This window comes from Epinephelus fuscoguttatus, linkage group LG13 (assembly GCF_011397635.1).
Source record: "Epinephelus fuscoguttatus linkage group LG13, E.fuscoguttatus.final_Chr_v1".
NCBI classification, from domain to species: Eukaryota; Metazoa; Chordata; class Actinopteri; order Perciformes; family Serranidae; genus Epinephelus; species Epinephelus fuscoguttatus.
The window spans coordinates 12,992,181-13,114,076 of NC_064764.1; the positions used below are offsets into that span (position 1 = coordinate 12,992,181).

The window sequence follows — 121,896 nt, forward strand, 5'->3', positions numbered from 1 at the left end:
TGCCAGTGGGGTAAAGGACCATATCTGGACCTGTAACATCAATAAGTTGAAAACAGTTTAAAGAAAATGTAAATGAATTTGGTTGCTAATGTTGTTTTGATCAGATGCACAGTCTCTGCTTGCATAAATGTATGTATGATTCATTCAGTCTCTCACTGAGCTCTCATTGGGATGTAGTTCACCAGCATCTGGTTCAACAGAGATAAGCTCCCGGTCTGGCTCTGGAATGCTCCATTGGAATCTATCAAAAAAAGGACAATTACAGAAAGCCAGCTGTAGACAAGATTAATGATGATGGGATAACTCCTGACTATAAACAATACACTGAAAAATGTCACAACAACCATTATGCCAACCAACCGCAGAGGTAGACAGCTGAGGTTCCTGATGTGGTGAGAGCGCTGCGTAAGTGAACCCACCGCTGTTGGCTGGAAATATAAACTGCCGTCTCCTTCCAGAGACACACACAGCTTTTCCACCACACTGACAACTGTCAGTTCCTAAAGGACACAGAGACAGATGCACAGATAAAATAACCTGCAAGCAAAGTGTAGGGAGGGGGATCCCTGCTTTTGTCCTCTCTGTTCTGTGTAGTGTATATAGTACCTTTGTGTGTTTAGCTGCGTTGAGCTGAAGGTGTAAAGTGAACCCTTGTTTGGGACTGTCTTCTGTGGGAGTTGTTCTGAGGGTGAGGATTTGGTGATTCCCCGGCTGGATCAAACCGCAGCTTGGCACTACAGACAAGCATTCTGCCAAGGCAGGGTTTGAGCTGTGGTCCAGACAGAAAGTGAGAGGCAGGTCCCCGTGATTGTGGAGGAGAACTGTCCGACGAGAAAGCACACTAAGGGCTGGAAACACCTTAAAAGAAAAAAAAGATCAGTTACCATAGTATCATCTCTTTGTGTATAGCAGTGATACAACATCTTTTATAATTGTTTCAAATGATAGTTTTAGCTTGACAAAGCCTTCATCATTTCTCTAAGGGTAAATGATGATTCAACTTAAATGGCACCTTAATTTTTTGCTGTTTATTGAGAGAATGGAAGAACTATAAATACAGGAAAGACTAGAGGAGGAGGATGAATACAGACAGAGAGAAAACTCTCTCTCCTGCTTGTGTCTCACCACTCGAGGGGGCTTCAGGGAGCAGCATGGGATGAAATGCTCTTTGCCTGGCTGAAAGGAGTGGCCGATGACTCTGACAGTCACACACCAGGGTGGACACAGCAGTCGCTCCTCTCTGTGACAATTGTCCTGCAGCAGCCAAGGATGTAAGAGAAAAGAGTGGCAGCGGAATGAGAGACAGAGCCAGAAACATGAGAGTATGCTTCCACGGAAATTTGAGTGGGCACAATCACTTAGTGTGACAAAATTTTCCTGTAGATTACGAAACAATATTACCTTGTAGTATGCAAAGCACTCAAGTTGCGCTCCGTGCAGAGTATTGAGCTGCTTGGGGTCATAGGTCACTCTGAATGAGGTGGACTTCAGTGGAGCTAGGTCACATGATGAGGGAGAGACAGAGAATGGAGAGTCTTGGGCAGCAGTCCACACCAGGCTTGAGTGGAATCGCATGCAACGGAAACCAGATTGAGCATGAAAAACTAAAAACAAATATGCAATTCAAGTTTTGTTTCAAAAAATATATATGTGTGTGGATAGTGCCATGGTGAGAAGCCATAATCCAGGGCAAGCAGGAGTACCTGAGTTTTCCCCTGGTGTGGTTAGTGATGGAGACAGGTTGAGAGGAAACGGATGTGGTAGACAAATAGGAGGATGTTTTGTGATTGAACAGTAGCTCACTGGGCACCACAGATACATGTGGGGATGACAAAGAACTGGAAGAGAGCGGATCCATGACCCCCAAGCAGGATTGGTAATATTCCCCCAGGGGATCTCTGGATACAACACAAGCACTGTCTGGTCTCTGATGTGGCTGCTAAAAAATGACACAGAGAAAGAGTCAGAGGCAACACTAAATTGTGCTCTTTACTTGTGACACCTGGTGTTCATATGTTATTTAATGGTTTCTTTGAGGAGACAAATCTTTCATCCCCCTTTAGTACTTTACCTCCTCCAGGGGGCAGAGCACTCCCTGCTGGTCAAAGTGTATGTTATGATCTTCCTGCATGGTAATGCTAGTGTCTGGTGAGTCCTGACTGTGGTACCAGTAGAGCTTGTAAAGAACCAAGTGCTCAGGTTTCAGTATGGCTGGTTGCTGGATCTCCGAGTGACAGGTACCAATCAGGTCAAGGAACACGGGGTCCTGCAAGAGAGAGTAGGTGCGTTGATACATAAGCAGAATCAACAGTCTTGATGATGTTTGTGTGTGTGCTCGGAGTGTGTATCCATCTTGATACTGACTCGTACCTTGTGTAGTATGAAACATGCCACTCTTCTGTGATGCGCAATAGGTTGTGTGGGCCTAAAGACTGCCTTCAGTGTGGTATCACTATTTGGGCGTACAGTGCCACTTGCTGGCTGGATGGAGAACACACTGTGCCCACCACAGTCAAGATCCCATTGGTAGATAGCCTCAATAGGCGAGGAATTAACCAGTTTCACTGTCTGTACGACTGTTCCTCCCTCCTCTACACAGCCAAAGTAGATCACAGAAGAGGACAAGGAAACTTTGGGACCTAGTAACAAAAAGAAATACTTTAATTGCTTAAAAAAGTTAAGGAATATACTAGTGGGGTATGCACTTGTCTGTCTTTCTAAGATTGTAAAACAATGTTCTTTTTAGATGGTGTATGTGTATGCCTTTCTGTATGTTACCCACCTACACAGTTTCCACTGAGTTTGAGCAGAGTCTCATTGAGTGCCCCTCTACATTTTACAGATAAGTACTCAACAGAGACACTATCCACTACAGCAGGACTATAGGTGACTGTAGCCCGAAGGGAACCACCGGGCACCACTTCGCCCCTAGTCACATCACAGCTGAACTCTGACCCCAACAAAGGCACCACACTGGACAGTTGCGAAAGAGAGAAAGATGCAGTTACCTATAACAGAGGAGTATGAAGAGCGGTGAGAGAGAAAATCATTGAGAGTGCACATTTGCGTTTGTGTATCTTTGTGCACTGCTCACAGGGGAGGGGTTGAAGATGTCAAAGTGTTTCTGCAAACTTTGGCTGACAGCCACAGAGTCGAAGTGTAGTACTGGACAACGCTTTTCTCTTTCATCCATGGTATCTGGATTTCTCAGCTGAAGACAGGGGTACTTAGCTAAAAAGTAAAGCACAGGCAAGTTACGAGAAGAGAGTGTTGGTTCTTCTGAGAATAACTTAATAGCCAGTTGTCATATGGTTCAATCCATAATGACAGAGGCATATTATCAGCACATCAAGAATATAAATTGCAATTAAAATCAAAACAAATATGGACGCACATCTCTTACTCAAATTTGCATAGTTAACCAAAGAGTGGAGTTCTGCTGGGAAATGTGACCACAAAATATGCCCCAAATAATATTTGTTTAGGCGCTGATCATACAGTTCATAGCACTGATTTATGTGTCTGCCTATGTTTTCAAAGCTGATAAGTTTAATTGGTAACCTTAAATCCATCTGACATGTACTGGATCCAAAATCTCTAAAATAATTAAGCTCATCTTGTCCTGGCTTAGCTGCTAGTTACAATACCTAGTCCCTGCAGCAGCACACTGCAGCAGCAGCTCTGTGCCTCGTCCCCTTCTTCCCCGAACCTGCAGTTGACCTGTTGCTGGTACACCAGCGCCTTTTGTGGTCGGAAGACTACAGTTATGTGACACTCCTGGCCAGGCTTCAACAGGCCTTGCTCAGGGCTTAGCTGGAATGGTGCTGTGCACTTCCACTGGAAGCATGTCTGGAGTTTACTGTGGGAGGAAGCACAGGCAGAAAAATAGGGAAGACACACAAAAAGATAAGAGGGACTGATTAACAAGTGTGAAGTGGAGTGAAGGAGGAAAGAGTAAAGAGTCTGACATAATTTGTCCATTTCTTTGCTGCAAAGCACAAACACACAACTAAGAATGTAAACACACTAAAAATACATTCATACAAAGCATTCTGTTTCCTTTCGTCCCTGATTATTCATCCCTCCAACAATACTGCATTAGTCGAAAACACACTCATATGTACCTGACATTTTTGAGCAGAAAAGTAGTATGGGAGGAGTTCTCCACAGCACAGAGTGGCAGCAGCACAGAGTCAGGCACCTCCAGAGCATGGCAGGGAATGGTGGCACGGAGGTGAACCTGGAAGCTGCCATCTTTACCTTGAAACTCAATACTATCTTCATACTCACACTGATCCAAGTAGTCAGGCAGACACCCAGACACAGACAGAAATATATGAAACAGGAAATGTTGATCATGTTACATCTCTTTAACTGTTATCTGAATAACTGTTTTGCATCTTCTTAAAACCATATATGCTTCGTGTAGTGCCATAAGTAATTTTGTTCACACAACTTTTTTTCTGCTAAACAAAGACTAGCCTATTACTCATAAATGAATAATAATAGTCTCTAATTTTCTCAGTTACTTTTTATCTCTCACCACTCTAAAATTATTATTTAAACCTATCTGTCCATTTATAATGGTGAGATTGCACATTTATTTGTCTTAAATGTAAATAAGCCCATATTTGAAACCCCTAAAGCAAAAATTCTTTCAAAGTACTTATGAAATCTATTGATAGATGCAATTTTGTATAAGTTCTAATGTGTTACCCTCTGGAGTGGTCTAAAGCTGACTGGAATGGAGTAAGAAGTCCCAGGGCTGATGACAATCACCTGGGGAACCAAGGTGCTGAAAAACTTAGACACTGGAGGCCTGTTAAGGGATAAACAATAGGATGTGATTATCAATTTTATATTGCTTTGGTTGGAAGTAAACAATAAACACTAACTGGTAAAAATACTTGAGCTTCTAAGTGCGTTTATAAGACCTGACGTGTAGCTTTTGCAGCTTGTTGTGAATATTTTTTAACACTACTGTCTTAGTGAACTCTCGTTGCAGGTCCCAGTCCTCCCAGACCAGCTCTGGCTTCAATTCCAACCCTAAGAAGCAGCTTCTTTGGCTGGATGCTTGTCGCTGGTACTTTCCATCCTGCTGCCTCTGGTGAATCCCTGGGTCCTGCCAGTCGAGGCCAGGCGGAGGATGCAAGTTTTGGAAACAGACAAAGATAAATTACCTTTCAAGAAACTGAAGGAGGTCAGAAAACCAGAAAAGCCCACAATCTCTACAAGCACTGAGTATTGTAATTCAAATTTAGAAGTTTTGCGTTAACATTACATTAACTTAGCAGCTCACCTAGTTGTTTTTTTCCATAGGTAAATAGGCAAAGAAAATGGACAAGGACAGCTTTAAAATATAATACAGATTTAGGGATAGACTGCTGTTGCTCATGGACAATTCTGCCTATTTGGAGAGGGGTGTATACTGATCAGATTGGACACACAGGTTCAGTGAAACTCAGTGTCTGTTAAAAAGGGAAAGCGGTTTCAATTCAAACTTTAGTTACTTTTATATCCTTCCCAGTGGTGAGGGACTTCCATGATGCTCCTGAAGCCAAGGGATCAGGACCCCGAGCCTCAGCTAACATGGCTGGAAAAGGCAGACGTATTTTATATTAAAACAATAAAATAAAGAAAAGTGTCTCGTGGCTGCCTTATGTTTTCCCTGGTTTTCTCCTGGTTTGGAGATTTTGCAACTTAGCACAGGTGACACATTTATTACAGTCTCACTCTAAGACGTATCTGACCTAAACAAAGCTAACGTTGAGAGTGTTTTGGAGTTAACGTAAAATAAGACCATAGTTAGCTATTTGCTAACACAAGGAGTACAAAGCTAACAGCTAAATAGAATAAAATTCTTGCTCAATTAAACATGGCTGGCCCAAAAGACAAACCTTACCTTCATTCAAACGTGAAACAATAAATGCTGCAAACTGCTTCTATTCAGTCACTTTTAGTTGTGAAAACACCGCGAACATCAGTCACTACTACTAAGTTTACTAGCAACGGCGTTACCACGGCAACAAGCAAGTGTTTGTGTCACTATAGTAATTACGGCAGCCGAGGAGAGACCTTTGCAATTCGCGAAGTGGTAGTATTTATTAAACTGGAGAGTGTTTTATTCATGACAAATGGAGAGTGTTTTATTCATGACAAATGGAGAGTGTTTTATTCATGACAAACGATATTGTGACTCAGAGTTATTAAGAAGTGCCATATTTAATACAAATGTGACTATGAATTGATGACACGAGCAGAAAGTGACTCATGCCACCTCATGTTACAAAATAGCTGAACTATCCCTTTAAATGCAAATCGCATTCACTGTCATTCACTGTCAGTCTGAATTTATTGGACTCAACACACATGAATTCAGTTTTATTTTTCAAACTAATCCTCTCCAAAAACAACAACACTGCTTTAAAAGTAAAATATATTAAATTCTATGATATTAAATTATGCTGACAACATAACATGCTTATTATCAGAGCAGTTTACAAAATACAGGGAAAAATGCCATATTAACAGTACATTCAAATTACCTTACAGTGCATGCAGACACCTCTTTGCGCGTGTGGCTTTAATTAAATATAACATGCAGTTTCAAGAAGATAATACAAAACAAATAGCTGAATATTGTACAACAAAAATTCATAACCATATAGTCAAATAAGTATATTAATCATAATAGCATTTTCCTTGCCACACCTAATGCCCTTAAACCTCAGCCTGGTGACTATGAATCCATTTCAAATATTGGTGGAATATTTGTCAAGCATTTGTAACAGACTGTGATGCACTGATGACAATGTAACATTGATATTCTTGACAACATGACTCTCAGAGTTAATTATTCTGTCTCTTTGTCCTTCCCATGAAAGTGCTATAACTCCCCTTTCAGTTTATGTACATTCATAGATACACAGGTTCATTGCAGATAACATAGGCTCTCAGTGTGTTTGTACGGTTTAAATCACAAGTAAATCATGCACAAAAATGCCCATAATAAGTCAAAATTAATTGTTGATTCTGAAGTCATACTCAGATGGATTAATGACCATTAAACCATCAAATGTCCTGGTACATAAAGATGGCATTATTCTGGTGTGATGTGATTTCATATGCAGCCCAACATGCAGATGTCGACATACCCTTTTGTTAATTTACGAGCTCAAGGCACAGGTTGGGCTGTGAAAATGAATGATCCTCTTCATGCCACCGTGTTAGTGCACCTTATTGCACTGTGTAATGTCTTCTCAAGGGTAATAAACATAAAAAAGACGTACAATAAAAGCATGCTGAACTTTTTAACTATGGGAAAACCGCACTTCTTGTTCTCGGACCCCCCTCCTCCTCTGAGTAAGAGCTGTAGTTCCCTGTTCCTCCTCCAGCATGCCTCACGAAGCCTATAGAACCTACCCTCAGCATCTCTAGCTCCTCTTTATCGTCCTCATCATCCCCCTCTATCTCTTCTTCTTCATCCTCCAGGCTCGAGCTGTGTGAATCACTCTGAGGCTTGACACCGTTAATATCCATTCCTGCTCTTTCTGTGTTAGTCAGTGGTGTTGCTTGCTCCTTGGCTTTACGACTTCTCTTCCACTTCATACGTCTGTTCTGGAACCAGATTTTAACCTGGTGAAAAACAACAGTAATCAGTTTTCCTACTCTTAAGTGATTTGTAGCTGGGGGAAGCAATATTTAAAAAGCAGGGCAGCATTACCATGTCATAAATAAGGATGGTGGCAAGCTTGATAGCTTGAAAGAGAATGGGAAGGATGGGGATCATACACTGAAACACTATTCAATAATTCAGTCCAATACATTCTACAGGCTCTGATTCTCTCACCTGAGTCTCAGTCAGCATGAGTGAAGTGGCCACCTCAAAGCGTTTAGGCCTGGACAGGTACTTGTTGAGTTTGAACTGGTTTTCTAATTCCAGCAGCTGCTGGCTGGTGAAAGCTGTCCTGGGCCTCCGACACTTCCCCAACAAACTTGCTTGGGCCGGGACTGAGAGGGGAAAAGACAGAGAGGCAGCGAAACAATAGCAGAGAGGGGGGTTATTCTGTGTATTATTAACACTTTATCAATTTCATCTTTTCCTATAAGAGCTCACTTATTACAAACAGTGGGCCTATGATCAAAGGAGGCCTATAGACGCATTTAAGTGAAAGAAAAACAAAGAAAGAATCATTTGGTATACAGTATCTTCAAACAAATCTGCACAACACCTTTCAATTTTGTTTCCCTTACACTGTTTAGATCATAGGCCTACCTGCCTGTCTGTTTTATATCTTTTCTCTGTCCATTAACATTTATTGCCATGATGATGTGAGGTCGTGGTGAGAGGATATTGCTTTGGAGGGGTAATAAACCATCACAGGAGACCATTACCTTAATGAATACATCGTAAATGTTATCAATTGATTAAGTAGGCCTATTTCAGGTGTTACCTTTACCATAAATGGAGCACATGTTTTTATGAGATACATTGTTTTTAAGAGATAGCATCTCAGTGTCACAGTCCTTTCAAAACCAACACACAGGTGTAAAGAGGCTCTAAAAACATTAATAAATTGGCTGTTGACCTCCCCATTACAAAAACACACAACACTAGTGTATGTTTAATAATATTTAATTTTCAATGGGAGGCATATGAATGATCGATTTGAATTTAATTTTGTATAAGCTGGAGTATAGTTCCTATATCCTGCATTAAAAATTGTAAGTAAATTAGCCTATAAATATACTTTTTATACATTAGATGAAATAATGAATTATGATAACATGAAATATGCCATATAAAAGATGTTATTTACACTTAAATAGGGATAGTAATCTTTTATATATTATTACATGAGGTAATTCATTTACATGTGAAGTATAATAATGCTATTTTAAATTGTTTTGGTTCTCTCACCATCTAAAGTTATAGGAATGATGATAAAGTTTATAACTATAGGAGACAGGTACATCCGCTTACCTCCATATTCTCCTAATCTGGGTGTCATCATCCCGGCTCTGATCCAAGGCTCCAGCGGGAGCGTCGCGGCCCCCTTCAGCTGCTCCAGGTACGGATGGACCAGCTGCGTGAAACCGGGGTATATGAAGGCGGGATGCTGGCCTCCGAGGCCCGCCAGAGGGTACATGCAGCCCGGGTGCATTCCGAGGAGACCCCCTTGGTGGAGAGCAGTAAATCCTGACTGGGACAAGCTGAAGAGCTGGGATTTGGAGGCTAGGACTCTCGGCTGGGCTGGAGAGGAGTTTGTTGTGTTTGGATGAGGGGAATGCGTCTCTGATCCGCGGTTTGACACCGGACTGCCGCCGGGGCTTCTACTGTAATATAACCCCGGGGACGCACCGTCGCTGTCCGCTCTCTGCTCCGCGTCGAGCGCCAGTAGCGCATCAATACGAAAGTTTTTAGATTTCTCCAAAGTGGTGGTCATTCTGTCCAATGATGAACTTTGAAATGAAGTGTCTCTAAGTTCTGAGCACACTATGTGAAAGTTATCAGAAACTGCTATAGCCTAATCACTCCTCTTACCCGAAGAAATGTCCTCGTTCTGACCCACTCCACTTCAGCCCCGTGCGTAAAAGCCACTCCACTCACTCCAACAGTGAGCTGAAAAATTACTCGCACCAAATAGAGCTATAAAGTCTGCTCCATTGTGATTGGCCAGAGCCCTGCAGCTGCTGGTGGAAGGAAAACTCATTAGGAAAAGTAACAATACCACACTGTAGAAATAATCCGTTACAACTAAGACATGCATTAAAATTTTACTCATGTAAAATTACAAAAGCATCTAAATATACTTATGGTAATAAATAAATAAATAAATAAATAAATAAATAAATAAATAAATAAAAGTACTTTTTTTCAGAATGGCCCTATTCAGAATGATAAAGGCTGGTTATTGCATTATATTTTTTGAAACATGAATGTGTTCTTCACTTCATGTTGTGGCTGGTTAATGTAGGGTTTATTTTTATTATGTTAACTGCTGGGAAGCAGTCAAGTCTTATCTTTATCTATTGCAAAGTAAAAAATCATAATATATTTTTGTTAAATTTTGTATTATTAATCTGAATCTACAATGTAACTCGTGATTAAAGGTGTCACATAAGTAAAAAGTACAATATTTGCCTCTGAAATGTAGTGGAGTAAAGGTATAAAGTGGCAGACAATGGAAATACTCAAGTAAAGTACAAGGACCTCAAATCTGTACTTAAGTACTGTACCTGAGTAAATGTACTTAGTTGCTTTCCACCACTCACAGCAGCACAGGGGCTGGGTTAATCATATTGGTGCACTCCTGTACCAACTGCTTATGTTGGATTTTATATGTCCTTTCATGTCATTAGTCCTTAAGCATTCACAATGACATAAGAGTAACATGCAAGTGACTTATTTTCAGTTTGTCTGTTATCTGTCTGGCAGTTTGACCTCCAGTTCCATGGAGGTCAAACGGTCTGTCTCAGGTGTGACTGGGGTGTAACTTTCTCACACGCTGTCTTGCACACAGGCATTGTGTTGCACACGCACAAGCATATGAGACACACACACATACACAAGCAAACTTGAAAACTATATTGCGTTAATCGCTGTAATCTCACTTTAGAGAGATGACGAAATTCATTATTTTACAACTAAGTCTTCATTAGGTTTTATTGGCTGTTAAGGTTGACAGAAACCCAACAGCTGTTATCAGTGGTTGCTGCCATCATTATCGGTCATCACCACACCATGGAGTAGATAAAGGGGCAGTAAACTGACAGAGAGCAAACTCATTTTCTCCAGAGCCACACACAAAGTATGGACAGGTGACACAAAATCCTGTGGCAGTTGTCTGGCATTTATACAGTCACCTACACAGTATAATAAGCATAACAAAGGGGTGCATATAGTAGTCCACTTGATGAAACATTTCCTCATTTTGATTGCAACAGTACATTGCAGTTGATTCCTACATAACCTGGAAAGATAACTCAGTGTTAGGCTTCCGGTGGACCTGTTCAGTTTCACTTACAGTGTCCAAACTGCTTCTACCTGACACAGTTTAACCAGTGGTAATTTCCTGCTGGTTTACACAGAACTGATAAGAGGCCTGGGAAAACAAACTGCTCCTACTTCAAAGACAAACACATCAACACCTGCTGAGCTACCCATCATAATAAACTTCACAGCCAACGGATGCATGTGTGTATGTGCAGGCATGTGTGTATGTGCTTGTAACCATCAAAGTATCTGAGTATTATTATATGACAGACATCAAAATTCTTCAGAATTCAAAGCTCTCCAAATACAGTATAGATCGTTTTTCAGTTAGTTTATTACCATGAACAGCAGCAGACAATACTGGTGAGTCTCTTTGCTCATTTGACTCATACAGACAAGCTTACGCACAAAGAGGCTTTGATGTTCCATATCTGAAGTCATCTCAAATGAGACATAGGTTAATAATTTACAAGTTGTGTCATCACTCATTTCTAAGAATCACAAAGGCATATTCACACAGACCACAGGTGGACCACAGTAAGGTCAAATGCAAAGCTATGTAAAAGAGGTGGCTGTGGAAAGGGGTCAGACTGGACACTTTCAAATTAATAAAGTATATGGAATCAAGGCATTGCATCCAAAAGAAATACCAGCATGAAAATATGCTTTGTTCTCTCATTATGTGGTGAAAGTCATGTTTGAAAGCAACTTATACCCACATGAAGCATTACATTTAAATAAAAAACTATTTGCTTTTTGTTTTTTAGCAAGAGGAATTAATTACATGCAAATTAAGGGTTATTAAATTCTACAAGGCATTATTTATGAGAAAATAAATGCTCTATTTGTAAGCAATTAGCTCTCCTTTTTCCACTGCCCTTGATAGGCACAGGTCACAGTAATGTGTGAAGTACCAGGATAAGACTGCGGTTGTAAAAGTCAACTGTAAAACAATTAATACTCTGTGATCTGCTCTACTTTCGATAAGGGAGGATACATCTCAGCCTTTAATAAAGTCTATACAACACATCTTGATATCCTAGCACAGATATCACATCACCCCAGATAAGGTTCTGTAGATAAAAAAGACGCAACATTTGAAATTTCACACCACTGAGGGATATTATGTTTGGTAATATATTGGAAATGTGATTTATGGTCATTAGATTGCCGTGTTAATAACCTCTAACAAAAGAGCTGTTGTATTTGACCCATGCACGTAGCTTTTATCTCCAACAAATAGATAGCAGTCATAACTTGATACTTTGTACAGTAATATACTCCCGTCTGAGGATGGAAGGATCAGGTGAATGAGGTCAAACTATCTTTGTCTTGTCTAATAAAAATGGAAACACTGTTCATCAATAGCATTCCTTCATCTACAGCTACACATTTTAAACCAGAGCAGGCTAAATCAATTTTAAATTTTATTGTGGTTATGTGCAGTCCAAATGCTTGTAGGTGTCTGTCTGTCTATACTATTCATGTTCATATTGACATCAATATAATACATTGATTCAGTTTATCAAATTGATTAACAATTTAATAGATTTAAATATGTGATTCAAAGAGGAACTCCACCTGAATGGATGATGTTATTTCCATGGTCCAGGAAGGTTCAATTTATATTTGTGAACATGAGCTACTCTCGTTAAGCCAGAAGTAAGCCTCAGATGTGTGATGTCATAGGGTATAAAGTCAGGAGCTGCTCCATAGACAATGAATGGGAGCCTGATTTTGTGGACTATCAGAATGTTTGTTTTCTTTTTTATACCCAAATGAATTTTATTTCACTGTAGTGTTCTCAGGTCTGAAACGGCAAATGTAGTACATTCCTCTGGGTGCTGTCAGTGTCATTCATAACACCTTTCCCAATTCACTGTCTATGAAGCCGCTCCAGACAATATACTCTATGACCAGTGGTGGATCAAGTACCTGAAAGCCACACTTGAGTAAAAGTACAGATATCTTACCAGAGAATGACTTTAGTAGATGTTAAAGTCACCTAAATATTACTTGAGTAAAGGTCTTTAACTATCTGATATTTATTTAACTTAAGTATTAAAAGAAATATGATATTAATTGTACTTGAGTATTGGAAGTAAAAGTACAAGTAAATGCTGGTAATAAAAAAAACAAGCAGTCAGAATTTTGAGAATTATAAAGTTTATTGCTTCATAACATGAACACCACCTTAAAAATGGAGCCAACATGACACTTGAAGAAAAACAAGGTCTTTTTCACAATTTAAATGATTTTAAAGAACAATATCCAGTTTTTCCTTCCCTTTCATTCCTTCATCCATCTGTGTGTCCCTTCCCCCTTCCTTCCTTCCTTCCTTCATTATTTTGTAGTAGCTAAGATGAGTTTTAGCATCCTGTTTTTTGGATTTGGGAGAGAGTTGTACATGTTTAATAACATTTTTGGTTTGTCTAGACCAAAGGAATTACATGTAGGAATTTTGAAAATGGGTGTAGTTCCCCTTACAGTCAAATTCTGAGACAGCAGTTTCTGTTTCTCTGCTAAGCTACTTACATTAGCTTTAGCAGAAGTTAAGCTGTGTTTTGATTCTCCATTGTGACTGAATTTAGCTACTCACTTTGTGATTTGGAGTAATAAACTAAATCACTGTCGATATGTCGGTATGTTAAAATGGATATTTATAGATTTATTACTGACAACAGCTTGGGGAAAAAATATAAATTAGCTTAACTAAGGCTAGCTGGGGATCTCGTTAGGCCGTTAGACACGACAGAAGCTTGTAGATAAGGCCTACCAAACCAGATTGCAGTTACTGCAACCAATATACAAAAGTACAAGTCTTATTTAACAATTCAAATTTTTTTTTTAGTTGACTCTTTCAGTTTTGGTCGATCAGTCCTGTACTCAAAATTATCTAACATTTTGAGGTATTATTGAATGAAGTCATTTATAAGTAATGGCAAAGTGTTCTTGTCTACATTCAAATTAACATTGTTGGCCTTGCTGTGGTCAATCCAAAATTAAAATAATCTTAAAAGTCAGCAAAACTAGCATTTTACTTTTTGATCTCTGGCTACACCATAGCTCTTTGTCCAATATAATCTCTTGTTTTTTTGTAAAGATGCACTCAAAACACACCTCAACAGGCAGGAAAGAACACACACACGTATTTGCATGCACAGTGTGTGAGTGTGTGCATCTCTCTCGCACACAGACACACAGACAAAAACAATGCAGACCACAGAGTCAAAATAGACAAGAGCAAGTCTGGGAGACAGAGAAAACTCCTCAGGCCGTGGCTTCTCTCCACCCTTAGCTGTAAAAGAACCATTCATGTTGCGTCTATTCATACACAAATGTAAGAGAGGTTAACCCAGTGGGCGATTCTGTCAGGCCTCTATAGTTAAGAGGCAAAAAGGTTAGCCCTTTTTTGCATTGTGGAGCACAGGGATATGGAAGAGACAGAGGCTGATCTGATTTCACTGACTTGATCACAAGAGCTTGTTTTTGTAATGAATTTCAGTGGCAGAATGCCAAAACTCAAACTTGCCTTTCTAGTTTCAGAACCCTGGCTACATGCTCATACCAACTACTCAACTCATATAATGAATATTGCTGTGCTAATTTACATGAATGGAGTCAACATCTGTGTTTCAATGATGTTTCTCAAGGAAGACCTGAGTGTTTCTATCAAAATGTTGCACAGTAAGGGTTAAACTATGGTTGAGACTTTAGTGAGTGTCCTTGGCAGATGTAAGTGACACCGATTAATAGAGCCGTGTGTTAGTAAAGCAAAATATGACTATGTATCCCAGGAGACATTAATGCTTGAAGAAAATCCCCAACAGATAGAGTATAATAAAGCCTGTTGTTCCTCTGCTGTCTGTGTCCTATTGTGGTTTCTAGTCTAATATCTGCTTTTGGTTGCTATTGTTCTATCTATTGTCATGCCCAAGTTTTGCTCCGATTGGCCTAATGGACCGCAGGGGAATAGAACATTTCCTGGTTGAGCGGTGGTGGGTGTTCAGGGTTGCAAGGTTCAACGTCGTTCAAAATGAGTTGATTAATGACGGCCGTCACAGCTGAGACTGTGCCATAATGAGGAGGACAAGAGGGAGGAGTGGAGGAGGAGAAGAGGAGGGACAGGACTGGAGGCGGGAGGAGGAGAGCTGAGATTGGATGATTATTACTTAGCACAGTAAACAGTGAAATGACAGAACAATGAGATGAGGCTTCAGGGTAGAAGTGAAAAGGGGGAAAGGAGAGGAGGCACATAGCTAATTAGTACTAAACAGAGGTCTGTGAATGAGAGGAGGAGACAGACACACGTAGAGCTGGTTAACACACAAAGACAGGGGCAGTGACGGGGCGGCAGTGCGGTGGCTGCAGAGAGTAGTTAAACATCTGTTGCTCTGTGGGACACCCAAACTGCTCTGCAGGGTCAGGTTCCCAAAATACTCATCACCCAAATATGTTCTTCCTTTAACACAAATACATGATTGAAGACCAGTTTATAAACCATTCTACAAAATGGGCCTTCTCTGTAAGAAGATTTTAGTAGTGGGAACCATTTTCTTCTGAGAGTTGAGAAGATCACTTCTGTATGTAGTTTCTTAACCAGTGGATAATTGCACTAAACACTTCTTTGTGCTTAAGGTGGACAGAACTTTCTTCATCAAACTGCAGATAAAGTGCTCAGTCTTTGGAAATATAACTTTATTGAAGCTTAATATTAAGTACAAAGAGTTCAAAGGGCAACTTGTATCGTTTGATTTTTTTTGTGTGCCATCGTCTTTACAGGAGCATCTCCTTCTTCAGTCACATACAATAAGTATCAATATACCAAACTTACAACCTTGCGTGTGTATTTGTGTGTGTGTGTGTGTGTGCGTGCGCGCGCGTGCTTGCATGGGCACATGTGTGTAGAGAGAGAGAGAGAGAGAGAGAGAGGGAGGGAGAGAAAACAATTCCTCTTGCAGGAAATTATTAGAAATTGACATTTTATATATGTAAGCATCAGCATGTGCCAAATATAGTCAAGGAGAGAGTAGGCCTACTGTCAATTTCAAATTATCTCTAGAAAATTTAAAGGTTCTTGGTACAACATTCAGAACATTAATATGGCAGCAAACAACTTCCTATGTAAAGATATAGTGGAGTAATGGCTTCCTGGGCAGAGAATGAAGTCACGCTCTCCGTGTATGTGTTGTAATCCGAGCTGTTCTTTGTTGTGGGAGGAAGCTGGAGTACCCAGAGAAATCCCACGCTGACACCGGAAGAATAGACAAAATCCACACAGAAGGGCTCTTCTTCTTCTTCTGTCCATTAGTCCATTAAAGATGCAAAAATTTAAATTAAATTTGACCTGTTGGCATTAGAGGACAAGTCAGGAGGTCACCAACATTATTACGAACCATCCTGTGGGGAAAATAAATGTACAAATGCACCAAAGTTCATGGCAATCCACCCAACAGTTGTAAAGACATTTCACTCTTAAACTATGGGGCTAAAGGTCAGTGGGCCACATCTTCTGGGCCCTTGAAATCTTTAAGATCATCAGCAATTCATCAACTAGTTCTTGAAATATTTCAGTCTGAACCAAAGTGGTGGACCAACCAACATTACCATCCCTATTAACAAGAAAACAAAAGATCCAATGATGGGTAATCCTGCAGCAGAGATCCATACATACAGTACAGAATATATTTTTCTTATTTTACTTTCTTTCTTGAGTGTTCAGACATGACTGTAAACCTGTAAGTAAGGCTGACTGCATGCTATCAACTGCTATCCACATCAGCTGCTTCATTTCTATGCATCTTTGCTATGATTCTCTATTACTCCTGCTTGCTTGATCTAGTCCTCATCATTCTCTCCATAACTCCCATCCTGTCAGAATGGAGACACTTCAATTAGCCTTGTGGTGCATGGACACTCCCACGAATCCATGTTTGTGGGCTTTAATCAGATCCGTTTGTGTGCATGTGTTTGCATGTATGTGTGTGTAAGGGTTAGGGTTAGGTGATGAAGGTGAAACACATAATTCTTCATCACCACCTCACTTGACGCTGCAGCATCACCTCTTCTCTCCTGCTTTTTATTTATCCTCTACTCATCCCATTGCTCCAGCACATGAGGAATGTGGTCAAAAAATAACCTTTATTGTTGAAGTGTGGACAATTAGATAAAAAAAGTGTGGAGGGAGAAGGTTGTAACTCTGGGAATGAAAGTTACGGGTCTCCAGAAGTCACTGAATTGTAGTCTGTAGGGATGATGTTGCTACAGCCTGTAGCTATGAGAGAGAGTACTGAAATGACCTGCATATTGATTTATGGCTTTAAAGCAATTTGGATAAAAGAGGCAATAAGCAATGCTGCTGATGCGTGTCCTCTACAGTGACATCTATTTTCATGGATTGTATTTTTAAGATATTTGGTATACATAGTGTTTTTTTGTCGCTTAGCCATGGTGTCGGTAGCCCACCCTGAAATTTATCATAGTGGTGGCCAGATGGGGCCACTGAAAATCTTGGGGTGGCACACCAAAACCAAAAGCCATAACTGAATTTCAGGAATCTGAATATGCTGTTTAAGTATATAGGCTAGTTGAAATTTATATCATTATGGACAGTGTCACATACTGATATACCTAGGTTTCTTATATCATAGGTAACATTGCTAATTATCTGATTTGCATAGACTAATATGATAGGGTTAACAATTTCAGTTTTACGACAGTCCTGTTTTAATGTGTTGTGTATTTATACATGTTAAGCAGGACTTAAACTTGTGAACCAAATCAACGCGGTACCTGCGTTGTAGGCTCTGCATCAGGGTAGACCTCCTGTCTATTTTTGTAAGCTGAAAACTATTTCCCTCCTGAAATTAAGCTTTTATTTACTTTAATTTCAAGAAACAGTAAGTTGTGAAGACAATAAAGCCCCCACAGAATAGCATTCAAGTCTTGTGTGTGACTTATCCTGGCTTTATATGAGTTGAGGAAATCCCTGCTTCTCACTAGGCTATTTATACAATGTAACATGCAATAAGCTCATGCTAATAATGTCAGCATGTGGTATTTATATAGTATAGTTTGGAAAATATGTTTAGTATGAGACAGCTGTATGGTTGGCAAACCTTGTGAGCTGTAATGGAGCTGAATTTTGTAACATTACCTTTGTTAAATGTTGCTGTTGTCCCTGGCTTCATATGAGTGGAAGAAAAGTCCACTAGCCGCTAGGCTAATTTATACAATGTAAAATGTCATAGGCTTGTGTTAAAAACATTAGCATGTTGTATTTGTGGGGAAAATGTGTCCAGATAAAGACAAATGCTTTGTCTGTGAATGCTGTGAGTTATAGTGAATCCGATTTGTGTACTTGTGTTTGAAATTGTCTCTATTAAGTCATGTTTAAAGTGTGTTTTGGGTGTGTTTTCAATTAACTCAATTTTACAGCACTTCACAGAAACCCTGCCGATGACTAGTGTTTTGGAAGTGTAACTGCAAAGTGACACAGACACACCACCACACAAGTATAAATGCTCACAACAGTGTAGGCCATGGCATAGGCTCTGCATAGAGCTGACACACAAGTATAAATCCTGCTTTAGGAGATTCATTGTTTTTTAAATAGCCCTGTCTTTTTCCTTAAATCTACAAATATACTGCTTTAATTTAAAGGAGTATATTGATTTTATGGAACAAAACATTTACAGGGAACAAGCCTTCTTAAGTTTAGAGGGGACTCATGGGTAGGCATAGAGCCCACTCTAATTCAGATATCTTGAGGTAGAAGTTCAAGGGACCCCTCTGAAAATTGTCATGCCAGTAATTCCTTCGTCAAAATGTAATCTAACTCTGAAGCATTATTTAGTCCCCTTCCCAAAAAGCTAAGCTGACATGGTTGATACCAATGGATGCCTTCTCGTTTCCCAAGATATCACTACCTTAAAAAATAACCATGCTACAGCCTTTAAAGTCGGTAATGTTGGCCTCCAATTATTTGCGCCATTGCATGGTGTTAACTGACAAATTGTCCATGTGCTTCTGTTCACTGAAAAGGATAAGCAAAAATCCAAGAACCAAAGTCTGTGTGTTAGCTAACGAGATCAGTCAACAATAAGATTAATTCTGTCTCACAAAATGCTGACAAAAAGTTTGAACTGCTGGGAGAGAAATTATAAATTCACTGCCATTATTCTTAGAATGACTGTTTCAGAACAGCTTGTACCGGATTCAAAAGCATAATTTAAAAAAAGGGAAACACACTCAGAAATAGACTTTTGAAATCTACTGTGTGACAAATGTGTTCATGTGCTTGACTGCAGCATGTGTGAGTTCTTGAATACAGGAGGAGGTTGCTTGGGAGGCTATCCAGGGGTTAAGGGGGGGGATTAGCTTTGCTTTAATTGGTTGTTTTGACAGAGGCGGAACTGACAGGCTTAGAGGCGGGGCTGTCACTGCTTGATGTATGTTGTCTCACACTAAAGATTAGATTTCATTTTCCTAATTGATCCCCCCTCTCCCTGACTTTACACCTTCTCCGCTTCTTGTTGTAACCAATTCTCCAATCCTGCCAGTATCCCCCCACATTTCTACCCTGCCTATGCTACTTTTCTACGCCCCCACCCCAGATGTTGCTTGTCTAATGGCAGTCTGAACAATTTAATTAGTTACAGTAATACACAATGAAAAAACAGTTGCTGAACTGATTAGCATCATTACAGGCCATATGAACTGCTTGATGAAGAATCATTATTCTCACTGTTGCACTGTGAGCAGCCTCTGGACCAACTAAAAAGTCTGTTTCAAGCCTCACTCAGCCAAAACAACCAGCAATTCAGCCCCCAAGGTAAGAAGATAGGTAGCTTTTGGGCTATTGGAGAAAAGATAAAGCTGAGTGTTTAAACTGTGAGAAAAACATGAAAAATTCTGGCTTTTTTTTTAGGTTTGTTCCTGCCCAATTCTGGAATGATGACAAGGTAGAGGTAGAAAAAAAGAAGGTAAAGTAAAGAGGAAGTTGCTGAGAAGAAGCGCAATTGGCAACATTATGGCCCAATTGAGATAACTCTTTCCTGAATTCATGGGTCTGGGATTGTGAGAAAATCTGCACACTCACACACATGCTTGCTCAGATGCTTGTGCTCATGCCTAATGTCTGTAAATGAGCACCTAATGATGTGTGTGCAGCTATTTGCTTATCTGTATCAGTTCCACAGCTGCTTGTGTTCACACGTACATGCAGACATAAACACGGACTGACTCAAACACTCAAGACGCAATTACTTTGGTTGGTATATTACACTTTTTTAAACGTAGCACTGCAAGTTTCCCTTAAGCAGAAAAGGAGCTGTTTACTTCCCTGTAAACATGTAGTAAACACTATTCATAAAACAAAAGGATAGAGGATTTGTCTCTTCCTCACGAAAAGCCCAATCTGCTCTGATTGACCAGCATTTCCAGGTCCTACCTAGCTCAGCATTTCTGCTCCATCATTGCAATCAGGGTATGACTGTAAAAACCTTTAAACCAAAATCTTCACTCCAGGACATGTTCCAACAGGAATATCCAGAATCAGGAGGAAATTACTAACATCAGCAACCAAAGTGACACGTTTGTCTGACATTAGCATGTAGCTACATGTAGCAATGTAGGCTAAATAATGTAAACACTTACAGTAGTGTTCCTGGAACACATAAGCATGTAAAGCAATTTGTTATGAGCTAATGTCAGCTAGTCTTGAAAGTAGAAAAAAATGTAAGAAATGGGATTCAGAATGGCACCAGTCAAAATGACAAATATCTCTCTTTCATACTAAACAGTAACATTGGAAAAACTATTGATAATGTGCTCAGAAGTTCATAGTGCTTTGAGGATGGGATGAAGAGACCGGCATGGAGATCTGGCCTACACTTGTCTGTGATGAGTAAGGGAGAAGAGTGCATTTGCCACAGCAGAGAGTCAATGGACTGTCAGCACTGTTTCGACATTTAGGCAGCTAAGGGAGACATTAAAGCACTAACATGTAAAGAAAATGCAATAGCGTTTAGCACAAAGTACAGCTATGCTAAGTGAAGGCTCACAGAGCAACCTGCACACATGCTTACTTAGAGTCTTATTAGACTGTCGAAAGAGAGACTACTGAAAGACACAAATGGAAAGAACAATGATCATATATTTTGTTTTTTAGTCTGGGGCACAAAAACTCAACATGATTAAAACCGGTGGCCTATTCTTAAAACAGAAAAAAGTCCAGTTTCCATTCAACAATGATGTTGCATTTCTACTAACTGACTCCATTTTATTATTTTAGAATTGAACTGCTTTAAAGCTTGTAAGGGTTTAAAAGTTTTAATAGATGAAATATTTACCATTCTATACAGTGGCCCATCAGCTAAAATAAACCTTTTTTTGTAAAAAGTATGTTGGCTAACATAATCCGATTGACATATACATGTTAGAAATAAATAAAAATACTATTATATGTATATAGGAGATGAGTAAAGTGATCATTTCTTACTTCTCCTGTGTTCAAATATCCACAGATGGTGCAGCAGAAGTCCCTTTTTTCCCCTCAATCCTTATCTCCCCTCCTCCCTCCATTCTTGCCTATTGACGTGATAATGGCTACAAATTGATGAAGCCATTGAGTGTGCTGGTGACACAAGGGTGAGTGGGGACACAAACTCTCCACCACCCAGTAACACTCATTAATCAGACCTCTTCCAGCCCCTGTCCCTCCCTCCAGACTGCCTGACACACTGCCAGCAACACTCTGTGAGTCTGTCCCCATCTCTGCTTGTCCCTCCCTGTCTGCCTTTATTTCTACCTCATGTCTGTTTTCTTTTTCTGTGGGGCTGTGTCTATGTCTTTTTGTCAATAGCAGTCATCACAGTGCAGATTCATAACATGGAGTGTGCAATTGAAAAATGATGCTTCCAGAAAACTCTGATCGTTTGAAGTTTTACTGTACTTAGAAGCATAAGAGAAAAAGACAGAAACTATATGCTTATTAACCATTAAGAGACATGACCAGAGAGATGTTATCACTATGTTCCTCTGCCTCCTCACGGTGCTCCTAATGGCATTTGCAAGAAACACGAACAACAACCAATCAGAGCCAATGATTGTCTAACGCAACTGTCAATCACTGCTCATGAACTGCGGTCAAATTGTCAAACTAAGCAGCGCTGATCGAATATGAATTAAAATTCTGTCACTGCATTACCTACTTCTCACCTCCAATTCCACATACTGCATTTTAGTACTGTTTAGCCAACACATTCTCACTCTGACCTCGTCACATATCAACATTTGGTCATGGACTTTCCACATGAATATACGACGCGCAAGGTACCCTGGGTGTGTTGGCTGTTGACGTTATAGGACACCGTGTCAACTGCAGCCTGTTATATGCATTTTCTTTTTTCAAAGTACACTGATGTTTTGTTTTGTTTTTTTTTACCTTCAACAATAAATGCACATGGTTGCATTTTTCAAACACACACATGGTTGGTTTCAGGCAACAAAAGCATGTGGTTGGTATTAGGAATAAAGAGCAGGGTTTGGCCCAATCTGGAAATAAAAAAAAAATGTTTTTCTTCCTTTACCTCTGGAGGCACGGCCCGGAGTTTTTCGACTAACAGAAGTGCAGGGGCCACGCCCTTCACTTCTGGCGGTGCCCCCACGGAATCGCCATGTTGTTCGGGTAGAAAACCAGCAGAGTTTAGCTATATATCTCATTTTTCACTGTCACTATATCATTGTGTAGACTAATCTGATGTTTGTTAAGTCTATAAACACAATGATTGAACAAATGTTACTATTTCTGTGTATACGTTTTGTAATTAACATGGTTATCGTGGATTAGCTGGGCTAACCGTTATCATGTTGTAACTCAGACATCTGCTGGAAAAAATAATTTTTTTTCACGTTGATGAGACGGTGTTTTGGGTGGAGCAGTCGCCATGGACGCGGAGCTTGCTGTTTCTGTAGGTACACATTTCCTGGGGACACCTGCACGTCTCGGCCGTGCCCCCTCCATTGTGATTGGCTAAGGCGCAGCATTGTTCAGACTCAAAGCCCCCGCCCCCCAAGTTGTCTTTCACACAGGGCTGCCGATTCTACAATGTAAATTGCAGAAGCTGTCTTGAGAGATTAGGTTTGGCCTAACAATCTTTCAGAAAGCGAACACTGGCCTCCTAGGTGAAAGTCAGTGGTTCTTGGACCCATCCACCGCCTCTCTTGCCCACCCTACTTGGACTTCCACCACCTAAGCTTTTGTTGTTCCCCCTGATGCCGCGGGCACCATTAAACAAAACTGGCGACCAGCTGTGTATCACGCCGATGTGAAGGGACAGCTTTTTTTGTCGGTGTCGGACACTGGAAGTCGCTGACCAAATGCCGGATTTCGACGACTTTGGAGTGAGACCGGGTTGGTTTTACTGTAAAATTAGAAAGGTTGCTCCAGCTGATGGGCAGTGCCTCATTTCATATTCACTGCCATGAACATCACATACTTTATTTTACAGCTAAACAGCATACTAAAAATATTTTTCTGAAACTATCTGAGCCATGAAAAAGGTAATGCAGTAACAAGAGTTTTGATTGATATTTGATCAGCGCTGCCGAGTTAGACAGTTCAACCACAGTTCACAAGCTGTGATTGGCATGGCTGATAGCTGGTCTCTCTGAAATGGCCTGTGATTGGCCAAAATCTCCTGTCATGGGGTAGATTCTCTAAAGCCTAAAAAACAGTGCCAAGCAGAGACGCAGATGTCTGGTGTTCTCTCAGATCATTTGAACTACAGTACGCTCAATATGCTCAAAGTTTATTATGGGATTTTTGCTAAATGACGCCAAAATGAAACTGCCTACCCCAGCTTTAACTTGGTTTTAAAAAATACATGGTTAAGGGCAAAAAGAAGAAGGTTAGAAAAACCCTGAAATGACCTCCAAAACTGGACATTTACATTATTAATTCCACATGGAAGGTACCCTAACTGAATTTCTGCTAAATGACAGTCTGTTTCCGGTCTTGATGTGTGGTTTTGTTTAAATCACAGCATAGATTTATGTCAAAGTAAATCAGCAGCCTGGTTGCCAATGTGTTGACATCTACATCCTAAACTCCCTCACTCAATAATGAAATCAGCCTTGACTCTGTGACTGCTCAATACAGTCAATACAGTTAACTAACCTCTAGCACAAATGGGATGTGTTTGTAACTTATCTGCCTTGCAGAAATGCCCAATTTTCACAGTGTAAGCCGCTGAGAAAGTAATTGATCTTCTCTCAGTTTCTGAAAACGAATGACACTCTTGCTTTTGTGGAGGTGGTGTTTGCAGTCATTGACAGTGAAAGTGCAAAAAAAAACAAAAAACAAATGGAACACTGACTACAAACGGCATCAGACTGCATGGTTTGAGAGAACAGTCTGAGAAATGCTTCTGATATCCTTGGAGGAGTATTTCCAGAGGGCAGACAATATGCTTATTATATTACAACAGTAAAGTCACAATATGCACTCTCTCACGGTCCAATATTTTATGTAGAAAGGAATTTACTCATGAAGATTTCATCCCAAGTAATACGCAACATTAAATTAATGGCAGAAAGAAGAAAGGTTGGGAGAAGGAGAAAGGAGGGAGGGAGTGCTGGATGTTGAATTTAGAGATTCATTAGTTCACACTGAACTTTGATCGTATTGACTCTAGACGGCAGTAAATTCAGGACTTGGAAAAACCAATGGTAATCAGCCAGGGGCATAAAAAAGGCAGCTTCCTTGGCTTAATGTTATTTGGTTTATTTGGATCTCCTTGGTGACCCCGGTGGTCACAATTAACATAGCCTTGTTGTGCATTTACTCTGTTGCATTGTGGGGGAGGCAATAATGTCCAACCAGCAAGTGACCTCCTTTAAGCAGTGGTCCATTGCTTTTGGAAGGAAAAAAGCCCTCTCTGGTAGTATAAAATGTTAATACATTAAAGCCTGATGACAAACTTATTGATAAGTAATTTACATTATTATCCATTGGACTCTGATTGTTTCTCACATCAACCTCAAACACATCTAAATGAAACTGACAAAAGCAAGATCTTAACAGTTTTATTAGCTTATTTATCTACTGTCAGAGCACCTCAAGGCCTTAACTTTCCTCCCTTCAGACCAACCCTGTTTTTATTGGCTCCACAAGCTGAATTTGACTGGCCCCTAGTGTCTGTGCCACAGTATATAACTGCACCAACTACATTAAATTCCAGTGGCAGTGCCAGTCATGTCAGCCAAGTCTGAATTTTGTGCTAAAACTTCACAGTCACAAGACATGACTTTGAACATTTTACAAAGGAAACATCACCAGATGTAAGAGACTTTTTAAAATCACTTAACTATGACATTAAATATGGATTCTGACCATTTAAAAAACAGTACAGCTTTGTACTGACAGACTTTCAGTAAAAAGTATATTTTTTATAATCGTGCTATTAAGAGAACAGGCTGTGTGCAAAATCAAACAGATGAATTTTTCTTTCAGCAACCCGCATGACACTTAATCTTATGACCACTTACAGGTGCACTGTTTAAAGTGTTCCTGGTGGAGGTGCCACAACCTGTGTGTGCTTGGACCGAGGCAACTTTTCGAAACTATTCAACTGGCACCAGAAGTATCAGATAGGAAATAGCCCAATCAGCCACACCTGGAAGAGACTTATGCGACAAAGTTGCAGGAAAACAGCAGGTTATCAGAGACAGCACTCTTCCTGGCCACCGTTTATCTCGACTGCTGCCATCAGGACAGCATTATCACACCATCAAGGCACACACCACTTTCCAAAGACAGCTCTTAACCATTGGCAATTACTTTTTCGACAGTCAGGGACAAGTGGCCACGTCTTTTTTCCTCATTCTCATCATCATCATCATCATCATCATCATTGTCATTCATGACTGCTTTCATTTATTTGACTCATGCTTTGACACTGTTTGTTTGTTAGTTTGAGAGAGAGAGGCCACCATACTAGACAGCAATGATTTCACTAACAGTTATGCAGCTTACACTTACATGTTTTTGACTTTATTGCCAGCAGCACTATGGTCCACTGCAGCTGATAAGATTTTGGACAGGATGTGAAATCCCCTACGGAGAGTTCCCAAACTCATCCTGCTGTTTGCAGTTTCTTCATTTTCCTGATCACTATGAAACATAATGTATGAGGGGTTCTGCTTGACGCCTGAGGCATTTATTTTGAAATGAGTTAAAACCATGTTGCTCTATTTAGGAATGTATTTGAACAAAGTTTGGGCAAGCAATATAATAGCAAAATGGTAATATAAAATTCAAAATGATACTGAACCAACATAGTTTAGGATGCAACATGTATAGTCTTGAATTACTGTACACCAGCTTACTACATTTTATAGACAATTTGGTATAAACATGTAAAATGCTATTAGCTATGCTAAAGGAAAGTATATAAGTATTATATTTGCATTACAACACATTTATTTAAAGCATTTATTTAAAGTCTGCATTATTAGAGTGCATGTATTTGTTTATGTATCTGTGTCAATTTACATTTAAAGTAAATATAATTTCATTTCTCTAATGCAAGAAATTGCTCCTCAGTAAGCAAAAGAACCCCAGAATAAGCGTAGATAAAACATGTAATCTTCTAAATCATCATCACATAAGGAAAACTTATTGTAAGGGCAAAAGTTGTGAGTAATGTTTCTATGATACATTATATTTTATAATTTATTATCAAGGTTTTATTTATCAGTAAAAAGCCATCACTAAAGACAACTTAAATATGTTCCTCCAGCGCCCTCTGTCTTCTTGTTGTAATGCCATCTAACATCCATGAGATGTCACCAAAGACTACCCAATCTCAAAGCACAAGCAGCGTGCTCCCACCTCCCCTCTGCCCCCTCTCTGTTAGAGGGTACCCTATGTTCACCTTTTAGTAGAATGTTAATATCATTATGATCTTTAATAAATAAAACTCAACTGAATGTTCTAAGTGGCAGCTCCAGCATCCATCAAATCTAAAATAAATTAAGTAAACCTTTAAAATAAATGTTATATTATAAAAGTTATTGAATCACTCAACCCTTATTTTGCTGAGGATTATCTGGCACAACAAGGATCCATTCAGCCAGTTGTGCTGATTTGCTGCATCACAGTTTGAATATTACAGGTTTAGCAGGATATGGGATTGTGCATTGTACAGTTCCAACTCCCACTGAGGGCTGAATATCCACTGGGAGGCTGGGACTCCTCCTTCCTTTCCCAGCCTGCAGAATGGTGGGAACCGGGTACCGGGCAGCCCAAAATGGTATGCTATTTTTACCACTCTGTGCTCAATCTAAGGGCTGCTCCCTGGAGACCTGTTGCCGGCAGCTCTCCCCAAGCCGCGGAATTTAACCCTAGGACAGCTCTCCCCAGATGTGATGGAAAACATCTGGCCAGCTGCCTAACTACAAGGCCCGGCCGTCCAGCCTCAATGCTGGTAACCCCCAAAAGACTTTTAAGTCCCGGCTAACCCCCTGTTGATACCTCTGATAAACAGCAACCGAGGCCATCGCAGAAATGGAGGATTTAATAGTCTGATGGTTGATTCCAACTGCTGCCTGCACACTGAGGGTTACATGAAAACACTGTTCAAAAGGCTTTGCAAGCATTGCTTGAATAAATAAACTGACAATGACATGTCACAGAATCCCAGAATAACATTTATTACAGATTTTTATTTAATTTAAAAAAAAGATTACTTGTAAATGTTACACTGAGTTCTACTGAAACATTTCCATGTTGTATCTCTCAGCACAAGTTAACATTAGGCACACAAGAATGCAGACATCATTTTTGCAGCTCTAGCCATTGTTCAAATACAAAACAGAGAGGAGGGGGAGGAAGATGTCACCTTAGCAAAACTGCACTGAAACTCTGCAGCGCCAAGGAAGAGAATACATCAAAACTGGCATTCAGCTCGATCGTTCCCGTGCGAGGGACAGTGACAACTAATTTCTTAAAGTCCCTGTGTCATGTGTGACATTAAAAAAAACACAAAAACATACAAACCCAGGTGCCCTGGATTGCAGAACATGACTAGACCAAGTTTGGCTGTGTTATTCCCTCACGATCACCAGAGAAACATCTGGTTGGCTTAGAAATCAACAGTACAAAACCCACTACCAGTACATCTAAATAAAGATTATAGTCTACATACCTGAAAATATAGCACTCTTATCACTTCTTTGACGATCAAATTTGGCTTGCGTGTAAATATGTGTGTACCAAATTTGTACATTGGTGTACTAGAAGGTGTAACTGGTTGATTGCTTCAGATACATCAAGACTCTATGGTCACATGTGCTTAATATTTGGTTTTTCCCCTTGAAAAATACACATTAGGCAGAGTGGGACAAGCACTACGATAACTCAAGCTGCAGTGGCAAGAATGGCTATTTCACAAACACAGCAATAAAAAGTAGGATACTACAGAAACCCTTTGTCCATGCCAGGGCCACAGCCTATGTACAGCTTATAGTACAGTGAGCGCGACTGCCGCTGTAGGTTCAAACTACCGTTTTGTTGGAAAGTATTTTATTTATTGCACACAAAAAAAAGATCAAGGGTTTTGTTTTGCACCAGAGAACACTTTGAATCTGGTGAAGACATTATGGAAGGTGTGGGTGCCTTTACTTCGCGTGGTAGGGTACGTTTCCTGGGATCTCCGTTCTGCTTTTGTCACTATCTTTTATAGCGTCCCTCATAAAGCAAGAGGATCTTCTTTGATTCATACATGACATTCTATGAGTTAGGGATATGAATTTAATTCACAATGACTCTTTGTAGATGAAATAAAGCTCACAAATTATACTGTGCTTGTAGAAGAAATGGAGGTTGATCACATGTGCAGTGCTGTCAAAACTTACAAGAAATTCCCCTATGAAAGATCCCCTATTCAAACATTTTTTTGGCAAGGATGTTGTCAAGAACAGGGTCCATCACCTACATGGTTTCTCTATGTTTGTATTTTGCACACCGACACGTGACAAGTCATGGGACCTGTTCAATGGCACATACAGGAGGATACAAAAAAGTGGTTTTACAATTATCTAGCAAATTACATTTGACTTCTCAACAGCCCACTGTTTTTGTTTCAGAGAAAACAGATATATAGAAAATACAACAACATACAATCAAATTCAGCTCATCCTCTTTTGGTTACACCGAGGCGAAAACAAGTGCAGTATTTAAAGTTCTTCAGAGAAACTAAATCTGACAGGCCGAGCCCAAAAGTTCCTAGTTCATCTCAAATTCTAAGCCGTCTGCTTAAAGCAGGAGGTGTTTAAAAAATAGATGAGTCAAGGCCAGTTGAGGCTGAAGCTTGTCACTAAAGTTTTCATGACATTTTCTCTGAGGACTAATTCAACATACAGGCAGAACAATCATTATCACCACTGGTATACAGAAGTCTCTTGTGCCCCACCAAGACATTTTTTTTTTTTTTACATCTATCTCCAACTCTTTATCCCCAGTTTTACAAAACACCAGTGAAACATTTTACCAAACTCCTGTGGCATGTAACCCAGATAAGGGCTTTCTTTGCCAAAAAAAGGTGGCACATGGTTACAGCTAAAGTGGTGCCATAGTAAATCCGATAAGAAGGAAGGAGAAACAACAACACAACAAGCCAAATAACTGCACTGTCATTTTTGGGCTCAGGGTGGGCACTGGGGTGATGGTTCTTGAGACCAGCGGTTTTGGAGTGGATGGTGGTTTCGGTGTTTAATCGCGCCCCCCTTCAGTCTGGCGAGGGAGCTGCACTACGCTGTTGCGGGCACCGACACCTCCAGCAGGCGGTTGTTCTTGCGCTTGCAGGACACACTGTTGCCGTTCTTGGGGGCTCCCTGGACGAACTTCACGCATACTTTGTCGTGCTTGAACTGCACTAAAAACCTGCAACACAGAGACATTAGCCATGTCCTTAGACATCATCTAGGTAGTAGGAAAAGCAAACTGGATATAATTCTGCATGCTAACGTACTCGTCTGAGATGTCGATGTTGAGCTGCTCGCTGTCTGCAGATGTGGCCCCAGTACGATGGAGTTTAGTGATGATCTCGATCAGATGTTCACTGCTGAGTAAGAAATCTCCTTTGACAGCTGAGGCTGAGCCCTAAATCAAAATGACACATTGACATTTAACTCAAGAGTAAGCTGCACAAAACTAAGATATCTGACCAAATGTAACCTCTCCTGTTCCCAAGTTACGATGTTGAGAAATAGCCAGAGAAGTGTTTTTGCCGAACATTATGATGTCACAGCCAAATTCACTTTTGACCTTTTTGACTAAAATTGTCATCACTTCATCATTTTTTCCTTTTCGACATTTGTGTGAAATTTTGTCGTAACTGGTGTATGAATTCTTGAATTATGGCCAAAAACATGTTTTATGAGGTGACAGTGACCTTGATCTTTGACCAACAAAATCTAATCAGTTTATCTCTGGCTCAAAGGGGTGGTTTGTGCCAAAGTTGAAATTGAATTGCCTCAAGGCATTCTTGACATAGTTATGTTCACAAGAATGAGATCGACGAGGTCACAAAACCTTGACCTTTGTCCACCCGAATGTCACCAGTTCATCACCAAGTCCAAGTGGGTGTTTGTGCCAAATTTAAAGATATTCCTCTTAAGGAGTTCTAGAGATATGATGTCCACAAGCATGGGACGGACAGATGGACAACCCAAAAACATAATGCCACCGGCCATGGCTATTGCCGGCGCAGAGGCATATAAATAAGTGATGTCTGAATGTTTTCAATCAGAAATCACTCAATTTAACGTAACAGGAAGAAAAGTGACCAGGCATAAGAGTGATGTTTTTGAATCAGTACTTCCTGTAACAAGAGATCTCCCACCAGCGTCGCCAACACTGCAATTTCATATAGATTTTCTTCCATTGTGCACAGGACTGTTGTCTAATGCAACTTTTCAGTTTGGTTTCCATAGATATTTCAATAACCCTGACAGCACCAGTGCACAACAACAACTTTCATGTCTCTGCAGGCCTTAAAGGGATAGTTTGACTTTTTAGGAAATCCTCTTACTTGCTTTCTCGCTGAGAGTTAGATGAGAAGATCAATACTGAATCAAGCCTGCAATCAAAACACACAGCTCAACAGCTCTCTTCTCACAACAGGTTTCCCTCACCTCTTTGAGTTTGAGAGCAAAGAAGCCGTCGCTCTGTGTGCTGACTGACACACTGGTGAGGTCTGGCAGGGGAACAGTGGCCTTCACCTGGCCTGTCTTCTGGTCAGCAAGGAGGAAGTTCTTCTTAGTCAGCAGGAAGATTCGAGCTGTACCCTGCAAAGCCAGAGTAGAAACTATTCACCCTACTGTCTGTCATTCTAATGCTGTGCAACAGCAAACGCACAGACAAAAACTTCTTTTTGGTGTATTTTTTAAGCATCTATCAGATCTTGAAACTGGGACAGGTTTAAGAGTAAAACAAAACACACGCCTCCCGACATGTCTGCTATCTGCTGGAACAAAAATAATGCTGGTTGTTAAGATGTCAAAAACATCCGATTGCTGCACAGCTGGGTGAAATACCCATCAAAACAACCTAATAGTTTTGTGCTCCAACAGGCCTGTAGGGGAAAGTGGAGCTTAACTTTAAAACAGCAGGGTCACAATGTAATCACAGCTTGTATTTTGGACTATAGGGGCTGAAACTATTGATGTGTGAGTAATCTTTCCTACCTTGCCATTGGCCCTGTTAATCTTGTTGACCACGTCCGCCAGCAGAACCTTCTCATCCACAGCACTGCTGAGTTTCTGATATTTGGGGTTCTTGGTTATCTCCAGGTAGTCTCCTTTGAAGGGCTGGCTCACACTGAAACAATGACAGTCATATTACATGTCACATGAGATGTTTGTGTTTACCATGAAATTAAGGGTGCAATCACACTAGGATAGTCCGGGGGACTGGGTTCGATTAGGCAGGGAATACCCGAAAAATTTCAGACCTTCATTTGGTTCAGTTCACACTGCACTTTTTAAAGCAGACCAAACCGCCTGGACAACTTCATGCAGTTACAATAGCTGCTCGTTTGAAGGCGGTATTGCCCGAAACAACCACTGACCAGAAAGGAAAAAAAGCATGAGGAAGAAGAAAACTCGGCTCATCGATTGGCCAGGACTGAAAACAGAAATCCAATGTGGGTGGCCACAAGCAACTATGATATATAGTCCTCTGACCATATATCAATAAGCACCTGCACCTCCTCACTACTCCACGTCTGCCCATGAGACATTTTCCAACTTTCTTTTTTTACCTCTGCTTCTCCCACTTTGCGCTTTTGGCTTTGTTTTTTTCTACCCCAAAATGCACTGCACTCTACGTCACTTCCTCTCTTTGGTCCACTTCCTCTCTTTGGTTCGCTAGATAGTCCGTTTGCATTTCCCACTGTAAGTGAACCGAGACCCCCTATTTTCAAGCGGACCAGGGTTGGACCGTTTGGTCCACACCAGAGTTCGAATGAGTGTTCACACCGCTCCAAACCAACCAAACTTTCTGTGGAAGCAGACCAGGGTTTGTTTAAAGTTCCAAGACTTTTCCTTTTTTTGGATTTGGAAGCCAGCCTAGCTAGGGAGACCCAAGACTAGTCATTGTTGCTGAGGTCCAGCAAAATCTGGAGGAAAAGCAGCCAGGCCGTAGATACGTGACACACATTTTGGCTGACTAAATGTTAAAACATTTTTTTATTTGGTGCATAGGCCACACATTCTTTATAACCGGAGAATGTAAGAATCACTTTAGGCCTGAACAATAATCAGTGAAGATGAAAATGTTAAAAATCAAGCTTTATTTAGTTCAATATGTGTATATTTTTTGTCAAAGTCACAGGGAGCCACTGGGGAGGGATAAAGAGCCACATACAGCTCTGGAGCTGCAAGTTGCCGACCCAAAGAGAAAGACGAAACAAAAGAACTGAGTTTCAGGTACCTGCTTGGGTAAAGGGCCTTCTTATCCTTGAAGATCTCACTGGCCTCCAGCTTCTCCTCAAAAATGGCCTTCTTCTCCTCTGTGAATTGGCTCCTGTATTTCTTGCACTGAAAACACGAACACACACAAAACAACAGCAGTTCATACAAGGGTTGTTGTATTAAATATTAAATATTTCGTATTGCCTATCCAATGGTTTCTAGTTTTTAGATTCTAGTGTGTTCTGTGGATCTTGTGATGCATAGCTTATGGCATTTAACGTATACACAGTACAGGCCAAAAGTTTGGACACACCTTCTCATTCAATGCGTTTTCTTTATTTTCATGACTATTTACATTGTAGATTCTCACTGAAGGCATCAAAACTATGAATGAACACATGTGGAGTTATGTACTTAACAAAAAAAGGTGAAATAACTGAAAACATGTTTTATATTCTAGTTTCTTCAAAATAGCCACCCTTTGCTCTGATTACTGCTTTGCACACTCTTGGCATTCTCTCCATGAGCTTCAAGAGGTAGTCACCTGAAATGGTTTTCCAACAGTCTTGAAGGAGTTCCCAGAGGTGTTTAGCACTTGTTGGCCCCTTTGCCTTCACTCTGCGGTCCAGCTCACCCCAAACCATCTCGATTGGGTTCAGGTCCGGTGACTGTGGAGGCCAGGTCATCTGCCGCAGCACTCCATCACTCTCCTTCTTGGTCAAATAGCCCTTACACAGCCTGGAGGTGTGTTTGGGGTCATTGTCCTGTTGAAAAATAAATGATCGTCCAACTAAACGCAAACCGGATGGGATGGCATGTCGCTGCAGGATGCTGTGGTAGCCATGCTGGTTCAGTGTGCCTTCAATTTTGAATAAATCCCCAACAGTGTCACCAGCAAAACACCCCCACACCATCACACCTCCTCCTCCATGCTTCACAGTGGGAACCAGGCATGTGGAATCCATCCGTTCACCTTTTCTGCGTCTCACAAAGACACGGCGGTTGGAACCAAAGATCTCAAATTTGGACTCATCAGACCAAAGCACAGATTTCCACTGGTCTAATGTCCATTCCTTGTGTTTCTTGGCCCAAACAAATCTCTTCTGCTTGTTGCCTCTCCTTAGCAGTGGTTTCCTAGCAGCTATTTGACCATGAAGGCCTGATTCGCGCAGTCTCCTCTTAACAGTTGTTCTAGAGATGGGTCTGCTGCTAGAACTCTGTGTGGTATTCATCTGGTCTCTGATCTGAGCTGCTGTTAACTTGCCATTTCTGAGGCTGGTGACTCGGATGAACTTATCCTCAGAAGCAGAGGTGACTCTTGGTCTTCCTTTCCTGGGTCGGTCCTCATGTGTGCCAGTTTCGTTGTAGCGCTTGATGGTTTTGCGACTCCACTTGGGGACACATTTAAAGTTTTGCAATTTTCCGGACTGACTGACCTTCATTTCTTAAAGTAATGATGGCCACTCATTTACTTTAGTTAGCTGATTGGTTCTTGCCATAATATGAATTTTAACAGTTGTCCAATAGGGCTGTCAGCTGTGTATTAACCTGACTTCTGCACAACACAACTGATGGTCCCAACCCCATTGATAAAGCAAGAAATTCCACTAATTAACCCTGATAAGGCACACCTGTGAAGTGGAAACCATTTCAGGTGACTACCTCTTGAAGCTCATGGAGAGAATGCCAAGAGTGTGCAAAGCAGTAATCAGAGCAAAGGGTGGCTATTTTGAAGAAACTAGAATATAAAACATGTTTTCAGTTATTTCACCTTTTTTTGTTAAGTACATAACTCCACATGTGTTCATTCATAGTTTTGATGCCTTCAGTGAGAATCTACAATGTAAATAGTCATGAAAATAAAGAAAACGCATTGAATGAGAAGGTGTGTCCAAACTTTTGGCCTGTACTGTATGTCATCAATAATTGACAGTCATTGCCTCAAGTGTTAACAGCACGATAGGGTGGGACTTCTCAAGAAAGGCAGTGGAATCCATAGGAATGCCTGTCTACAAGGTGTGCATGACACAACATTCACTCTGACAGTGTAAGTCATGACGTGACAGAAGACTTCAGTGTGAGTGAAGAGGACAGGAAGAAGCGAGGGACTCTGGTTATTTGTGACTGACCCTCCAGAGATGGAAGATTCTCCTCAGTTCTGTGTGAACTCCATCCAGAAAGAGGTAAGGCCTGGTGGGCCAGCTCTTGTCTATGGGTGACATGGAGGGCATGGTGCTCTTCAGGCCCAGGAAGTATTTTTGCATCTGGACAAAGGGACATAAATGCAGGTTTATGACAAAGCTTTGATAAAAAAACAAACAAACACTCTATTATTTTGCTGATACAAAGGAGCAGAATTTTTAGTTTGTATGCATTTATTCTGGCAAGCAAATATTCAAGTCCTCCTTACAATTCTCTGGATGGTGAAGTCATAGATCTTCTTGCCTGCATTTGCCCTGAAGAATTTTCTGTACTCTCTGCGGACCTTTTAACAGGAATAAAGAAAAGAATGCAACTGTCAGTCACCTCTTGCCAACTAGTTTGATGTGAAGCAGGAAAGAAACAGAATATGCTGACAGGATGATGACAGTGAAACAAACAGCACACTAGAACGACAGACGTTTGGTTAGTCACAGACATTGAACACCTGGAACAGACAGAGTCAACTCCAAGCTGCTGGAATTAATTAGAATCACAACAATTACTGCCCTGAAGTCAATGATGGTTATGACAATTGACCTTCATGCTGACCTCAATTGCACAAATTGAGTCCTGAACAGGTGCCTTGTGCATTGTGGGGATCAATTAACACAATGAAAAGATTAACACTGCGACAAATGACCAGTGTGACGACAGTTATTCTAGTCAAACCAGACGCACACGCAACAGATAAGCACCACAAACTAGGACACACACACACACACACACACACACTTTATACACACACCTAAAGACAAAGAAATAACAAGTAAAACAAATAATGTTGGGAATACAAAGAGGTGCTGCTTTATAGGGGGTTAGTTGCACAGATGCAGAGGAAGCAGACAGAAGGAGACATTTAAATAAGAACAGATAAAAAAATGAGACAGAAAGCCATGTCAGTCAGGATCTGTTGGTTCAAATCTGAAGCATTAAAAACCGAAAGAGGAAAATCACAACAGCAGTCGCAACACTGCTAACTGTTTCCTACTAGAGAAAATGTTCTGATGAAAGTTGTGAGGGCTGTATATTATTTTGACAAAGCAGCAGGGCTTAGCTTTACTGTTTCAAATGCATTGTGTTCCTCAAATACTTTTGCATTCACCTACATTGCACTGGTGTTGTGGCAGAATCTCAAAACCTCTGGAAACAAAACAAAAACTATCTGCATGGCCAGACACCACTGGGGGAAATAATTTGTCTTTTGATTTATGCCTAGTTCACACGACATGACTTGAGCTCTGATTTTCCACTCGCTCTCCGACAAAAGCTCAAGACCAGAGACAAATCGGCGTTGGCTCTGCAATGGCAAATCGGCTGCTAATGAGATATCTAGCAAGCTACGTATCTGGACCTATTGGGGACTTAATTGGTGAGCTACAGAGAATGAATGCGCAAGACAAAAGTTGAGGACGAAATAGAAAGAGCTGTAAATTGTATTTTGCCTATTAATTGTGTTTGTGCTTTGGCAATATGTCAAATGTTGTGCTGATACAGCCTGTTTAATTGAAATACTGAATTGAGAGGAGGTGGAACGTGGACTATTGCATGCAGTGTCTCTGTATGCTATTAACCTAGTAATTTACTGGAACACTGCTTTAGCCCCTTTAGACTTTGATCATTTTTGGTAAGCACCTGCCTGACACCGGTTGTGGGTCAAACCGCACATTGTATGACATAATTATTAGTGATTCCTCCTGGCGAAAGATCTTAGAGGGCCTTTCCAAAACCAGACACTACCCACTTCCACGCCGTCACCTTCACAACTGAATGAAGCACCCTCCATCAAGGTGTAAGGCGTAAACACAGCGGCAAGCTTTGGGACAACCTTCCCTCTCTGTGGTGGAAGGTGAAACTATTGTAACTTTTCGTAACTATGTAGAAAAATAAAGCTTAATCCAATTTTATCTTCTTCATAATTGAGAAAAATAAAACAGTCTCCCATTTTGTGTTCTTCATATGTATTTGTAGCACATATACTGTATGTGCTGCTGTTTTTTAGGCCTACCTGAATTTTTGTATATTATGTTTTTTATCATTAAAAGTAATGAATAACTTGATTAAAATAAATAAATAAATAAATAAATAAATAGAAATAAAACTTTTGTAAACCTCTTTTGGCTTTTCATGTTGATGTTTATAAACTGGTTGGTTTTTGTGAACAGTTATTGTAAATATAAAGTACTACAATCAAATGAACATGACTATTTTCTACAGACTACAGGAGGATATATTTTATCCTAAATACAATGTAACCTTTAAGATATTAACATCTGTATGATAGTAGGACTATAAATGTGAGCAGGTATGTTTGTAGTAGTAATAGTCGCCGATCTTTATCTGTATGGAGTGTCTTCCATGATGAACATAATAGTTGCACATGGTCAGTAAGTCGGTATCAGTGCCGACTGTTTGAGGGTTTTATAACTCACTTCCAATCCTCACTTGTTGGTTTGGAATGGCACTCAATGTTGTGGACCACTGTGTGAATGCGGAAATGCAGTGAAAGTGGTTAGGGAGAGGGTGCAGGGAGTGGTTTGGGAAAGGCCCACATTGTGTGACCCTGTTGCCCTGTCAGTTGTGTCTAATAACGAGACAGCAAGTAGTGTAGTGTTAACAGTACAGTGATGTGATGTCTCTGCTGGTCATATGGTGTGAACTTGGCTTTAGGTGAACTACCCCTTTAAGATGACATCACAGCTATTGTGTTAAATACATTTCTCTGGGCTCACTGGCATGTCATGTAAGTCCCACAAGGACTGCACTGCAAAGGGAATTGGGATTTCCATACTGGAGGAAAATTAAAGGGAAAATGTATCAAGAAAAAAACTTCTATGATTTAATTCTTCCAAATAGAAAAAGTCAGTTTGTGCCCTTGTAATCTTTGTAGAACTTCTTAATGCTGTGGTGGTGCAGCATAACTCTGTTGATTATGCATAAAACCAATGTTTTACTCGTGTCGCAGTGTGCTTATCCTCTGGGAAATTTGTGTCTGCACACAGTCTAAAACAATGCCATTACAGACAGAGTGTGATCGCAGCACTAGGCAGAGAATGGCTTCCTGTACAAGTGTGCACATAGCAGATGGATGAGGAGGATGAAGAAGGTCAGAGGTGACGAGTAGGTGGCAGACTTGGTGATGGCTGCGCCGTGGGGCTGGTAGGTACCTTGAGTCCCTGCCAGTAGGCCCAAATCACAGCGACAGCATGCTTACGCCTGGCCTCTTCCTTCAGTCTCCTCAGCTCCCTGCGAGCCTGTTCGGGGGGGTGGGCGGGAAAGAGAAAGAGAGCGAGAACAAATGAAGCAAGAGAAGTTGAGAGGAAGAAAAGGGAGACACTATTTTGCTTGAGGTCAGCAGCAAACATTAAAATATACTCACACACACACATACACACTGCACACATACACACTGCACACCAGCCCTGTGTGACCAATGGAGAGACTGTAAAAGTACAGCTCTACTGCTCCAGACTCCACAAACTAATACAGCACACATTTATCAGGAGGACTTCTGTAACGGAAACAGACTTTTTAGTGGAACTTTGAGAGTAACTGGAGGAGAGCAAAAGTCACAACTCAGGCAGTGGAGGTCACCTCAAATGATCCAAACAGTTCTATCTAGAGAGGTACAAACAGTACTGTGATGCAAAGAGTAAACGTGCATTAACTACACAAGAGGGAAGAAGTCATGCAAAGTGCAGGCAGCATGCACTGGTGAGGCATGGACCTTGGAGGAAGAAGCTGAAAACACACCAAAACATGACATTTCTGTCCCTGGTGTGTGTGTGTGTGTGTGTGTGTGTGTGTGTGTGTGTGTGTGAGACTATTATCTTCCTGGGAGTGGGGCTGTCCATGTAACCTTGAGTCACTAACTAGTACTTACATCAGTAAAATAACAGCATCACCTGTTAGACTGAGCTGTCAAGACAGGATTCGGTGGATTTGTCCATTTTGGTTCCAGTAGTTTAACTCTTCTTTTCACTTCAGCATCCAGTGGACGAGTGTGTATGTGAGAGGCTGGTAAATGCCTTGCATCATATATGAAATGTTCAGAATGGGTTGAGCAGAATGATGGCTATGTATTTTGTTCAGGGGTGGATGGGAGGAGAGGAGGGGGAGGGGTCGATGGAGGCGGCAAGTCACGGCAAGTCAAGTCAACAGGCTTCCCAAATACCTTGGTGCCCTGCCAGCCGGCCCAAATGACCGATACGGCATGTTTATTCCTCGCCTCCTCCTTCAGCTGACGCAGCTCTCTCCGGGCCTGATGAAAAGCGGTGGCAGTTGCGGGGGAGGTTAATTTCAGTGACAATCAAAACTTAATTGTCCCAGAGTGAGGTACTGTGTAGGTGTGAGGAAAGCATTGTATGAGGAAACATTGACGGAGGACAACAAAGGATGTCAAGAGACAGGACAAATGGGGCGGTTAACACTGACATGTGAGCAACTTTCAGTGCCGCTCGTGTTCTCTGCAAATCTCTGCTGCTTTAGAGGAAAGAAATAAAATACGTCAACAATGGGAGAGTATGGATTATTATTACATTATCAAGCTGATAATGTAAGATGTCTTTATGTTTGCAAAGAACAAAGTCTGCATACAACAGAATAATCTTTAACAGCATCTATAATGAGTCAGGGTTGATAGTCATCAGCAGGCCGTGAGACCTTTAAATAAAATATTGATTAACAGCTAAGGATATGCCAAAAATGATAACTTTGTAAAGTAAATGCTGATAAGATGTTGCATATGCAGACTATAAAGTGTGCACAGTGGCTTTGATTACACACAGCCACAGAGGCTTTATAAAGCACCAACATATGTGCCATCATACTGACTCTATTCTACGCTTATTTTGCTGTCAGCATATCAGTATATTAAAAAGAGGCGTCTCAGCGTGAGTTGAGTAAATAACACAGTGAAAGTCATCTGTGTGGTGGGCACTGCATGGCTGAACTAATTCGATTACAGGAGAGGAGGGACACATTTTAAAACACCACGGTGGATAGAGATCAAATCAAAGACGTACAAATCCAAAACATGTGGGCCACGTTAAAGGATCTGAGATAAGCTGGGTTTCATACGTGTAAAAATACAGTTACACAACCACCCAAAACATATAAAGACAATCCTGCGTGTAATGTTTCTGACACACCAAACTGACACAGAGACGTCGCATGTGTCTCGGCCAAAATGTCGCACTTGAACACACCGCAAAGACGAAAGCCAATAGCCAAGTAGCACACACGTACTGTGCCTGCGTGAGAGGAAATGACTCATCATACCAGCAAGTGGTGGAGGTCTGTATTCATCATCAAAAAAGGGGAACAAATTTTTTTTGCTGTTGTTTGGTGTGTATGGACTTTGGGACATACAAAACAGAAAACAGGACAAACAACAATAAGGCACATTTAACGTTTCAGCAGTAACGGAAACACCAGGTTCATTCAAAGGGGCTGCTACTCTATTAGGCAGTTTGATAGTGGGAACAGGATGGTACGGGACATGGTGAACAGGGATGACAAGACAGCTGGGACAGAGACACACTACGGCTGGGTGGAAATACCTTGGTTCCCTGCCAGTATGCCCAAATTACTGTCACAGCGTGTTTATTCCGCGCTTCTTGTTTTAGACGTCTCAGCTCCATCCGAGCCTGGTGGGACGCGGTGGGCGTTAGGTAAGACAGGTTGTGAGCAGGAAAAGAATCAAGAAAGGGAAAGTGAAAGAGGAAGAGTGGTGGTGGGAGGGGAAGGAAAAGAGAAGTGGCAGTTGTGTGATCAGCATAGGAAGCAGGATCAAAAGAGAAATAGCAGCAATAACATCAAGGATAGCTTTGTTAAAGAACAGATTTTTGTAATACTGTCGGGCAATTAGGCAGGAACACTGTATAAGATGAAAAATCAAGTGTTTAAGGTGATACTGTTAAGACTTCAAGAGCAGCTTTACCCCCCAAGATGAATAAAAAGCATGTATCAAACCCAGGGTGATGCTGTGTCGAGGTAAAAACCTCACTCTCTGATATCCCCTTGCACTTTCATGCATCAGTACCTGGGTGCCGTGCCAGAAGGCCGCAATGGTGGTCACTGCCTCTTCACATCTCTTCTGATATTTCAGCTCTCTCAGGAGTTTCCGGGCCTGATTGAAAAATAACAAGCAATGTTTTAGTGTCTTTTTTTTCTGTCATGATTTCTGCACGCTACATTTTACTTTAAACAGAGAGCACACCTGCCATCCTCTGGTGTAGGACTGCACCACAGTGGTGGCGCTCTTGATCTGCTGGTATTTCTTTTGTTGCTGTGAGAAAGAAAAGGAGAAGATGGGGAATTAACTACACTTAATGCATCACTGCCATCTGTCCATTTGTTTATCTTTGTGTGTGATTTTAAGCAAATTTCCAAAAAAGCAGCCTCACCGCATATCGGCGGTACCACGCCGCCACCACTATCTGACTCTTTTTCAGCAGCAGGAAGTGGCTGCGACACTTCCAGCCACGGTAGATCTTCTGAATGAGAGTGGCCAGGTCTTGCAGGCATTGCCTCCTCCTCTCCTCCAAGAAGAAGAGCTGTGGGGAAGAGGAGGAAATTAACTGCATGAGGCAGCAGGAAACGGCCTTATATACAGTGAGATGTTGGGTTGTTAAAGCTGGCAGATTTCAACATCAATTTTCTTTTGGCAAGTACAGCGTCTTTCTGAGCTCTGCAATAAGATAATAAGGAAAACGAAGTCATAAAAGGAAAAGAAAGGTACAGCATAAATGAAACTTCTCCCACTATGGGATCAATAGAAGTGTTTTTATCTGAGCAAATACTGATTCAGCGATATCAAGTACAAAGTCCAATCCATCTGTAGCGGGAAAAAATAACCCCTTCCTGCCTGGGCTCAGCGCAAGACAGTAAAAAATTACCAATGTGAACTGACTCTTCTTCATCAGGGAAGTGATTACAACATTTTATTATCCCTCTGTAAGCCAATGTTCACCTGCAGGTACACAGTATCTTGGGTCTTTTGATGTCACAACTTTACATACACATAGAAAAGTGAATTTCTCAAGGCCTAACTTTATCTCACTGTTAATGTAATGCGAGGTTAGATATGTTAACTTATTAAAGGCTTATAACTTAAATATAGAATAAATGATGTACCCCAAGGGCTTGGGTATTATAGGGACAGTTCACCCTCAAAAATACATATTTTAACTCTTACCTGTAGTGTTGTTTATCAGTCTAGATTGTTTTGGTGTGTGTGGCCGAGTGCTGGAGATATCTGCCACAGAGATGTCTGCCTTCTCTCAAATATAATGGAACTAAATGGCACTCGGCTTGTGCTACTCAAAAAATACATTTGAAAAACTCAACAGCAATGTGTCGTTCCAGAAATCATGACCTGATAACTCAAAATAATCCACAGACCTTGAGCAGTTAAATGTAGAAACTATTTTCTGTTTACTACACTTGCTAACTGAAACACCGTAAAAAAGGAAGTGTGCATCTACTGCTAGCTCACCTAGCACCACTAGCTCCAACATAAGCATGTACGTCTCCACGGCAGATATCTCCAACACTTGCAACTCACACCAAAGCAATCGAGACTGATAAATACCACTCGAGGTCGGAGGAAAAATACGTTCTTTGAATTAGGGGTGAAGTGTCCCTTTAACTCCAAAATCAGCATTTTGTCTAGAAAAGCAAAAGGCGCCACATTTCGTTTCATGTTTTCGAACAAGAATTTCTCCAAATCTTGACGTCAGTTGAAATCAAAGGCGTGGCTGCACTGAATTAACGGCCAAAGGAAATATTGTCTGGAAAAGTGGATTACAATCCACTCATCTAGACTCTTATGTTTCACAGCTGCAGATACATAAGGCAGATATGTTGATCAGATATAAAAAGCAATTATAGAAGGAAAAAAAAATTCTCCCACTATGAGATCATGTTATTCCAAGCTTTGCTGCTGGGGAGAAAGTCCATTCAAACGCTGCAGGCTTGAGCAGTTAAAGAGCCTACAAGCGCTGAGTAAAGAAGCTCATTTCCCATGTTAGATGGGATGGCTAAGTGAAACCATGTGTTTTCAGAGTGGCGGTTGCATGCTAATTGCTGAAGTGGGGGCTCCAAGTGCAGCCCACCCCTGCTTTACAAACATCTTACTGTGAGAAAACAGGGCAGCTGAGCACATTGGATTCAACCGTTAGACATTCAAACACAGTTTGATCTACCAACATACACAGCAGATGTCAAAACTGGCTGCAAAACATATTTAAATGGTTTAAGCTATCTGTTTTCTACCGTTCTTGGGTTCCTGATGAAGATCTTTGAGCGGCCATAGGAAAACTCCTCAGCTGGGACCTGGAGGTCGGCCATCAGCACCTCCACTCCTTCCCTGTGGGAAGCCAGAAGGGTCAGATGGGTCATCCAAAGCATACTTGACACTTAAAGTGGTCATAAACAGCATGACAGCAACTGTATAGACATAGTGAGAAGATTTTGGAAGTGAATGAGAACAGCACTGAGGATGCAGAGTTTGAGACACAGAGAGAAAGAATGATTAAAAGAAGAAAGATACAAATCCAGAGAAACATATGGAGGGAGGAAATAAGGAAAACCACACAGAGCACTGAGGGATGGCTGAACAACAAGATACCAATGTGTGGTAGGACAGATAGGAATCAGTGCTTTTACCAGCACAGAGGATGAAACATGCAAGTCTGGCTGACATGGAACAGAGGAGACAGATAAGGCTGAAATGTCTCAACATGTTGAGGTTCAGAGAGGGAGCGGTTTGTTTCTGCTGAAGGGTGAACAGCTGGTATGTGACAAGACGGCTGTTAGTGTCTGCGAGGTAAACTGGATACTGTATGTAATAATTAAGTTGGATAACTGTCACGAGAAAACACTGTTTCATATAAAAGATAACAAGAGAGCCTTTTCCTAAAAGTCCCATGTAGACATCTACAACTACTACAATGTTTTTATCTTTAAATTCACTGTACAGCATTTCTGGATGCCTGAATTGATGCTGGACAATGATGGGGACTGGGTGAGGCAACGCATCAACGTTACTTGTCTCTGCCTTCAGGTATTCATTGTAATGCATGTTTGTAGTGTTGTGATGGCTGACTGAACAAGACAGCTGAGTTGCTTTGTGGCACAGACACAGTCTCATGCACTCTAAATCCAAAATACTTCCCAACAACAAATGGTGATCCATATAGAAGACTAGCTCTTTGCCTTCTGCTGCACACATTTGATCTTTGTTTTGCCTGACTGATCTCTGTTGTATATTACTCTTCTATCTGGACTGCAGCCGCAGCATTTAGGAACGTTTTTCACAGGCTGCCTCTGCACGCATGAAAGCTGCCATGGGTTTGTCTATCGTGTTCATTTTATTGTGGGGAAGCCAAAATTGTGATCAAGGTTAATATTTGATTAATTGTGCAGCTCTACTTTAAAAATTTCATGTCAGTATGTTTGGTAAGCTGTTACGAAGTTCAGCTGATTATTTCTCCCCTCTAAACGTTTTATTATCCAGGGGAAGCCACCCGAGCCCTTTTCCAGCATTAACCTGCTTCACATTCACACAGCTCCTCACAGTCACACCTGGGAGCCGACCACTGAACTACAGTCTATTAGTGCTGGTCACAGTCACTCCGCTGGGAGTAGTCTGAAGTTCAGTGCCTTAGTTAAAGCTACCTATGAGCGGTTCTCAGTTTTCACAGTGGCATTTTCTCACAATGGCCGAGGAGGAGATTTGTTTTGGCAACCTTCCAGTGACAAGACCTCCTTCTCTGCTCCCCCCCTCTACCCCACAATTAGTCACTGCTTCAGAATAAACAAGGATTACCTGGCAGGCCCTCTCCAATGGGGCCAGGTCCGTTTGCACAGCATTTTGTAGCGTTCCAGGCATGGCTCGTAGGCCTGGCGGAAGGCGTAGCCTGCTCTCCTCACGCGGACGTTCTCCATCAGGCCCAGGTAGCGCACCTGATGGCAGACTAGAGAGTCGGTGAAGATGTGGGAGGCCTTCTTGTCATTGGGCTTGATGCACCTGGGAAGCAAAGAGAGAGGTTTATCACATCAATGTTACATTGATAACTCAATGAACACTACATGGCTTGTCTATTGAGGACCATTTTCCTTAATGGATTCTAGAAACACATTGTTCATTTTATTGATTGGTATTCCTGAATGTATCATTATTATTAGCAGCAGCAGTTTCAAGACTTTTATTAGGTAAGTATTGTAATGGTATCATAACTGGCATTGATAGCAACAATAAGATGAAAAGGGGTTGGGTGGATATTCCATTTTAGTCACAGAAAATGTCAGAGACTTAAAATCTCGCGCACAAACTCACAATATCCTGGACTGACAGTGTGATAACTGATATACTCTCAGTATGAATGACAGGACTTTACCGGATGTAGTTTGGGTTCTTGGTCAGCAGGTTCTTCATCAGCGTCCCCACTGATGCTTTGAACTGGAATCCAGCGGTCGGTGGTCTCTTCAGGTTGACTTTGGCGGGGTTGCCCTCGGGGAACAGCTGTTTGATGAGGCTGTGGTTGGCCTTGTACATGGCCTGCGACAGGTCCCTGTATAACAAGTCGTTGTTCTTGTCTACAAAGCCCTCAACACGGTACAGCACCTTGATATGAAGAAGAAAAAATTAAATAACTAAAATGTAATTTATGCATTTATTTGGATTTGTTTCTGTACACAGACCGATGTCAATACCTTGCCGGCGTAGTGCTGGATTCGGAAGCAGTTGTGTGGCAGGCTGTGATCGGTGAGGAACTTTGAATTCTTGCTGAGGCGACTCTCAAAGTGCTGGTGTTCAGCGCAGATGGTGTTCAGTTTGTCCAGGAAGGTCTCATCGGTGACTGTCCCCGGCCTCAGGCACTCCTCGTCCAACATGGCCAAGATTCCATTTTGGTGCTGGAAAAAGCAAGGCCGACATAAAAAAGTTGGTGTAAATTAACAATCATAAAGTGTTCAACACTAAAAGTTATATTTTATGTTACTCTTCGTTACTGGCCTTGAATCTTTATTCATTTAATAGTTTATTGGTCTGCTCAAACACTTTCGGAAAGTGCTACAAAGGTAGTCAGACTTGAATGTGGTTTGGTGCTGAACTGGTTTGTATGGTCTGTGATAACTGGGACTTACATTCTCAATGAGGTCACAGATAATAGCGTTGTTGAAATACTCAATGTTGGTCCACTCGATGCCCTGCAACAAAAGAAATTAAGGTCAAAGAGACAATGGCTTTTCTATCTTGAGTTAACCAAGATGTCTTTTCCACATCAGCAAGACTCTCACAGATAAAATAAGACTCTTGAACCTGCCTGTACTCTTAACACAACACTGAGTGCCTGATCAAGCACCTGAAGGATAGTTGCCTAATCAATCCTGCTCTCACAACGGCCCTCACCAAGTACTGCAGTCCTCACAGTAGAGACCAAGAGAATGCAGCAACAACAAAGCACAGCCTGTCTGCATTCCAGTTTTATTAAACCTCACCCATTTGTGAAAGTGTGATGCAAAGTAGCCACAATTGATGGCAGCCACAACCAGAGTTCTTCAATAGCAGCTCATTCTAATGTGATGTGTATACTGTGTGGTTCCTCAAAGTTTAGGACATCTTTTGTTGTTTTACACTGACATGATCTCCTCCAGGCAATAGCATGTGTTCCTCAAGCTTTAAATATCCAAGCTTGATGAGTGATGAGAAACATTTCTTGTGCTTGTGTTCCTATTTCTGTTCATAATGTTCATTTGAACCCAATGATGCTCAACACAGGAAAAGAAAAAGTTCTTCACATAGAACTTACAAGCTGCTTTTTGACGTTTTTGACCACAGTCTGTAACTTCTGGCTAGATGATTGGAGAACGTGGCAACGTATGAATCTCGAATGTGTCTCCAACTCTCATCTAAAACCGCATGTTCTAAATAATTATAAACTAAGGTTATACTCAGTCTAGACACATTAATACCACTAGCACTTAACATTTACATGGGGAAGTTAGACTTAATGAGAACAAATGTCCTGGAAACACTAAATTGACTGGGCCCCTTTAAAGAGAGTTCCTTATTTAAGCACTCTGATCATAAACTTTAGTGCAGTTTTTACAGATTATTTAATCAGTCCAAATGTTTGTACATCCATCCTCATAGCCTTATTTGTCCGTGCTGGGATGATGTTATGTTCTCTAAGGTTTCTCTCCTGCTGTCTGTTCCCATCCTCTGAGTGAGGACAGAACACAAAGCCTTTTCTGCAGAGGAAAGGGAAAACATTCCCCATGCTACCCTCTAAAAAAGGCCACTGTCCCTTGAAAACCCACTTCGCCGACATCTCATTCACAGCTGCTAATGGGTTGGGAACGTTGTTTCGGTTGATGGAAGCAATGTGACAGATTTCTCCAGGGGGAGGGTGCAAAAAGGGTGTGGCTTAAACTGACGGGTGACTGGCCAAATTCCTGATTGGTGGTCCTCCCTCCTTTCTCCGGCGCTGTGGTATTTTCCCATGCAGTATACTGGATGGAGGCCAGGAGTGGAATATCATTGGTGCTGGTGTTAGTGGGGATGGGGTGTAGGGAGGGGGGTCACCACTGCACATACATAGAGCTCTGAAAACAAACAGAGCTTAAAGGCCCACAACGGGGAGTGTTTACTCTCGCTGGAGTGAGGGATCACTTCCGTCCCCGGGACTCGACAGAGGGGAGACGGGAGAGAATAAACTCAGAGTGTGATGGACGACAGCGACGGGACAGGGGACATAAATGAAGTAGAAATGCGTTTAGGTCATGGGCAAGCACGCAGATTCAGCCGAAGTAGCACAAGAGGTTGAACAGATGAGTGACGTGACCAGGTTGGGATCATGCTGCCGGGAGTTTGCCGTGATGAACTGTCAACACAACAAATTGAGTGCTGACATGTTGAATGATGTAGATGTACAGATGCAGGTGAGAGAGTGTTTCCAGGGCTACAGGCTGGGCTTGATGGGTCATTAATCCAAGTGTCCACTACCAGTCTTCTCGTGCATGGAATATATGTGTTGCATGTGTGAACACAAACCTACCTCTCTGACATATTCCTCCTGCTCCTCACGCAGCGTCAGCTCGATGAAGATCTGCTGCAGCTTCTCGTTGCAGTAGTTGATGATAAACTGCTCAAAGCTGTTGTCCTGTGGAAGCAGCAGCGGCAGAAAAAAACAATTAGCTACTGGCAACATGTGGAATCACAAAGGTGCCTGTTGTCTCACTATGCTGTGCCTTTTCTTTTGGACAGCAAAAGGGGAAAGTGGAACTTTTCCATATCTGTTAAATTTCAGAGCTTATTAAATCTCTGAGCCTGTTTCCTGTTTTTTCTACGGTTCATCACGAACCACTGCTCCTGCTACGTTTTCTTGTTTCTCAAAGCTCTGACTGCATTCCTTCCTGTCTGCAAACATTCATAAGCATGGTCACATCTTTGCCAACGTTTGCTATTTACATCAATTTCCTGCAGTGTTTTATTAAAGAAGATGGTCGTACCAATGTGCACCAACACAAAAAGCTCACAGCATGTTTAGATGAATTTTGCATGACCAAAGAAGGCTCAAGAAACTCGGATTTAGCATCAGATCTGGAGCAGGAATACAATTTGATCTGAGATCTACATCCAGGATGATGCAATCACATTTGCAAAACCTGCAAGCTCACTTCTAACCATTTAAACTAGCCATGTAAAGTGTCAAGTCAACCCTCCCCTGATGTCATCTGCCTGAAAAAAGGTTGTACATTTGATACTAAACTGGTAATAATCGGCTTGAGCAAACTACAACCTTCTACCTTCTTTCAAAACTTAACAATCATAATCAATGTGGTCAGTGAACAACTGATACCGGTAAATGTTACTGGTGCACCTTAGGTTTATAAACCCTTATCAGAACAAGTTTCTGTAAACTGGCACAGGCTTCATTAAACATTGACGGAGTGTTAACAGTTGAAAAGCCACTACCGATTTTACGCCCCGTATTTCTCAATTATTATTGTTGTCAATTATGACCATTGAGTGGTGAGTCATGCTTCTTGGCAGATGGCCCTATTGTGCGCTGGGTTAGGTTAACATTCATTTGCTAAGGACACAACAGAGGTTAGAGCAGCGTGTTTAGTCTTAGCGCTCAGAGTGAAGAACACAGCAAGGTTTCTCAGTGACCAGGAAACACAACATATCGCCTCAAGGAGAGCGACTTTATTTCCTTTTACTGTGAAACTAAAAGGTCGTCTTCTCCCCTGATAAACACACAATGCACACACTCAATAGCATGTCTACACCCAAGTGGCAGCAGACACCAGACTGAAATATGGATGAAATTGCACTGTAACTCTAAAATATTTCAGCTCCAACTGAGCTGCTTTATGACAAACCATTAACAGCAGTTTGAGGAGGCCACCGACTTATAATTATGTTTAAAGTTAATGTTCCCATTTCTCAAAGGTGTTGATTCACTTGCCCAAAGGTAGGGGGAAGTTCTTGCATGTAATATTTAAAAAGTTAAATGTTATGAGTTTAAATCAACATTTCCAGGGAGAAATAGTAGCCTGCCATACTCCCAGGGAGGGCTGGCTCTAAATGTGGCTCATTCTTTTCTAAGTCTTTCCTGTAGCTGAAATAAGTACAAGATCATGAAATTACCACATATTCCTCTTGTCAACATAAACTGGCACCTGCACTGTTCTTAGTATAATTAGACCAAATGACCACTACCAAAACATCCCAAAGCATCAACCTAATCTGTATCTATTAAAAGAATAGTTTAACACTTTGGGTAATACGCTTATTCTGTTTCTTTCAGAGAGCTGGGGGACAGCTATGCTTTGCTCACACTACGGGTGACACAGCAACAGTGTGACCAGCTACATTATAGCCAAGTTGCTGTAAAGTGTTGCTTAAACACTTGTCAACGTAGTTATGCTGTGACAGGCTTGTAAGTGTCTGCTACTTGCCACAAAGCAACTCTACTGAATGCCAACTAATGTTTGTAGTTGCACATGCAATGCTAATAAAGCTTAGCTTAGCTAACTATGCTAATAACATGGCACTACAGCTAGAGAGAAAAAACATATGACTGGTTGATGCTTCACTGCTTTGTTGAAGCACTAAAAAAGTTGAGGCCAGCTCAACTTTTATATGTAGCGTGTCACGCCCGTCCACAGTGACAAGTGTTGGAGGCAGTTTGAAGCTTCATGTCATCGACTTCAATTAAAAATGACTTGTAGCTTGTTGCGGTGTCGCTCATAGCTTGAACGCAGCATTAGCTTAGCCTAGCATAACAAGAAGAAGGAAGAAGAAGCAGCTAGCCTGGCTGTGTCCAATGAAAAATACCTGCATATTAGCATCTCTGAAGCTCACTTAACATGTTATATCTCATTTGTTTAATATGTACAAAAACAACAGGAGGGTTATGTGTAAGACTATAGCTTGGCTATGTGCGATAACTCCACTGGTTGCCTGGCAACCTCATGGTGACAGTTACTGCTCCCAGCCAAGAATAGTCCACATTCCCTCGGGACAGAGCCAGGCTAGCTGTTCCTCCCTTTTTCTAGCCTTTGCGTAATATTTCCATAGGCTACAAATAAGAGAGTGGTATCAAATTCTCATCCGACTCTTGGAAAGAGAGAGAATAACATATGTTCCAAAATAGTTAACTATTTCTTTAAACTAATATCCGTTTATAACCAGAGAGTTCAGACATTCAATACAGCAACAGCACACTTAGTAGCCAGTTTATTAGGTACATCTATTTAAAAGCAATGCAGTTAAATACAAGAGCTCTGCAAAATAAATGAATCATTCTAAAACAGTACTTAATCTACCCTTTAGTCATTCCAATATTTTGCCCACCCCATTCAGGCTGAATGAGGTGGGCAAAATATTAGAAACGCCTCTTGGTGTAATGCAACTGAATTCAACAGCACCACACACTACAGCCTCCACAATAACCATACACTCCAACACCTCTCTAAAAGCTGAGCCCTTGTTGCAGGGCTGTTGCATTACACTGCATCGGTTTTAGCTGGGTGTACCTAATAAACTGGCAACTCAGTGCCATGTCATGATTCAAATGATGCAAATGCTTCTTTTGCATCGTTTCAGCCGTGTGGCTGTGCTGCACACCCGTGGGCCCTGAATCGTCTTGAATGAGGAGCTGAATTAAGTGGTTTAGAGTTTAGATCACAGCATGCACACTGGCACAGCAAACAGGCCGGTGCAGGTGTTACTTACTCCATCCTGGTGACCCAGACACAACACGACAGTGAGAGGAGAGGAACTTGAGAGTGAGTGGGGTGAACAAGCAGGGATATGAAAAAGACATGAACATATGGGGGTGGAGGGGAGGGGGACTGAAGGCATCAAGCAACAGGGCATGGGCATTTATGACATCTCCATTCAGTCTTTACAGTACATTCAAACTCTCAAGTGTGTTGCATGCACAAACTTATTTACATGCAATGTGATGCCCAAATGGCTAATCTAATTATTAACATAAGGAAACCATAAAACCAATAGCTGTACTAGCTGATGTAACACAGACATACTGTATATGATGTGTATGATGTGTTGTGCGGTGCTCTTATTTTGAGCAATCCCTTAATGTCCCCAGTTTTGTACTGTGCTGGTTGTAGTGTTGAAATCAACTCGCCACAAAAAATAATTTCACCCGCGGGAGTAATAAAGCTGAACTAATCTGATCTGAATGTGGTTTTATCAGCGCTCAGTTTTTGTTGATAAGCTCCTCACAGGTACCAAAACATGCACGCACACAGCCCAGGGGCTAAATCCTTTAAAATGTAATAAAATGTTTGGCTGGTCAGATTCTGTCTTTGTGGTTTTAAAACAAGGAAAGCTGCGTTTCATCTGCCTTTTGTCTTACCTCAAAAATCTCAAAGCCATAGATGTCAAGCACACCCATGACCTTGTGGCGAGCTTTAGTTTGTGCCTGCAGGGAGACAGTATTGTCGATATTAAATACACAATGCAGGGGTGTACTGCCAGTTTAACTTAGCATGAAAAATGAAGAAAAAAAACAGAAAACAGAAAAAACAGAACATAAATTAAAGTAATGAAAGAAAATATATTCTGCACATTACTTACTTTAATGCTTTCGTTGATCCTGGTTACTAGCCAGCTAAACAGACGACTGTAGAGATTTTTGGCAAGGGCGTCTCGGGCATAGTAGGCCTGTAAATAGACACGCATTACTGGTGATGAAAATGCATGAGTTTATTTTTATTACATCTCTGCACACACAAAATATCAGACTCCTCTAAAAAATAATCCTAAAAACCAACCAGTTTCCAACAAGTCATAAATTCAGGAAAGAAAAAAACGTTCACAAACACTGAATCCTGAAAGCTAACCACGAGTGGTAACATTAGTCTGAGGTCAGGTTAATTCTCTCAACGTTTCCCTGCTTTTGGACACAGAGGGCCCTCGTTTGCAGCATCCACGTCATAAGAACAGTCTGAGTGAACTCACTAACCTCTAAAGTATGACCTACATTTGAATTTCCAGGAGGAATAAGGCTTATCTATAATGGAGAGGTTTTCATGTAGCATTGACATGGATGAGAGTCGGCAGCCGGAGGAGCAAGTCAGGGGGAAGGAATGGCCCTTTATCTTTTTATGCACTGTGAGAGTGTGTGTGTGTTAATGTCAATACAAGTAGGGCAGTTATGCATTGGCCTAACGGTTACACATTGGTACAACTGGTGCAAGACGGATTTGGAACTTTCTCTCTGACCTGAGCCACGTTCAGGGTTGTGGACACTTTTTCCAGCTTAGCCTCCACTGTGCGGTAGCTGAATGCTCTTTCCAGCACTGACTGTTCGATCCCCAGCAGCTCACACATCTCTTTCAGATCTGCAAATGCACACAGAAACACTGACAAATACCAAACAACTTCTGCAGAAATCAAGAAAAAAGGGCATAATTCTGATTGGGTCTGAAATGATTCCTCAAGAAACTTGTTTAACACTGATGATCATTACTGTGGCACAACACAGTAATGCATCACTTATGAACAGGTGATGTCGTAGATTGCAGAATGGAGGAAGAGAGAGAACATAGCTAGTGGTGAAGAGAAGAGACAGGACAGAGAAAATGACATAAAGTGTCCAAATGTTGGGACACTTCAAGCTGAGACCAAAAAAAACAACCCCTGTACTGTGCATCAATGATGCCAATTTTGAACCAGCTCTGTGTCATTGCAACATGGGCGATAACGTTGAATGCAAATGATCAACACTTAGCCTCCCTCTTGGCTAGCGCCTGGAGGTTTCCACTCATTCGCCGGCATAGTATGCCAGACGATGCAAAACCCAGGGACTTCTGCCAGTGAATGAGCGGGGAGCTCCGGGCAGCATGGAGAAAAGCCAAACACTGCTCATCTGCATAAACTGCCCACGCTGCAGTGACGCAAAGCTGGTTGAAAATTGGCAGTGTTTCCCTTTTAAAAACATAAATCAATATGATAGCTGGTTAGGCTTCTTACAAACTGACCACAGCATTTTATTTTCTGTATTTATTTTTGTGAGCAAAACTGAGTTAACTTTAGGACACACACAACAACCCACACTACTCCCCTTACAGTGATGCATAAAATACCCAAATAAAATATCAGTTGGTGTACTGTATGCAATTTCAGCAATAAAAATATTTATTTTACTAACAAGAAAACCAATCAGTTTGTCATTTAAGAGACTTGCCTCTTGTCTTTTGTATATTTGCTATTATGCTTTAATAAAGCAAACGTATTTCCTATTGGATAACTCCATTCACTGACAGATTCATCTGCAGAATACCTTGTGATCATTTTATTTGATCTTATTTTATAAGTAACCTTGAAAAAAGACTGCTGAAGACTAAGAGAGATGAGCATATCACGTTGCAAGATGTTTTAAGAAAAAACAAACAGTGATTTATATTTAAAAAATGGTGTATATTTTCTCAGTAAAAGATGAGTGATGTCCACTGTCATGGAAGGAAATATGTAAATGTAATATTTGCCTAAAGAGAACAGCTGTGGGAGTGATGACACATACAGCTCTTGTCACACAAATCATAAAATACAAATATCATGTGAGGACGAGAGCAGAGGAGATCATATCAGCCAACAGGGGGCAGTGGCTTAACATCGGGCCATATGGGCATGTGGGTCAAAAGATTTATATGTAAAAATATTCACAAGAAATTATCAGAATAAAGATAAAATTAAGTAATTGACACAATTATTCAGATTGTCTTATATATGTCTGATCATAACTAAACACCTAGAAACTCAGCTGTTTACGACTACGCCATGCTGCCAATTTCTTAAAAAAAAGTGTAAATAAGTTTGAAGATGTTGTCATGAAGGAGAGAATCTTCACTTCCTCTTTATCGTCCATCAAACCCACCATTTTTGTCTTTGATGCGGCTCTCATCAGTGCCGTTACAGCGCGACTCCGGCTTGAACTCAATGTTGCCGAGCTTCAGCACGGCTGCCACCAGCTCCAGCACCGACTGCACCTCGTCCTCCATGAAGCCCACGATCTGCATGGCATTCTGGGAGGGCAAAAAGGGATGAGTCACAGATCAGCTGATGTTGTTGAACCTTATTAAGAAACATCATCACTGGGCTGCAGAGGAGAACCAAGCTATAGATGCACTGTGATGTGGCAGTGTCTATGACTGTGCAAACACACCAGTTCTGTGAGGCTGACACATTATCACTGCAGCCTGGAACTGCTGTTTGCCATGATAATGAGTGAGAAGAGTCGAGAAAAAAAAAAAAAAAAAAGATTGGACAAGGCAGAGCTGCACCAGTCAGTAAGCCGTGCCAACCACATCACCACATCTTTTTAACCTCTAATTCAAGAGACGTCCCTTAAGACTGAGGTCTCAATTTTGAGGGACTCAAAGCTAAACTAAGTTATCCGATTTACATAATTCATGGGTGCCAAAGAAAAGAGGAGACCAACAGAAATCCATGAAACATATCAGCTTAATCTTCACATGAAAAACTGCAAGTTACCCAATTGAATATTTCAATGTCTTGAACTGACTCCCGGTCCACCATACAAGAGCCAAATATGAAACAACTTCCTTCACAACACAATTAAAGAAGTCAATTGCTTGAGATTATTGTCTTAGAAGAAGCCGCAGCTTTGTATGTCTTGTTCACAGTGGTGCTGAAGTGCTCCATATCTGTTAACATTAAAGTGAATACGAGAGTTAAGACAAAATTAAACTTTAAACTAAACATTTAACTCCATGTTTAAGAGAGTGCAGCCAGCTTTGGTTTTATTGCAGACAAGGCCATGTGGAGGGACTCATTGTTTAGTGGGAATGTCCTCTTGTGCTTCCGGTGGTGAAACGCAGCTGTATGGGGAATACTATGAAAACTCTATGTGAGAGGTGATGAGAAGCAGGATGTGAAATACAAAAAAAAACCAAAAGAAAAACAGTGACAGAACAGACTGCAAAGGCGTGTACAGTAGCTGAGTGGAGCGTGCTGGAGCGGGACTGATAACAATCGAGTGTAGTAGAAAGAGTACATATAGACACAACATCCTATGTGTCACCGTCGGTAAGGATAAGAAATAGTGGAATTGTACATATGGCCAAGATCTTGCATGTATGTGCACCAACCTTTTTAAATAGCAGGAAGCAGCTGCGTTGCTTCCTGTGGTTCTCCTCAAAAATTTTGCTGCCACTGTGCTGTTACAGGTTGATCCATTGTTGACAATTTGTTAAATGCTGCACATGGAATTTCCCATGTTTATATAGTGCAAAACTAGCAGTTCAGGTTGACTTTCAAGTTCAGGTTCAGTTCAAAGTTCACCTGGTTTTGCAACATGTGGGAGGCCGTGTAGTGTGGAGTGTTTTCACAGTCCAGAAGATGGACTTTAATAATCTACTCTGTGTTAGTTTGTTAAGTCCAGGAGATAAGGAGAAATCAGGCCGCCTCTACCCTCTGTACAGGATTTAGATTATCTCGGCATAATGTAAAGGAAAGTTGTTTTACCACTCCCCAGCAGTTATTCAGGGTTATTCTTAAAATATCAGCTGAAATTGCATCTAAATTGGGGTTAAGTGTAAAATCATTCAGACAAATTTGTGCGCGAACTACTTACCCTGACTGTCCTGAAGTTAGCCGCATCATCCAGCCCATTGACCGCAGCAGAATCCAGGCTCAGGTAGTTGTACTTGCTGAAGTCACGATCCAGCTTCAGCTTCTCTGTGGCACACAAAACACGCGGTTGCTTTTCAAATTACATTTGTTTACAGCCGGTTGGCTAAAGGCCATTTCAGCCTTATTTACATTGAATGTAAATTACACAACTACACACTCACAGTTGGTGGTGCCTGATTAAAAAAACACAGTCTCGTAATAATGGTTAGAAGCTGCATTCTATTCAAATGCGACACTCATGCCTTTATAGAAATTTGTCCAACCCTCAGGCCACTGTCACTCCAAACACAATTTCTACACAGAGCATGCTCTTAGAGTTACCGCTGTGAACACTATTCTGAAAGATCAAATAGCCCTCTTAAAAGCCCCCCCCCCCCCCCCCCCATCTAGTAGCAAAGAAATCTATTCCTCTGGTGCGTGCATGTGTCGGATTTCATTAGTGGCTGCATTAACTACAGCTGAATCAGGGCCCCTCTGATGTGTGTGTGCTCCAGAGTCAATGGCCATTATTTTGTTCTGCTGTGTTCAGGACATAAAAACAATGCCCTCTGTCCACAGAAAGGCAAATAGAGGGAATAGGTTTCACAGGCAAGCCTTTTGTTCTCTGTACTGTTTGTTAGGCAGGAAGACTGGGTCATTAATGCATCAGCCATGTGTTTAGTCCAGCTGCAATCCAGCAGGGAAATACTTATGTAAGATTTTAACATAAGGGATGGCATGCTGGCACTTCCACATGACAGTTTGGTGGAGATAATTACAAACAGGAAATTTAAAACTAGGGTAATATATTAATATTATGTCTACATCGTAATATGTGACTAGATTTTAGATATCATTGTCTTTTCCTGGTTTTAAAGGCTGCATTAAAGTCATGTACTTTTCTGAACTTACCAGACTGTTCTGTTTTATTATTTGCCTTTATTAATTTAGTCATTATATCCACAGAACTGATGATTATTTATCAAAAATCTCACTTTGTAAATAAGTACACAATGATATCAAGGTAAAAAACATAGCGATATTAGATTTTTTTCTGTATCACCCACCCCAATTACCCTGAAATATGGAAACACAAACTCTATGCTCATGCTAACTATCTCAGGCTGGTGTAGGACACCTAAATCAAACGTGGCAGAAGATCCAACAATTGCGGGTCTTGTTTCCCCTGGACAAGACTGCTCATCTGGCTACCCTGAAGTTTGATTCATTGCTTCCTGTGAGCAGATATGAGTATATTCTGAGACCAGAAGTTATTCTTGGCAACAAGGCTAAATATATCGCAGCCCCAGTTTGTGGTTTGGGCTGATGAACAGGGCCGATTTCAATTTTTCAGTATTTCAAAAATGGCTAATTCTGTCAGATCAAGGCGCCCTTTAATCTTCCAAGTTAAGTTCCCCCCTTATCCACGCCATTTAAAAAGACACATTGATGATTTCATTCTATGCATTCCAGCATTTTTACGACTTACTGAGTGTGTCATCAGAGGCTCCGGACAAAAGCTGATAAAAGACGTGGAAGTTCCTCTCTCCCCTTGGCTGTTTGACCACACGTGACTTCTCCAGCAAATCTAAAAGAGTTCAGGATAACAAATGGAAACAATGACACATGGTGAGGAAAAAGTCATTTCCCAACAGTAGCCTTCACAGGAACAGGCTCTGTGGTGATTCACTGAGGTGTCCTTGAGTAGTAAATACGGGGCTGACGTGCTGTAGTGGGTATTAAGGATGCCCAACATCTGTGCGGAGCTCAGAAGGCTTCCTGGTTCAAAGCACTGTATGTATTCAAGTTGCCAAGGTGACCAAGCCAATCTTGGTAATTATTTGTGTGTGTATAAACACACTACAGGAAGTGTACAGCGAAGGAACCACACAAGGATATCAAACGTCAGCCCTTTCTCCCGGGCTGCAGACCAAGTGCAACAGTACCTGATTAAAAGGGAACCCGTCATCTGCTCGCAGCATTAGGCTGAGTATGATTTAATTAAAGACCAACAGCAGAGCTCAGCATCTGAGGCAGCCTGTGATCCTCTTCACTGCCAGTCTGGCTGGATAATAGCATTCAATTTGTCTGGTTAGAAAACATCTTATTTTAGGAGAGTTTACATTACAATGAACACTTTGGGGAAAGAAAAAAATCCACATGAACTGCCATTTTAACCACGGTCGAATTTCCAGCCATGAAAAAAAAACAAGAACAGCTCCTGGCTTTGTCAATCTTTAGACTTCACCAACTCTGACTCACCAGTCTGTGGGTGCTGAGAGGACAGAAGTGCCACTTTGCACCGCATCTGTGGACACACTGTGAGCACCTAACTCGAAAGCCCTACGCAGAGACCTGGGGCTGTCGAGTTAGCGGAGGGATCAGGCTGAATGTGAATCTGTGGCACCCACTGGCCATGAATCACATATGTGACTCTATAAGAGCCGGCACATTAATAATACAACATCCATGAATGAGTGGCTGACAGCAGCAATACAGAGCTGCGGTCAAACACGCAGAGAGGGTAAGAACAATACCACTGAAGAACCGCTTCCTCCATTCTAGCCTCTTATTGAATGTTTTTAATATATCTGGTCCCATTTGTTTCACTGTCGTGTAGAGTCTGATTATCCCCATCCTGAGGGGACTGAAGTGACCTTTCACGTTGTGTCCAGCCAAACCCTTCAGTCATATTGTTATTGCTTTTTTTGAGCCACAGCTTCCCATTTTCTGCAGTAAAGTATCCTGAACAGCATCTGTTACATAGACTGTATTAAAAATGTGGACATCGCCTGTGGGTCTGAGAATATGAAGCCACTGCCAAAGTGCCTTAAACCTGCTTTTTTTTTCTAATGGCCTGCAGGGGTTGACTGCTGATTGCAAAAAGAAGTCTGATTCTTGACATGTGATTAACAAGTCACTACCACAGCAACCTGTCAGTCAGGTATAGGCATAGCAATATACATTACACTGTGTACATTTTAAACAGTCGTAAACATGCCTGTATTTTTATCTTACAAGTTTTAGCTTTTCACAGTGTGTTTTCACTTTATGAATGTTGGCAGTCAGGTACAGTCAGGTCGCCAGCATAGGTGGGTGTGAAGAGATATCCACAGCTCCACCCTCTCATCTAAATTCGGTCACTTCTGGCATCAAAAAACCAAGACGGAGACATCAAAAATGCCAAACTCGAGCCCTCAAAACGGGAGTGGGTGATGTCACCATAGCTATGTCCACTCCTTTCATACAGTCATGATGTATTGCATGCTTTGTTCGCCACGTGTTCCTTTTCCCTTAGATAAGCAAATGCATAATAGAGTAGCAATGTGGGAACAATATCCTGTTATGTTTTGACTTTGGCCGTTTGGCTGCCAAAAACTTCTCACCACTCTATCATTAAAACTGCTGAGAATTGGCTACAGCTATCTAATCCCAGTTGTAGGAAGCAACGAGGGCTTGACGGATGTACATATAGGGGAAAATAATGAGCCGAGGGGCGAAGAGAAATCCGGCAAGGCTTGTCCTGCAAGAGCATCCTCATCCATCTGTCTAGCCAGCCAGCCAGCCAGCCCTGTCTGAGGCAGTCACATGTCAGTGGCTGGTCTTCACAGACAGTCCCTTGTGTTGGACTAACTCGAGCCAACAGACAGAGGTTCATTTGTGTCTCGGCCATCGGCTTGTCTCTTTGTTTCTGTGACCTCTGGCGGAGAAATCGGCGCAGACATAACAATGTGAACGGAGGCAAGATAACAGAGAAAAGAGCTGAGGAAAGAAAGTCAGTGGGTGGAGGGTTGCGTTCTGTTCGGTCTGGGAGTGACATTGGTGTCAAGAAAGCATTCGTCTCTTTTTTAGGCTATGGCAAAAATACGCAACCATACCTTAACAATTCGTACATTTGAACAGCTTAAACTGCTTATGAAGATAAACAGCAGATACTTATGTTTAATTGCACTGTTGAGCTGCTGCTGAGAGACAAACCGGTATCAGATTGGTAAGGACATGACAAGAAGATGACACAATTTGACGAATATGACATAGATTAAGAAAATATGGCCGATATTTTTTATATTAAGGTTTTTCTGGGGGGGTCAATACTACTCACAGTTGCTGATGACTCCTCCCAGAGGATCTCCTTTGAAGTCAAACTCAATATCCATGTACTTCCCCTGTGGATCAGAGTGCGACAGTTAGGAATGAACTTGCATAACTTTAACATACACTGTACATTGTGAGCCAGGTCCAAAACTCAGCTCATGAGTTCAGTTCAGGTCACAGTGAGGATCTCTACATCCCATCTTCCATTCAACTTCAGATACAGCACTACCCGTCAATCATAAACTGCTGTGAAATAACTGGCCTCTGTGGAGGGAAAGCCCCCCCACCATGCCAAGTTCTTTTTACTTCTGGGGGATTGAAACAAAGCATTTCAGGCTCCCTCTTCCCTTCTGTCTGAAACTTGGATGTTTGAACATAGAGTCCTGTGTGTTTGATTTTTTTTCCTCTCCCCTCTGATGTATTAATAGCAGACGGGTCCTCAGAGCAGGCCAAGCTCCACTGGTGAGTGGGCTCCAGCCAAACTCAATAAGCCTGCTGCACTCAGCAAAATGAACTGACAGTTTGAGTCAAAACTCGATGATAAAATGATGACACTCTGATGAACTGGTATCCAGTGGGGAGGCCTGAAGTCCTTGTCTAGAGGTTTATACCAAGGTTACCTAAATATAAACAGATCAGGGGCATAATCCTTTATAATACTCTCTGTTACAACTGCAAGTCCGAGCACTGGCATGTGTTTCTATGTTCCATTGTAGGTAGATGACTGAATGTAGTGTAAAAAGGAAATCTGAAATTAGGATTGGGGAAAGTACATTGGCAGTTAGCCTGCTAGCGGCTACTGGCTGGTATAACCAGTTTCCACTAAAACAAACATTCTGTCTAATGGCACCATACGCTGTGTTGCAATCGGACTTTTGGATGTACTGGAAGTTTCTCACATAAACTGACTCACTGTTTGACAAATTTGCAGCTAGATACACATATTAGTTAGAAAAATCAACATGAACACAAGTGGTAGTGTGATAGAGGTGATCTGATGCAATGTCTTGTCATAAGGGAGGAAACTGAATCAGGCTGCTGCTGCTGCTGCTGCTGCTGCTGCTGCTGGATGAGGCCTTCCCAAAAATACCGAGCCAGCAAGTGTGAGAATGTCTTCATGGGAAAACACACCCGTCATCTTTCGTACTGGCACTGTCAGGAAATAACTCGTTTTCTGGATCTGTCTAAGCACTGAATCATTGTTATGACGCCATCTCTGCCATGGAAGTGAATATCAGATTTCTTCATCTTTCTGTCAACAAGTGCAATTTTGTTATATTGACAGATGAGCAGAAAATAAATCTCTGCAAATGTATTAAAGTTTGCAAGGGACAAATTATAGACTGTGACATCACCCATTGGTTTGTTGACCCCTGTTTTGAGGCCATGAGTCTGGCATTTTGGCCATTGCCATGTCGGATTTTTGGAGTCAGAAGTGACCATATTTGGACAAGAGGGTGGAGCTGTGGAGAAGCGAGGGGTGGATCTGACTGAGAACCTAAGAAACCGATCGGCAGAGAGCCTGTCACTCAAAAATGTCATGCCCTTAATTGTACAAAACTTTAAGCCTTAATAAAATTTAAACAGGCAAAGTTCATTTGTCATTAATGGGGAATTTATCTATAGAAACCAGGATATATAGCTATTTGTCCCAGGCTATAAACATGATTATTTCTGCTGCGAAGTTGGGCATTTTAAGCAAGCTGCAACCTCCTGGAAAGTAAAGACAACACTGAAGTACCACAAAGTGCAGTTCTTTGACTGGCCACTTGAGGCTGGCTCCAGAAGAGGGTCAATCCCCATAGACACCCATGTTAAAATGCCCAACTTTATAGCAGAAATAAACATGTTTACAGCCTGGGGAAAAAAAAAACTGTATGGGGGGTGAATTTTATATAACTTACACATGTAGATTTTATTAAGGCTTAAAAGCTAGGCATTTTTAAGGGCAGGGATGCTTGAGTGACAGGCTGTCTGCAAGGTATCGCTACAGTCTGAGTCAGATCCACCTCTCACTCCCATATCTCCACCCTCTTGTCCAAATATGGTCACTTGTGGCATCAAAATAACCAAGATGGAGACGCTGAAATGAACTGAAGGCTTCACAACAGATGGGTGATGTCACGGTAACTACTTCCATTATTTTATATACAGTCAATGATTTTCACATTGGGGTATATGGGTATTGAATTTGTTTTGGAGCCAGCCTCAAGTGGCCATTAGAAGAGCTGCCACCCAGGAGGTTGCTGCTTAGGGCAAACTGATAGTCCAGTGTGCTTGGTTTGCATCAGCATCTGACCACACTCTGCAGATGATGAACAGCCGTGTAGGGCAAAGGCCTTGTCCTGTAAGCCATATGTAAAGTGCATTTTACAAAGGCCATTTGCCATGTGCGAGTGTTGTATATCAAGCGAGCAAGGCCTGTTGTAATTGATGCGGTGCGTGGGCTGGTGTAAGGAACAGTTATATGTCTTCACATTATGTGGGAAAGACATTAGAGCACACAAGTGACATGAGCCCCTGAAAGGATGTTATTTAATGTTGCAGTGAAACACGTACTAACATGCATCACTTACAGACATGTGTCTACAAGAAATATCAGTCTTGACATCTCGTGCGCTTCAAACCAGTTCATATGCACAAACTCCTGCAGGCCTTTGCTTTAAACCATCAAGCAGTTACAAAGGCTGCTGTTACTTAATGCCAGCAAGTGTCTAGACAGAATTACTGTCATGAGAACTGATCTGCTCAACCAATTGTAGCAGTGAGGTAAATAAAGTGCCATAACATTGTAGCTCCTGCTAAAAGTTCAATTTAGCAGGAGCCAGACTGACGCAAGCACATAAATGACAAATCCATGGTGTACAGAAATTAAAAGAAGCAGAGACAGGGACATAAAAGTGGGGTATTAAGAAACACTGTGGGCATATTTTGAAGGAAAGAGGAAAACATAGATGAAAGTGGCGGATTATGCACTAGTTTGAATGAAGTCTGAATGAGAACATCCAAGCTGTGCATAATATTTAGCAAATAAGTCCTCATTAGAGAAGCAAACGTCTAATTAAACAACACTAGTTGTTTATCAGCTGTGAAGAGGATACTTACAAATCTGGAAGAGTTGTCATTCCTCACTGTTTTGGCATTTCCAAAGGCTGAAAAGGAGGAAAACACAGAATGGGAAATGATGAAAACATTGCAACTGATGAATAATTCATGCTAATCCCTCTAGTATAAACTTATAACCAATAATATCAAAACAAATCAAAGCTTGTTTACAAATATTCCAAATGATACTTACAATCCTTAACATTGTGCTTCACTCTGGCTAGCTGTCAATCATAAACGGGCTAGATGTCAAAGCTATTTGTACTGATGAAGCCTCATAATTCTATATGGATTAAGCAAAGCACCAGGGCTTTCCAGGCTTAGGAAAGGCTGAACCTTGCTGTCACACCACATTCAAGTCAAAGTGCTTCAATATGCGCCAGTGCTTTTAAACAAACACTAACAAACAGGATGTGTAAATGCAGTGTTGTCAAGTATGAATTTTTGTGATCATAAAAATGTGTCACAAACACGTGTGCACTTGCACGCCTCGTGATATGTGCACAAATTAGTACTTTCCGATCCAGAGCTCTCTCATTTTGCTTCTAGCCACATTTCTGCATTAAAATTCCATTAATGTGTCATGCTTCAGCGGGCTATTAGCATGACTGCTTAATTGCTGATGGCGGCAGATTAATGTGCATTTATGTCCATCATTGGATGACAAAGAATGAAATCCAAAAAAAAAGGTTCTGAAAACAGCAAAGCAGAAAGTCACAGAGAGCGCAAGCATGACAGACACATTGTGTTGTAGCACGGTCACTGTGCTCCCCTCTCCCTCTCTTTCAGTGTTGGGGCAATTAGATTGGCGGGAGCTAAACTCTTGCAGATGTGCAGGTTTTTCTGCAGCGACTCAACCCGGGCATACGGCTTCATCATTCATGGGCATTTCCTGTCCACTGCCCCCAATTAAAATACAGCTGTTCTTGTGCCAGTACTGTGCTGTGGGATTGAGACAGAATGTGTGTGTGTGTATGTGTGTGTGTGTAATGTAGAGAAGGAGAGGAAATAAAAAGAGTGTGTTACACACAGTATTTATACGGCTCCTGGAGTTATTTTTGCTGATCAGCTCACTTGTGTGTGACAGTAAAATTTCCATGTTTATGTGTTTGTCAGTGTCTGCGTGCTACATCTGAAAGTTATGTTTTGCAGTTGCTGTGTGACTTATTGTGTTGGATAGGAAACTATCAGGGGTTTCGCAGTGATGAAATGAATTTTTCCAGTCGTAATGTATTAAATAAAAAGAAGAAAATATATTAAAGACTGTCATAAAACTCCATTAAATAGCTTACTAATGCAGGGTGGAGGACAGATAGCTGAGGGCTGCAAATATACAATATAAATATATTAATATAATTTAAGTGTGTGAACTAGAGCTTTGATCAACCCAAAAAAAAAAAAACCCCAAAAAACAAACAAACAAAAAAAAAAAATAAAATAAAAAAAATCAGGCCAGACACTACTATATAGTTTCTGCCCAAGCCCGACACAAGCCTGAACCACAGCAGCTGGACCTTTCATAAATTTGGGGTGCTGTTGGAACGTAGCATTCGGTTCAGAGCACCACACTCTCGTAGTGGCACAACGTACTCTGGAGACAGAGCAGCAGCACACCAAGCCCAGTGAATGTGAACCTTAATGGTCCATTAACTCCTATGGAAATAGAACGCTCTAACACCTGGAAACTGGTGAGAACCCAACTGGATCCAAGTCTGGATGATTGTTGAGAAATTACGGCCCGGCCCGAGCCCCGCAGGCTGGGTCGGGCCCAATCGGGATCAGGCAGAGAATCAAAGCTCTACTGTGAACTTCAGACGATCCAGCCACTGGATTAGCTCGAGTGTAAATGGCGCTCACTCACCCTCCAGCACGGGATTGGACTGCAGCAGCTGTTCCTTGACCTTATTCACCTCCTGGCCCTTCCCACACACCGCTGCCACATATGACATCACCAGCTTACTGGCCTCTGGAACACACGCACAAGACACAGATAAATATTAGGTTAAAGACTTTGCTAGACATGACAGAGGAACAAGTGCAATGTGCCCACCCATCTCACCATTCCCCATTAATTCCCCCTTACCTCATCTCCCCGGACACCCATCAGGGCAGGGTGTTGGTCATTCATTAGTCTGGGGTACAGAGGAGGAGGCCTCATAATGTAGACCCACTTTGTTCAGTTGACCATTATTGCATCATGTTATCATCATTCAAGTGACTGATTTCACCGTGAACCAAGAGGATGCACTGAAGCAACATGACTTAATTTGGATCGACAGAGCTGATCCCTGTTCCTCCATGTCTTGTGTCAGAGCAGAAGCTGATGCGAGGGACTCTGAGAGAGTGTGTTGTGAGTGAAGTGTGTTCCCGAAAATAATTTTCTGGATGAGAAATGCGACACAGGCTCAAAAGGCATCATCTTGTGCAGTCTGAGACAAGCGAAATGCCTTGTAGGATGACTGCTGGCATCGGGATCATCTCTCCTGTCCAGTGAGATGACAGTGACCCAAAACTGATGATGTGTGTTATGTGCCAAGCAGGGATAGAAAAGAGCTTGACAGTAACTGCTGGTACAGACTGCTGATGAGCCTGGCACACAAACAGCTCCAGACATGCTCATACATTTTGCTTAGGTAGAGGAAGGGGTGCAAAAAAACACAGATATCAAGAGTCAGTGTTCTGCTGAGTAACAAGGTACACACTTGCTTAATCTTCACTGCTTTATGTCTCAGGGTGGCAAAATAAACTCCTTCAGTAATCTCTCGCAGACAGTAGAACTATGTTATGTCTCCTGTATGCTATTGCTGGCATCTGATAATAGTGTTCGTCACAGCTCCTTGCTCCCATAGAAACTGCAGCGAAACGGAGCACAAGTAACAGACATGAAAGTCAATGACCCATATCGATGGGTTGGGCACATTTTTGATGGCCTTATTCCACTGCAAAGCTCTGAGGCCGATGAGATTACTGAAATCCAAATTTATCTCCTCGACTTGGCTGAACAGCTTCTTGGAGTGGGGTTTTTAATATCCATGAGAGGCTGAGAGAACCCAAATAAAGGCTAGTGCATAGTGCAAAACATGATATGTCAGCCTGTAATGTGCTTTCAATTCCTTTGTCCTTTGTCTTTTTTATTGTTCTATCACTGCATTTCCCCACTGAAATTCTATTATATGACTGACAACCTCATACAGTGACGACAGTAGCTTTTGTTAAAATGGTTGCGTGGCTTCATGGCTCCTGGTGTTTGCTGCCAAAGTGCGACAGGGAAGGCTCCAGCTAGGGATCAATGTGCCGATAGCACAAAGCCATCAACAGCATGAAAACAGTGCATCATATTATCAGTAGAGGAAATGGATATGGCTTCAGCGCAGCAGTGCACAAAGAGACAAAGTTAGGGCTGGGTAATAGATTAAAGGGACAGTTCACCACAAAATCAAAAACACATATTTTTCCTCATACTTGGGGTGCTATTTATTCATCTAGATTGTTTTGGTGTAAGTTGCCAATTGTTGGAGATCTAGGCTGCCTTATCTCTACTATGATGGAACTAGATGGCACTCGGCTTCCTGTGCTCAAAGTACCAAAGAAATACATTCTACATTCTCATACTTAAAAGCAATGTCTCTTTCCAGAAATGATGACTAGGTAACATGTTTGTGCTCATGACAGTGCGAGATGTAAACATTAAATGGCGTCCTCCTCAGCTGAGCTGTAACCATAGACTGTAAAATTATGGACTACTTATCGTGATGTCACCCATTAGTTTGTGGACTCCCATTTTGAAGCCTGGAATTCAGTATTAGGCTGTGTCATCTTGTTTTTTTTTTTTTTTCAAGCCAGAAGTGAACATATTTGGACGAGATGGTGGAGCTGTGCAGGAGCGTGGGGTCACTCAAGGAGCCCCGCACTTAAAAATGCCTAACTTTAAGCCATGCTCAAATATAAACGGGTGAGTTATTTAAAAATCATCCCCCCCATACAGTTTTCATAAATGACAAAATTAGATACAGAGACCCAAACCATTTTTTGTACCAGGCATGCTAATTTCTGCTGTCAAGTCCAGCATTTTAACATGAGGTCTACGGAGATCGCTTTGCTTCTGGAGCCAGCCTCAAGTGGCCATTTGAAGAACTGCATTTTTTGACACTTCCACGTTCTCTTCATTTATCAGCCCCAGAGATTGTTACTTGGCTGTAACGTTAGCTAACTTAGTGTTGGTAGGTCACCAAGCAGTAGATGCACGCTTCCGTTTCAGTCATTGGGTGTGGTTCAGTAGAAAGAATATAGTTCCTGTGTGAAACTGCTCACAACAAGGTCTGTAGATTATCTTGAGTAACCTGGTCATGAATTCTGAGAAGAGACATTTCTGTTGAGATTTACAAATGTATTTTTTTGGCGTTTTGAGCACCTCAAGCAGAGTGCCATCTCGGTCCATGATACTGAAGAGAAGTACGACCGAAATCTCTAACACTCAGCAACTCACAGCAAATCTAGAATGATAAATAGCAGGACAGGTAAGAGGAATGATATGCATTTTTTGATTTTGGGATGAACTGTCCCGTGGGAAAGCTATACACAAATTTTATTTTTATTTTTGAATGAACATTTTGGCATTTCTCTTGTCTTCACTGCCTTTGTGTCTAATTGAGTGATAAGTTAATGGGAGAATGGGACAAGTTTGACCTTTTTGCTGTATGATATCCATGACTTTAGTAGGTATTCATAAAAAAAGAGATAATGCTGTGATAGTTAAAGTTGATACTTTTTTCCAATATTGCTCACCCATTGATTAAAACCAGATGGCTGTTTTAATTGGAACCAAATGGACACTGTGATTACGAATCACTCCCACACATAAAGTCTGCTGCACACATGCAAATCCAGCGTATGAGTTTGAAGCTGACGGTGCAGTTCACACCAACATCATGTCTAGCCACTAGTACAGTGCTATAAATGCTTTTGGAGTGGACTCATGGAAAAAGTTATCAAGGATTCAAGGCTAAAGTGCCACAAGTCATTACTGTATACTTGACTCAGTCATGCAACCAAGTGCAAAGGGTCAAAGTTTAAAACTCTACGTATGAATGTTTGCCTTTGTCTTTACTGAACAGGAAAGTATTTTATGAGTAAAATGCAACTGCTTTCCATAGTCTGTGCTCTGCCAACTCAATATGGCTTTTACCTGCGACATCGCAATGCCAACAAAGACCAGGAAATTCCATTCCTCTTGGGTTTCTGTAAGGTATGTGAAACTGCTCCTGAACATGGCCACTGTATTATAAAAGCCAACAGAAATAAAGGATTTCCAACACAAAAGTCTGATGTGAGCTTTTACATTTCTTATCTGAAAAGAGTGAATGCTGTAAACCAGGAAACCATCTGTATGCTGCTGATCTACTTTGATTTGTCTACCTCTATCATTTTACAACTACTTCATATACAGGTCATGGAAATGACAGAGTCACATTTCATGTACCAACATGATCTCAAAAAACTGGCATCAAGCTGCCTTTACAAAAAGGTACAACTGATCTAAATCTGAACTGTGGCTTTATACATAACAACCCTTATCTTACAGCAGCATTTAAAAACAAGTTTTGACTACACTTAAAACAAACTTATGTTCAGCACTACAAACAAGAAGAGCTGAAGAGACAGGAAGACCTGATGGCGCATTTTTAACCTGGTATCTATTAGCTAAGATGCTCTTGGATCATTTAGAAGTGTTTTTTTTTGCCTGACTTTACATAAATAAAGATTTTTTTTAACCAGGAGCGGATGCATTACTAATATCAGCAGCTTTAAGGTGTGCGTTTGTGCCAAAGAGACCCCAGGTATGCATGTGTGTAATGGAGTATAGAAGCAGGGTGATGCTACACCGGAGAGTACATTGCCTGACACAGAGAATTACATTTTGCCTGGAATGCGCAGACATTAAAGGGATAGTTCAGACTTTTTGAAGCAAGGTTATTTGACACAGTAAGTGTGTTACATACAGTAGATGACAGTCAGTTTGCCCTGAGTTTGGAGAAGCCGGCTGGAAGCACCACCACGGAAAAAAAGCATTGTACAGGGGCAGCAGAAAACTTTTTTAGCCACTTACACAAAAGTCCTACCTAAAAAAAAAAAAAAAAATCATCAACAGTTAAAATGTACACTATATTTTGACTTGCATCACTTTACCTTGCCTTCAGACAGCCCTTTACGACTCTGGAACCATTATATCGCTCTCTTCAAAGCCCCCAAACTCCATTGACAAAAACAATAATTTTACCTCGTTGAACACGGGAGTTGCTGGTTGCTGGAATCTACTGGTGCCTCAGTCGGTTAGTTTGTTTGTCTTATTGGGTGAATCCAAACTAACTCTTAAAAATACCAAAGTCACACAATCAAACAAACAAACTCAAAGACTGAGGCAGTGGTAGACCAGCAGCTCCCGTGATCAGTGAGGTAAGATGATGGTTTTTGTCAGTGGAGTCTGGCTTTACAGAGGGAGAACAGGTAAGTTTAATTGTTAGATCAGTTCCCTGTTGGAAAGGGCTGTCTGATGGTAAGGTAAAGTAGTGAAAATATTCTAAATATAACATACACTTAAAGTGATATTGATTGTTTTAGGTTGCTAAAATATGTTTTGTTGCCACCCCCGTCCACAGCAGGACATTGCTTAGCTTCCCTGGTGGTACTACTGCCTGCTGCTCCAAACCTGGGGTGTGCTGACCTTCATCTACTGTAGGTATTACACTGACTATGGGTAGGTACCTTATACAACCCCATTTCAAAAAAAAGCCAAACTTTTTCTCCAAGATAAAAAGGAGTTAGTATTTGGCTACATACCGGTTTTCCCAGCCCCACTCTCCCCTGTGATGAGGATGCACTGGTCCTTGTCCTGGTCCCTCAGGGATCGGTAGGCCTCATCTGCCAAAGCATAGCTGGAAAACAAAAAGGCACAAAGTTGTAAGCTTCCAAATTACAATAACAAGCCCTCAACTTACATAACATCTTTATTTCTAAGAATTTTCCAGGATATTTTGGGGGGTGATGTAGAGATAGTGGGGTAAAATAAGTTCAAAGAAAAAAATATGCTACTGTGCCAGGCCACATGGCGTCCACCCTAATCAATAGCACGTGGCTTTATTGAAAGTTGGGTTGCATCTGCACAACAGCCACAGCACTGGAGTGACTTGCTAGCTTTATTTAGCTTCACAGGCTGGTTCACATTTGGGATTTGGCTTTGATAGTTGGAATAGTGACCGTTTCCTGTTCTTCTTCCCAAACTTAGCTACACTAATGCTGCTAAAGCTCCTGCACCCAGACACAAAACAAGAACAGTTACATGCTTAGAAGCCTTTTTACCACTATGTAAACTTTAAACTTTCAGATTTTTTTTCTGTTACTCCAAAAAAAATATGCAATTAAACATGAATTTGTTATAATCACACCCTGGCAGGTGTTTGAATGAGTCAGTGAGACTGTAAAATAACCCTTGGTGGATTAGTGAAGTTTAAAAGTGGAGCGCCTATTATAAAGCACAGCCTATTGTCATACATTCCAGGACAGTGATACAATGGGAAAGTGGGACTGATTATTGCAGTTTCACCCCCCACTGAATTCCACAACAATATATTATTTGTTCTCTTTATGTAGACAATCCCTTATGATGGTTTGAGAGAAGGGTGTGGATGCTGTGAGGGCCGTATCACAATGACAATTTTTTTTTAATCTTGTGTGGCACAGTGGTCTGTAATTTCAATGCGATACACCCACAAAGAAGGAACACTAAAGGGTGAGGCTGCAGCACCAGATTTTTACAGCTTCCATTTGGCAAGCAAACAGTCATGTACAGTGCTGTGAGGAGTGCGTTCCAACTTTCTCCTCCAGCAGGACATGAGGCTGCAAATTAGTCCCCCCCTCTTCCACGTACTTTGGCATTCATTACTCAGGATTTTTTTCCAAAGTCACATCTGGTATTAGCTGTGATTGTGCCATTATGCTGTTGAGACATTGGGTGAGTTGGTTTAAGACAAGGTAAAGTGGAGTTGGAGGACTGTGTCATGTCTGTACTGGTGGAACATCACAAGAGGGAAATGCGACTACAAGATAATGTAACTCAGAATAACAATTTTAGCCTCCAATGGTTTCGAGAACAAGACAATTGAGATAAACAGATTATTGTGTCACATTTCATTTAGCAATGATGCTCCCCTTTTTTTCATGAAGAAGACTCTAAATTAAGGGTGTCCCGCTGTCTCGGGGACAGAGAAACGGGACAAAAGATAAACCTCGCCTACAGAATTGCAATTGTGATAATTAAACCATAACATACTCCTGACACACGCACACACAGCAAGTAGATCATAGACTGGATAAAATACTGGAGGTAGCCACCACATAAACCATCATTTGTGGACTGCCATTTTGAAGCTTGAGTTTGGCATTTTGACCACGTGATCTTGGTTGGTTGGAGCCAGAAGTGACAATATTTGGATGAGAGAGTGAAGCTGTGTAGGAGCGAGGGCTGGATCTGACTCATAGACTGTAGCGACGCCTTGCAAACAGACTGTCACTCAAGCAGCCCCACACGTAATGATGCGTAATTTTGAGCCTTCATAAAATGGGTGAGTTATATACCTTCATAAAATGGGTGAGTTATATAAAACCTTAATGTCCTGTACAGTTGTCATGAATATTGAAGTTAGTTGGAGAGACCAACACTGTTTTTTTGTGCCAGACCTTAATTTCTGCTGTAAAGTTGGGCATTATGACAGGGTCTATGGGGATTGACTTCCTTTTGGAGCCAGCCTCAAGTGGCCATTTGAGGAACTGCAGTTTTTGGCACTTAGATGTTGGCTCTATTTCTCAGCCCTGGAGGCTGCCGCTTGGAGATGATGAACCACGACAGCGACATCTGACAGCAATTTACCTGTTGCAGCAGCAGTTATAATGGCGTCCCAAAGTGTTGGTGGAATTTTATGCTTTCAGGTGTTATGGGTGGCCTAACCACCAAAACATAAAACCTTTATGGATCTATTGAGTGAAAGCATGTGATATGAATAAATCAATATATGTGTAAATGTAACACGTTTTTGTAAAATGTGAGTTAATTTATAATTTAATAATTTCTGTGGTGCTTTATTCATGCCATTCAACACTTTTAATTAAGCAAATAATTGTATTGTAGAATAAAAAAACAATCCTTTATGATTAGGATGGCCAGCATTTACTTCATGGTTCAGATGGTATTTCAAGATGGCTTGGGACGGTGGTGAAAAAAGTTACATTGGAGCCTTGTGTTATTAATCAAGCGCACCCCTTTTCTTTGCATGAAGTCTCCAAAGTAAATGAGTAATCATGTTTAATCATTGTGATCTTAATACTGACCAAAATAATCATGATTATGATTTTTGCTGTAATCAAGTAGCATTATCTTGGGCAAAATGATGAATCGCTACCATCTCTGCAGGAGGGTTATGTCTTAGTATAAGTCAGTGCTGTAGGCTTCCAAACCATGAAGGATGTAATCTCCTCGCTTTTTAAATATCAAGCTAAGATCAACATCTTTAAAGTCTTATGTTTCACACTGAGAACAGGGTAAATATAGCTTGAGGTACTTTTGGAGGAATGCATCAAAATAGTCTCTCCCCGGTGTCTAATTTGGTCTAATTCCTTGCCTGAAGGGTGGGGGCACTCCAAGTCTCTCAGGTCTGAGTAATATCATTAATCAGGTATTTATAAGCACTAAGTGTACAAGACATGAATGCAGGGAGGAATGTCTGACATTCACAGATGCTGACAGGGGGATTTCATACAGCAATAACAGTGGGTTGCACCTGGGTATGAAATGGGATATCAAACTCCGAGCATGGCTGCTGAGGTTAGATGTACTTGTAGAGGCAAAGCTGTTGTCAGACTCAAGCACACTGCACAACAAAATGTAGTGTGGCACCAACCAGCAGGCTAAAAACTGGCAAGACAGGGTTCAAAGTGATTTCTAAAGGAGATGTTCAGACTGAATTTGAGTCTGAATGCTGAACGGTTATACGGCACCACTCTGCAATTTGTTTATTATCTAGTCCAATTTCTACAAATACACCAAGACATGGAAAAAGACGCTAATGTCTAAAAGAAAATCTAATTTGGGGCACAGCAACGAATGTATTAGTGGAGTCAGTGTGGTGAGGAGCAGAATTTGGAGCATATAATCACACACTGAACTAACACTGACCTCCAATTTGAAAAGTAGCTGATTGCTAGTAAGAAGCCATGACAGAGGGGGCCAGAGATGGACAGCCAGATGAATGCATTCCAGGCCACAATACAAAGTTAAAGCTCAAGCTGGCTAATGGAGCCTAGGGTTCTGCACCATCACACATCATTTTGGACCAGAGCCCATGCAGCCTGGGCAACTGGTCCTCTCCCTCGTCAGCCCCCAGTGTGGGCCATGCACCAACTAACCCTCAGGAAAAGGGGTACATTAATGCAGAAGTAAGTTCCTTTAAGTCAAGCTGGCATAGTGAGTTAATGAGCTTGTGAAATTACTCAAAAAGGTGGGTTTTTTTAACACTAGAGGTGGTGCACTATTTTACAGGCTTTACACTGGAATCATGTCGCACACATAGTTTTGCGAATATAAAACCTTCATGGCTTAAAATGTCATAGAAGAAAGGGTAATGATTTATGTTGTTTTGAGATTGAAGTGTCCTGCCAGCAGTTTTACAGAGGTTTATTTTACAATGGAGGTCTCCAAGGAAATGCTTTTGGCGACTAAGTTAATTTCCTTAGTTGGAGTATCGCAGTTTGCCACTGGAGCTAAATGTATGCAGATGAGCACACAGGTCAAGCAACACTAAAGCCTGATTTATGATAGGGCCCTTGACACTTCTAATGAGTGTCACTTGACAGAAACTACAGAGCTAAGTGACTTTTTTAATTCATGCTTTGGCAAAAGGCTTCTTTTGTCTCTATGGTAACCAGACGCTATCCTTCATCCTGCTTGTTAAGTTACACTGGATCATTCCAGTCAGTATATATGTCCTTCTAACAGCTGTTTGTTATGTATCCATATTTGAGCTACTTTGTATCCTTTTGTATTTTGGTAATGGAGGGATTTGATGAATTCAATGGAGTTAATAGCAGAGGAAGAGTTTTTAAACTTACTTCTACTGAGAAGACAACAGAAACACAAAAAAAGAAGGTGCAGTGCATCCACTAAACCAAACCAGGAAGCTACAGGCGGAATGTGTATTGGTTTACAAATGCAGGACATGGACAAGGAGAGGCACTTTTGGTATATACAGATGTCTCCAGGTTATCTAAAGTTACTGTCAGGGACCAAACCGTTCAGGGCAATGTCTCAATGAAGACGTTAGTGTGACGCAATGTGAACACCCAATAGCATTGTGCGACAAAATGTGACATTGCCCCCAACATAGCAAAGGTGTGCAACATGAAAGAAATGTGTCGAGGGACACTCATCAAAACTGTTAAGCACCCTACCACAAATCAGGCTTTATCACCGCAGACAGTAGAGGGCACAAAGACAGCCAAACAATGTTACAATGGATGTCAACAAATGCATGCTTCAATATTAAAAAATAAATTCCCAAATAAATCTGTGTTGCAGATGTTTATAAAGAAAAGAGCTGTATTTAACATGCTTTGTCTCAAAGATTGACACAATTTGTTCGGTGAGAATCGCTGAATGTAAAATTAACTACTGAAAAAAAAAAAAAAAAACCTAAACAGAGAACTTTAAATAAAGATCTTAGGTGCCCCCAGTGGGACCAAATGTTTTCATTCTGTCTGGCACAAGCCTCACTCAGAAATCCCCACTGCCACAATCTCTGATCAGAGCCTGTCCCCTACCCTCTCCTTTACACCACGTTTGTATGGATGAGACTTGCCACAGGACATTACGTCACTGCTGAAAAGGGCAGCACAGCGCAGCAGATGTCTGCTTTGTGAAAACACTCTTGTTGCCTGACCTGATCCTGACAATGAGCAAACCATCACACAATTATCTCGCCCCCAGTGGAGGCCAGTGGGAAGGGGGAGTGTACCAGGAGAAGGTGAGGCGTGCAAAAATAGGAGTGGGAGGTCCTCTGCCAGACACACACCCATAGAGAGCTAATCACATGAATATGAATGGCCATTGCATAATCACAATATGAATAGAAAGCAGCAGAAGTGAGGGGCCACACCCAAAATTGTGCAAGTGCAGATGACATAAATCTTTAAATCTTAAACATTTAAAAGAAAAAAAAAAAAATCCAAGCCACAACTGACTTCTCACAAGAAACTAATCTGTATTTTTATTCCCACAAATAAAAGCAAGAAAAACAGGATAGAATTAGAATTAATGTTCATCCCTGTGGCTACAACATTGTGCTATCATTAGGACCATGAAAGCAGTATGAACAGCAACTGGCTGTACCACTTCACAAACGTGGAAGTCGAAATGATGATGAAGCACCAAGGTCACCATCAAAGGCAGGGGAAGTAGTGAGTGAGGCACCGAAATCCCAGAGGCCTCCCTGATCAGTGTGTGGAGCTGGGTGTGTGGGGATAAGGCCTTGGACCATAAGTGCTGCTTGGCACCTCCCCTTCACATCTGCCTACAGGCTGTAATTTGGACTTGCACGTGGCAGCGGTGAACACAAAGCCACACTGGCATGAGGTAAGCTGTACAAAATAGTCTAGTCAGTTCTTTTTACTACCAACCTCCGGTAACTGGGGCATAGGAGGAGATGATGGGTCTGTGTGTGACCTGAATCTTAAAAGGGTGGAGTACTCTGAGGGCAGATTCAGCACACTTTTAAGTCCTGATTTGTAGATGCTAATGAAGCTGTAATGTATGGTCTGGAGTGTCGCCCACCCAGCTCCTGGGAGATGACAGGACTTTTGCAAACAATAATAATCTTCCTCAGAGGCTCTCGGCCACGTCTTCATACTGACATCGAGCACATTTACATACACTCTTTTTAAAGAAAGTACAACTTTGTTCATTATCCAGCCATATAATGGATCAACTCTGTTCGGTGCTTTGCTTTGATGCTAAATTCAGCTATGTTTCTGGTATGTGATGTGTTTGCATGGGGGGCCCTGTGATCTCAGTATGATCTGGCTCCTCCAGAGGCAACAGGAAATCCGCCCTGGCTCTGACGGAGCAGCTAAGGAAGCAACGCTTTCCTGATGCTTTATGACCAGGTGGAAGAGTGGGTGGCTGGTGCAAGACGCAGACACACACATCAATCTCTAAACCTAACCCCTACTCATCTAACCTTAAACTTTGCCTAACCCTAACCTTGACCAATAGACCTTTTTCACGGCAGACATTTTGACACGTCAGAGTAGGAGCAACACAGGTGTGTTCAATGACACTAATGACAGCTGCGTTCCCCTTAGGGGAGACCCTGGTATTGTCCATGTTGGCTAAATGTTACTAGCTTACTGGGACAATGAATGGAACTCAGCCATCCTTAATGTTATCAATTTCACCTGTGCTTTTTCTACTGACACAAGTCAAAATGTCTGCTGTGAAAAAGGTCCATAACTCAAAAGTCAAATTTTTCCCAACTGGGAACACAGCTTTTGTCACAAATTGCACAAGTCTGAAATGTGTCCCTAAAGATGGCTTAAGTTTGCCATGTGCACACACTCACACACACATATTCAGTACAGTGGCATGCATTCAGAGTCTGTTGGAGGACCTGCTGATGTGGTTCTGACAGATGTGGTCCATCTGTGCATTGCCCAGTTCATACCAAAGATTCACGATGAGATGAAACCATTTTAAAGAGTTGCAAAGAAAAGTTACAGCAGTGTGAAGCGGCCTGCGTCACCTTGACTCAAGCCAGCTCGAGTTGTCACCTGCAACTCAGCCTGTCAGGTCCCCAGCAGCAGGTAAGGTAAGGCACATCACCTGTTTCAACAGCCAGTTGGCTCATAGTGAAGCCAGTTGGCTAAATCAGTTACAGACTGCCTGTACACTAGGCTGCATGTTTTCTTGCTGCTGCATTCTCTGACAACAGCCCCCTGTTACCACCAAACCTGCTTATGTCTCATTTACATCCCTGTAGTTGTCAACATGCTGTCAATCTCCGTCCTCACAGTGTGTTGCTGTCAGGCATTGGGGTCGCTGCTGCTGCTCGCTGCACGTGTGCATGTCCCACACATAGCCTACTCACTGAAATATTAACCGATGCTGGCTATTTAAATTATTTTGGCGTATTTATTATGACTGCGGCCCATCTAAGGGTTGTTTTGTTTATGTTTTCACCATTTCATTCCAACTAGAGATGCAACTATAGCAAATGTCCACTATCGTCATTCATATTTTAAGAAGGCACAATTTATATTCGACTACAAAACAAGGCTGAAGAGCTGAAAATCAGAACACAAGTACAGAGAGCACCCATCTCATCTAGACGCATTGGTGTCAACTGGCAGGTTTTCAGATATTGAAGACTGGCGCATTGCAAGTAGATGCAAGCTTCAACCGTCTGAACTGGGATTAAGTTAGGCACACACACACACGCACATACACACACAGTACAGTGGCATGCGTTCACAGATTGTTGGAGAACCTGCTGGTGTGGTTCGGACAGATGTGCCCCATCTGTACACTGGCTGTGACGATGTGTAGCTGTAAAACAGGTGGTAAAAAAAAGACCAGCACAGAGGGCGAGAATCTAGCAAACATCTGACACATGATCGTGACAACAGTCTCATATTGAGATGAGCACTCTCGACTGCAACTTACAAGGTGCAATAAAGAATACCTTCGACTCTCTAAATTAAAAACTCTGAGTGAAGCACTGCTGCCACACATCTCTAATTAATTCAACGCTCACTCGAGGTTGCCTGAGACCTCTGCTAAATTACTCATTGATACTCCCCCACCCATACATCAAACTTCGAGGGGGTCCAGGGCTTTAATTTACTTTGCTGCACAGCAATTTGGTGTTCCACAGCGGGGGAAAATACAGATCCAAGTTGTTTGTCTGATCCTTGGAAAAAAGCAGGAAACAAGCATGCTGAGTAAGTTAGCAAAACATCCTCAAAGTAATGCTCAAACAAAGACTCTACTCAGCCTCTTTTAGCAGGTTTGTGGGAATCAGCATGCAGCATATTAAAAAATAGAAAAAAAAACCCTGAATATTTAAAGGGCTCCCAATTATTGGGTGTTAAAAGGCCTCAAGAGTTGACCGGACTGTCTGAGTCATGGGATTTCATACAATGATAAATAAGGCCTTTTGCCTTTGGCTAGAAGATGTAGAGAAAAAAAAATGCTTAGGGGAAAAAAAGCACATAGCCACATGTGCAGAGCCACAGACAGGATAATGGAAACAGAGGAGCAAGACGTCTTTTTATAGCCCAGAAAGCACCAGCTCCGTCAGGTTTGAGGACTTCCTCTCTTAGTCCTGCTCTACATGTCTCGGCCTTCTACTGTGGCAGTGTCTCCGGTCACTTCAGGCTCTAAGAGACCTGAGTAACACATCTTGACACTGAAGCATACAGTAGTCCTAGAACTGAAGAAGCTTCTTCGATGAGAGGCGAAACGTCTTCAAGAAACACAAGCAAGTCCAGTTCACTCGTCAGTTATCATGACCTGGATGACTGAGAATCTTCACCGACAAGTGGTCCTGTTAACATCAAACAAACTGTGCTAAATTAATTTAACTCTACTGTAGCTGCATAGAACAATCTCATCGCAGTGTCATATCTATATATCTATCTGTGACTTATCTCAAACTTCGATAAAGGTCTTAAAATCTACTATACACGTTTGCAAGGGTTTCATAACTTATAAAAGTATATGTGTAATTTTCGAGCCCTACAGGCATTACAATGCCCCTGCACACGCTCGCACGCACACAAAGGCTGCACAGTAATAAACTGTTATGCCTAATTAAGTACAAGATCACTTGGCAGGTCTTCAATGAAGCAAAAGGCCTCAGGGTGACCATGTGACCCACTGAGCCCATTCAGACAACAGACAGAGTCATTGTGGGTCTGACCCACAGTGTAAAGTTGGTCCCACATCAGCACCACAGTGGTGGCTTACAACTTCTCCTGCTCCACACCAGGAAATGAGGAGGCCACAGATTAAGAGGTTTTGGTAGAAGGGAGTAAAGTTGCTCAGGGATTCTTTTGCCAGAGCCAAAATAAACAGTTTACCATGAAATATTACAGTTGAAAGGTAAGAGAAAAATGGCCCTGTTTCAAACATGGTGGGTTGATTTAACACCTGTAAGCTGGGTCAAAGAAACTGATTTGTTGCACGGTGCGTTGCCAAAAATTGTCTACAACGCTGCATGAAACTCTGAAGTAAGCGAGCTGAAACTGTTTATACTTTTTGTAATTGGGTTTGTGTAATAGCAAATCATAGTAATGATATCACATCAGGGTTCCTGCAGCAGAGGTGGGCAAAAAGATACACATTTATCCCAATAAAACATCAGGCTTTGGTGAAAAAAAGAGCATGCAGTGATTAATCAGTGAACTGCAAAAGCTGTCATAGCTGTGGACATTAGTTGACACAATCTTAATCCAGCTATGATGTCTGGCAGATTAGATTTCCATTAGCATTTACAGTTTCTCTGTGTAATGCCAGTCTGACCCTTAGGGCCCATAGTAAGGCCCTTTGGGAGGTCTTGGCCAAATATCCACAACCAGCCGAATCCTCAATCCGCGTTGCACATTTGTTGTAAACTTAACATCCTTTTATCTAAGAGAGGTCTGACTGATGCTCAGTAGGCACCTCTTCTTCTCCCTCTGCTTTTAAAATGACTTGAAAAGTTCTTCCTCCTCCTGCAGCAGGAAGTCTTCGCCCTGGCAGGGGACCCTCTTTGACATACTTCAATCCTTTTTTGAAGAGCCTCCAGAGTCTCAGTGGCCTCTAGCTGGTAGCTCTCTGCCTGGACCCTCAAAGTCGTTTCGTGCTGGAGCAACTGAGTGAGCTCCAGGACGTCTCGAACAAGAGCTTGCCGTTTCTTTTCCGTCTTCTTCAACTTGTTAGCGAGCATCTGGCTTTCAGCTGAAAGCTTCTCTGTGATCATTCAGGCTTCATCCAATCTGTGGAAAAGTGCCTTCCTGATTTTAAGGGCTTCCAGTTCACTCCTCTCAGCCTCTGCCCTCAGTTTCTTTTCGTTCTGAGGCTGTTGGTCAAAGTCTTTACAAAAGGCCTTCTTGATCTCAAGTGCCTGAGGCTTTTAGTCTCTGCCTGGTTCTTCAAGTCCTTTTCTTTGTGGAGCACTAACTGCAGCTCCAGGATCTCATGATAGAGTTGATTCTGTTTGGTTTCTGAGACTTCAATTCGGCTGAAAGAGGCCTTCTTAAAAAATTAGTTTCTGTGATCTCCACAGAAGTCTTTTTCTGTTTTGAGCTACTGGTTGAGATCCTACAGCTCCTGTTTGGCCACAGTGAGCTTGGTGACAAGCATCTGCTTTTCAGCTATGTGCTTTCTTTTTGTCTCCTTGGGTTGTTGAAGAAGTTCCTCCGGTGTTGAGGGGCAGGCCGCCTTTTCTCTGCTCATCTCATGGTTGTTGATGACTTCAGCTTTCTGAGGCTCATTCTTCAGCTCATCTATTTCTAGCAGCATGGCCTCTTGTTCTTTTTTTGTAATGTTGTTTTAGCTCCTGTTTCTCCAGCTGAAGGGCCTCCATGTCTTTGGTCAGGACCTTAATCTCACCCTGAAAGATGTTACAGAGGTCCATGTTCTGATGTTCGGCACTAATTGTCTCCATTCTCTGATGTATTGAATTTGCTCACTAAAAACACTTGCATCTGATAATACAATGGGGTTAATGTTTGTGGGTAAAGACCTGTGGTTCCCCTACTTGGATGACCATGCTGTTGTCTAACATTTGATATATTTGTCAAATATTAGCTTTGTCATTTCTAGCCAGCAGGATACCTTGTGTCATGGGTGGTACGATTGGGGTCAATTGTAACTCTGTGTTACAACTGACATCAACACCATAAAAATGGTGGCTTAGCAAGGACATTAAAATATATATATTTTTTCTAATAATTTCAGTGTTTTTGTTCAGTTTAAATTACGTATAGCCTAATTTATTCACTGTGTATTTCATGGCATAGTACAATGGGTAAATCTTTTGCATCTCAATCTGGAAACCCTGGTTCAATTCCAGCCATGCTTTCAAAATCTTCAGTGTCTATCAATCAGAAGTTGTCCTAACTTACTGTCTAATATGGACATATTGGCTGAAAATCAACATATTTTTGAACTATTATTTTTGGTTTGTAATCTTCAATTCAATTAAATTTTATTTATAAAGCCCAATAACACAAATCACAATTTGCCTCAGAGGGCTTTACAGTAGGGCACCATATCTTTTGCAAGATACATCGCGACTGCATCCGTGATCGCTTTCCACCGGGCCCCTTTCTTATCATACGGCAGTGTTTCCCCTACCATTATATTGCAAGTCCGAGACAATTAGAACCGAGCCTGGCCCGAACCCGCAGCATGGCACCGAACACACAGTCTATGGAGCAGAGCCTGTGTTGCGTTCAGGTGTTGTCACGTAAATAACAAATTCAAGCACTTGAGCAGGGATATTTTCGGAGGGAGCAACACCTCTCCCACTCTGTTTGAGGTGCTGCAGTAAATTGGTAGTACTGCTACCTTGGGTAGCAACAGCCTTCAAACACACTTTGCAACACTGTGCTGTTTGTTCTGTGTCTGAAGCCACAAAACCGAACTCGTGAGTTCTTCCCCACTCGCTACCATGATGTTTGTTTGTGTATCAAGCGCGGGGGGGGGGGGATGAGCCCATTCTGAACTACGGGAGCCCAGCGGGGAGCGTCGGACGTTAAAGAGAAGCTCGATTTTCATTAAAACAAATCGACCTAAACTACAAATTAGACTTAATCAATAAAATCGATTTATCGCCCAGCCATAGTTTACAGCAAGGACAAAGTATCCTTCTTGACACAAGTTTTATGAACAACCCTGCGGGGAATGCCCCCAACGATGAAAATGAGACTGAAGTTTAAAAATGTTTTTGTTACTAGCTACAATATCAACGGATATGACAGCTGGCTAGAAAGCTATCAGCTAACTCAAGTTTGCTAGCTGTTGTGTACTACATGTAATCATTCTACCGTTCTTTACAGAGATAAGACCGTTTATTGGTAGCTAACAGTTAAAAAGATAGTAGTTAAGTGGCCATCAGGTTGTTTATGCTAAGCACAGTCTCACAGGGCCACTAGCATGTGGATTTAATTTCTGTGTAAGAACAATCAATGAGATTAACATAAATCATGAACAAACTAATTGCGGGTCTCTGGTTATTGCAACAAAATATTTTTTGTGCTGTTCCCTTAACTGACCTCTCAAAACATTTGATACTGTCAGTCATAAAATCCTATATAACTACAGTCTTTAGGTCTCACACTTAATTGGTTCTACACCGACCTTCACCTTACCAAGCCCTAAAGGCCTCCTGTGAATGTACAGAGGTTGTCCATGCCCATTCATTTTGAAAGAGAAACTGTCAAAGGGGAAAACCAGACTTTTGCATTTACAGGGCTGGCCACTGTTTGCTGCAGCACAGTGAGTCCTAACCTTTTTCCTTAAGGGACCCCTTTTCCATCATTGAGTAAACTGACAACCCCTGACTAAGTTACATGTTTTATGGATATTCCCTGTTATATTTAATGCACAACAATAACGGTACAGAGCAACTAACACACATCTTCTTACTGTCAAGATATATGATTCCCTGGTGGACCAATATTCCACGCAGCTGAGCTGATATTAGTCTTATCTATTTGCCACCATTTCGGTATGCCTCTTACCGGTTGTTATGTAACCTGTGTACACAGAAAGAAAAAGCTCAATACCTATTGTTCTGGCTATGAACAGAGAGAGTTTACAATGAGAAAATCAATAAAATAAAATCTTATGCTTACAGAAGCAATGAATGGCAGAGCAGGCAATGTTTAATCAGTATTGTATTAATCTATCAGGTACAGTAGGTGCGTTATCTTTGAAAACAACAGAGGAATTCATAACTTTTCACTATTAATGGTTGCCACCAGGCTGAGTTTCAGTTCAGATTCAATATGCAAAACAGCACAGCCGATCAAGGCCAACATCAAGGCCCTATGGCAACTGCAACCCTGTATTATATGTACAAAATTTTAATATATGCACTGTTTTGGCATTTTGCCTTTTTGTCACAGCTTGAAATGGTAGTAACAGGCAACATGAGGAGGGGGGGAGAGGTGACATGCAACAAAAGTGCCATGTCAAACTTGAACCACGGATACTGCAGTTACTCTACGTGGTAACTTGGATAGTTCTCCTAAGCGCCAAAGGAAAGCTATTACCGACATACTGGAGGAAACACAGTTAGGTTCAAATCTTAATCTAAGAACATTTTCAAATCTAACACCCTGCTCTCCTTGGGATCTATAAGCTCTAGGGGAGAAAGAGACCAGTGTGTGTGTGATTGTGTATACATGTGTTGTGTGTGTCTCAAATAAAACTGCTGTCTGTATGCACAAATGCAGCAATTGATTATAAATGGCTGCATTATCCAATTGAACACATTTGCAATTTTATTCTTCGGCTGAGGAAGTGGGTGGAAAAAGGAACACACACATACACACACACACACACTTTCCCAATCATGTCTCTCTAGGTTCACCAAGCTTACCATTACGCCAACACACATGCTGGAGAGGACTCACTCTGCCCACCTGAGTCAAAATGCCATTTCAACAAGTGCCCACTTAAATCTACCTACGTACAGGTTCTGTGCTGCAGCTTATGTAGGCCTCCTTGAAAACAGTCTTTCTTATATAACACCAAAACAGTGTGCACGTGGCATAAGGCTGGTTGCTGAATAACTGCAGCTGTAATGGATAAACTAACAGAGAGAATACACAGATCAAAACAGATATGTACTAGAATACAGATAAGTGCCTGTCCATGGTTCATATCTTTTATATGACAGTAAAAAACAAGGACAACAAACAAAAATGTCTTAAAACTACCACTCATGTCTTATTAATGTCTTCCTGTGCAATCCATTTCCCCACAGCTTGAGATTTATAACAAAGTATGACAACAACACTGCCTTCACACAGCTAATTTCAGCTTGAGAAACTTATTTATGAACAAAAATTGAAGGTGAAAGCAGTATTCTTGCAGTAAAAACAGCATTTAAAAGCAGAATTTTGGAAGTAAGACCAATATAAGGTAAGGGGCAAATGTGTTTGTGTTAGCTGTCCACCTAAATTCTACAGGGCATTTCCAGCTTTTACTTATTGCTGTTTGATCAGTGTTCCAACTGACAATACTGGAAAAGTAAACAGGTACAATGCCATGATGCAGTAAATGGCTCCAAAGTCCATCCTACCCACGGACAGAGCGGTCTTTTATCTTGATCCAACATTCTGCATATAAAACAACATTTAGTGTTAGGTTTCATTTCAGATATGATCAACACTTAACACAAATTGGTCACTGGGAGTCTTGTGTTGCACAACATAGCATCATGCAGGCAGGCACTCAGTACAAGTAGCTTCCTCCCACATGTGATCTCTGGTCTCCATCAGTGCTTTTGACATGCAGGGCACCGGCCTTCCCTGGAAAAGTCAGTTGCAGCAATTAATGGTTCAGTGTAATCTGTGCTTTGTGTTCTTGGCCGAGGATGTCTATACACACTGCCCTTTCTTCATTTTGTGCTTTATTATGGTTGGGATAGTCAAGGACTTTAACGTCATACTTATTCTAGAGATAAGACAAACTTTTTTACTGTGGAGTAATACTGTAGTAAAGCAAGAGCAAACTAGTGACAGATTTAGAGCTACAATCACACGTGACCTGAATATCATCATGCTATGATAGGATATGCAAGGACACACATACACCTTAAGGAAAAAATATAATTAATAAACAGCTCATAATAGTCCTACATGTCAAACATCTACAACAAAGCAGATTTCACAGTCAAGCTGTCATAACCATGTGCACAGCGGCTGAAAACCCCAACATACGCCTTGCACGGGGCCTCTTTGCTCCATTAGCCAGTCGGGATGCCCCCCCTGTAGCTAATGCTCTAGTGGCACTGGGTATTGAGCGCCGAGAGCATCGGGGGTCTCAATACCTCATTAAACATTGGGGAAATACGATCCTACCCTAGAGACGTGGGACTAGCTGCCTGTCCACACACACTCGCGCACACTTCTCTCAATCTGTGTCTGGCGTGGGCGGCAGGGGACATACAAAAGATGACTCCGGGCCATCTGTAATGCTGCTGTGCATAGAGAAAGGCCACTGATTAGTTCGTCTCTAATGCTTCGACTTTGTGTAGAAAGGGGAGGGAAAAACACCTGCCAGTTAATTATGAGGCGCCTCATCTGGGCAGAGAAGCATTTTGCTAAATTGGCCGGCAGAGAAACTGATGGACACATGAGTGGTCCTCTGTAAAATCCAGCTGGAGAGTTCAGTCACATTTTCAGAAACATGCACAGCCACATCCATTTTTTTTCTCCCTTATTTTCAGGTATCTTTGTTTTGATGATTAAAATCATGATACGATTTCAAATGGATTACATTTCAAATGGAAACCAATCACAAACCATTCAAATGTCTTACAACTTTTCAATTTTATAATAATGTTGGACTGAATGGTGCAATTTCCTGACATAATTTGAATATTTCTCAAATACTTTTGGAATAATACATCTGTGACAATCTCCTGATATTAGATTACTGCTGTCTACATTTATAACAAGCCTCCTGTAGCACATGCATTCTTATTGATGTGTGTCCTTGTTTTGTTTTTCCAGTGACATAACTTCAATTCAACTGATGAAAATCTACCAACAGACTGTGACAGTCTTGGTGAACTTCACTTGACAACTACATGGAAACATCTGCTGTCTTGACTTTCCCTAATTGATCAATATGTACTGTACTGGTCTCTGGCCTGGACAAGAGCCATTACTTACCTGCAAAAACTCTAATTAAGATGGAACTTAACAGGCAATTAGTCTATTAACAACTTTAGAGATGGAGGAGCAGCTGCAGTTTTCCCTCCAGCTGACGTGTGCGCACACAAACACATACCTCTATTTGTCTGGGGATTACTGGAGCAGGTGTGAGATGGATGAGCACCTGCACGTACACACTGTTCTTTTACCTTGTGCTCGTACAAAAAGACACATACACTAGGTATTCCAGACATCCTTGGAGATGCTGGCACACACAACATGAGCCAACGATGATGCAACCACATTAATTTAAAGCTACACGTTTTACAGAACTAATCCTGCTCGGGCACCTTTTCCTGGCTTCAATCAATAACCTTAAGCTACATTAATCTTCCATCTTATCCAAACAGACTATCCGGGATGCTTAGACAATTCCCACAACACCAAGTTAGACAATGAATAAACTTTCGTACACAGACTGTGCTCTGTGTTCTGTGGACAGAGAGGACCAGTGATTGTTTTAGGGGACAGCATGTGTTTGACATCAGCTGACATTCTGTCACAGTGCACAGCTTTTTACAGTGACTGACTATATAAGCACATTGTTCTGACACGAAGTCACAAAAAGCAGATTTGTGGCGATTTGTGACAAGGTTGTATACAAAATCTTAAACCTTTGACTCTGAGTGGGTGCTACTGACTGACACGGTAGTGTTATTTACACTGCCTGTGTGTGGGTGTGTGCTGGTTCTGAAGGGGGTTTAGGGTTTGAGCAGTTAGCTGTTGCTTGTTATTTGTTCTGTAAAATATCTCTGCAGTGACACCAGGGTGAGAAATTCAATGGAACCAGTGCAGGTCCATGCTTAAAACACTAAAAATGTACCAATGCTGATTAAGAGTAGCCATATGACCTATTTTGCTCTTAAATATGTTCATTAAAACAATCCCCTGAAGCTTACAAGAGCCTTTATCAGGCTGGGAGATTATTATCTCTACAAGCAATCATGTGACAGCACTAATTTTGTCCATCAAGCTTTCGTCGCAACAACATACAACGTGATAACCACCGATGCATGCCTTCAAAAGTTTCATACTTCAAAACAGTTCTTCAGCTATTCATACAATGTTAATTTAGTTCAATTACTGTCATGTTAATGTAAAATATGTGAAAGTGTCATGCTTTATTAGCTTCATATATATATCTCATCATCTTTAGAGGCAAATCCAAGCCATCCACCCAAGTGAACATCATTAGCCTTGATGCAACCTGCTCTGAGCTGCCGACTTTAAACTGTTCAAGAGTCTGATGAGGATCAAAGACAGGAAGAGGAAGACTCCTCAGACCTCCTGTTGTTACCTTAATTAAAGCTCAACACTGATCCCCTTTCAGCCACTGTGGTAATAATGCCCTTCAGCCAGTTGTGGCTCAGCCACGCAAAGAACAGGGTCATGAAAAACTGGTTTGGAAACATCACAAGGAATTGGAAATCATTTTTGATTATAAGTACTGACTGGACACTAGATTTTTCTGTGTTTTCTTTCAAACACTATGTCCTCTCCATCGAAAACTAAACATTTAGCGCAAATCAAATCTTGTTGCACATTTAAAAAAAATCTACTGAATGGACATATTTGCCCAAACTTCTGTAATTTCAGTGTATCAGATATTTATGCATTGTTTTTTTTCCTCTGCCTATCTCAAAATTCAAAAATAGCAGTCTCGGTTTTAAGGCACAACAAGTGTCTGGCTCTGCAAAGCTGCATGACTGCAGGGCACAGCTATAGCTAAAGCAAAGAATACAATACATTATAATGCCAAACTCTCACAAACACAGTATGGCGAGGCGGATTCTCATCAACTCTTTAAGTTTCAGTTTGTTAAACTGGTTCACAGAAGTCTGGTGTAGGCTATTGTCTAAATCCATTTACTGTTCTCCCTTTGCATTTTCTGTGGCCTTGAAATAACTTACACAAATTAATGTGAAGATAAATGTTTGATTTAATAGGCCTAGGGAAAAAAGGCAAAAGATTTGCCTTGTGCTTAAGGCATGACACACCATGCATTTAAATCACCTGTAGCGATGCTTACTCGCTGCTCTGCTTTGAATACCAGTCAGGTCAAATGTATTCAAATTACAACATCCAAATGTGTTTCAAAACCACAGCTGTCCAACTGCTTCTAGGTTTATATATTCTAATCCCACATTTTGTCTCCATGGTTGACAGGACATTATCAATATGGACAAAGTTAAGCACTAACACTGCACGGTTAGAGATTATGTCTACTGTGGAAAGCATACTAAAATGTATGGGGGGTTTTTTGTGTTTGTGTGTGTGTGTTCACTGAATGACGTACATGACACATGGAGAATGTATGGTGTAAGGAATGCTGTGACATTATTTGTTTCGTACCAGGAATTAAATGAGAAGGTCAGTGTCAATTTCCTCTCTGTGTGCTTACCATAGACGCAATATCTGACAACTTACAAAGCAGAACGACACGACTAACCTAGTGTGCATCTCCAATGTCTTATTGAGATGCATGTGTGTATTTAACTTGTGCAGAAATAAAATAGCCATTATAGTTAAAAGGAGCAGTTGGCTCACGCAAGCAGTACCATGAAGATCTGGTCTCCATAGTGAAGTTGCTAGGTTCACGTTAACCATGCTCAATCTTCGATGCTAATTAACAAGATACAAGACATAAACAAAACTGTTATGGAGCTGAAGAACATGTTTTTCCTTTGACAGGCTAACGTTGGCCATTTCAACCAGCTACTGTTTGTGCTAATTAATGCTAAACATGTCATAGGGCTGTGGACTTTCAAAATGTCATTGAGCCAAATGGATCAAATTCTGATACTGAAGAAGTTATGGAGCTCAAAAAATGTATCTACTGACATACAGACCTTTATTTCATAATGTAAGTCTGTAGGAAAAAGTCTTTTTGGACCCAATGGCATCATGTGACAGTCCTGGAAGTTGTTATTTCACAGTTTGGCAACTATGTCAAATTGACTTCAAAGCCTGATGCTTTTCCTGGGGGCTTGGCTTTAAAAGCACAGAGATGAAAACTGCCATCTCTCTTTTCATCTATTAATGAGACAGCTCAAATCTCAGGACAAAACAAATAAAAGAATGAATTAAAATTAAATAGATGATACAATGGTATAATGTAAGAGTGACCAAAGCTGAGGTACAAGAGAGCATGAACTGTAGAGCCATTTCATTGGCTATAAATGACATGGAGTTGAGAGTAACTGGGCTGTTGCATTTGACATGACTGAGGATTTAACATTACTTGAGGACGATCGATGCAAAGCCACAAAGCATGGTCCAGATGGCCTGACCGGAGGATTAAGATCAATTTATGTAGCATGTTGAAACAATCTGCCTTTGACTGGCATTTCAGGTCTTTGACAAGAGTCTGTCCCACTAAACAGAGCTTAATCTTCTTTACTTAAAGACTAATGGTAAGATGACAACATGTTTAAAAGGATGCACATTTCAGTGTATAGAAAGAACTTATTTTTGCCACTGTATGTCATCCATCACCAGAGATGCAGAAGTCAAGAACAGAGAGGGATGTTGCAGGCTTCTTTCTATGTGACAGAGTTTCTAGTTTGGACAGTTTTCTGGTTGTGTATTCCACTGCAGCTGGTTCAGTTTTAGAAGGTAATGGATGGAAGACATATTTCATTATATCTTAGTCACTCTGGTAGCATCACCCTGGCGCTGTGGATCCACAGATGGCTTAGACATTGTCTTGTTTTTTAAAGTTTAAATCAGATGGACCGGCAGACAGACACCAGAGAAGTGATTGAGTCTCACGAAAATAAACCAAAACCTATTTTACTGAAACACGTAACAAGCATAATATCTATCATTTCTTCGTCAAGAGCCAGCCAGCCAGAGTCAGCAGCTTTAAGAACCAAACCAGTGTTTTGGCATGTTTAGCTCATATAAATCCTTCATAGTTTACATCAGTGCCTTTTTAAGGCAGCTGCTAGTTTCAGTTCATGTCAGTATGGTATGAAAATGATCTGGCAAAGGCTTTGACGAATGGTTGGCTATATAACCTTCAGCCGTCTGTAACTATCTAAATTATATTGGAGTAATACAGTCAAGAGCAAAGACCATTTTTGAAAATGCATGTCCACTGCCAAACAGCTACGTTGTGTAAATGCCCCAATATTAACCATCCCACAATCCTCCCTCTAGCAGCATACATGTTAGTTATTGCCAGAGTTTAATGAAGAGGCCCTCAAAGACAATGACCAAGTCCAAAATATTTGCACCAATCTTGCCGAGCAACCTTGCTCTTACTTAAAATTATGGAGGACAGAAGTGACTATTTGGTTAGGAACACCTGGGAAAGTTTGGCATCTGTGTTTCAGAATTTTGGTTCAAAGGCACTCTTGTAAGTTTTCAACAAAAAAGATTTTTACTAAAAATGACATTAGACTTTCTTTATCCCACTCCAGTGCAGCATCTTTGTTTTAGATATCAATCAGCAAGCTGGTCTGTCCAATGAAGTGTGTTTTCCAAGAGCACAGCCAGAACATGTCCTAGGGTTAAGCCAATAAACGACAGAATTTTGAATGGGGAAATTGTTGTGGGTGATTAAAGTTATCATCGCTCAACGGGTAAATCGGGACACCTCCATAAGACTTGATGCACTTCTTTGAAACAAGCCACTGACCATAACCATGAGAAAACCTCCTTGTACACACCAGTAGTCCCTACCAGTATACAAAAGACAAAGAGGGGAGACACAGGCTCTGTAAAACTCAAAAGGGAGGAAAAAAAGGGGGCGAAACAGCCCAAAACTGTGTCATGTCAGTTCTGTATAGCGGGCTGTAAAGTAAAGCCAAGGAGCTTGCTTTTGTCTGCAGGGAGTATGTCTGTTCTGGGACAAGGGCACTCTCGCTCTTTCAGTCTGCCTCTCTGAGGGGTTTTGCTGCAGCCTAGAGACACAGCAGGCTAATTGACGAGTGCCGGGCTTTGTTTTTATCTTGGCAGCCTAACAGCAATGCTGACTTAATGTTGCCAATGGACAGATGGCATGCCACGGTGCTGAATGGCCAGCAAGAGCACCAGACTGACACTCCATGCAAGTGTCCCTCTGATCTCAGCCCCCTCCCTACCCCTCCCATTAATCACTGGGGCCAAATTGATAATCCTTACAGAGGTTTGCAGTACAGTATCTTCAACACACAGATGCCAATTCCTGCTCAAAACATTCAGACAAACAAAGCCTTCAAAAACACTTGTGAAGTGCCAGCCTCACCAATTCTGCTACGGCAACAAAACAAAAGATTTCACATGAAAGGAACTAAATTGAAAACCACACAGTCAAACTCGAAATGCTTGAGCCATAAGCGGGACATAATACGTGTATAGATATAAGCTTGTTGTGGTGGAGACTCAGGGGGCGGACTCACATGTGTGGACTAAGTTCATAGAAGTTCCTGTTGCGATACTCCTCCACTTTGTCTGGCGTGTAGATGGGCAGGGACCTGTAGGGGTTCATGGAGATCACCACACTGCCAATGTATGTCTGGAGGGTGAAGAAAAGAAATCAAACAGTTAGTGTGAATCCACATTTTTCTCGCACAGATGGGTACCAACAATTTTTCCTCCCTTCTGTCCATTTGGGTGTCAATTGTTAAGTCTAGGTGGGAGGAATTTTGCCTCTGTCAGCTTTTCCCAGCTGGGTATTTCTAATGCATTGTTGAGACATGCAATGCCTGAAGTGAAACTGAAGAAGCGTTAAATGGAAAGTTTATGGAATCTGTGGGCTGGCCAGTAAACACAGACTGTATAGAGGTCAAGGTGCTGCAGGAGGGTTTTAGTAAGCAAGCACTTCACCAAGTGCAAGTGTTCATGCTGCCATATCAGTACCTTACAGGCCCAGATATTATTAACACCTAAAACTAAAAAAAAAAGAATCAAATTAAGTTGCGTGCTGCTTCCCATTAAAACACTGCTTTAGTCAATTACATAATACAAAATCAAAATGCAAGATATCTAACATGTCATCAGTGGGTTTTTAATCAAACATCTGCAAACAAAATAACACTGCTTTCTCTGTTTCACGTAACAGAACACCTTTATGTAACATTCGCACAGATCCTGTTCAACAGATAACACTTGTCAGATATTTCTGAAAGCGAATATAACCAGCCGTCATCTTCATCATCCTCCCACACACCAAACAGAGCCCAGAGAGCACTTTCAAAACATCAACCTGAAACATTTTCTTTGCTTTCCATGGTAATGGCTGTTGCATAACCCACTCTGACAAGAGTGGAGCATGGCCTTCCCTGTGGCAACACCACAACCTCCCACAGCCTCTCGTTCAATAGCCCACCGGAGGGAAAATGAGGCCTTTTTGAGTGCAGAGGACAGGTACAAGAGGGAATGAGTGTGTGCAATGTAAACAAAGTATCACGTGTTAATGAGAGGTTCTATCGACCAAAAGCTAAAAGCACATTAAAAGTGATTTTTGAGTTTTAATTTCAGCCTCTGCAGATCATTAAGAAAACCACAACTTAGTAATGATTATTTCATGAGACAAATCACATCATAAAACTGCTTCCAAAAAAGCTAATTATTTGAGCCATTAAAAAACAGCCATGGACTGAGAACTTTTAACCCTTTTCATACCAAATCCTAAACAAATGTGTAGTCTACAAACAAATAACCTAAAAAATAAAATGCATATAAACCTTTCCTATCGAATGCAGTGAAATATTATGAAATTCAAAGCACAAAAAAAGTTAAACTTTTCTCCTCATGAAGGCTTTCTTTGGACCTTCTCCACTGAAAAAAAGGTTGGAAGGTGATTTTAGTCAAAACTCAAAGAGTATCACGTTCATCAGCAGAGATCAATAATGTACGCAGGTAGTTGGACATTTTCTGCTGTTTTCTTTCTCTGGCATTTCTACACCTGCTGTCCTGCTTGTTATAAAACGCCATCTGTTCAGTCACCAAAACGCGATCTGCTTGGATGATACATCACTTGCCCAACAGATACATAAATTAATCATTTTTTGTCTTTGTCACACAGTTTTTAAACCGCAGTGTTGAAAATACATCACTTCAGCATGACAGTTCGGGAAACTGTATACAAGGCATATTAAAAAAAAAAAAAAAAAAAAAAGATTTAAAGGGTGACTTCGGTATTTTTCAACCTTGACCCATTTTCCAATGTTTTTGTGTCTAGTGATAAATGGGAACAGCAATTTTTGAAATTGCTCCAGTATTGCGAGAACGCTGCAGCCGGCAGCAGCAAAACGGGCTGCAATGTAACAACTGGGTGCATTTGTGCACTAAAAGTGCTTGTTTTTGTCACTTACATGATCAGATTATCAGTCTAACTGTCGCCCAACATTAGACCTTTTTGTGTTAGAGTAAGATCCTTTTTATTTAACCAGAGACAGCCCTGAAATCACTATCACCAAACTCACCAGACTCCATTTAAATAAACAGCAATTTTAGCATGTACAGAGTCAGCATATTTTCACATCTAACTGAGTGATTAAAGGTTTATTTCAACCAAACCAGAGTTGGTAATTGCTGGAACAGGGGAAAGACAAACCAGGACAGCTTTTGTTAGTTTTATTTTGTGTGCGTCGACTTGAATGAAGTATGTTTTATGATGATTAAATTACTGTTTATTTACATGGAGTCTGCTGGGTGTGGTAGTAGAGATTTTGGGGCTTTAGGATTTTACTCTTTAACAAGCAGGTCTATCTCTGAAGGGGTCCTTTCTATAATGTTGTCAGACACTTGTAATAACAATCAGAGCCTGTCAGTGGCAGCGCAGAGCCAGTGGTTCAGGAATTAAATAAACGTGAAAGAACTAATCATTGATTCTTCTTGCTCAGTAAAAAAATACCAGTCAGACGTAAGAAGCAGGACATCAGTGAACAGGGTGACTTTCGTTCTCTTTGATTTTCCACAAAGTTATTGGATACATGATGTGCTGTCCCACTGGAAAACAAAGCCATGTTTCTTCTGCTGTGAGCTGTCATATGATAGTTTGGGGTGGGGGTGGGGGTCATTTGTGAGGAATGATGCCGCATGAGGGAAAAATACATTCACATGCAAGAGTTGTACACCACAGATTTATTGGATAAGTATAGGCTTCAGTGCTTTTCCTGGTCATCACTCTTGAGCTACAGCTTATGCCACCAAAAAGCTTCCATTATAGACTTTAAACCATGTGATTTACCTATCCATAAAAATGCCACTTTTACTTTGACTTCACAGCCAGCACCAAACTGAAAAGCTAATATCAGAAATATTAACATTTTTCACCTCTTGGAGGAGCAAGAGGGCAGAACGGTGCATGTTTAACTAGTCTCACAACATTTAGGTCAGCATTACACAGGAAATAAAAAGCTCAGGGCTTATAGTTTAAGACAGAAAATTGAGGGCATCTGAAATGTGAAAACACCATTCCCATTCCTCAGCAGGATGTGGGCTGCATCTCAGCAAAAATATCTAGCGCACCACTAAGGCAATCATCACTATATGAGGTGACATCATCCCTTGGGCCCTGAGCCTTGAGAGCCAACAGCAACCAGAGCGGAGCTGTAATCATCTTGGCTGACGTCTAGAGCAGCAAACCTGCAGAGAAGACACAAAGCCCAGAACCAATTGTCTGATGCGGGGATGATGGTTCAACAACCCTCTTCTTCTAGAGATAGCCAGCCAGCCTGCCAGTCCCTTCTTGTCCCCGAGCTCTGGATTTCATGCCTCATTTAAAGGCATCATCTGCATTCCTTAGTGATGTGATTTATTGATTGGGTTGGTTACTGTGGCCTCTGTATCTGTGCCACTTCTGTGGCCAAGACTAAATTTGGTGAGGGAATGAAAGAACAATGGAGTTATGGAAAGTATCTGCGTGTTTGCTGAAGGAAGCCATCTATATCAGTCTTTGGAAGCAGGGACAAGAAGAAGAGCCTAATTCAACACAATGTTGTTACACAGCTCAAATGAGGTTCAGTTATATTAATACAAATACATTTTAAATATGGTAGACTTACGTAGATCTCATTGTGGTCGAAGCGGTTCCTCAGATTCTCAATGAACGAGTCTTCAGACAGGGGTTCTAGGAGGACCATGTCGCCAACCCCAATCATGTTGTCTAGAAGTGACGTCTTCACCTCCATTTTGGCTGCAGGTGTCCCCCCCTGCACAGGAATACAGAGAAAGGAGAGATACATCACACAGGAGTTTTGACAACTCTTGGTGCCATACACCAATGTTTGAGTGGGGCCCGTGTTTCGTTCGTATCGTGCACACACACAAAGCACATGTACATATGCTAGCACACAACCATCGCAATGCGTGCCACTATGTTAAGTGACAGTTGGTGACATGGGGCTGGATAATACTGAGAAAATCAAATGTCACTATATTTTTGACCAAATACCTCAATACTGATATTGTGATGAGACTATAGGGTTGACGATTGGTGCTTTCGCAACATATTTACACAATGAAATTTGTCATAGTTGCCAGCAAGAAAACACTGATACAAACAACTGCATGATTTCAAATATTTTTTTAGAAATCAACTCTGCCTTTGTTTCATTTGTTAGCAGAAAGGAAGTATAATGTCATAACGTTTTCATTTGTGTATCTGAAACTAAGAATTGTGTTTTTGTTACCTTTGAATGAACCCTTTATATCTACATAGGGAGTGGGCTCTCTTCCACAGAGCCCGCCATGTCGCACCACTGTGTTTCTACAGTAGCCCAAAACATAACAAAATGCTGGCTCTAGCTGGGGTCTGTCACATTTTTGCTTTACCTGAGGGCCACCGTAGGTTCTCTACACACTTGGAAAGGGAGTGGTGAGGGATAGAGCATTCGGTTAGTCATGATGGTGCAACCACACCACTAGATGCCACTAAATCCTACACACTGCTCCTTTAACTCATTTGTTAGACCTCAAGAATGCACAAAATGTGTTACTGGGAGAAATGCTGGTTCAAGAAATATATCACTCTATTACATCCATTAGGCTATTATTTCATGTTTGCTGTCCATTATTCGTGAGGTCTCTGGCGAAGCTTTTTAAGAGGCATTCTCTGATCAAAAAATAAACAGTCCTAAACATAGCCAATGCAAATAAACTCGGGGGTGGACATGTTTGTTCAGCAGTGGTTTTGAGTCCAGGGGAGGAGCGGGGACTTTTGATTGGCTATCCAATCCTGTGGCATGTGAGAATGTCCCATAGGCTATTACATAACTAAGGAACTTTGCCCTTGACCTCTGCGTCTCTGTTCAGATGGAATCTGCTCCTGTTCTGGGGCTTCTTGTAAATCAAAGAAATCCCCCCCCCAAAATAGTAAACTGCTTCATAGCTTTTTTCTGCACTCCTCCTGCTTTTAGCAGCAAAATAATATTTGTAGCTGATAAAAGCTCTATGCTGGAGTGCACTGTGACAAAGACTCTGCTGGGGATGGCAGTTTTCAGTCCAATGTTGCCTCCCATCTCCTTTGGGACAGTAATCCCAACGCTATAGGCCTGGAGATAAAAGAGGGGCCTGGGATACATTCAGAGCCTTGATACAGGGCTTTGCTGCAATAAAAACCCAATGGCTGCTGTTGTGACAGGCTGTCCACAACAGGCTAATAGATGAGGCCATGTGGTAATCTATTGTTCACTGCTCTTAGTACAGATGTCTTTTTTCACCCTGAAACAGACACTGGCAAATACAGAATAAAAATAGGTCAAAGCTACATATCTATAACGCACGCTGATGGTTGTTAGATACGCCTTTCAATAAACAAAACAGTGGTGTGAATGAAATTAGAGGAAGCCCCACATGGATTAATATAAAACAAATATCTGATAATGCAGTCACAGATGTGGCGTGTGAAGTTCGTGTTTGGGGATTAAACAACTGGATAAGAGGATAATACAGTATGTGATCTAAAACAAATGGCTGACAGCCAAAACAGGACGACTCCAAGCGCCGACATTTCGGCACAGAACCCCTCACTTTGTCTCCAAGACATAACCCTCTATCAGTTGTCGAATCACCTTGGAGCAGCAACTTTGCAGCAGTATGACATTTCTGCAAAAAAAAAAAAAAAAAATGGATTCCCTGCATAGACTTCCACTTCACTTTTTCCCCTGGCTTCTGTTCCCCTGCAGGGCACAATATTATTGGCCCATAAAGAAGTTGCCTGGCTCTTAGTGGGAGGCGAGACTCAAGTTCCAAAAGGCACTCACTCTCACACTCAGCGTGAAAACAAATCTTTGAAAGGTGGGCCGAGACCGAGGAAGAAGAATGTTGAAAAATGACTCTGCAATTAAGACATTGTAAATGGCTCGATCTTGACTCAGAGGCATGTACAAAACGGGGAGAAATATTTGCTCACTTGTCAACCCCACAATCTAGCGAGGTTTGTTACTTTGTGCCCGCCGACTCGTGCAATGTGCCACTCTGATGGCATTGTGCCAAAACATCTGCAGTGATAGCTCATGTCTACCAGCTGCTTTGGTTGTCTGTAACGCAGTTTTAAATCTAAGTTTATTTTCTTTTCACATAATTGCTGATTCTCATTCTATGGAGGGACGAAAAAGCAATCACCTACTCTGAGATCTCAACGCATTTTTTCAGTGGAGCATCAAAATGCAACTGCTTTGATACAACATTCCAGTTTTTTTCATTACTCTCAACACCACAGAGTATTACTGTTTAAATATATCCTAAAATAAGGATGTTTGATCACATGTCTATGTACCGTTCACGTAAATACACTGAAATTAACAAATCATTAATGACCCTCACGGAATATTGGCCATTCAGAGGATCAGACAATGTATGCATTAGCCTGCCACAATCAATATCAACCAATTACTACAACATAGATGAGTACCCAGCTACTGTAGACTTACTTCCTGGCACTAAATGCATGGACAGTCTACAGTGAAAATGCTGAGTCTCTGGCATGAACAAACAGGAGTTTAAAGGACATAGCCTCCTACTCCTCCTCAGTGGAAACAGATGCTGAAGCCCCGAATGGCCTGGGGAGGCCGAACAGTATGTGTCCATGTCGTCTGAGCGCCCGTGCCATTCTGACCAACAACATATTGCATCTGTCTGCAGCGTGGATGCCACATGCCCTTAGCTTCTCTGCTGATAACCCACTACCCCAGATTTTGAACTGGCTTCTAGGCAGTCAGTGACACAATCCCATTAATAAGAGTTGCTGCCTGCTGTTAACTGTTGTACTGGATCCAAAGAGGGAGACTGAGAGAAAACCTGACAGCCTTGATTAAACTCCGGGGATTATCCTCACTGCTGAGTGGTGGAAAGATGAGGAGTACAACCAGTCTATGTGGGTAAAACAGATTTGTTGTGGTTTGCCTCAATGTACACTTGAAGGACAAAAAACTCCCACTATTATTATGATTTCCGTTTATTTTTATACACTGGTTTTATCGGTCTAAATCAAATTGACTTAAGGATAAACCTTTGGCGAATGACTGTAGATTAGAAGTGTCCTGCTTTATCAATCTCTCTGATGCAAAATACATCAGAGAGATTGATTAAATCTCTTTGATGCATGTTTAGGAGGTAAGCATCACATGTGCCTACACGGTTTAGCTGCTATTAATCTCAGATCTAAATCTCATGAATCAGTGATGTCGCAAAACTTACGGTCAAATACCCTCGTCTGGATGCGCGTCACCTTTCCTGCTCTCCAAAAACTGACTGACTGGCGCGCTGCCTGTGTGTGGCAGATGGGACTTTACACATCATTTATGTTTGGCAAATTAAGTGCTGACTTTATGCATGAAAAACATTGCATTAAAAAAAAACATCTTTCAAACGGCTGGATCTGTGTCTCAACTCTAATAATTACTTTTTGCTTGGACTTCCTGGGACAACTCTGCCATTAGTCATCATCTGCTAACAGCGATATAAATTCAACATAATACCTGCTGCTGGCACTAAGCAGTTCCCTCCTCCCCTTGATGTCACGCTATGTGCAGCATGCTGGCAAAATCAGCCAGAGCCCACCTTGAATGTCATGAGGAGGACACTACTGAGTCACTGCTTTGATCCTACATATGACATACAGTACAAGTCGCGGAATTTCATTTCAAATTGGAGCTTGATCTATAATTCCCACAGATTGAAGTGCTGTATTTAGAAGTTGCTCAGCAGAAATACAAGTGCGAGATTTTGTGTGATGGGTGGGCTGCGCATGCATGTCACCACCAATATTACGAGACACACTTTGCTTCCTGCCTCTGACATTGACCTAGATTTCCCAGTCAGATCAAGCTACGAGGACAACATGAAAAACACCATTAAATGTACATATATTATTTACAGGCCCTCGACTGAGGCCACGTGTTCTCTGCTGTCCTCTAGCAAGGAAAAAAGTTGCTCGACCAAAAGGTCAACAGCCGTGCAGACATTTACATGCATGCTGAACACCTAAGTAGTGAAAATATAAAAAAATGCGGAGCCAATTAACCAGCTGTTATTTGTTAGGATGCTTGTACTTGATTAAAATTAAAGCAGCTCAGAGTGACTAGCAGTTTGGAAATGGTTAATATTTTCATTATGACTGACAGAGCAAGTCTGCAGTCTACAATGACATGTGGTCTGTGAGAAAACAAACGGGTATCGTGTGAGCTACAATGAGAGATGACTGGCGTCATTTTACCTTGGGAGAGGTTGTTTGAGAACACAGGGGCGTCTATGTGCAAACAAATGATAATGAAATGCATTATGCAGTGTAATAGTGTGTAAAATTCCCCGCAGATCAAGCTGGCCTTGTCGGGGGGGGGGGGCTGGAGAGTCACAACATCACAGGCAGCTGGCAATGATGGAGATTAAAGTCCTCCCTAATGGAGCAGCAGCGGGGCATGGGGCTATGCCAAAGAGCAGGCCAGAACAGACAGGACAGGGGTTTAGAGGGGCAGAGAGTGAGCCGCTGCCTGAGAAAGTGACCTGGAATCCGGAGTCCTAAACATCGCTCCAGGTGCAGATCTGTGCAAGGGTGTGTGAGCAGAAGAGGCTGGCACAAGGACAAACTGGCAGTCCATTCGCAGGCACGCCAGAAAGACTCAACAAACTGACAACCGTTTTGAGAAATTTGCTCTAAATTACTGTTGAGTTGATGATTTCTGTCTTCTGTCAAAAAGTGCACACATTTGCGAGGCGAATGGAGTTTTCATGCCACACAACCTTCCAGCCTGGTTAAACATAAACCTGTAACCCAAACAAACACTGCCCTTTATTTACAATGCAGCTCAAACAGCAGGGAGACATCATGACTGGTAGATTTACAAAACATGAAAACCTGAGCCTTCTGCTGGCAATCAAAATGACAAAAGGATTAAAACAACCTTAACGTAATTGAGCACGGGTGGGTGATATGGCAAAAATCACACCGTAGTTTTATATGACGGTAACAGTATACATCATGATACAGTAATTTTTCTGTAAATTCTATTAAAAAATGGTTTTTAAAAACATACTTCTTCACATTTGATTATTCTCTTCTTGTGTTTAGAACTTGAATTAACTAAAATGCTTTCAAAATTGAAGCTTTATGGCTCCTGAATACAATAATTTCAAGTGTTAGAGGTTTCTGTATTTAGGCCTACAACTTCTCTCCCTTCATGTCTGCTCTAATCATGTTACCTTGGAAGGGAGCTCATGAGATTCCAACCTTGGTTTGCTACATAGCCTGCCTCAAATACAGCTACCACAGTAGAACCAAAATGGCTTAATCTCTACCAGTGGACCATGGATGTATAAAGAGAAGTGGATACAGTGCTGGAGACGGACCCATGTTCATTTCTAAGACTGTTGCTCAATTGGGGTATGAAGCCAAAAAAGCTTGATTTCTGCTAATTATCTAGATCTTCCACCTTGTGGGTCCCATAGAGCAAGCACACTAAAGACTTTCTGCGGTCAAGTGGCTAACTTCTGGTTCAGCCCTTGTTACCTTGAATGGGCATAAAAATGATTTTGTGTGGCTCTTGTAGACTGATGAGATGCTATCAGACCAAATGGATCAAATCTCGAAAGTGAATCAAGTCATTCTGAAGGAGTAGTGATGCTCAAAAAAGAATTATTAACTGATTTACTGATGTTTGTTTCACAATATAAGTCGACAGAAAAGGTCTTTCTGGGCCCCATGGCATCACCTGATGGACCTGGAAGTTGTCATTTGATTGTTTAGCCACTATGTAACATTGACTTCTAAGACTGGTGCTGTTCTTGGGGGCTTGTGGTGGACTCATTTCTCCCATTGCATGGTGCATACTGTCATATCCCAACCCTAACACCAAGCCAAAAATCCTTGACTCAAAAGGACCAGATGACTAACAGCAACGAGTCTCATGATGTGTTCACATTAAAAGGACATTTATTAGCCTCTTGCTATGAGCAATGCAGTCCTACATGATCACAAAATAATCCACCAAAGTTGGAACACTTCTAGTAATGTCATAAAAGATGTCTGTATTCATTTCTTTTTTTGTCTGTGCTTTTTGCTGGATTTGAGGTGGACAGGACTCAGTTGGAAAATGGTGATGCACCAATGAGGTTTTAGCAACATTTGAATCAAAATGCAAAGATTTTTTCACAACAGAAATTTTGACTTGTAAAGGCCGTTCCTCTTTTGTGGAGCAGTTTATACTCAAACAAAGAGGCTTAAAAAAGTGGACTGTGCAACACATTTACCTAAGCTACGAGAGCTTCCTCCATTTTGAGCTCTCTGGCGCTCCATTCCCTCAAAGGGTTAGCACTGTCAAGACAGCTTGCTATTAGCTTTGTGGGTCTAATGTCCGATTTCAACTGTGTAGCACGGCACGGCTTCACTAAACTCAACTCGCTTTTTCACTGGCAGAAGTTGTGGACAGTACCTCGTACCTGGTACTTTTTTTGGTACCAACACAGTCGAGGTTCCAAGCAAGCTGAGTGGATACTATAAGGTGGAATTAAAACACTGCAGACCACTGAATGGTTAAAGAGAATCGTTGCATCATTTTTTTTGCACTCAACCTACACTAAAAAAAACTATTCCATACACTGGGTGCACTATGTCGTACATGTGACAAAGTACAAACTTTATCTATTTGCTTGACCAATGATGAAAGGATTCAGCGAATGCTGAGCTGAAAATTATATATCAGAGCAGCTTCACGCTGTGTCACAACGGCAATCAGCTGAGAATTGCGCCCACACTGAGGGGGAACTATCTGCAGTGGAAAACGCAATAGAGTAAAGAACCTGTTATCAAAAGTGAGTGTAGTCGAGTCAAGTCGTACTACGCAGTGGAAATGAGGCAAAAGTTCCCCTAAGTTCAACTGGATGTGAAAAATTGTTATAAGGCTGAGTTTTAGTCTTAACTCTGTGTGCAATTATTTATTCTAACAAATGGAGCAGATTAATGTTCTTCTCCTCATAAGCAATGGGGCATTAGTGTGCTAAGACGTCCCTCAAGCATAATTATCTCCCTTTGCAATATAAACACACTGCAAAAACCAAGAGTGATTTATACACCATGAATGGACCAAGTAAAAGCTGTGAGCTTGTACCACTGATATCAACTTCAATCATGAAACAGGTGGCAGTTAACTTTATAGTGGGCACCTTCATACACTCGCAGCTCCAAATGGCAACGTAAAGGTTTGAGTCCTGTAAAATGTCATTAGCTACAGAACATAAAGCACGCTCGTATCTGTGCACACAGCCCGCTTGTAAAGCTTTAAAAAGGAGAGACAGGGTGGAGTTTTATATAAATACCCTGCCTATGGACTTCTAGTTTGCACAATTAATAAGGCCAGCAGTCCCCTTTTCGATCCTCAGGGTCTGAGCTGTTGCACTTTACAAGTAACCACAGCTCCAAAGTGGCCTGCTTGCTTATCGGCTATCGAATAAATGCACACAGGAGAACCCTGCAACTTCTCACTGTATTATAGTACATGACTACACTCAAATGTTCCCCAGACTGCTCTGCATTAGCAGCTTCGGCGTCGTCTGCACAACAGGCAGTCAAACACTTGGTCTGGCTTGGTTTGCCATAAGTGAATGGAGAAAGCAGCTGTAGAGGGCTTAACAAAGCAATGCTGAGCTGAATGAAAATGTACAGAGTTATTACTTCAGCTCCGCAGGGAGACTCAGGACGTAGAGTTTAAGCAGTTAGCCTAAGTGGAATGAGTCAAACGGCACAGGGGAAACTTCTTTAGGATAGTGGATTTAAAGACAATGTGTGATCTTTACCCTTTCAACTCCAAAGTAACATAAAGCAACAGAAGGAAAACACACAGATCTAGTGTGTATGAGGCATTTAATTGGACAAGCGACTACATATCATTTAGAGGACTTTTGATGCATCCTGGCTTCAGAAAATTCTCCTGTAACAGAGGCTGCCGAGGGCTTCTCATGGTCCAGTCAGTGGGGTTGCACATGCGTGCCCCTGTCCACCTCTGTTGATGCAGGGCTAACACAAAACGCACGCCTCACTACACTAAGCTGCACGGGCAGACAAGTGCAAACACTATTCATCACCATGGCACTGGCTGGGGGGACTTTGGTCCTCTATACACACCACTTTAGTCCACTGCATCTCACCCGACAGTGTTCATGAAGAGGGTTTTGGCACGTTAAAAAGACACTGATGCAACTTAAAGCAGAGCGGCCAGCCAGCTCACAGTGAGGAGTGCTACTAGAGAAGCCAACAGTCCCACACAACTGTCGTCTTCCAAGTCTGAGCTAAACGGTTGTTACTTTTTCCAGGAGCCTCTGTGCAACTCTGAAGGCTTACCACACACTACCTCTCACAGTCATCTTACATCACTGTTTGTTTGATCAGCGTGGGTAATAAAGTTCCCATCTGGCTTCCCGGCTGAGACTCTGGCCAACAGAGGCGGGACATATTTGTGGAAAAACCACAAAGAGAAAGACACCAACCTTTATATATTAAAAAAAGGTCTTATCTGATCCTCTGGGGGATTTCAAGTTCACAAATGGAATTAGGAGTTGAAAAACTGCAAGATTCAAAGCAGTGCCAAGCTAGAAACAATCTCCCATCACAAGGCAAGCGACAAGCTGGAACATTTAAAGCATAACAAGACTGTGAGTTTGTAGCATTTCCACTGAACTGATGTTCTGAATCAAATAGGGCTCAATACTTTAGAAGCATGAATATTTAATTATGGGAATATGTGGGAATTTATAGTTTGGGTTAAACTGCTTCAAGCTAGGAAAAAAAATCAAAGTCAAGGTAAAAGTTATGTTTAGACTGGGCACAATCTGCAGCTTCAGCAGGCTCTGACTCAGATTTAAAAACCTATCACACTTAATGTTTCCACAAAAAAAAACACACATACTCAGAAAAGACAAAAACATTACACACATCCATGGTGATTTTACAGCTCCATGTCTCCATTTAGTCTATTTTTATCCAATGCAACCACAGTGTATTTTAATACTGTAGTGATGTAGCGTTTTCCAACATCTACTACAGTTTTTCTTCCCATAAGGCATTCCTCTCCTCGTTTGATTTTATAAGTTCCAGGCTGGATCCCACAGGGGATCCCAGCAGAAAGAAAGCAGGTCAACTCTGACAAGAAGGCACTTTGGGATGTTTCTCAGAGAGGTGAATAGTTTTATTCATGCAGTCCATGCTGAGCAGTAATTTATTCCACTCAGCAGCATTAAGATCTCTTAAAACCAGGGGCGTACTGGAGGGTAAACCCACCTTCAGTCAGTTTAAAGCTGACATTTGATATTTTTTACTGTATAACACAGATCCAAGAGAATCCACAGATCAGAGGATGCATAATGTAAGGATATGATTTGACTAAAATAGGGGGATTTTACTTTGAAAGATCCCAAAATGAAAGGTCTGGGTTTAATGTTTTCATTTACACCCTTTAACTGATGAAAACGCCCATTTCACAGAGAGCTTTCTGTTCACACTGTGTTTAGTCGTGTGATGATATTTATCACAATGTCATCTGAGAAGACTGAACTCTGAATTAATTTTTAAAGTTGACACATCTGCTGCTGTCCTGTGCTGGGGTCTGCAGTGGTTCTCTTGAAACACAAAGATGGTGCTTAAACCGTGCAGATGTATGCAATTAGCGACCACACTTTGTATTAACACTGCTAAATGAGCCTTGGTTTGGGTTTAGAAAAGGCAATCAGCAAAACTGAAGTCGGACATACCAGTTTTATCCTACAACTACTAACATCCGTGCACAAAGAAAAAGAAAGATAAAAAAAAAAAAATCCCAACCCCCTCCTGCACGAAGTGAGGAGGAATGAATGAGCTGCAGACGGTCTAAAGACAATGCAAAGTTAACTTTGGAGAAAAGTTGCAGCGAGTGCAACAGTGTGACAAATATGATCCAGACGATGAGAAAAACACTCGCAGTTGTTACATTTTTAGCAGCAAGCCAAGTAACAGAAGATGTCAAACTTACCTCTTTATCTCTGAAAGAGTTGCTCCCTCTCGTCCTAAATCCACTCTGAGGACAAAAGTAGGATCCCAGAGGTGATTTCCCAGAGTCTGGAGTGGCTCCTGAAGCCCTTCCCGGCTGTCTTTTAGTTTAACTCGTGTCTGCTGTGCTGGATGAGGCTGAACGTGGCTCTCATCTGGATCTCAGCACTTTGAATGGAGCTCTGGATGGACTTGAGAGTGCAGGGTCCGCCGGGCGTAGGGAGTGGCTGGAGCGGCGTCTCTGGGCTTGTCCAGCGTCCCCTAATCACCTCCAGCGCGGGGGGGAGTTGGGTTAGTGATGCGTTCAGACGTTGTCGGAAATATTGGAATGTATGTTTTGGACACATGAATCACGCTTTATGACTCACGGAAATACAAAGAGTACGGCAAACTCCATTTCACCAACCGTTTACCATTCGTAATATTACACGGACACCCACACAGCATAACTTGAATATATTGCCCAAAACTCTCCTCAGGACAGAGCGTGGGCTTGTCTTATAAACGAGACCAACATTCTAGAAAATAGATTAATAAATGATGGATAGTACAGACCTATTTCGGTTTATTTTGCTTAGCAAGTGTAAATGATATGAATCACTGGGCTTACATTTCAAGCTTTGCACTAAATAACTGACCAAATATATTTTAAAGTAGTTTCTGGACTGAGAGCCAAGATTTACGAGGTGGCTCGTAACGCAACATTAAAGTTTTCCCTTCACATTATTGCATCCCACAGACCGATACACCGTCCACCCGACAGCACAACACCCCCCTCCTGTGTCTTAATGCTAGATAGCAACGACTTGTTGACCCGTTATTTAATGATACTAACTCTGGGTCAGTTTGCTGTGTCAGTATGAAGGGTTAAACGCATTTCTGACGGCCAGAAAACTGATCCTGTTACAGTTTTGGGAGGGTTGAAACATGTCTCTTCTATTCATTGACCCGTCAACTAAAGGAAATTACTTCGATCTGCACAGGGGGGTTAATTACAGCGATTGATGTTATAGTATCCCATTCTGCATGATAGACAGATTGTAAATACAACTATGTGGTATTAAGTACCACATTTGCGAATAAATGTACCATGTTTATCTCACTCCGATAATATTTTCTCAGTTTTATAACAGTTTGTGAACTGTACCCTCCCCACACAAGTGTAATGACCCACATAATTCAGCAGTAATGCGCATGCGCTGCTGCGTTTACAATTTCCTCTTCCCGGAACTGATTGGACTGGAGTGAAGTGGTATTAGTTTTTATTTCACGGACTGTTTTTGCTCATTAAGAGGATTTAGGTGAGTTTATGTCTGTCTGTGTGTAATGTAATCAAACGACGGTCATATATTCAGGCTTAATGTCGCACTGCGTCGTGAAATTAAAGAAAGCTGGCTGTAGTTAGCTAACCTAGCACCAACGTGAACGTTGTTGGCTGAAGTCAGACATCCACCATGGCTTTAACCTTTTTAATTCGTTAGTGTCACAGTGTGTGCCATTTTGTCAGATCTCGTGTAACCAATATTGAGGAAATTAGTGGCGTTAACTATCGTCACGTCGTTCAGATTAGCATTATCATAACAGTGAACACCTGTGGACTGGTAGGGCTGTTGCTATGAGTATTCAGTTTATATTATGTTGGCATGAGTAACTTAACGCCCAGCAGTCAAAGATGATGGCCTAGTTACAGAAGTATCTATGCTCGTTTTACCTTGCCTTGCACGCTGTATGTGAGGTCATACTGTACATAACAATACATCCACTGTGCTAACTCCAGTGCTGTTCCCTGACCAAACTGTCAGTAAGTCATTGCACTTTAAACAATAAGAGTGTCAAACATGGCTGTAAGATGTTGAATTTTATTAACTGTTTCACTTATAATCAAAATATTTTCAGAATACGCTTTTTACTTTTTATTGGAAAAGATTTTGAGTGAGTACTCATTGCGTTCAAGTAAAATGGGATAAAAAAAAAATTCAGCTAAAAAGGGACATTTTCCTAAAGTGAAACCAGCATGTTTTTAGGCTACCAGGTGCCATGAAATCATGATTTTTTTGTGTGCCACCCTGTAATGTTCTAGATATTGTTTATCATTTTGTCACAAGCATGTCACTTAAAAAATATTGTAGATGATGTAGTGAGTCCTTGTCAGTTACAGTGGTCCAGAATTGAACAGCATTGTTACACACACATGTCCATTGTAGACTATATGCCACCAAGAAATAGACTGCAGAAGAACAAAGAACAAAGCATGGTAGAAAAGTTGAACTTTTTTTTAAACAAATAATCACAAGTTACATTAATGATTTAATGTAGTAGTGACTAAACTGTTAAATGGATTTATCATTTAAAAAACACACAAACATGACAGTCCCATTTTACCTTACCAGCTCTCCTATTTCACCTGAACATGTCATTTAGGTGAGGAAGGGCTACTTGACATGTTTGAAGGTCCAAAGTTTCTAAAATATTTTACTTGGCAACAAATTTTCTTCATAGAATTATAGCAGAGAACCATAAGAAGAACACTTGAGGTAGTCATTAGTGTTAGGTGAGGTCATTATGTGGTTTTCTTGGTAATCTACCAAAAAGTTGCCCACATTACCTCACTTCACCCTGTGTCTTAAGTTGTCAGATAAATTTAGGTGATGGGTATAATAGTTGTTTACAGCCACGTGTATAGCCTTACAGTTTTTTCAATGCATTATAGGGAAATAGAATTATCTACTGTATGTTTGTCTGTCTTTTTTTTAATGGACCTTGAGTCTAAATAAAAAGGTTGATTATAATTTTCTTTTTTATGCGCTAATCCTGATCTTATTTCTTTTCCCTTTTGTCTTCCAGAGTGTCTTTTATGAGTAATCAAAGGCAGCAGAAGCCTACGCTATCAGGCCAGCGGTACAAAACCCGAAAAAGAGGTGAGAAAATTTAAGGAATCCACAGTAGGATTAAAGCTATCTTGTTTAGTCTTTGATGGTGATTTTTTATCAAACTAGTAGGTCTCCATTTGGTTTCACAAAGAGCATCTTCTTTATTGTCTTCCTCTTTTCATAGTACTGACTTTTCAGTCCAGCACTTTACCTGCTTACAGTTACAGACACAGGAATGTTATTGTAAGGTTGGTTCAGTGAAGGCCACAGCTGAGTTGATTTCTGGTTTTGCTGTTCTGGTGTTTGAGCTTAAACCGGTTTGGTTAAATGCAAACTGGCTAAACCCACATCTGTCGTTATGACATGTTCTGGCAAGTTAAAAAGTAGCCTACATCAGCAACCTGTGCTGACAGTGTCATGGTTCTAAATCCAACTTGTATTGCAGTGATAAGCAATATGACAACTTGATGAACATGATATCATGTTTGTTTATAAACAGATTAAGGGAGAGAACAGTGTCTGACAGGCCGTGAGCCGAGCATGGCCACATGAAAATACGCATTTAGTGGAACGTGTGTGTGTTTTTGGGAGTGACGTGACAAGACGAGACAAGACATGGCAGAGTCAAGACATGGCAGAGTCCCCAAAGAAAATGAAAACTGCACCAATATGGCAACATTTTGGATTTGAAGCAGATGAAAGAGGTGTCCTAACTGGCTGCAGGCAACACAGTGTACTGTCTAGAGCTGAACTTTTGCCTTTTTTATAACTGTTGCTCACTTCAAAAGCCCACAACCCGACTGAAGACCATGCATATTTGTTCACTGGCTAGATATTCAACACATTTTTATTGCCACTGTGCATACTAAAGAAGGGTGTCTGGCTGTGCAGCAAATACATTTGCAAGGAACAGAACATGTGAATTTTTTTTTTATTTTATTTTTTATGGGTTTGAAAATGTCTTTTAGAATGTCCCCAGGTCATAAGTAGGTGGTGGGGCTAAACTCAAGTTATGTCTTTTCAACAGATGAAAAGGAGAAGTTTGATCCTTCCCAGTTTCAGGAAAGCATCGTACAAGGTCTGAACCAATCTGGCACTGATTTGGAAGCTGTCACAAAGTTCCTTGATGCCTCTGGTGCCAAGCTTGACTACCGACGCTATGCCGAGACTCTGTTCGACATCCTGGTGGCTGGTGGAATGCTGGGTAAGAGGCAGGACTCTATTTGTTTCATACCTTGTACAGCTGAACACTAATCATGCCGTGAAACTAGTAGTACACAGGAAGGTTTTATTTTCTTAATCCAGTTTTATGCACTTGTAAACACACAGTCATGGGTGGTAAAACAGCTGATTGGAGGTATGGAGCATAAGACTCACAAAATAAGAAAATCTGTTTTCTCTCAGCCCCAGGAGGTACCTTGTCCGATGACGTGACCTGCACTGACTTCTGTCTCTTCAAAGCACAAGAGGACATGGAGACCATGCAGGCATATGCCCAGGTGAACACCATTGAATTCCTGCTCAGTTTTTACTGTCGTCACAGGGAAGTTAAGAATTACAAATAATGAAGCCTGTTTGTGTTTCCTTTAGGTCTTTAACAAACTCATCAGGCGTTACAAATACTTGGAGAAAGGGTTCGAGGAAGAGATTAAAAAGGTTTGTTTTTTGCGAAGGGCATCTTTATAGGAACACATAGTATCTGTCCAGGTCAAGTTTCAGAATTCATGACCATGTTATTCCAACTCAGATATATATATATATATTAAAAAAAACCCAATAATAATAATACATGTCTGACTCAATTGTTTATGCGTTTGCTCTTTGGTAGCTGCTGCTGTTTCTCAAGGGCTTCACAGAGTCTGAGCGCAACAAGCTAGCCATGCTTACAGGAATTTTGCTGGCCAGTGGCAATCTCTCTGCAGCCATTCTTAGCAGCCTCTTCAATGAGAACCTGGTCAAAGAAGGTACGTACTTCTCTGCCTCATAGGTGTGCCTCGTTCTGTTGTTCATTGTTCTGCAAATGAAGTCCGCAGGTAGAAGTAGCTGGACTGAGGTTATATAAGATGTGAGAAGGAGGTAGAATCATCTCATACCTTTTAGATTAATCTTTAAAAATAATATAACGGGTGTCTTTTTTTCCTTCATGTCTTTAATACCTGTAATATATTTTTATTAATACTGAAAACTGTATCCTCCATCACTGTTGCTTTTCCACTCACTCTCTTTCTCCTTCCTAACATCTGCCTTTTTAAAAGGCATATCTTAGTGTTGTCTCAATGATTTTCAAAGAGTTACCAAACATTTTAAGGATAAAAGCATAATCAAAATAAATTTACATCCTCACACGTGCTTAAATGCTTTAAAATTATTAGTCTAAGTAGCAGAGTGATTAGCAATTGTGCCAAGAATTACTGAGAAACCAACTAGATACTACTGCAAGATCAGATCATGAATCAGCACATTTTCAGATACCTGGTGAAATCATTGTTTAGTCTGTTGTTGAAAACACTGCACACCGGCAGTCTCCCATCCTAAATCTATCACAGACATAATGCAGCAATGAAACAACCAATTTATGCTTTGGAGTTGTATATAATGGAAAAGCAGTAGATGCCTCCAGTCATGTCTGATATCAGTGCCATCTGAGGAAGACGCATCAAGCATGTAAAATGCGGTTTCACTCTCAGGATTTCCGAGTCATTCATTTAAGTAAATTGAATTGTTTCTGCACTACATAAACATTATTTATGGTGTCTAGATCTTTTGTTTCTTTGTTTTTTATGTAGACATTTACTTTACTCTAACTATAAATTATCCTTTGCAATTCTAATGACAAGATTAATATTACACACTGTAAACAGTTGGGGAAATAAGTTAGTTGTCAATCACAAATGCAATTAATTTGATTCCTTAGACAGACTGCAAACTGGCTTACAAACTGACACGCCAAGCTACTCTCAAAGAACTAGTGCCAACAAAGAGCAGCTGATCAAACTGTAATTCAACCAACACTGGATTTTTGATGCCAATACTGATATTGACTAATGTTTTTTTTTTATTATTATTTATTTACATAAACGCTTAAATAAACAAACATTTTTATAAGTATTCCTTATATCGATGACCCAAGAATTGTGACAAAGGTATCTACTCAGTGGGATATTTTACTCATAGGCTGATATTATGTCTGCAGTAAACTGGCATGCTTTGCCTGGCACAACTTCAAGTCAAAAGTTGCACTTGAACCTACCACAAAGACTTCAGCTGACACACACTTATGTTTTACATCAGCATGAGAGGAAATAATCAGTTAATAGTCTGCATTCCTAAACCAAAAAAAGAAAACCTGAGGACCTAACATTATAGAATGTAAAAAACCCCCAAAAAACTAGCCCGTCATTTGTGTTGTGAATTTGTGTGAATATGTGTAAACAGCGATACGTGCTTGGATTATGAATTAATAACCTCTGTAAAAAGATGCAGATGGCACTGTTAGGTATCTCTTTGACTTGGCGTTGTCAGGCAATTGTCTTTACATATCAGAAAAAAAACTATGTCTGATGGACATCTATATAGTATATAGTACACCTGTGGTTCAAATTAATTTTGTTCCCTGCCTCCTTGTTGTTTTAAGGCATTGTTCCAGTTAAAACCTGTGTAATCACATCTTGTGGCATTTGTTTATCCATGTATTACTCGAGCCTAACGTTATCCTGGCAGGTCTGTTAGCAACAGCTGACGCATATTTTTATGCATTTGTTCAGGTGTTTCAGCGAGCTTCGCTGTAAAACTCTTCAAATCCTGGCTTTCCGAAAAGGACATCAACTCTGTCTCTGGCAGTCTCCGAAAGGTTGGCATGGACAGCAGGCTCATGGTGAGAGCGACATCTTTAATACAAAATTTTTGTAAGGCTAAGATGAAGCATTATGCCTCCCGATGCAGTAAGGGTCAGCCATCTGCCTGTGCACTCTAAATATGGTTTGATGAATATAAGATAAATAATTTGCATGAATTTAACAGAGTTCCAGGCTATGGTGGCGTCCAGCACTCAGGCAATTAATGAACAAAGGTGTCTTAATTGCTGAAGAAGGTTTGTCTGGCTGAACAGGCTCTTCCTCAATATTGACTGTGTGCTTTTTCAGGAGCTGTTCCCTGCCAACAAGCGCAGTTGTGAGCACTTCTCAAAGTACTTCACAGACGCCGGGCTCAAGGAGCTTTCGGACTTTGCCAAAAACCAGCAGTCCATAGGTGCTCGCAAGGAGCTGCAGAAAGAGCTGGAGGAGCAGATGTCACGTGGGGACCCCCTCAAAGATGTAAGCCTCGTTAGTTTTCCAGCTGCTTTTACATCATCCAAGTCCCATTTTGTGTGCCACAGCACTGAGGGTGGCACTTAGGATTGCTTTCTTCTTAACCTCTGCCCCCGTTTGTCTTGAGGAGAGCTGGAGAAAAGGATGCAGTGAATCAATGACAAGTTGCACAAATCCACTCAACCTCAGCATATTATCTGCTCCCGCAAGCCTCTGTACCCTGCCAGGGTTCTCATACTTCAGGCTCCTGCAGGATTTGATAAGCAATAAGCCCTCAGCATATGCTGGCCATGGTTTTTCCTGCTTTGCCAATAATGTGTGTTCCATCTCTGGGCCCTGGGTCTTACAGATCATCGCCTACGTCCGAGAGGAAATCAAGAAGAACAACATCTCCGAGCAGACGATGATTGGGCTAATTTGGGCCAGTGTAATGAGCTCCGTGGAGTGGAACAAGAAGGAGGAGCTGGTCACAGAACAAGCCATCAAACTTTTAAAGGTGACAACTCTGTTATATAGCTCTGCTTTTCCTCTACCCTGTAGCAGTCATGATGACACGCTCCGAAATGAGAGATCTAAAGAAACATACGGATGACATTCTTGAATTGTGATCTTTAAAAAAGATGTTTAAAAAAATCCAGGCTGCTGTAGGATTTGAACTCGGCAAGGAGGATCATTGATTTACTAACCCAAATCCATTTCACCAGCAAAGTAAAAGTAATGTAAGAATTCAGAATAATATCCTATCAGATTTCTGTACAACCCTAACTCTAATCTTGCCTGTTTTACATTCTCAGCAATACAGCCCACTGTTGAAGGCTTTTACCTCCCAGGGCCTCTCTGAACTCACACTCCTGTTGAAGATCCAGGAGTACTGTTACGACAACATCCACTTCATGAAGGCCTTCCAGAAAATTGTTGTGCTGCTCTACAAAGGTACGTCTGTTTGTGTCCATGAAGCTCCTGTTTTCCCATCCTCTCATTTGTAGGGAAAAAAGTTCGTTTTGTGGTGGGAAGCTGATGCCAGATGGCCCGAGATTATAGCCAAAAGTTTGTCTTGATTGATGTCGTCAACCTGCCTGGCAACATTTGTTTTTCAAGCACCTGCAGAAATATTTGTGCTGTTGGCATCATGTTGAATAGATTTTTTTTTCTTTTTTGTTAATATATTTCTTGTTTGTCTCTTTTTGAAGCGGATGTCTTGAGTGAGGAGGCAATTCTGAAGTGGTACAACGAAGCCCACATTGCCAAAGGAAAGAGCGTTTTCCTTGAACAGATGAAAAAGTTTGTTGAATGGCTCAAAAATGCAGAGGAAGGTAAGTATCTCACGGTCTCCGTTTTTTTTTTTCTTGCTTTCTTGGTGGGTGTTTTTGGTTCTACTGGCAAAACATACCATGGGTGTGTGCTTGGTGTCATTGTTGCTGAATAACATACGGATGTACCTGATGTGTCCCCTATATTCTGCGTCTTTCTTTTCTGTGTCTTTCTTTTCTGTCCTACCTCTGCATTCAAATGACCTTCATGGTGATACTTAAGCCCAGTGCATACCAAAGATTTGCAATAAGATGAAATCATTTTAAAATGTTGCAGAGAAAAGTTGCTGCAGTGGGAAGTGGCCAGTCCGAGCTCGACGCAAGCCAGCTGGTCAAATCACCAGCAGCTGGTTTTTAGAATGTAAAGCACGTCACCTGTTTCTACAGCCACTTGGTTTGTAGTGAAGTCCACTGGTCAAGTCAAAATGACCGCAGCCGGCATGTTCACACACTGCAGCAGGTGCCCCATACCCGCCAAGCCCTCTGTCTTGTCCTTACGGTGTGTCGGTGTTGGACGGTGGGTCGCTGCTGCTTGCTATATGTGCTTATGCCCCCACACACACATTCTCACTGACTGATTAATTGGTGCTGTTTTTTTTTTTTTTTTTTAAACAATGTGGTGTATTTATTATGAATACAACCCATCTGATGTGCGTTATGTTTTTCTCCGTTCCATCACTACTACAAATCCAACTGTAGCCAGCATCTCACTATCACTATCCTCATTCATATTTTAAGAAGCTGAAAATTATATTCAGCCACAAAACAAGCCTCAAAATTTGGAAATCAGAATTGAGTTGTTGCATAGAGATGATACACCATCATCTAGTTGCATTAGTGTGAACCAGCAGTTTTTAAGAATGTTGCAGAAGTTGACTGATTCATTTGGCACTGTGACATGCAGCAGTGGTTTCCCGTATAAAACAAAAAATGACCAATGAGCTTCGCGGGGGCTAACGATTAGCCGGTCAGGCCAGAACCAATGAGGAATAATAACAACAGTGGCACGAGCAATAGACAAGTCCTGCTATCAAGTCTGCTATTGAGACTGTTTTAAATTGAAACTTTTTCTCAATATCACCCAATGTCGTAGTTTTGTTTTACTTCACTCTGCCCCACCCTTAAAACCCCATCAAAACAAGTATGTTGGCATGACTAAGCACCATTGTGGAGTTAAAATGGCATTAGATTCAGGTGGATACATTGGCCCTCTGGTGATTGGTTTGGGAAAATCAATTCCCTGTGCCCCCACAGAAATCAGTTGGAGTGGGCGCCATGTCAAACTGAAGATAGAAAGGGAGAGTAACAAGATGTCAAGTCTGTCTGATGTCTTGCAAATGTTTGAGCAAAATGCTGACTGATGATTTCTTTTTTCCAGAATCTGAGTCAGAGGAAGAGGAGGCAGACTGAGGACCTCCAGCTATAACTACCATCTTGATTTGTATTTTTACATTAACATAGCGCCAGATGCAGTAGAAGGACTTGCAAAAGTCTGTCTGTATTTTGTTTTTTTTTTCCCTTCTCTTTTCCCTACCTCTTAATATCTAGCTCAACTGTAATGTAAGGGCTTTAATATTGTTTTAATTTCCAACATGTTTTCTGTCTGAATCAATACTCTTCTTTATACTCCAGGAGGCGGTTGCAGTGCCACAGTTAGCTAAATGGATTGAAACCCCTGTCATGTAACTAAGGGGGACTTTTTTTGGACAGAGGGTGCCCTTTAAAATAAGCCAGTTTGGAGGCACATTTCACAGCTATTGTATTTAGTCATGGGACTCTTATTTGCCAGAGGTCCATCTGTGTAGCCATGATATCTTGGTCCTCTGAAAGGCAAACTGTTTTTGTAACCTCAGTTTACACTTCTGCCAATTATGTCACTATGAATTTTTTGCCATTTTTTTTAGATTCTGTCTCCGTTATCGGCGATGGAGATGTGCCATTTTAAACAGCAATGGTTATGGTTGAGATGCCCCATAAAAGCAAACTTTATAAAACTTTGTTTTATACATCCTATGTAAAAGAACCATGCAAGTGTTGTATTTCTTTTCCTTAACCATACAGTTTGACTTTTTAAAATAAAGGGAAATTAATGGTTTTCATTACTGCTGGATTTACTATTAACTATTTTAGTGTGAAGACACTTCAGAGAAAATTTTGGGCAATCAGCTGAATATTTTGGTCAGTCATACACAGCCACTGGTATGGGAAGGCTCTTGTAGAAATGCATCTGTCGTGCCTCAGATGAACCTGTGTTCTCTCCAAATGTTCCATTGGTTGATCTCTTCTAGCCTCACCTAATCAAGTAATCAAGAAAGGCAGCCTAGCATGCGTGACCTGAGGTGCAAACAACCATCTCATTCACCTCACTTCTATCCCACTTTAAATGGTAATTACAGCTCAGTCGAGCATGCAAAAATGAGAGTGAGATGGTGATTCAAGATGTTATGAAAACGGAGGTCCGTGCACATTCATTACGACAAGTCATCTTACAAAGTCTGAAAAACAGGCGGCTCGTTTTAATGTCGTGCCGCAAAACAAATTCAGAATCTTGAGTGCGTATTTAACCTCACGCATGGCAAGTGATGGTGGTAGGAAACTTGAGTTTGATCCCTCCAATCAACCCAAAAAAATCTAAAAAAAATCAGCAGCATGAAATCGAGACCATGAGCTCTTCCTCTGGAAAGGATCCATTCGTGCACTCTTGGGCATTTTTTTTTGTATCAAGAGGAAAATTATGAAAGCCAGCACCAGCTATCATACAGACAGTTGTTATAGCTTTGAATGCACTTGAGTGTTTATGGTAAGCATAATACGAAAGTAAAGGGGAGGCTGAATGACTGAATTATCTAGACGTTGGTCACATTTTCTTGTGTCTTTACAGTGGCCTTGCTGCTGCGTAGAATGAGTGATATATTTAGTCTCACTCAGCATGTGTATTTCAAAGCAATACTATACAGTACAGCAGAGCGCTGAGAACATTATTGACTGATTATCAGTTTCATTCAGTACCAACAGATGGCAGTAAATCCTTAAGAGAGGCCTCCTCCTTCCATTAAAGCCCCACACACTTTAAGAGTCAGGCTCAAATAGAAAAAGCCATTTTGAAGAAGCCAGACTGGAAAGTATTAGACACAGGCACAACTACAAAGTATCCGACACGACTGTTTTCTCAGTCCCAGGAGGATTTGTTTGCCTTTTGGTTTTATTTAGTCACTCTAAAGAACATGAAACAATTTGGGAGAGTGACATGCGGGAGGGTGGGGACGACTGCTTTTGAGATTTGGGTGCGTGCGTGTGTGCGGCGCTGAATGGCAATGATGCTGCCCATCCCCTTCCTGTGCAAAGCATTGGCAATACTATCTTTGTGGGACTGTTATCTGCTTGTTACCAGCGCTGCCTCACTTCACACCACACACAGAGAGCTCCTCCCTGCATGTCATTTCGTACAGGCGCTGAGCATAGCTGCGTGTTGAAGAAGGCTCTGGTATAATGAGCTGTGCACACTGTGTGCCCTGACACGTCTGTTTGTTTTGCTCCCGTTTTAGAGCAATTACATATGCTGCTGGATATACAGTAGGTATCCCAAGGTTTACCTTTCTTCACAGTTATATCCCAAGGCGTGTCAAGGTGTGAAAATTGGAGGCGCTAAACGTACTGAGCAAGACGGTCTCATACCTTGTGTCTCTGGCAAGGAGGCCATAGATGTCTGAATTCCCTCAGTGGCTTTTTTATACATGGTTTCATCTCATCCTGCACCATTCATAGCAACAACAAAAAAAATGTAATCATTCTTTTCAATGACATGAAACGTGTCAGAGGAAAAATAGAACAGAACACTGTATTAATTTATTTTTGGAAAAATTCTGTCTCAGCTGGACTTCCTGCTTGAACTGAACAGACCAGCACAATGTGCCAGGGAATGCCAGGGGAGTTGTGGAGAGCAATTATTCTGGATTTCACACTGCGGCTTTGGTCAGTAAACATGACTCAGACTGCAATGCACAACTCATCTGAATAATGCTGTCAGAAAACACAGGAAGACAGTGCAACGACTGCTTTGAATGAGGAGAGAGCGACTTGAGATAATTACTCTGCCTTTTGGGGGGGGAGGAAAAAAACTACCCGCCTCCGACCGTGCCATGATGTGCTGAGCACAAAAGATAAACTGTTTTTGTTTTGGGTAAATTGTAAGTGATATTTGTTTGCTTTGCATTTCAAGCAGCATTGTTTTGCAGGCCAGTTTTTTTCTTGCTCTGCTGCTTTTGTATTTATGGGAGACCACTCTAATGCTGGGCTTAGCACCCAGGTGAAATATGGAAATGAGGATCAACATGTTGACTCACTAAATGCTGCCACTTTGTCCCTGGATCAACTTCTGCCAAACATCCTGAAGCAGTGCATCCTCCTGTCCTCAATGTAGCCTTATTATGGACAACTGAGCACCTCTGTGGCAGGAAATAGCCGCTAAGCTCTTAAAACCAAGAGGGCTGAGGAGGTTTTTTTTAGGTTAAAGGCTGATAGCCGCTGTTGTCTGTCAGCTGTCCCCACTCGGCTCGTGTCGCTCTGTGTCCCTTGAGGTAACACTGCCATCCTCACCAGCTTTGTCTCCTGGAGGTAGGTAGCACACAGCTGCCTTTTGAATGCTGTGGCCTGGAAACATTATTCTCAAGGTTATTCATCATGTGTAATATTCCTGTTTCAAAGGCAGCTTAATTAAAGATGACAAGTACAGGTTTGAACCGTTTAAACCATGGCTGCTGCCTGACTGAAAGCAATGTACGGTGTCTGGACTTGTCTCCGCATAGGGGAGACCAGGGATGGTTGTAACACTTTCAATTTGTCCAAGCTACAAATCATCTGATTTAGGCCCCGTTTATACAACAACAATTTCGACTGAAAACGGTAAACTTAAGTTGCGTTTTGGCCAATCGTTTACACGACAGTGGTGTTGTGGGTGCCTGAAAAAGCAACGTTTTGAAAACGGGTTCCAGAGTGCAATTTTTTGGAAACGGCAGCAACGTTGTCATGTAAACTTGCAATATGCAGTTCCTCTGAAAACGGAGACTTTTCGCACATGCGCATTACGGTTCCAGTAACTAGACATGCACGAGAAAGTCGACCATCACAACAACAATGCCGAGCTCTGTTTGTGCTGCTCACCCTGTTGATTTGAAGTGAAGTGTAGATCTGTTACTGTAGCAACTCCACCTTGTCATCCATCCAGACAAAGTTATTTGTGCATGCTTTTGCCATCATGTCTTCTTTGTTTTGGTTTGTAACAACCGCGTTGTAGAGGAAGGCACTTAAGCGCAGGCGCATGGCGTCATGCCGTGGTGTTGCTTTGCAAATTTACACTGCCACCCATTGGCCTGGTGTGCATACTACAGCGTTTCCAGTAGATTTTGCGGCTTCATGTTAACGGGGATCGTTTCAATAACGTTGTCATATAAACGCAGAAGTTTTTTAAAACACAAAGGACAGACTTTTCCGTTTTTAGAGAAACCGTTTATATGTTATATATGTCGTCTAAACAGGGCCTTACTCTGTATGCTGAGTTTAGCCCGTAGTCCTAGCACCCTGCAGTAGACAGCCAAGGTTATAAGGAAAAACCTGTTTTGAGAGAAGAAACTAATTCTTTTTAATTTATTTTTATTTTTGCAAGAGCATTATCTGCTTTGTAGTTAAATTCCCCAAACTTTAATCACAGTTATTAAATGCCTATGTCGTTATCTTCCATGCAAGTTGTTAGCACTTGACTCACACGTGTACACTCACACATACATTAACACAAGAGTGCAAGACAAACCAGCACAACACACACATACTAATATTCACTTCAATCAGGGGAAACATGTTTTTTTTCTTAAGTGAAAAGAACATATATTTACTAGTGCACATGAGTATGAAAAATGTGAAACCTCTTTAGCAATTAGACCCCATATATATTTAAGGGGGGCAATGAATCCAAAGTAGAACACTCCCCCCTCGTGGTAAAGTTTGAGTGAACGGCAGGACGTGGGTGGCACGGTGGCGCAGTGGTCAGCATTGTTGCCTCACAGCAAGAGGGTTCCTGGTTCCTGGGGAGGTTTGAACCCAGGGTGGCGGAGCCCTTCTATACAGACTTTGCATATTCTCCCCATGTCAGCGTGAGTTTTGTCCAGGTACTCCGGCTTCCTCCAACAAGGACATGCAGGTTAATTGGTGACTCTAAATTGCCCATAGGTGTGAATGTGAGTGTGAATGGTTGTCTGTTTCTGTGGGTCAGCCCTTTGATAGTCTGGTCACCTGTCCAGAGTGTACCCTGCCCCTTGCCCAGTGTCAGCTGGGATAGGCTCCAGCCCCCCCGCGACCCCCAACAGGATAAGTGGTTATGGTAAATGAATGAATGAATGAGCACAATGAAAGTCTTCCTGAAGTTGATGCATTTTTGCACATTCTATAAAATTTTATTATCATGCTTAAATGTCTGTCATTACTATGACTGACAGTAACTAATGTACTTGACTCACACACACCAGTTATGTAAAAAAGTCATTTAAGTGTTGATTAAAAAGTTGTCAGTATCTTAGGTTTTTGTCAAAATCCTTATTTCATAATGTTCCATTTCACCCCAGGCTATGTTACAGGTAACCCAGACAATGGGGTGAACTGAAACATTTCACTTCTTGTGCTTGAAACTAAACCATCATTTTCAGTTTGTGTTACAGAGATAAAAGTTACACCATTTTATAGCAGACACATGTAACTAGTTTGTATCATATTTTGAATGCACTGTCTTAAAAGAGCACCATGATACCGTCAGAATGTCAAAATTTTTACAACCATCCCCAGCCTCTCCTTTCTTAATCTCTAGCTCTTGGACAGGGATGTCCAAGCTTCGCTGAATGGGGGCCAGATTAGATAAAGTAGAAATACTTTAAGGCCAGCTGCTTTTCATGCCATATGGGTTATTTAAAAGAAAAAGCTCATACAGCTGAATCGAATGCAACTTTCCACCACTCCTCAAAGTGGTGGCCTCGCTGTCAACTTCACAGTTCTTTGCTGTGGCAATGCCTGTTTATCTGTTTATGGAGACGCATTAGTTCTGCCTTTGTAGTTCCTGTTTGCGGTATGTCGACAAACTGTACAATAGTGCTTCCATTATGAGGTGAACAGAATAATACAAAGCAAAGTTGCTAGTTAAACCAATACTGTGTGGCAGGCCACATATAATATGTTTTGAAAGTCAAGCCACAGGCCATTTAAATTTGGTCTGTGGGAAACAATTGGCCCCCGGGCTGGCCTTTGGACATTTAATGGGTGGAAAACCTTAATGAAATGAAGGTAATAATAAAAGATGCCCACATAATTGTATTTAATGTACAGGTGTAGTGGACA

The 121,896-nt window shown here is 41.4% G+C and overlaps 4 protein-coding genes across 11 annotated transcripts in view; 1 reads left to right on the forward strand and 3 right to left on the reverse strand.

Moving 5' to 3' along the window:
• Positions 1-6,021, reverse strand: part of cfap65 (cilia and flagella associated protein 65) — a 13,277-nt gene extending 7,256 nt beyond the window's left edge. For 2 of the 3 annotated variants that reach the window (XM_049594752.1, XM_049594754.1), the window contains exons 1-17: positions 5,903-6,021; positions 5,511-5,593; positions 4,935-5,122; positions 4,717-4,819; positions 4,125-4,291; positions 3,648-3,859; positions 3,095-3,231; positions 2,783-3,008; positions 2,371-2,639; positions 2,072-2,266; positions 1,704-1,939; positions 1,402-1,558; positions 1,126-1,254; positions 607-858; positions 361-500; positions 157-241; positions 1-30 (exon numbers count right to left, since the gene is read on the reverse strand). The exon at positions 1-30 is cut by the window's left edge and continues 117 nt beyond it. In XM_049594752.1, coding sequence (XP_049450709.1) covers positions 1-30; positions 157-241; positions 361-500; positions 607-858; positions 1,126-1,254; positions 1,402-1,558; positions 1,704-1,939; positions 2,072-2,266; positions 2,371-2,639; positions 2,783-3,008; positions 3,095-3,231; positions 3,648-3,859; positions 4,125-4,291; positions 4,717-4,819; positions 4,935-5,122; positions 5,511-5,591 — 2,607 coding nt within the window. In that variant the 5' untranslated portion in view covers positions 5,592-5,593; positions 5,903-6,021. Of the gene's footprint in view, positions 31-156; positions 242-360; positions 501-606; positions 859-1,125; positions 1,255-1,401; positions 1,559-1,703; positions 1,940-2,071; positions 2,267-2,370; positions 2,640-2,782; positions 3,009-3,094; positions 3,232-3,647; positions 3,860-4,124; positions 4,292-4,716; positions 4,820-4,934; positions 5,123-5,510; positions 5,594-5,902 lie in introns of those variants that run through there. The other variant, XM_049594753.1, reaches the window with a different exon arrangement.
• Positions 6,022-6,402: 381 nt separating this feature from the next.
• LOC125899737 (motor neuron and pancreas homeobox protein 1-like) lies at positions 6,403-9,595 on the reverse strand. Its single transcript, XM_049594242.1, has 3 exons — positions 8,984-9,595; positions 7,850-8,010; positions 6,403-7,635 (listed from the first exon to the last, which is right to left on the reverse strand). Exons 1-3 carry the CDS (start codon positions 9,444-9,446, stop codon positions 7,315-7,317), a joined length of 945 nt encoding a protein of 314 aa, XP_049450199.1. The 5' UTR covers positions 9,447-9,595; the 3' UTR covers positions 6,403-7,314.
• Positions 9,596-27,705: 18,110 nt separating this feature from the next.
• On the reverse strand, positions 27,706-106,294 carry myo1b (myosin IB). 6 transcript variants are annotated; one of them, XM_049593754.1, is made up of 32 exons: positions 106,016-106,294; positions 95,585-95,731; positions 91,973-92,088; positions 70,392-70,486; positions 65,416-65,520; positions 63,555-63,601; positions 60,457-60,520; positions 57,844-57,942; positions 56,317-56,420; positions 54,598-54,745; positions 52,944-53,062; positions 52,296-52,382; positions 52,075-52,140; positions 48,238-48,342; positions 46,325-46,387; positions 45,893-46,093; positions 45,577-45,803; positions 45,006-45,206; positions 43,451-43,544; positions 41,581-41,730; positions 41,394-41,462; positions 41,217-41,303; positions 40,735-40,821; positions 39,348-39,434; positions 38,341-38,427; positions 35,385-35,459; positions 35,104-35,238; positions 32,994-33,100; positions 31,748-31,880; positions 31,196-31,348; positions 30,031-30,161; positions 27,707-29,942 (listed from the first exon to the last, which is right to left on the reverse strand). In XM_049593754.1, exons 2-32 carry the CDS (start codon positions 95,708-95,710, stop codon positions 29,810-29,812), a joined length of 3,501 nt encoding a protein of 1,166 aa, XP_049449711.1. In that variant the 5' UTR covers positions 95,711-95,731; positions 106,016-106,294; the 3' UTR covers positions 27,707-29,809. The 6 variants fall into 6 exon arrangements, with proteins under 6 accessions (XP_049449715.1, XP_049449711.1, XP_049449712.1 ...); XM_049593758.1 differs by lacking the exon at positions 106,016-106,294 and having other exon boundaries at positions 27,706-29,942; positions 95,585-95,727; XM_049593755.1 differs by lacking the exon at positions 39,348-39,434 and having other exon boundaries at positions 106,016-106,293.
• An 897-nt stretch (positions 106,295-107,191) lies between these two features.
• Positions 107,192-116,618, forward strand: LOC125899932 (eIF5-mimic protein 2-A-like). Its single transcript, XM_049594602.1, has 12 exons — positions 107,192-107,333; positions 108,877-108,950; positions 109,930-110,106; positions 110,307-110,401; positions 110,493-110,558; positions 110,731-110,866; positions 112,667-112,776; positions 113,045-113,215; positions 113,559-113,705; positions 114,004-114,142; positions 114,400-114,522; positions 115,898-116,618. Exons 2-12 carry the CDS (start codon positions 108,887-108,889, stop codon positions 115,927-115,929), a joined length of 1,260 nt encoding a protein of 419 aa, XP_049450559.1. The 5' UTR covers positions 107,192-107,333; positions 108,877-108,886; the 3' UTR covers positions 115,930-116,618.
• The last annotated feature ends 5,278 nt before the right edge of the window (positions 116,619-121,896 follow it).

What these genes read in the sequence shown, in the direction of transcription:
- myo1b (XM_049593758.1), bottom strand. Translation starts at nt 95,710, where the DNA reads ATGGAGGTGAAGACGTCACTTCTAGACAACATGATTGGGGTTGGCGAC. An exon ending in TCTGTGACCTCATTGAGAAT is followed by an intron (nt 46,094 to 46,324) that starts GTAAGTCCCAGT and finishes TGCTTTTTCCAG; the next exon opens with CACCAAAATGGAATCTTGGC. An exon ending in AAGGCCCTTTACCCAAGCAG is followed by an intron (nt 31,881 to 32,993) that starts GTACCTGAAACT and finishes TCATTGTTTCAG; the next exon opens with TGTGAGCCAGCCCTTCAAAG.
- LOC125899737 (XM_049594242.1), bottom strand. Translation starts at nt 9,446, where the DNA reads ATGACCACCACTTTGGAGAAATCTAAAAACTTTCGTATTGATGCGCTA. An exon ending in CAGATTAGGAGAATATGGAG is followed by an intron (nt 8,011 to 8,983) that starts GTAAGCGGATGT and finishes TTCCCCTCTCAG; the next exon opens with TCCCGGCCCAAGCAAGTTTG. An exon ending in TCATGCTGACTGAGACTCAG is followed by an intron (nt 7,636 to 7,849) that starts GTGAGAGAATCA and finishes GTTTTTCACCAG; the next exon opens with GTTAAAATCTGGTTCCAGAA.
- LOC125899932 (XM_049594602.1), top strand. Translation starts at nt 108,887, where the DNA reads ATGAGTAATCAAAGGCAGCAGAAGCCTACGCTATCAGGCCAGCGGTAC. An exon ending in GTACAAAACCCGAAAAAGAG is followed by an intron (nt 108,951 to 109,929) that starts GTGAGAAAATTT and finishes TCTTTTCAACAG; the next exon opens with ATGAAAAGGAGAAGTTTGAT. An exon ending in GGTGGCTGGTGGAATGCTGG is followed by an intron (nt 110,107 to 110,306) that starts GTAAGAGGCAGG and finishes GTTTTCTCTCAG; the next exon opens with CCCCAGGAGGTACCTTGTCC.